This window comes from Opisthocomus hoazin, chromosome 18, assembly GCF_030867145.1.
Source record: "Opisthocomus hoazin isolate bOpiHoa1 chromosome 18, bOpiHoa1.hap1, whole genome shotgun sequence".
Lineage (NCBI taxonomy): Eukaryota > Metazoa > Chordata > Aves > Opisthocomiformes > Opisthocomidae > Opisthocomus > Opisthocomus hoazin.
The window spans coordinates 18,100,075-18,222,861 of record NC_134431.1 but is presented as its reverse complement, the minus strand read 5'-3'; the positions used below and the strand labels follow the sequence as shown (position 1 = coordinate 18,222,861).

The window sequence follows — 122,787 nt, the reverse complement described above, 5'->3', positions numbered from 1 at the left end:
GGGGTGACCAAAGCATCTCCCAAACCCACCCCAACAGCAGCAGGAAAAGCCCCGGGTGCAGGGCTGCCTGCTTGGCCGTAGTTCCCGTGCTGCCCGTGGGGCTCGGCAGGGCTGGACTGGCGTTTTAACAAGAGAACAACTGCCCAGTCCTCGGGGTGGTGGAAAATGTGCTCGCGGCCCTGGCTCGGGGCTCAAAAACCGGGTGGCGGATGAAGGCTCCATCCCAAAACATCGCTTGGGCTCTGGTGGTCCGGCTGGGAGGGTCGGGGCTGGTGTCAGAGCAAGGGGAGTGGGTAGGGCTGGGAGCACCCCTCCTCATCTCCACGGAGAGCTGGGTGCCGGGGTCCCGCTGGCCGCAGGCTCCCCGCTCCTCCCCACCGGCTGGAAGCCCACTCGGGGCTGGGGTCCTGGTCGTGCTGCGAGGGGCCGGTGCTGCACGGTGCTGTTCCTGCAAAGGAGGGGGTGAGCAGGAGCCCAGCACACGCTGCTGCACGGTGCTGCACTCTGTAGGGTGTTGCACCGTGCTGCATGATCTGCTGCACGGTGCTGCACGCCGTACGGTGCTGCACACTGCAAGGATCCGCGCCCCGTATGGCTCTGCACCCCGCATGGCTCCACACCCCATGGGCTCTGCTCCACACGCTGCACGGCTGCGCGAAGCAGACGGCTCTGCACCCAGGGCAGCTCCGCACCCACACAGCGCTGCGGCTCCAGACCCCACACAGTCCCATACCCCATGTGGCTTCACACCCCGTATGGCCCTGTACCCTGTATGGCCCTGTAGCCCGTCTGCCTGGCCCCCTGTATGGCCCTGAACACCCCCCAATGTGGCCCTGTACCTCATATAGCCCTGTACTCCCCCATATAGCCCGGTACCCGGTATGGCCCTGTACCCCGTACGGCCCTGTATCCCATATGCCTGGTCCCCTGTATGGCCCTGTACCCCCCCACGTGGCCCTTTACCCCATATGGCCCTGTACCCCCCGCCATGTGGCCCTCTACCCCATATGCCCTGTACCCTGTATGGCCCTGTATCCCCCTATATGGCCCTGTACCCCATATGTCCCAGTACCCTGTATAGCCCTGTTCCCCATATGGCCTGTACCTGTATGGCCCTGTATCCCCTGTATGGCCCTACACCCTATATGGCCCTGTACCCTATATGCCTGGTACCCCGGATAGCCCTGTACCGTGTATGGCCCCATAACCTGTACGGCCCTGTACCCTGTATGGCCCAGTACCCCCCCCCCCCCCCCCCGTATGACCCTGTGCACTATATAGCTCTGTACCCTGTACGGCCTGACACCCCGTAAGGTCCTGCATCCTGTATGCCCGGTACTCCATATGGCCCTGTACCCCATATGGCTGGTACCCTGTATGGCCCTGTACCCCCTATGCCCAGTACCCCACACGCCTGGTACCCCATGCAGCCCAGCACCCCATATGCCCAGTGTCCCGTATGCCCAGTGCCACATATGGCCTGGTACCCTGCATGGCCCGGTGCCCCGTATGCCTGGTATCCCACACGCCCGGTGCTCTATATGCCCAGTACCCCATATGGCCCGGTACCCTGTATGCCTGGTACCCCGTATTCCTGGTGCCTCACACACTTGGTGCCCCATATGGCCCGGTACCCCATACAGCCCGGTACCCCATACACCCTGGTGCCCCATATTCCTGGTACCCCACATGCCCGGTGCCCCATATGGCCCGGTACCCCCTATTCCCGGTACCCCATACACCCCGGTACCCTGCATGCCCGGTGCCCCATACACCCTGGTGCCCCATATTCCCGGTACCCCACATGCCTGGTACCCCACATGGCCCAGTGCCCCATATTCCCGGTATCCCGCATGCCTGGTACCCCATACACTCCGGCGTCCCGCAGCCCCCGGTGCCCCGCACGCCCGGTGCCCGCCCGCCCGGCGCAGCCCCGCACCCCGCCCGCCCGCAGCCCCGGTGTCCCGGCAGCGCGGGCCAGGACCCGGCTCCCTCGGCAGCACCGCCTGGGAGAGGGGCCCGGCCCCGGTGTCCCGGTCCCGCGGGGCATCCCCGGGGCTGCGGGGCCCCCCCCTGCCCGGGGTCGGGGGGGGCCGGGGGCGGGCGGGAGTTGCTCAACGCCGGGGCCGCCAGCTCCGCGCTCCGGCCCGCGTTAACGATTAAACCCGGGGCGGGGGGGTGGAATGAAGGCAGCTCCGGCCGCGCTCCTCCTCCTCCCGCTCCCCGCCGGCCCCCGGGATGCTCCCGATCCCTCGGGTTCGGGGGGACCGGGGCTGCGGGGGACAGGGGCTGCGGGCGTTACGGGGGCTGGGGGGGGGACCGGGTCTGCGGGGAGCAGAGCTCGGGTGAGCGCCAGCTCCGGCATCCCCCGAACCCCCCGCACCGCTGTACCCCCGCATGCTGGGCACCCCCCGAACCCCGGGTACCCCCCGCACCCCGGACACCCCCCCGCACCCCGCACCCATCCCCGCTCTCGGCACCGTCCCCCCCGTGACGGCCGGGACCGCCGCGACCCGCCGGGGTTGGGGTCCCCTCTTCCGCCGGGGACCGCTCTCCCACCCCAAAATCCCCCCCCCCTCAGGACGCTGCGGCTTTCGGGGAGCCCTGTAGCCAGCGGGTGACCCCCCACAACTCCCAGCGGGTCTAAAACTTCGGGGGGGACCCCCGTGACTTTTGGGGGGGGCGTAACTTCGTCGGGAGCCGCGCAGCTTCTGGGGAACCCCAACAATTTAGGGGGACCCCTCTAATTAGGGGGGGCACAACTTTTTTTTGGGGGGGGGACACCCCCACGGGGTGCGACGCTCCGAGCTCCGCCCCTGTGACTTCGCGGGGGGCCGCGGGAGGAAGGCCCCCCCCCCCTATTTCGGGCAGGACCCCGAATTGCCCCCCCCAAGTGACGAAATCAGAACTTTTTGGGGAGACCCCGCGACTTTCGGGGAGCCCCCCCCGGCCTCTGGCAGGAGGGCGCGGGGAGCCTGTGGCAGACCCGAGACTCCCAGGGGGGTGCGGGTGAGGGGGTGCGGGGGGGGAGGGGCGGTTGGTTTTTGGGGGGCCCCGGGCGGCGGGAGGGCGGGGCCGGCGAAGATGGCCGCTGCCGGCGGGGGCGTGCCTCGGAGGGGCGGGGCGCGGGAGGGGGCGTGTCCCGGGTGGGCGTGTCGCCTTCAAGTGGCAGCGCGTCGGAACCAATAGCAAGCGAGGAAAGAGGCGGGCGAGTTCCAACCCGAAAGAACCGACCAATAGAAATGGGTGAGGGGGGCGTGGCCTTGGCCGGCGCCGCGACACCGGGAGCGCGCTCCCCCGCCGGGCCCGGCCCGCGGCCGCCGCCGCCGCCGCCGGTTTCTTTCCCCTCATGGAACCCCCTCGCCCTCCCACCGTTCTCCTCCCCGCCGCCCGCCGCCGCCGCCGCGATCCTCCTCCTCCTCCTCCTCCTCCTCTTCCTCCTCCCCAACCCGGCGGCGGCGGCGGTGCCGCCCCGAAGGTACCGGGGGCGGCGGCGACCGGGGAAGGGGAGGCGGGGAGGGGGGAGAAGCCGGGGTGGGGGGGGGTGGGGGGGGCGGTGACAGCTGACAGCGGCCCGCCCGAAACTTTCCCCGCCGAGAAAATGGCGCCGAGCGGGGACAAACTTCGGGGGGGGGGGGGGTGGCGGCGGGGCGCGGGGGGGGGGGGGCCCCCCCCCCCCCGCGCCAGCCGCCACCCCCCCCCTTTGGTGGGATCGGTTCCCGTCCCCCCCCCCCCGAGGAGCGGGATCCAGGGTGGAGCGCAACCCCGGGGGGGTGGGATCCGGAGCGGGATCCATCCCGCCTGGATCCCCGGGGGGGGCCGGGGGGGGGTGATCCTGCGGGGATCCACTCACGGGGGGGGGGGGGGGGAGGGGTCTGTCCTCAAAAAAAGCGGGATCCGCTGCGTGCCGGTCGCTCGCTTGGGAGCAGCTCGGCTCCCCAGAGCGCTGGGAGTGGCTGGATCCCAGCTGGATCCCAGCTGGATCCCGGCAGGATCCCAACCCGGCTTCAGGGGGATCCACTCGGGATCTCCCCGGGGAGGGATCCGCTCCGTGCTGGTCGCTTGCTTGGGAGCAGCTCGGCTCCCTGAAGAGCTGGGAGTGAGGAGGATCCCAGCTGGATCCCGGGTGGATCCCAGCTGGATCCCAACCCCTGATCCAGCTTAGGTTTCGCTTGGGAGAGGGATCTGCTGGCTCCCGGCACCCCCCGTGGAGCTGCCGGCAGGGATCCCAGCAGGTTCCCAACCCGGCTTCGGGGGGATCCGCTCGGGATCTTCCCCAGGGAGGGATCCACTCCATGCTGGTCGCTCGCTTGGGAGCAGCTCGGCTCCCCGAAGCGCTGGGAGCGGGGAGGATCCCAGTCAGATACCAGGTGGATCCCAGTGGGATCCCAGGTGGATCCCGGCTGTGTCCCAAGCCCTGGTCCAGCTTAGGTTTGGCTTGGGAGAGGGATCTGCCAGCTCCGGGCACCCCCCTGCAGAGCTGCTGTCGGGGATCCCGGCAGGATCCCAACCCAGCTTCGCGTTATCTGCTCAGGATCTTCCCTGGGGAGGGATCCGCTCCGTGCTGGGAGGGCAGCGATCTCTCGCAGCAGCCCGTGGAGCTCCTGGGGGGGTCCCTGCCGCGGCCCAGCCCTTTGGGAGCTTCCAGGGATCTGCCTGGGGAGGGATCCGCTGGGTGGATGCTCGGTCCCTGCCTTGGCAAGGGAGATCCCCGCTGGATCTGAGCCCTGGGCCGTCTGCCGTGCGGGAGGGATCCACTCGATCACCAGACCTGGGTCAGATCCCCCAGGAAGGGCTGCTCCCTGCTTCTCGGGGGGTCCCCGCAGGGCCCCAGTCCTTGGGGGGAGATCACCTGGGACCTGTCTGGAGCGGGATCCGCTCAGCCTGCTCCTGCCAGATCCCGACTGATCTGCTCCAAGCGGGATCCGCTCTGGGTGCTGCCGCTTCGGAGCCACCCTGTGGAAAGGTGTCAGGTCTTCTGTGGAGGTCCTGGTTGGATCCCTGCTGGGATCCGCTTGGGATCCACCCCAGAGGGACCCAACAAGCTGGCCTGGAGGTGCCGATCCAGCTCCCCTGACCCACCGAGCTCGGCGAGGGGGGGATCCCCGCGGGGATCTACTGCTCAGGGGGTCCCTGCAGTGCCCCAGCCCGGGGTGGAGATCACCCGGAATCTGTCTGGAGTGGGATCCGCTCAGCCTGCTCCCTGCTCAGCAACGGATCCCTGCCAGATCCCAGCTGATCTGCTCCAAGCAGGATCCGCTCTGGGTGCTGCCTCCTCGGAGCCGCCCTGCGGAGAGGTGTCAGGTCTTCTGCAGAGATCCCAGTTGGATCCCAGCTGTGACCTACTGGGATCCACTCAGGATCCACCCCATAGGGACCCAGCCAGCCGGCCCGGAGGCGCCGATCCAGCTCCCCTGACCCACCGAGCTTGGCGACGGGGGGTTCCCCCGGGGATCCACTGCGCCGGGGATCCCCCCAGCGATCCGACGATCCCCGTCTCTCCCGCAGGCTCCCTTTCCCTGCCTCGGGGAGCCGGTGCCGCGCCGGGAAGCGACGCTGCGGGCGCTGGACGCCGGGCTGGAGCGGTGCCTGGCGCTGCATTCGGCGCACATCCCCGTGCCCCGGCACAGGTAGGACGGTGGCTGCCACGCTGCCGAAATCACCGCGTGGAAACCGGCATTTCTGGGTCTTTTTTTTTTAACACCGGCTGCAAGAGGACTTTGGCCGCGCGGCCGCGACGCCGGGGGCTCCGGCTGTGACCGGCTGGCCCGTGTCCAGCAGCACCCAGGGCTCTGCCCGGCCGTGGCCTCGCTGGGTGATGAAGCAAGGTGCAACCCGGCGGGGTTTGCAGGCTGGGTGCTGCAGGGGACGGGGCACCCATGGGTGATACCCCCGTGCCACCCCACCGCAAGCCACCCATGGGGTGGGTGCAGCCCTGACCGCTGTGGGGTCCCGGTGCCTTGGTGGGTGATGGAGCAGGGGTGAAGGGTCCTGCGGGGGGATGGACGGACACACGGACTCGTCACCGAACCCCCCCGCTGTGCTCTCGCTGGCAGGAAGCTCTCGGGCAAGGCGGGCATCGACGAGGTGATGGCGGCCACGGTGCTCACCAGCCTCTCCACCAGCCCGCTGGTGCTCGGTCACCCTCCGGCCACCCCCGGCCCAGGTAGGAGCGTGCTCCCGTGCCCCCCATCCCTGGGCACGTGTCCCACGGCAGGACCTGACCTTCCTCCTCCTCTTCCTCCTCGCCAGAGCCCGGCGGTGAGGTCTGGAAGGAGGCGCCTGCCATGTCCTCCAGCTGCAGCAGCAGCAGCAACACCAGCGGGGACTGGAGCTGGGACCCCCCCAGCGACCGCTCCACCCCCTCCACCCCGTCACCCCCGCTCTACAGCCACGTCCCCAGCACCTTCCTGCCCGCCCCGCTGCCGGACGAGGGCCCCGACGAGCCCGACGGCACCCACTTCGTCTTCGGAGAGCCCATCCCGCGGAAGAGGAAGGTGGGATGGGGTTTGGGAAGAGGATGGGGCTGAGGATGGGGTTGGGGTTGAGGATGGGGTTGGGGTTGGGGATGACGTTGGGGATGATGGTGGGGATGGGGATACCATTGGGGATGGCAGTGGGGTTGGAGATGAGGTTGGGGCTGAGGATGGGGTTGGGGTTGGGGATAGTGAGGACGGGGATGAAGAGGAGGGTGAGGTTAGGGGTGGGGATGAGTTAGGGATGACAGTGAGGATGACAGTGGGGATGGGGATACCCTTGGGGATGGCAGTGGGGTTGGAGATGAGCTTGGGGCTGAGGATGAGGTTGGGGATGGGGATAGTGAGGACGGGGATGAAGAAGAAGATGAGTTTAAGGATGGGGATGATGGTGGGGATGATGTTGGGGATGGGGATACCATTGGGATTGGCAGTGGGGTTGGAGATGTGGTTGGGGCTGAGGACGGGGATAGCGAGGATGGGGATGAAGAGGAGGGTGAGATTAGGGATGGGGGTGATGGTGGGGATGAGTTAGGGATGACAATGAGGATGACAGTGGGGATGGGGATACCCTTGGGGATGGCAGTGGGGCTGGAGATGAGGTTGGGGATGGGGGTGGATGGGGATGACGATGGGGATGGGGATGATGACGGGGACGATGCTGGGGCCGGGGCTGCCAGCCTGACGCCTCTCTCCAGCAGAACTCCACCAAGGTGATGTTCAAGTGCTTGTGGAAGAGCTGTGGCAAAGTCCTCAGCAGCTCCTCAGGGATGCAGAAGCACATCCGAACCATGCACCTTGGGTAAGCGCATGGGGTCCCCCGGGACCCCCCAGACCCCTCCGGTGCCCGCCGTGGGGTCCTGCCGTGGGTGGGCAGAGCCGCCGCAGCCGGCCCCTGCTCTCCCCGCAGCCGCAAAGCCGACCTCGAGCAGAGCGACGGCGAGGAGGACTTCTACTACACGGAGCTGGACGTTGGACGTGGACTCGCTGACGGACGGGCTCTCCAGCCTGACGCCCGTCTCGCCCACCTCCTCGGTGCCACCCGCCTCCCCGGCCCCCGAGGCGCAGGGTCCGGCGCCGCCGCCGCTGCCGAGCCCTGACCCGGCGCTGGCCTCCCCCCGCAGCCCCCCGGCCCCCTCCGGCCTCTGCCACGTCCACACCGACCACGCGTACCAGGTGAGCGGGGATGGGACGCGGAGGGGCTGCCGCCACGCTCACCGCGTCACCGCCACCCTCCCGCCCACCCAGCCGCTCGGTGCCGGCGTCGCAGCCGCGCCCTGACGCGGAGCCGCGGGTCCTCTCTCGGCAGGGCTGCCCGCTCCCGCCGTGGCCCCCGGTGCCCCCCGCCGCGCCCGTCCTGCCGCCCAAGCCGCCCGCCGTCCCCAGGTGAGCCCTCGCCGCCCGCGTCCGGCCCCTCCTGTCCGATGGGGTTCAACAAGGGCAAGGGCAGGGTCCTGCGCCTGGGGAGGAACAACCCCAGGCACAGTACAGGCTGGGGCGGACCTGCTGGAGAGCAGCTCTGCGGAGAGGGACTGGGAGTGCTGGGGGACGACAGGGTGACCATGAGCCAGCAGCGTGCCCTGGGTGCCCAGAAGGGCAGTGGGATCCTGGGGTGCATGAGGAGGAGTGTGGGCAGCAGGGCGAGGGAGGTTCTCCTCCCCCTCTGCTCTGCCCTGGGGAGGCCCCATCTGCAGTGCTGTGTCCAGTGCTGGGCTCCCCAGTTCAAGAAAGATGAGGAGCTACTGGAGAGAGTCCAGCGGAGGGCTACGAGGATGAGGAGGGGACTGGAGCATCTCTGCTACGAGGAGAGCTGAGGGAGCTGGGCTTGTTCAGCCTGGAGAAGAGAAGGCTGAGAGGGGACCTTAGAAATGCCTCTAAATATCTGCAGGGTGGGGGTCAGGAGGACGGGGCAGACTCTTTCCGTGGTGCCCAGTGACAGGACAAGGGGCAACGGGCACAAACTGAAGCAGAGGAAGCTCCAGCTGAACCCGAGGAAGAACTTCTTCCCTCTGAGGGTGCCGGAGCCCTGGCCCAGGCTGCCCAGGGAGGCTGTGGAGTCTCCTTCTCTGGAGATATTCCAGCCCCGCCTGGCCGCGGTGCTGTGCAGCCTGCTCTGGGTGACCCTGCTTGGGCAGGGGGTTGGCATGGGTGACCCACAGAGGGCCCTTCCATCTCCTCCCATGCTGGGATTCTGTGTGTGTCCCCCCCCGCCGTGACATGACGCGATGTGACGTGCCGTGTTGTGTCCCCTCTGCCGCAGGAGGCCGCGGGGGGAGGCCAAGAAGTGCCGCAAGGTCTACGGGATGGAGAACCGGGAGATGTGGTGCACGGCGTGCCGGTGGAAGAAGGCCTGCCAGCGCTTCCTCGACTGACGCCGGCGACGCCGCTCTCCCTCCTTCTTGCACATTTTGCACTCGAGGTGCCTTCGCGCCCCCCCACCCCTCCACCCCGGGGCCCCCCCGGACTCAGGGAACGGCCCCCCGAAAGCTTTATGCACACAGCCCCCACCCCCCGCCACGGAGCTCATGTCCCCCCCTTTTTTTCTTTTTCCTTTGAAAATAAGCTAAATCCGTGCCCCCCACCCCTTGCCTGCCCCCACGGCGGGGGTTGCTCCTGGGGACCCCCCCAGGGCCAGGGGCTGCTCCTGGAGACCCCCCCGGGGTTCCCACAAGCTGTGCCTGCGGCCGGCGGGGTTCGGCGGAGGGGGTGTCCGTTCCCTATCCCCCCCCCCCCAGCTCCCGGGGACCCCCCAGTGCCCAGGGCAGAGGTGGGCGCCTGCCCCCCCCACCCCCCCGGGGTTTTTTACTCTTTGTCTCGTCGTTTCTCGCCCGTTTCGGTGTCGGGGAGCAGCGGCTCCCGCCGGGCGATGCCCGGGAAGTGCCTGCAGGAACGCGCCCATTTGCACTAAGCCAAACTGCACAAAGAGGTCTCTTCTTTTTGGTTTTATTCCTTTTTACCCGCCCCCCCCCCCCCCCCCCCCCCCCTTCGTGTGTTTTTATTTTTTAAATAAATATATGAAAATTCGTATTTTTAAATACTCCCTTCCCGGGGCACAGGAGCGCACTGGCAGCGGGATGCCTCCAGCCCCGGGGGGGTTTTAAGGGCCTTTATTTCCTCCCCCTCAAACCCCGTGTCCCCCCCTTAAACCCATTCCCCCCCCACAGACCCTTTCTCCCCATTGCTCGGGCTGGGTCCGGCTGCCCCCTCCCCACACAGGGACCTGGGGGGGGTGTGTGTGACACCCCTGCCCGGCCTCACACCAGGGACCCCCCCATTGCAGGGACCCCCCTTCGCAGGGGGGCCGAGCGCCTTGGCCCTGTGGGCTCGGCCAGGCTGGGCCCCGCTTCTCCCCAAGGGGGATTTGATGTGTCGGATCCAGAAGAAAAAAAAGAAAAATAAATATTTGGATTCTTTTTTTTCTTCTTTTCTAATTGTTGCTGTTCTGTCCGTGCGCTGCGGGGTGCAGCCCCCGACCCCGCAGCCCCCCGGGAGCCGCACAGACGGGGGCGAATTCCATCGTGAGCAAGGCCGTAAAGGTGAAGAAGTCCTGGGTCTGGGGGGGGGGGGGGGAGCCCCAGGTGCCCACTGGGGAGGGGTGTGGGAATGGGGGGGGCAGCTTCACCCCCACCTGGGGCTCGAGGGGTGATTTTGGAGAGCCGGGACGTCGCAGGGCTGCAGTTGGGGGGTGCCCACAGCCCCTGAATGGCTCCCTCTGACCATGGGATCCCCGAGATGGAGGAGAAAAAAAATATATACAATAATAATTATAATTATAAATAAATTATTAATATATATTATATATATTTACAAATATATATTATATATATTTTAAAAAAAACAAAACCAAGACAAAAACCATAGCAGCAATTTCCCAATTTATTGAAACTGATTGATTTTTGCAAGTATGTCTACGCTAAATCCCATCACGACGTAACTCGGACCCCGAGGCAGGCCGGCGGCGCGCCCGGGCGGGCGAGAGACCGGGAGAGCGACTAGAAAATAAGGTCCTATTTACCTGCACGACATTTACAGGAAATCAGTACAACACAGCCATCTTTCTCCCACTGACTTATGGTTACTAAAATCTCCTCGACCTCCCCAAAATATTAAAACACATCTTCAATACAAACACAGGTTTATAACAATTAATATAAAGTCAGTATAATATAGAATATTCCCAGGAAAAAAAAAAATAGTCAACAATCTTCAAACGCTGTCCTTACTTTAGCTTTATTTTTGTAGACAGGTTTAAAGCACGTTGAAAAATAAATATAGATATGAAAGCATACACACAGCACTCTTACTATGTGGAACTAAAAAAAAAAGGCAGAAATTCCCAACACAATATAGAATCTGAAAAATAAACAGAACCATGAAGTATGGCTTTCTTCGGAGTTGCACATGTCACAGAATGAGCTAAAATCAGATTCATCTTCCATAATATTGCAAAAAATTCCAGTTTTTGCACTAGTTTTCATGGAGTTTCTTTCGCAAGGGGCGACGCGCAGAGCAGGGGGTCCCGTGGGGGCAGGAACCCCCCAGCCCCTCCAGGCCAGCCGTCCCCGAGGTCACCCAGCCCCACGGCAACGCCGCGTTCCCTTGGGAAGAGCGGAGCAGTTCAAGGCGTGAGGCGAGAGACGAACCGGCACGGGACCCAGACCCCGCTCCGCTTCACACGGAAAATACTCATTTTGGAGTCCAAACCGCTGATTTTTAATGAAAAAAAGGGAAGAGCAGTCACACTGCGAACCCGCGTGAGACCCAGCCCCTCTCGCCTCCCCCCCCAAGTCACTCTCCAGCCACGAGGCTTTAGGGTGACCTTAAAACACACAAAAAACTGGGGGATTTATGCTTTTTAAATGAAATTTTTGGAAACCGCCAGCGGACAGGCGGCCACGCAAGCGCCTCGCTGGCCGTCACCGTCCGGGCTATTCCCCAAGCGCAGCCCCAGCGCGGGGACCCGCCTCGCCCACAGCTCGGATCTGGAGGCAAGGGCAGGACGAGGCCATCGCGCGAGGCGGTCGCAAAGCACGGCCTGAAACGCTCTTTAAAACTCCTGGCACACTTTCGGATTTAAAAACAAAAAACTGAGGGCAATGAAGAAATTCAGGGAGTGACATTCACAAGTGCGTAGGGATGCTTAAAAAAAAATGATCGCAAGTTACTGGGACCAAGTGTATCAATTTTTTACCCATAAGGGAGTTTTGTTTTTTCAAATTAAATCTGTATATATATATATATATACACACACACATATATATATTTAGAAAAAATTAAAAAAAGGGAACCTCAGTGAAGTATAGAAAGCCCTGAAGGGAAATACAAAGACGAGATGCTAGAGGGGACTCGCGCTCGCATTGGCCAGCACAGGCAGAATTCTCGGGGTCTTGCTGAACCCCCGACGAGCAGACGTTTGCATAGGCAGTAGATCCGAGGGGGCCCGAGAGGCCCGGGCGCACGGAGCAGCCGATGAAGTTTTATAAAGTTTCAGCATTACAAAAAGCCCGAATTCCCTTTTTTGAACCCAAGCCTCACCCAGCGCCCGCTGGAGCATGGAAGTTCACAGCCCAGTTCCCGCGTTCCCGAATCCGCGCCCCTCCATCGGAACAAAGCACTTCCAATGTACGTCAGGCGTTAGAGGGATTTTATTGGGCAGATATACTGTAGGTTAGTAGTATAGAAGCACGTGCTAGATTATAACGGTAACGTTGTAAAAGTCAGCTTCTAGGTGGATTTTCCATTTTTCTCTCCTTTTTTTTTTTGATTTATTTTTTTGCATCTTCGGCTCAAAGAGCTTCAGAGTGTCACTGCTAGGAAACACTGCTGAAAGCCACCGGCCTTCTGCCCACCCTTAAAAAAAAGGAAAGAAAGGAAAAAGGAAAGAAAGGAAAAAGAAAAGGGAAGAAAGGGGGGAAGAAAGGGGGGGAAGAAAGGGGGGAAGAAAGGGGGGGAAGAAAGGGGGGAAGAAAGGGGGGAAGAAAGGGGGGGGAAGGGGGGAAAAGGGGGGAAAAGGGGGGAAAAGGGGGGGAAAAGGGGGGAAAAGGGGGGAAAAGGGGGGAAAGGGGGAAAAGGGGGGAAAAGGGGGGAAAAGGGGGGAAAAGGGGGGAAAAGGAAAAAGAGAAGGAAAAAGAGAAGGAAAAAGGAAGGAAAGAAGGAAAAAAGAAGGAAAGAAGGAAAAAAGAAGGAAAAGAAGGAAAAGAAGGAAAAGAAGGAAAAGAAGGAAAAGAAGGAAAAGAAGGAAAAGAAGGAAAAGAAGGAAAAGAAGGAAAAGAAAGAAGGAAAAAGGGGAAAAAGGGGAAAAAGGGGGAAAAAAGGGGAAAAAGGGGAAAAAGGGGAAAAAGGGGAAAAAAGGGGAAAAAGGGGAAAAAGGAAACAGTATTGCCAAAGGAACTGCCAAGTAAAGCTAAGCACCTCGTAACTTCGACTGCAAAAACCACATTGCCCACGGGGAGGGCAGGGAGGAGCGAGGCAGAGGAGGACTCGGACCAACACCGCCCGCTCCTCCTCGGAAGGTGCGGCAGCGGATGCGCCGCCCGACACCGGAGCAGACGGCTGAGACGGAATGTCACAGAAACCGAGGGGTTTTGAACAGTTCGGGGCTTTAAATTCTTTTTTTAAATAGATTTTACATATAAAAAGCAAAGCTACAGATATCTTTTAAGTACTGTATGTATTTGTCTACACGTAACGGGTGAGGCTGCGAGTTCAGGACCTCAGACCCCCCCCACCCCCTCCATATTTACAGGATAAATGACAATAAATACAGAGCCCGCGCCCCGAGAGGCGAAAGTCAGGGAGACGAACCAGCGACCGCGCTCTGGGCCCCCCCCAGCCGCTACGGCTGCCGGCGAAGCAGCGCACATGGGCCCCGTCGTAACACCCGGGGTCTGCTCACGTCTCTTTCAATACGGTCGGAGGGCTTTACCGGAAGCTAAAATGCAAAATTACATTTTTACAGTTTAATAAAAATCTTTCCGCGTGACCCTACTGCTCGGGAAGCATCTGGAGCAGAGGGTTCTCCGCTCTCGCCGGCTAAAAGCAACCAGCCCCACGGAACTCGGCAGTCCCACAGAAGGTTTTGGGGAAGACCCGTGTTGCCAAGCCGCTGCTGTGCGCTAGGACCGACAGCCCGGGAGCTGCCCGGGGCTCCCGGCGAAGCCGACCGTCGGCGCGAACCGGTGGGACGCACGCGGAGAAGGCGGCGAACGCTCGCAAGGGCCTGAAGAGCAGAGAAAGGAATCGAACGCTGGAAACCCAGCACATGACTGATACCGGGGGATGAACGGAGAACCAGCTACTGCGGGTGCCGGGACGAAGGCTCCCACCACGCTCCACCAAACCCTGGCACCCAGTGGCTTAAATCCTGCCAGATTATTTGCTTTACCGGGGTTTACTGTACAACACGCTTTTTACTTCGTGCGCTGGGTGGAACCACGCTTTCCGCTCAGGACCAGCGCAGCCGCACGAGCGCTCGCCGTCCCGCAGGGCTCGCCTGTCCCGCCACGGAGAATAGCACCTTGAGTCATTTGGCTTCCTGCTAACGGGGTGTCCTGTGGGGCAGGTCTCAAGGTACCAGCGCCACAGACAGCATGCAGAGTTGCTCCACAGCAAGGGAAGAGTGAGGTCTTCAGCTTTTTTTCTTTAAAGAAAGCACCAGAAGCAGGTGATGGGAAACAAGCTGCTTCTCATGAACAAGGCGCTGCCAACGCGCTTTGCTGTTGCTGTCACTTAGGCGTAGCTGGAAGAAGGCAACAGTGGCCGATATGAACACGGAGAATCCAACTGCCTGGAGCAGCCCCCCCAGAGTGTGCTGGGAGAGAAACCTGGCTCCTGTTTTAAAACTAAAAAAGGTTTATTCGAGAATTTACACGGAACCGGCGCAGCTGAAGCTGCAGGTTCTCCTCACGAATTCCGCAGGCGTTTTGCCGGCCGGTGAGGAACGACAACGTTCAGGTTGGCAAGGAAGAACCACGCACCCGGGGGAAATCCTGGCCCTGCCACAGTCTGCGGGGCGGGAGCAGCAAGATGTCCACCCAGCCGGGATCTCCTCACCGTGGCTTCTCGGGTTTCCCAGTTCATCGCGCACTTTGCCAAACGCCTCCTTTTTGCTACGATTTGCATATATTTATGAAAAAGGCAGCTGAGCAAAGGGAGGAAAGTGAAGATACCTGCGGAGAAGAACAACAGGTAGAGAGCGACCTGTGTCCTTCAGAGCACGGGGTGCTTCCGGAAGCACCAACGCGCGTTTCGGCGACCGCGGATAACCAAGGCTGGAAGACGGGACGTGGGTAAGACGCCGGTAGGTCCAAGAAACGTCACAACCTTTCCTTCTTTGACAGCGATTCTTTTGGAAGCTAAGAATCTAAGGAAAGAATTTGTAAGGCTGTCATCTGACTTGCCTTTTGATCTATTTGGCTCCGTAAAAAATAATAAAAACTCTCTTTAAATAACTTCGCACAAGGCCCGTATCACCCAGGGAAGCCCTCCAACACACGCATCGATTCGCTTTCACAACGTTAGCTTCTAATTCCACTGCTGCTGGGATTTTAGCACACAGACAACGTGTTAAAAAAGAAAAAAAATTGAAACAAACCACCAACCACCGAATAAAACCTGCTTCGGCCACAAACATCTCCCCGGCGTTCGGTTCGGGGCGGGTGCGAGGACTCATGCTTCCCCCAGCCTCCCCACGCGCCGGCGGGGACGCTCCCTCGCCTGCATGCAACCTGGCTGGCTCGGCCGGAGCGGCGGCCGCGTCGGGGCTGTTCCCCAAGGGCGCAGGGGGAAGGCGAAGGCGGTCGTGTCGCTGGAAGCGGCACTGCTAAGACAGCATCGGAGTGGAACAGAGAAGGACTTGTTTAGAAAACACAAGAGTTATTTTGCACACATGGACGACAACAAGGCTACTTAGTTTTTCCAACATACTCCTTCCTCCCCCACCCTCCCTACCCCTACAAACAACAGAGGAAACAAAAAAACAAACAAAAATATCCCTAAGAAATCCAGGTGAAATCCTTGTCGTTCTCCCCAGAGTTGTCCTGCTCCTGCGGAGAGTCGACATCTTTGTCGTCATCTAAAATCACATCATCCTGTGACATTCCCACGTCATCCTTCCACTTGATGTCGTCGTCGTCTCCCATCTCCTCGTCTCCTTCCACTTTGATGTCATCCGGGTCTTCCATGTACTGGCCCTCCCCGGGGTAGCACTCGTCCGGAGACCCCTCTCCCCCGTTGTGGTCCAGGTGACCGGCTATGCCGCGGCCGGAGCAATCGGCACAAACCCCGTGGCGGCGAGAGCCGTGCTTAATCCCCACGCTGGCCGCAGACATGAACACTCGGTTGCACACTTTGCAGACGTATTTTTTATCTTTGCTGTGGACCTGGAAAAGGAGAACGATCAGAAAAGTTAATGCCAACGGAGATGGACCAGAAGCGGCAGGGAAGGACACGCTGCCCCGTCCTTCTGCAGAGGCAAAGCCACCGCAGCCCACGACTGCAGCCTGAGATAGTCACGAGCTGTCATCGTCAACTCACACCCACCATGATTAATTCAACCCTGCCGTGGTCTCACACAATGGAAAAATCTTTTTCAAGACGGCCTTTTGATCACCACACTGGTAGTTTTGGGAGGAACTTTCAGCACTTCATTTTTTTTTCTCCCCTTTTCTTTTTGTTCTTCTAGGGTGCAATAGTTGCATTGCACCACCACCACGAGGAACATTGGAAAAAGGAAAAAAAAAACCCCACCAACCCCACGCACTGGTTCTCTGCAGCCCAGAGCAGAATGACCCATGACCAAACCAGCGTTAGCATCACCTCGGTTTAGCGATTTTTCTCCTGATCCCACCGCTGCCAAGAACCAAAGAGCAGGAGCACTGATAACACAGCCCGCTTCTCTGAAAAAATGCAGCCGAATGCGCTTCTAACCTTATTTCTGACTGCTTTGGTGGCTGAAAAATGGTTTGTCACCAACGTTTCTGCTCTGTAAGTCATGCTGCATTCTATGTCCGAGAACAACAGGCTTACAGAGCTATACAGAGTAAGTGGGAAGTGGGAAAATGCTCTGCAGGACACCAGAGATCACTTCCAGCTTCAAACTTTGCTACACAGTGAGCAAAACGCCATACTCTGAGCAGCACAGAAACACCTCATCAGAGCTGCAATCTGTCGCTGGCTCCTTCTGCCGCGCGCAGAAGGCAAGGAGCTTGCTCAGAACGCTCACCTGCTCCTCTCCCACGGGGAACGGCCACGCAGTGCTGCGAGAACTCCTGAATTCCACCACCAGGAGCCTCACTGGGTACTTTCATTTATATGTGTGTACATATATATATAAAAATATATGTAATACACATAGACATATTCATTTCATTTATATATAGAATAATTCAGTTGGAAGGGACCTACAACAATTGCCTAGTTCAACTGCCTGACTACTTCATGGCTGACCAATAAATATTATACATATATCTATTCACTTTTATATATATATTTTCTTTATTTTTTTTATATATTAATGCCACACCAAGCCAGCCCAGGAGCTCGCCTTGGCCGGTGCCCTATGGCCAGCACGGAGCAGCAGGACCCGCTCTGGGCAGCGGTGCGGAAGCAGAGCAGGACCCACCTTGCCCTTCCCCACTCAGTGGCCAGTGAGTCGGGGTCACCCTGAGCAAGCCCTTCCGTGCAGCCCGTCAGCTCTCAGAGCCTCTGGGCACGCATCGCCAGTGCCTAATCCTTTTCTTAAGCTCATTTATTCTTTCCATGCTCACAGCAGCCTGTAGGAGAGGTTGTGCTGGTTCAACATGCCTTGCGTGGCAGAGGTTTTTATTTTAAACCAGCTGTGCGGTGAGGCCAGTGCCCTGCTCCTGCCCGGGCACGGGATCTCCTGCTCTCGCAATCTGGTTCTCCGGAACCCCGTGCTCATCGCTCATCTGGAAAGCCCAGCCGAGCTAAAGGTATTTGGGAAGAGGACAAATTGACCCATCTTACCCCCTCGGCCCTCACTACCACAGGATGCTCGCTCAGGCTTTGTACCGCGCTGGTCCCAACCGCGTTCAAAGTCTGCAAGCGCTTCTGATGTGCTCCGGCTTCGGGTTCTCCTGGCTCTGAGCTAGTCCCCGCGACGCACTCTTCAACCGCATCACGCAGAGTCATTGTATTTTATTTTTTTTTAAGCTACAGGTAAGCTTTTTTAAAAAGCAGTGGGACAGGGCTGCTCAGAGCCATCTAAAAGGATCTGCAAGTATCGCTCATTTTTAACTGTTAGAAGGAGGATTTTCAGGCATCAAAAGCTGAATAGGATTACAGACGGTGCTCAAGGGTGCAGAATAAGGGCTCAGAGAGCCACACAAAAAAGAAATTATAAAACAGGTACTGAAACGATGCGCCATTGGAATATCTGTTACAAACTGATCACCTCCCTCCCTCTTTGCCAACAGTGACAGTTCAGGCAGCATATTCGGAATGAGCCGTACTACTGGATGCAGCTGAGCAGAAATTAACCCTATTTCCCTTATCGCCAAATTAGTCTGTATTAAACACACAGACGGCGTTTGGCTCTCAGTATCTGAAAACGCCATTAGAAAGACCATATTCTAACTGACTACACCCCAATATTCCAAGGGAGAGAGGGGAAAAGTGCTGCGCTGACAACACCCTAAATACCTGAACAAAATTTAAGAAAGGGAAAGTTCTCAGAAATCAAATGACGGAGGCAACCAGCTGGCACTTCAAGATGTTTCCCGCTGCAAAACCAGTAACAGAGCTTGAAATCTGCGCGCTTGCAGCAGGACGGAGCGCACTGCTCGGATCTGCCTCCCGGACACCAGAACCCCAGCACCCCAAGGAAATAGCGCGGGGACATCTCGGGGAGCAGGCGGTCCCCGAGCAGATGGCTGGGCACTCAGCCGAGTGGAAGGAAGCTGGAGTAGATGGGGGGGTTTTGAACACCATAGCAACTCCTCGTGTAAGGCCCTTGATCATCCTGGTGCAAGGGGCCGGGGCTCAGCGCCCACCCGGTGCCGGCAGCGTTGCCGTTTGGCAAGCCGTGCCGTGCCGCCGGCATCTGCTGCAGGCGGACAACGGGCTTCCAGCTGACCAGGCAGCAGCTCTTCCCAGGAAAAGGCAGATGCTTTCGCACTTAAAAATTTAAAAAACCAGAAAAGCTGCTGCAAGGAAAGTGAAGCTCAGTACACAAACAAAACCACTCTCTCCTATCTAAATTTATCCTGCCGGTTTTAAGCAGTTTGCAGCCACTGGCGATGCTGCGACAGAGCAGGTCAAGCTCAATGTATACAGAATCACATGCAGACAGATCACTTCAAACTAGAACCAAGAAACTTTTGATTAAGGTGGTGCTTTTTTTGAAAACCTTGTGGGTATGACAGGGGCAGCGCTTCCTTCTGGACACAGCCCGTTCACCGCAACGAGGCGAGAAACCTCGGTTTCTGCTCTGCCACCGCAGAGCAGCATCACCTGAGATGCAAAGATTTCAGAAAGAAAATCTTGGTTTTACTTTAATATCCCAATTCAAAGAAAACAAGCGTTTCTATTAAATTTAAATTTTATATAAAGACTACAAAGATATGCTTTTTAATCTGAGTTAAACAAACTAAACCAGTCCCTTTTCTCTTTGCTTATCAGTTGAGGAACTAAGAGAAATGAGGGTTTTGGTGTGTTAAACCTACTTCCTTTTCCTACACGTTATTTTTATAACACGTATTTTTACTTGACGCACACCAGCATTCATCTTTCCAGATTTACCTGAGAGTTGACAATTAAGCCTCAAAACTTCAGCCGCCCCGGAAACACCGAGACGAGCAAAGCGGGCGAATCCGGCAGTTCACCAGCCACGAGCACCTGGGGCAGCCCGCGCTGCCGCTTTTGTAAATGAAGATCACTGCCTCATTTGCATGTAAGAAAATACCCCTTTTTGTAGCTTCGTTTCGAAAGAAACTTCAGATAAATAGTGAAACCGGAATTTTTCTGGGGCCTTACAACAGTATCAAACCCCTCCCCAGGTCCCTGTCCTTTTTTCCTTAGCGCATCCAGTCCAAGACACCTCTGAGTCCTCTGCAGCTCTTTGCAAATGAAAACAACTTGGTATTCTCAGGGTTGCGCTTCTTTCAGGAATTGGCACCAAAAATTTGTAACCCAGCTGGTATTTTCTGAACGACCTTATTTCCTGACACAAGAGTCACGCAGAGATTCAGCCAGACATGCAGCCTCCCCCGAATGTGTTCACACAGAGCCGATTCCACCTCCCTGGGCGCGTAACTGAACTCGGGGCTCAGCAGCACCAGATCAGTCACCTCGAGTGATGCCAGCAGCAAAAACCCGAGAACTAAAATTAACTCAGATCACCCCAGTTTTACTCCTGGAGGGTATCGGGCGTTTTCCTGCCTTCCCCGCGGTCCGTAAACGCAGGCTGACTGCATTCGTCCAGCAGCCTGCAGAGCACGAAAAGGAACCGCACGCCCTGTTACACCTGAACCCAGCTGCACCACCGCTACGGAACGGCCTCTGCAGGAAGCTCTGCACGGGGACGCAGCGCTCGCAGGGCTGGGATGAGGGAATTCAACTTCTCTGTGGCTTTTTGAGAATTATGACCAGGAAAACATTAATTACGCTCAGCACTCCTCCTCCAGTATGATATTCTTTACATTCAAAATTTACCAGATAATATAGCTATGAGATATATAGGTAATATAAATATGGAAAAAGCTATTTAAATTATGTCAACATATAAATTTTTAAGTCACTGAACTGTCAACACTCAGTTTGTTTTTTTGTTTTTTTTGTTTTTTTTTTTTTTTAACATCTCACTGTATTAGAACCTCACAGCTACCATCCTCAGTATTTAAAAGAAAAATCCCATTTTCTCTACAAGCTTAATTAAAGAGGCAACAGAGCTTGCTGGCAAGCATTACTGAAATAATTCCATAGAAACTATTTCCTCTTCCACAAGATCACCTCTATACCAAGCTTTGAGAAACCACTTCAGGATGGCAAATTAATTCTCTCCTCAGGGGGGTGAAAATCAAAGTTTGGCTTCAAATTTTGTTTCTGGAGAAGTTGTGAAAAGCCGGACACCGGCACCAGCCAGCCTCCCAGTCGGTTTGGAGCAGCTCTCTTCAATAAGGCGTAACATTATTTCTGTTAACAAAGCACTGCCAGACCAGAGTAGCTTTGCCTCAAATTCTTCTTGCTGAGTGACTTATTTCACAGCCTTCTGCACCGAGTCATTCAACCTATTAACAAAAATAAAATTCCCTTTCCACCCTGAAGATGGCATTAGCTATTCTACCCCTCGTTGCTAACGCCCAGGCTCAGCCCGGCAGCTCCGAGGTGCAGCTCGGGAACCCTCTGCTCCGGCTGAGCTGGGAGCGCGGGTGGAGGAGAGCTCTGGAGGGACAGGCAGCTCAACACGGGCCCTTCCAAAGCTGGGGAAAAAAAGATAGCGGAGAAGTCTTCAGAGGAGCCCCAGAGAGGAAAACAAAACAAGATACCTAAACCCGATGAAGCTCCTGTTATTTTTAACCCAAACACCCTCATACCAAGGTGTGCCGCTTCATGTGCTCCCGGCGGGTGAACTTCTTCCCACAGATCTCACAGGGGTAGGGTCTCTCTCCCGTGTGCGATCGCATGTGTCTCTTCAGGATGCACTGGTGCATGGCTGAAAAACTGCAGTACGGGCACTTGAACTTCTTCCGGATGACCGTGAACTCGTTGACTGGAAGAGAGCAAGGAAAACACGCAGATTACTTTCAGAACGCCTCAAAACGGTCAGTCTTCTCGTTGACTATTTCACTGTTAATTAGTTCACTCTGAAATCACATTGCCACCTCTTAACCATCTACAATGTTTTTTTAATCCTTATACTGTATTATTGCACTTATATTATTAAAGCTCAGAACTTCAAGTACCCTCATCAGAGAAGCTTTTGAACAACCCAGTACACAAACATTTAGCAACGGTCGGTAACACGCACTGCCCAACGCTCGCTAAATGGCAAATAAAGAGGGCTGGCAGTCTGCTATAATTCTGATTTACACAACGAATTACCCTAAATATCCAGATCTAGCATTCTAACGCTATGGTTTGTGGAAGTAGCGGCTAGCTGTGAACAGACCACAAACGTAACACACCGACAGTGCCACGTGCTGGAGTTTTATTTACGGGGCGACGCAGGAACTTCATCCCCCACTCCGGGAGCGCTTCGGCGACGGCGCAGAGGCGAAGGATTACCCAGCAGAAACAGGGCAGTTACAACAAACACACTCTACATTGCCCAGCTCCCAACCAGGAACACCACCACGGAGTGGATACAGGAACGCGACAGGATGCGTAACGCTGAGTAACCGCAGGACCCTTGCAAGCCTCCTTACAAGACAACCCGATACAGCCCCTGACAGACTTTTTTTCTGTCCCCCCCTATCGTATTTTGCTGAACTAGAAAAGGGATGAATTCTTTGAAGCCATTCTGACACTGCTGATTCTCTCCTTCTTGTCATCTTGGGAGCGGACGGAAAGCAGAGCCAGGGGACGCGCACAGCACTGACCGCCCAAGGGTGCGATGTGCCGGCAGGACGCCCATGGCAGCCGCGCCGGTATTTCCTCCTCCAAAGTCAAAGTGCAGTATGCAAAATACAGCAGGTGAGAAGAGTGTCTGCTGTTCCCCGAGGACATCCACCCACTGTAAGTCTGGAAGCGACTGCCCACGTGGATATGACTGTAAATCTCCACCTTCTAATAATTCCATTGCTTTCCATTAGTATGCTAATTTTCACCCACTTTTCTCCTAATTATTGTTATTTCTCAAAGCAATAAATTGTTTACGTCAGAGCTCTAGTGAATCGCTATGGTGTATGTAAATGGCTCTTGGTGAATGCAAACGGTCCGTGCAGGAGAGCTAAGGGAACCAGGGCAACACCAGCCCTACCACACGGCTCCCAGCGTGTCGAGTGCTTTGCAGCATCCTTGGATGCTTACCGGACAGTCACCTCCTGCAAACGCCCCACCAGCCGCAGCCACCCCGCCTGCTCTCCGCAGCCCGCGGCGATGCCCTGGGAGCTGCACCGCACGCTGACAGCCAGCGGCTTCGGAGCGGCCGTTCTGGAGACAGGCAGCAGGCCCATGAGCTCGGCGTCCTTTAATGCCCAATCGCTGGGCTTTTTTTTCTTTTCCTTCTATTTTTGAAATTTACTTTGTCTTGTATTGGCAACACAGATAAAACAATGTGAAAAGGAACTACACTTGTCACTCATGTGGAAGCGCAAACTACAGACACTCTTAATCAACATCTTTAAATAAGGTAACACCACCCTTCATAACCAGAACAAGCAGTTCCATACAACCTCATCTTAGAAAAAGTATTCGAAGAAGCTTTTTATTGTTCTAATGCAGACTAAAAGCACAGCTGGAGGTCTTAAAAGCTGCCGTGATATGAATTTTGTCTTGGCATTTGACTGTTTGGAATCAAACCTATCCTCCACACAGGTAACTTTGTGGAAAAATGACTTCTTTTGCTTAGCAGTTTGAACTGGATCTCATATTCTCCTACCATTTTCTCGTACGCCCACCTTGCTGCTTTGGGCTGCTCAGCAACTGTGGTGGTCCATCCTACAGCTGCCTTTTGGTTTGGTGGTTTGGTGGGTTTTTTCCAGCATGTTTGTGAAGCTGTCAAGAGCATTTTCTAGCCAGGGCGGGCGACAGCCTCCTCACCACTCACCTGGGCCACAGCTGCAATATTGCTGACAGGGAAAGTGAACACTAAAGAATGTTTTATTCACCTGTCAGTGATGAATATTCGCTGCAATCAGGCAGAATTTGGAACGGCTGCTTTCAAGTGACTGCACACGGGCACTTGCACCCCTCTGGGAACCTCCCAGAGGAGACACTTCAACATAGAATCACAGAATGGTTTGGGTTGGAAGGGACCTTGAAGCTCATCTGGTTCCACCCCCCCTGCCATGAGCAGGGACATCTTCCACCAGCCCAGGCTGCTCAGAGCTCCATCCAACCTGGCCTTGAGCACTGCCAGGGAGGGGGCAGCCACAGCTTCTCTGGGCAGCCTGGGCCAGGGCCTCACCACCCTCATGGTGAAGAATTTCTTCCTAATATCTCATCTAAATCTGCCCTCTTTTACTTTAGAGCCGTTCCCCCTTGTCCTATCAACATGGCCTGATGCCCAAGAGTGCAAGCTCTTGTTGATCACCTCATGATCCAGCCCTCCTCCTACCCCATACCTGTCTTCTGATTTACAAGATTTTGGGGTTTTCTTTAACCAGCTAGAATATGAAACTCTTTCTCTTTTATATTACAGGAAAAGTATTTTTTGCTTTATCTTCTTCTTTGAATTTGACACTCCCTTGTCCATAAACCAGAGGCAAGGAGCCCACTTCCTTCTACCACAAGTATCAATTTTACAATACAAAGATATTTATGATAAATACGTTCCTGGGCTGATCTTGTAACTGCTCGATTATTAGTGATAGGCGACACAGACACCTGTATTTCCCAGGATCACTACAACCCTATTACTATGGAGTCTGGACACGGTAAGCAAGCTACAAGCTGATCCAGGGAAGTCAAGAGGGGACACGCAGCCCTCCTGCCTCCAGCCCAAGGCCACGTCCAGCACTGCTCAGCACCACAAACACGCGACACGCGTAGACCACAGCGAGGACGAGCTGCTCGGCAAGTCAGGTTTAACCACCTCGCTCTGGAAGAACCCAACACGGAGATCCTGACAGCAACCAGATCCCGAGATTACGAAGCTTTAGAGAAGAGAATACCACTAAATCCCTTCTCTCCTCCACCGCCAGACTGCACCTGATGCTGTCATTTCCTAAACGACCAGACGCCCGCTCTCTCGCACCGGCCGTACCCGTCTCTTGGCTTCACGGCTGAGCTACTGCAGAAGCTGGACAGGCAGCTCCAAACCTTGGGTGCGCAACCTGCACCTTCCCACACGAGCCGCCGTGGGTTTCCAACACACCCACCTATTTCCAACAACATATTCGTCACACTTTCTGATTTCAAGATTCCTCATGCTTGCTTTTGCCTGCATTCAGCTTAAACGGCTCGAGAATAACACTTTCAGCTTCTCGTATGCTCCTGTTTAAAAATAAGCACAGAACACTTTTGGCAGCTATAGTTTTATTGAAAACTATTTTTTTTTCCACCAGATCGCCATATACTTAGTTCTTGCATCTACAAAAGTAAACACCTGAAAAGTAACAACACTGGTAGAAAAATAACTGCATTGCAGGGTTAACATTCTCACAGTACTGTTAAATATGTGCACCCACAAGTACACATATTTGATGAACAACATACCAACTTTGGTATAATCTTTTGTCTAACTGACAATATTTTACAGAATTTATGGATAGCAGCATTAAGGTCCTTGGAAATACCTTTAGCGAGATCATCAAGACCACTAGCAGTAGTGCCACAGATAACTAGCTACTGGACACAACCTCAGGAAGAACAGCACCAAGAAATGGAGAACATCATACACACAGTGCCACAGCCAAAACCTGTGTACTCCACTTCGCTAAAATGTGCATTTTTTAAACCACCATGATAATACTTGGAAAAAAGCCTTTGGTATTGTCATCTCAAGTAACTTCACTTCTTTCGCTGGGGCCGTTCAATGAAATGGGCTCCTACATCCCTGACCGGAGAGAAGGAAAAGCACTAGTGATATACTTGAGAGTTACTCCATATTAACTCTGTAAACCAGTATGTAATTAATGATCACCGAAATACTACACTCATTTGGTTATTACAAAGAATTCACCAACTTTAAGAGAATCTTGTCCACTTAATCCTCATAATATTTAAGGTAATAAATAGCAAGGCGCAATTTAACTGCCAGACTTACACTTCCCATCATCTTCTCATGTAATTTTCTAACACAAAAATCCTGCTTTTACAAAGTTTCCTACACAAACTCTGTAAGCCTCTGCTATGCTATACCCTATGATTCTAACATTTTTAAAAACCTACTCCTGATCCTGAAGGGAAACGCTGGAAATTCTCAGTGCTGAAGCCAGGAAGCGCTCTGATGTACAGGCCAAGTAAAATACTATTTCACCTCGATTAGAGAGCAAGTTGACCTGACTATAGTAAAATAGTTCCATGTTGAATTAAATTCTCAAACATGAGAAAAATGAACAAACGTGAAACCTCCTTAACTATCATCATGTGAACAAAGCCTTTTAAAATTTGCTGAAATTACTTTTGCTGGCATCTTACTCCTCCGATTCAGCCAAATCCTACCACGCTGCTCCCAAATTCCCAGGTAAGACTCATTTTGGTCACAACTTTCTCTTCTGGCTCATCTTTCTCCTTCCTCACTCGCTGGTTATTTAAGAGTAAAACAAATTACGAGGCAATTAAACTGACATCTGTAACAAGGGAAGCGGACAGACTAGAAACCAGACACACAGACAGCAGCGATCCACAATGCCAAAGATGTCAACGGGAACAAGGGCCAGCAAAAATGAACGTGACTGGGGGTGGGGGGGTAGGAGGAGGGAGACTGATGTATGGTGTACTATAATGATTAAATAGGAACACATTCCCACCTCTGACTGCACCCTGCTCAAATGAAGCGTAAGAGCTAAGCCACGCCGGGAAACTCTGGCTTCCCGACTCTCAGAAACCCACGGAGCCATCTCCCTGCCGCTCCGACTGGCAGCAGGAATGGGCAGAGCAGCGCTGCACTGGAATATACCTGTTCCCTCTCCGAGAGCAAGGGCAGCAGGACCTGGATGATCTCCCTCTCTCAGCTTTCCACAGCAAACAGCTTTGCAGGCAGCTCTCCCCTGGAGACCCCCAGGCTGCTCAAGCCCACTCTGTGCACCACCAAATACTTCTCAGTTTTGTCTCCCTCAGATGCAACAACATTATGAGAAAGAACTGTTCTAAAGAACTCCAGAGCTCATTTGTAGAAGTTGCATTCGTCTCCTCAGCTGTCTCTCTCGCACGTGATGGAAAGCAACCCTGCAAGCTGCGCAACGCCCAAGCTGCTGACAAGCCGTGCTGTACACAGAGCAGCTGGGAGGCACTACATTTCATTACGCTGCTTTTGTTTGACAGTTACTATCATCTGGTTTTGCATGTAAATATATAGCAAGAGACATAAAAATATTTAATTAAAAAAAAAAAAATTTCGTAAAATAGGAATTAGTAAGACTTCTGCCCTCCAGTAACAACCATTACTGATTCTGTATGTGTAGTTTACAATTAGATCTTCTATGTCAAGCCTCCTCTCCTCAGTTTTAACAACGTACACTCAGTCTGGCTAACTTAATTACACTACATACAGCAAACGAGTCAGAAAAATTTACAGAATTCCTGAAAACCACAGCCTGATTCCAGTATATTTTTTAAAAACTCCTAGAAGTACTCCAGCATAGTATCAACAAAAATATACAAGCCTTGTGACAACCTGAAACCCCAAATAATATACCCTGTTGCACAGATGAACACGCAACACTTTTTGCTCCGTTACATGACATAGAAAACCAGACTTCACGAACAGCTTCCAGGGCTGCGCAACCCAGTGCTTTCACAGCTCCTAATCTCAAGCTGAAAACCCCTCAACTGTCTAATGGACAGAGCAGTAGACCAGAACTCAGAAGACTGAATTCTATTACTAATTCTATTGCTCACACGCTCAACAAGCTGAGGTATGTTATTTTCCCAGGGAATACGAGGAAAACATCACCGTTTCTTTTATAAAGCACTTTGAGATCTACTGGTAAAAACCGCTTAAGGTAGTATTAGCCCACAGTATGATCACACCAATAAGACAGCCAAAGTGCTCATTATATGGACGGACAAAAGTTATCTTTCCACAAAAAAAAGCACCATGGCTGCAGTTACACAGTGTCTGGAACCAGCACGTTACCAACCTGATCACCTTTGAGGAGTTACTCTATTACATTACACCCGTGATACATTTATTTGCAGCACGAGAACAAAGGAACAATTTGCTTCTCCTAGTTTAAAGGCAGCGTCTCACACACGCAACAGTAGCTACGCATCCTCGGGATCCTCCTTTTGTCCTACACTGTCCAAAAGCTCAAACCCGCCCAGCTGGGCAGAGCCCAGGCAACACGCTTTCACGTGGTTAGCGAGGTTCTTCTGTGTACCAAAGCCCTTGCCACAGAAGAGACAGACAAAAGTACGCTCGTTCGCGTGCACAGACAGAAGATGCCGGTTTAAGTCTGTCTTGTCTCGAAACAGCTTGGCACAGTTAGGACACTGCATCTTCTTACAGTTGAAGTGGATGGTCTTTTCGTGCCGATCCATGTTTGATTTCAGGGTGAAGCTGGCGGGGCATTTGGAGCACTGGAAGCGGGCGAGCTGGCCAGGAGGCACGCCGTCAGCAAGGCCAGGCCGGGAGCAGCCAACCAAGTCGAACGGGAGAAGCATGGAGAAAACGTGCTCGTGGATGTGCTCCTTCAGCTCTTCGGCACACTGGAAAACCCTCCTGCAGAAACCGCAGGTCAGCCTCTTGGCTAGGGCTGAATCCAGGAACAGGCTGTCAGTGGTTATGTCCACGTCTTCAGACCTCGAGAAACTCGTATCTGAAACCGAAATACACACACACGTACAAATCAGTGTCGGCTGGTATAAAACAATGATAGCTTAAAAAAAATCGTTTTCTTGCTATTTACCTGAATCAGAGTTATCATACTGCCAAAGTGCTACAGATCCATCGTAAGCGGCCTGCAAACGAAAAGCACGCTGAAGTTCAGGCAAGTATTTATAAGAACACATCTCTGCAGTTAGTGCTCAGACTCCCACGTGACCACTGCCTTCGCCCCTTCTTTAAGGGAGGCTCGTCACTTGACCTGGCAACGCTACTTGCCCTCACAAAGCTTCCACTGTCAAAGCAGAGAAGTTAACTGGGCCGTATTTTGCAAGATACGGTGTTTAAAGACACTAATCAACATGCCTGTTTTGGTCCCGGGTAACTACTCAGCTTTCAGCCTCGCTAAGCCTCTGTAGCTCCCACCCAGGCCAACAGAAACGAAACACCGGACAGAAAATGTCTAGCAGACAGAACTGGAAGTTATTCCCTTAGCCCCTCACAGCTACTTCTTCTTTGCACATAGGAAAGCCCATAGAAAACAAACACCTTCTGCGGAGTTCCCTTGATGCAACGCTCCCTGGCACTGCTCACCCAAATTATAAATAAAAGCTGATTTTTTTTTTTTCCCCCTAAAGCGTTTGCCAGGTGCCAGCGCGCGGCAGATGGCAGCCCTCCCTGCGGCAGAGGCACGCTGCAGCCGGGCAGGGCTGCCGGCGCGCGGCGGAGCGGCTACCAGCCGTTCTGACCAGCTCGGCTTTGCTCTACGGTGACTGCAAAGGAAAAACTCGTGTTTCTACCCACTTGTTTAACAGAACTAAAGTCTCATTCAGAAATATTATCAGTAAGAAGTGCTACAGAAAGCTATGGATTTTATGTCAAACTCCTGGTGCCTGAAACACACAAAGTCAGTCTGCTTCTACCTGAATTTAGACAGTTACAAGAAACCCAAATGCTGAACACCAGAAGCGGGCAACAGACAGCTGGGGTCTCAGCTTCCTTTACGCCATTATTATATTGTTGTATGCAATATTCTGCCAGCAAAGGGATTTACAATAAGAAGGACATGTGTACTTTAAAAAAAAAAAAATACAGTTTTTTGAACGCAAGTTCTGTGGAGGTAAGGCAGAAGGGATAAAATTAGGGCAGCACCAGCCTTGACCTCAGCAGACTTGTAGTTTTAAAATAACCTATATTTAAGGGGACAAAAAAAAAAGCTAACAGATCAAAGTATAAGGTATTACAGTCTTTCAAAGGACTCCTAACCGGGGAGAATTTGATTAAACAGATACCTTTGCATTTGATTTTCTTTCCATTTCCCCCCACGACCTTACCTGGGATGAGGAAGGCTCCTCTCCTTTTGTCACGGCTTCTGGTGACATTTCACCAGCAGCACAGATCTCGGGGGGGCTCTGGGTGGCAAGCTGTGATGAAGGCAGCGGGGGAGACGGTGCTTCCACTCTGCCATCACATTCGCCCCTTGAACGACTCAAGTTGGTGCCAGGCCCTGGGGAACACAGGAAACGAATCTCACCCACGTGCGCCAAGACCAGCCGGCGGCTTTCAGAAAGGCCTCGCAAAGGCAGCGCACCAGCACTCGCAGCTTCTCTTCTGTCACCGGGAGGGAACGCAGCAGGACAGTGATGCCAGGATCTCATTTCGGTTTTTTGGTTTTTTTTTAAAAACCAGCCTCCCCACCCAAAACGCCGCGTCTGTGCGTGATGTATGCGGCGGAGTTACATCGCGTGGCGCGGTCACTAAAGAGTCCGTCAGGAGAAAGCAGCACAGTGCAAATATCCAGAGCAACCACATTTCTGAAAGACACCTCTCGGAGCAGCACTGTTTCAAACACATACATTTCAATCTTGAAGTAACATACACACAAACTTTATTCTACTATTGCCTTTATCAAAATCTGTGTCAAAGCTTCAGATCTCAAGATCTGACCGTGGCGGTTTATTTAATGCAGTACTGTCAGTCCGTGATCTCAAAGTGCTTTACAAAAGATGGGGAAAAGCATTCCTTTCATTCTACAGCTAGCAAGCACGGAAGTTCAAATATTTGTACAAAACCGTCCAATTATACCTGACAGTCGTTACATTCTCAAAATCTACCATAGTTGAAAAGGACAACGTTATTTGTCCGGCCGAAGCAGCACCGTACCCTCTTGCCTACGCTGCAGTAACGGCCAAATGGTAAAAAATATCCCAGGAACAGCACCGATCATCAATGGCAAATCTGCATACAAATAAAGACTGTGTAATCAAGAGCAGTGTACATTACGAGTTGTTAAATGAACTTTAAGAAACACCTTGACTGAGTATTGGAATGACACACTGAGCAGGGCGTTATTTTTGAAAAGCAAGCAGGCAAAATCAGAAGCAAATACAGCATAAAAGTAAACAAATTCATATTTAAAGCACTCTGTGCCCTACAGGCTTTTTTATTTCTAACACAAAAGAGTCTGACTGAAACCATTACGCATGTAAAAACCACACTCTTCAACTCAGCTACAAATAACAAGTCAAAGTTTATACTATGTCCAAATAAAATACACTGTGATCTGGGTCACAACAAAGCAGCCGAGTGAAACCGCACAAAGGTTTCTAAATGTGAACAATCCCAAAGCTCACTTTTTATCAGCTATCAAAGGAAATTCTGCGCTTGTGCCACAAGCTGCATGTCTGATTTACTTTCCTCTGCTTTGATGGCAGATTGCAATCTTTCACAACTTAGTTAACTCTATTCCAGGGCGATAACAATATTTCAAGTTTTTATTCTGGTGGTGCTCATCTGTTGCTGTTGTCACTTAAAGGCAGGACAATGAAATGCTAAACCCCCATAAATTCAAGACAGGACAAAATGGGGGGGGAGGAAGTGAATTCTTGCCTCGCCATCCGCACGTTCCTTTTTTCCCCCAAACATCCCAAACGGATTCAAACCGCCCTGCTGACACCGCCGCGACACGCTGTGACCACGGACGAGGCATCGCTGGGTTGCACCTCCCTCACCAGACGGCATTTTAGCACACGTAAAGATAAGCCAGTGGGGACTGGCTTGATTAATTCTTTATTAGCACCTCTGCAGAGTTACACAGGTTCCTAAGAAACTACGCGCTTCTTCACGCAAAGGTTAAGGCTACTGAACGAGCAATGACATAGAGTAAGGAGAAACAACAAACTCCGTCATCCAACATGAGCCACAAAGATGTACAACATAACCAAGTACAAAGATCATTTTTAAAACAATAATTAATATTTATTTGGTTTCAACAACTGCAAGTAACAGAAGCAGCAAAACCCACATAAATGACCCATACTTTGTACATGAGAACGCAAACAGCACCTGAATTCATGTTATGTCCCATTCCGACTCGTACTGTGAGAAACCTTTTTCCCTCCTAACTTTGTACAAAATGAATTTTAATGAAAAGTATTTTAATTTCTAAATCAGAAATCAAAAGCGCTTTCCTTCAGTGAGCTTTGTGTACAGAAGATGATGCACTGGTTTATCAGCATTACTATGAACACAGTATTCTCTGACAGCTGGACAGTGAACTATTGTGGAAAAGAGAAAGGCAAAGGTTATTATATCTCGTTTAAAACTGCATCCGTTCTCCCCTAAATCTTCATTTACCATGTACAAAAATTCCAGGCCAAACCGAATACCTTTAACTCCCTCTTGGGAAAGTTGACCACTGTGTAAAATGTATCCCTTTAACATCCAGTGCAAGTACAAATTATTGGCTCCAATGAACCCCCAACTAAAAATAACCTATTAGTTGGTTTGCCCAAAAGAAAAGGGCTCTGTGTACCATGTAATCACTTGGACAGCAAGCTTCATAGGAATTGCTTCTATAAACAATTTCAGTTGCAAGAGGGTAAACAGGAAAAGCCAAATTTAGACATATAAAAAGCATGCAATGTACTATTCTGAAAATATGGAAGAGTCGCCCTTTTAGGCAGTCAGACACCCCAAAATCTGAATGTTAGAAAACTTTTTTTTTTTTTTTAGATAAGAAAACAAGGATGTAAACTAACCAACTCATTTCCTCATGAATATCAACATTCTCATTCTCTTGATTATACTTGGCAAAACCAGCTAAAAACATTCAACTAAAGCCTTTGAGACTTCTGTAGACGTGGTGTAACCGTGCTGAACAACGCTACCAAAGGTCAGCACCATCAGCGAAATGAAACACCCATTACCCAGCCACGGAGCTCCGCACAACGGCACTGCTGGAGCTGGAAATCAGCAAGGAAGAACCCGCTTTCACAGACGAACCACGAAAACGCGGGAGGACGAGGACAAGCGAACCTCTTCCAAGGTCTCATCTGGAAGACATCTCCAACAACGCACGACGCTGGTTCAGTAACTAACGGTACCCAAGACGACCCCAGCATTACCCACGAACAACCCACACACACTTTTTTCTTCAATACCTGCACGTCCTTTAGGTTTCTGACAAGCACACAAACAACGTCAATCTTGATCACACGCCATGAACGTCAAAAATTCTCAGAGCCCTTCAGCTGCAGGTTATCTGGCAACTGTGTTACTCCAGTGGCAAGATATTGACATTTTCCCTTCCGATTTTAAATTTGTTTGAACCGGTTAACTGTAGAAATGCTGTACTTCTGTCTGGCTACCTCACCGTGATACAACACCCCCGCCACATCCCAGCCTCCGTTTTCCATCAGCAGAATGTTGAGTAATTTCACACTTCATACCATCAGTACAATATACAATGAATTAGGAAAAAAGAACATGGGGTAAAGAGAAAACCTTTGGGTATCCTCTATGAACTTTTACAACAGCATGAACTATACGGAAGGAAAATGAAAACCTGTAATGCATGCAAGAACTTGGAGAGTAACATCCCCTCTAGAAGCAGCTCATCAGAGTTTTAAACGTGTATAATCTGCTCTTTGGATCTGTCCACCTCCATCAAGTCTTTTCCTCCAGAAAAGAAAAACAAACGTGAGCACTGCTCCCGGAGTCAGTAACTTACTGTGGTGCTTCACAAGAGATCGTGAAGACAATCCAGCGATAGCAATTAAGATTAAAGCACACGTCGCATTTTTTAAACTCAAGAGAGATCAAAATTGAAAACTTGAAATTCGTGTGTTTCCTTTTCAAATCAGGCAGATGAAAACTGTGTTGATTTTGGTTTGTAAAACAAAAACAAAGCAAAACACCAAAACTTGTTCACTCTGCTCCTGCCTTCTCCCCCCCCCCTTTTTTTTAATATAACCCAGGACTTAAAATGACTCAACATCCTCAAATTGTGTTTGAAGAAAATGTGAAAACCATCTACAAAGCTAGCACCAACCTAGACCGTGCTTTTAGATCTCCAGAATCTTCTTACCACTTGTTTTACTGTCATTTTACACACTGAAAATTCTCATTAAACTTGATGTCCTATTGTATTCAGTAACGACCACTTAAAAGCAAGCGAGCCTTCTATCAGAACATCTTTTTCAAGTGATTAAAATAAATCGATACCTGTGAAGCTGAGTAAGATGAAAGAAAAATATATGCCTTAACTCCCTGCTTCTGTAAAACCCCTCTTGGGAGGCCACGGCCACATGCACTGCGGGTGTGAGAGCTACAGCCCAAGCCAGCACTCTGCTCGTCGTCTTGCGCAACTCACTTTGCTTCCACACCGATGAGGTAACTGAAGCTGAATGAAATTCAAGTAATAGCGAGAGGACTGGAAAACAGGGACCTCAGACATCGGCTGGAAAGACCTCCTCAGCCATCGCACCCCTCAGTGAGCCATCAGGTCCCCCTCCTCTAAATCTATCAAGCTTTGTGTTAAACCCAGGGGGTGTTCTGCCTACACCATGTCTGTTCCCGAACTCCGCTTCTCAGCTGGTCAGGCAATCTCTAATTCCTCGCCCAAATTTATGACTGCCTTAATTTGTCTTCACACCAAGTGGTCCTTCAGCTTTTAAGCAAAATCTAAAATCCTCCAGCCAAGAGAAGGATGACGGATAGAGGGCAGCCCCGTCGTTCTTCCCGTTTATCATGACAGGAGATGAAACCGCTGATTTCACCTGTCACGAGCCGCAGCTCGGAACGCGCGGCGCGTCAATCACCCTCGCCGCCGCGCATCGATCCGCGCTCCCGCCCGTCCCGGTGCCAGCTGAGGGCACTCTTCTCGCTGCAGCCAGCCCAGCACCCAGCTGCAGCACAGCACCTCTGCGACTTCACTGCAGGGAAGGGATCTGCGACCCAGGAGCCCACTTTGAACCACCTAAATCTGATTTAACTGGAGATCATTCAGTGAGCAAACCACCACGGAAGTAACAAGAACACTGCATTACCAGTTCCCTCCAAGCATTAAAGCTGCAACATCAGGTACAAAAAATACATTTTTTCCTCTAAATTTAGAAAGCTTTTTTTAAAAAAATAATTTTACTGTTCAGACACGAGAAGAGATACTAAGACTGACATTATGTTGTGCAGTTATTTCCCTTTATCACACAACCCACATGACCATTAAAAGTTATCTATTTTTTGCCCTTGAGGAAAGCAAAAATAAAATGATAGATATCTTAAGTGAACTTTTCATTCTATTTGATCGATCAGTTTTCTCAGTATAGACTAAAATAAACCTTTTCTGCTGGAAACTAACACGCAGTATTCAGAAAGCCACTGCTTGCTCTATTTTCTGTGACAAACGATACCCCCCATCTTCTGAGAGTATTATTAAAATACAGCATTAATAATTTTTCTTTCTTTGTGCACTGGAGAATCAAACTATTTTACAATTGCAATGAAGAAAATAGAAAAGCATGCTGAAAACCAAGCTGTCCACAGCTATCGGTACGTATCAGCTGTCTCCAGCAGATCACCAGTAGAAAAGCATTCGTTTCCATGAGCGAGTGTAACAAAACAATCAATAGCTGCTCATTACTTCGAGAGAGGTCCAAAAGCAAACAGCAAGAAGCAAAGGTCACGCGATCTACAAAATCACCACTGTTTCTACAGACACAGGAGCAACAGTCAAGCCTCCTTTCAACATTCGGCAAGCTTGGGTTCAAAACCTTTGCAGCTACTTCTCTTCTCAGAAGGACTCAAATACTTTGTATTTCGTGTGTAAGCACCATTTTGCAAACAAGTAAAAGCAATTTGAGGACAAAGGCTACATACACATACATGAAGTATTTCCTTCCACGGCTTCAGCAGTCGACATTAAAGTTGGATCAACACCAGACACAGGTTTCCAAATTTTGAAGAAAGTGTGATTAAGCAAGACTTAAATCTGGATATAAACACGTTTGTAGTAATAAATGAATCAGTGACCTGTGTTTTCATCTCACTAAAGATTTCACTTAAAGTGCCAGTAAACAAAAAAATATAAAAATACAAACTTACGAGAGAGAGAATGCGTGCCTTTGGGCAAGTACTCAAACAGCAGAGAACTATCCTCTCCCAGCATGTCGGCTTTCAGAGACAGCAAACTGTTCTTACTCATGAGAGCCGCGCGCAGGTTGGCGACCGTGGCAGCCTGGAGCGCATCCTCCTTCTCCGGAGTCAGGGGCTGCGAGATGTAGCTGGCTTCCCCGCCGATGAGGGCTTCGTCGACGCTGGCGTAAGGGTCCGATCGCTCCACTCTGCCGTCAGAGCTGCTGGGCTCTGTCACAGTCACATCAGCACCTGCTGACGAAAGATGCTGTCAGAGAGGCAAAGAAATTCCCGAGACGAGGCACACCGACCACGCGCGCCTGTCTAACCGCGGGTCCAAGTCACTGAGAACCGGGAAGTTATCACCACCTATTTTGGCCTTCTTGTCACCTTTCACGTGTCTCGATCCCCTTTTCCAAAGTCTGGGGCTGAACTTGGCCGCTCAGAAGCTGCACAGAAAGCACACGGCCGGGGGTTTCTGTTCTTCCAGCCTGTGCCCATCGGCACCCTCCACTGGTGCCCCATCGACTGGTCTCACCTTCAGGACCACGCTCAAAGAAGGCAGGGCAGAGGGAGAGAGATGTGTTCAACCTGCCCCACAACCACTAACTGGATAAAACTCTAGTTATTTATTTTAAACGAAGAATTCAGGATAGTCTGCTAGTACTGAAATTACTTTCGAACATTTAAGTTCTGTTTCTTCCCATAATTTCACTCAGGTAGCCTGAATTTTCATTCTTTTCTTCCCAGTGATGAAGGTTTTGAAAAAAACAGTAATAAACAACCTACAATGGTGGACTGCTAATTAGTGTAAATTCCTTGGGGACACTTATTTGAAAAATACAGAGTAATCAGTGGTTCCCAGTGTATATCACAGGGTAGGTTTTATACAGAAGTGATACAGCTGAAAACAACAAAGGCACAGGTCAGCCACTTTAAAACAGGCGGCTACAAAGAAGCTGTATAAAACCATAATGGACTACTAACAAAAATACCAACTAGTGAACCCAAACAAAAATGAAAAAGCTATGATAAGGTTAATTCAAAAACACTGGTTAATGCCAAAACACCATTTAATTTTCTATTTTTGGAGGTCTAGTTAAAGAGTCTCTCTTGTTTGAACTCCGACTCTCTTACACTCTTGAGTAATTTGTGTCTTTTTATGTAAGTAAAGGGACTCTTATACTCCCCTTTACTCTTCACACAAAACACAAAAAATTATCTACAAAAAGGGCTGTTACCCCATTTATAAAGTGCTTAAAACAAATTGCAATTACCTACTCCAGAACCGGCAGCAGCAGAACACAGCCGACACGCTCAAAACCCAGCCGAGTACCTGGCTAACACAGCTAACGCTTCCCCACCAGCGGCTGCCTTTGTACGACTCAAGATGCAGAGGGAAAAAATCCAAATCCAAAGAGGAGGCTTGATAAGGAGCAATCAGATGGAGAAAGAAGCTGTTTTTCAGATCCTGAACGTTTTATTGCCTCCTGGTCCAAAACACATTTAAATCTATTTAATGCCAGAGGCGGCTGCTGCAGTCCAGCACGGTGGCCGGACACGCACAGAATTCACACTCGGCTGCTCCCACAGATTCACCTCGCACTCCTTCGGGCAAGGAGCTGGGTGTCGCCCGTACACACCACAGCCACAAACTCACTCCCGTACAGAAGGTTTCGCAGCAGCAGAGCTCACGAGGAGGGAAGAGGAGGAGTGCGGCACACTCGCGCTCGGCCATAGCGTTCACCAACCTCAAACCAGGGCAAGACATCAATCTGCACAGCCTTATTAAAAAATGCTAATGAGGACACTGGTGCAGTGCCTACCCTCTGTGACCCGGCAAACTGCTAGAGGAAGATCATTATTTTTATCTCCATTTTACAGGTGGTAACTGCTGGAGAAAGACATGGTGACTTGCTCAAGGAGTCCAGCCCACGGAGCCAGGATCAGACCATGAATTTCCCAGTCCCAGCCCAGGGCACGCCAGGCTCCTCGACAGGTTCAGATTCACTCCACTAAGCCGTGCTGTACCGCCAGTACCTCTTGCTGTTTACTTTTTCCACTTCCTTTAAAAACCAAAAAGCCCCAAAGCAAACAATAAGGAAAAAAGCCGTAATTAGCAGAGTGCTCCTACACCCCGGAGACGTCAGGAATACCCAAGGCTGGGGGCTACAAACACAGAAGCAGCAGCGACGTGAACCAGCAGAGATGCTCTCTCTTTAAATCAAACCATTTTCCCTCTTCCACCTGTGCTTTGCTCGTGCAATCTCACATTATCAGTTTTATTAAATCTTAGCTAAGCAGAAGAATTCAATTGCTTTGAATTTGTACGTGTTTTGTTACCCCTCTGTTACTGAGTGGTTAACAGGTACATGCATTTTTCTAGATGATAATGAAGTTTGTCTTAAAAACCAAACATTTCCGCATAAAGGGAAATTACAAGAGTTTAAAAGCGAGCAGCTGCTGTGAAAGGTGACAAAGAAAGTAAATTCTAGCCCATTAAACTGATAACGTAACAGACAGCTTTATCAAACCAAAGCCATGGTAATACTGCCAGTCCCCCGCTCCTCACCACCCACACGGCAAATCACAGCAAGGAACTGGGGCCAGAAAGGGTGTTTGTCAACTAAACGGTGTTGCCAAATAACCGGGCAGGCAGTAAATCACCTTGCCTTTTCTCCCGTCCTTTTTCCCAGCCAATTACAGCTGCTGATTGACAGTTGCCAGAGTCTGCTGCTGCCTGCTGCACATAAACACTAATTGCTAAAACACACAGAGATTAATTGTAACCACCACAAGACATCAAATGTTCCTCAAAAGCCAAGACTGGAGACAGACAGTGAAACAGAGGCTTTGGAGCTTCCAGTATTTATAGCTGATGTAACCTAATCAAATACACATTAAGGCAAAATAAATATCCACTTAAGTACTAAAATACTCTCAGTACACCAAAACCCAAAATTGCAAGAAGTTCCGCTTCCCGGCGCCTCCAAAACCACTTCTCTCTTTTCTCTAGAATACAGCTTCTTTGAACAAGATTTAGCCAAGGAACTACATGAATCAAAACTATCTGTCACTGCCCAGTAATCCAAACTGTTTACTACAGTGCTTCAACAGGACGTAAACCGAGCTTTAGTAAATGAGCTTCTATTTTGCAATTATTCAAGGCAGCGGGTCACGTGGCAGCCCCAGAGCTCCATCCAGCTCCTCCACATCTCGTTTTTCACACCGCGGGGACAGTCCCTGCGACTGCACGGATTCCAGGCACCGCTCGCAGGAAATCCCGATCAGGGCAGCAAGCTAAACGTGGGATTACTGCTGCTCTAAAAAACTGAGCTCATTAGTCTCTTTAGCAAATAATTATTTTGCAGTTATGCTATTACGCCAGCCTATTTTCCAAAACACAGAAGCTTTAAAAAAGCTTTATTGGTTTGTTAACTTGGATGAGTATTTTTTATCATTATTTTTTATTTTCAAACAAAATACAGGGCCTATTTTTTAGAATTTTGGCAACAGTATTTCCACGCATCTCTGAAGCTCCAAAAGCACCGTTTAACTGGTAAAGTTCTTATCCACACATGGACGCCTAATGGAAAAGGAACGCGGGGAGCCCGATGACGAGCACCTTCCCAGAGAGCTCACACATCGCAGCCGAGCACGGCACGGCAAAACACACCTCGTTCCCAACCAGGCAGGCGTGAACAGATCTACACCCAGGAGTAACGCTCTCGGCAGTACAACACGAGCAGTACAACAGCCCGAACGCACACAGGGTGCCTGTTGTGCAGACATTTCTACCTGGGCGAAACAAAACCGCACCGCACGCTCGCTCTGCGAGGGCCGTGCAGCCACAGGAAACTCGCTGGCTTTGCCACGCTGCGCACAGCCCACGTCCAGATCAGAAATCCCGTTTATCAGCTGGCATACCACTACTACCACAAAAAACCCCAAAAGAGGCAAAACGAGGAAAAAAGATATCACTCAAAAGTCTATAAACTGAGTTCTTCTCACAAACCGGGTACGAGCAAACCAAAGCAGAAGTCAGGGACCCGTCAACTACAGCGTACCAGCATCCAGGTCATCACAGCTGAGAAATTCAGCATTACATGTACTTTTAGCGTCGCCCTCCCTTTTTTTTTAAACTAAGTTGTACTAGCCAAAAAAGAAAAAAAAAAAACTGAAAAAAACAGCTAGAAGTACTACAGACATCCGCTAGCCCCTCCAGAAGGACTACGGCAGAAATCAAGTTGACGCCAACTTACTCAAAGTATCAGAATGAACTGTTAACGTGATAAATTCTTTTTCCAAGATCTAGGAGAAAACGGACAGTAAAAAGCATTAAACCTAGTGAAACAACTGAGAAAATACACATGCCATCTCAGAAAGACCAAGGGAAAGCTTCTCCATTCTAAAGAATCCATCTGAGTAACTTAATTACTTCAATACACAAATTTTTTCTTTTATTTCTTCTCCCTGCTTGAGTCATTTTTCCTCGTTACAGCTTAAACTCAGCTGTTACAGAATCACAGAATCACAGAATGGCTGGGGTTGGCAGGGACCTCTGTGGGTCATCTAGTCCAACCCCCCTGCCCAAGCAGGGTCACCCAGAGCAGGCTGCACAGGACCTTGTCCAGGCGGGTCTTGAACATCTCCAGAGAAGGAGACTCCACAGCCTCCCTGGGCAGCCTGGGCTAGGGCTCCGTCACCGTCAGAGGGAAGAAGTTCTTCCTCATGTTCAGACAGAGCTTCCTCTGCTCCAGTTTGTGCCCATTGCCCCTTGTCCTGTCACTGGGCACCACTGAAAAGAGCTTGGCCCCATCCTCCTGACCCCCACCCTGCAGATATTTATAAGCATTTATTAGGTCCCCTCTCAGCCTTCTCTTCTTCAGGCTGAACAAGCCCAGTTCCCTCAGCCTCTCCTCACAGGGGAGATGTTCCAGTCCCCTCATCATCCTTGTAGCCCTCCGCTGGACTCTCTCCAGTAGCTCCTCATCTTTCTTGAACTGGGGAGCCCAGAACTGGACACAGTACTCTAGATGAGGCCTCACCAGGGCAGTGTAGAGGGGAAGGAGAACCTCCCTCGACCTGCTGGCCACACTCTTCTTGATGCACCCCAGGATCCCATTGGCTTTCTTGGCAGCCAGGGCACACTGCTGGCTCATGGTCACCCTGTCGTCCACCAGGATGCCCAGGTCCCTCTCCGCAGAGCTGCTCTCCAGCAGGTCCACCCCAAGCCTGTACCTCCTCAGCGTGCGCTTCTCTCACACCACTTATTTCTTGCCTGTGTTGTGTTTTTACCTTCTCAGTATACCCCCAATGGTGTTTTCTGTTTTTTTCCCAGACTCCAAATCCTATTATTCTCTTTCATAATTTGTTTTTTTTAATAATCTTCTCCTCTTTCAACTTTTATTCCCGCTCTCTCATGTACATAGTTGAGCATCTTCTAGAAATCTGCAGCTGGAGGACTAGACGCATGAGAAGAGAGAGAGGTGTCAATAAAAGCCATACAAGATTACATCCGCTGCTGGAAAAGCCAAAGCAGAACCAAGCTCTTCCCAAGCACCGACGGCAGCACTGAGCCAGGTCGCCATTCCTCAGTATTGCTCTTTTCCTGACAGCCTCCAGGCAAGAGGAGATCCAAGAAGTCCGTCATCTCTTCAAAGCCCCCTCCTGCTTGGCAGAAACATGAAGCCGTGAGGTTTCTCCCTCGGTCTTCGGAGCTCCCAGGACGACGAGGCCGAGCGACTGCCCACCTAATCGAAGCGACCCGACCGCCAGCGAGGGGGAGGCCGGCCAGCACGCTCCGCAGCCCGTGAAAGGACAGCAGCAGTCCTATCACTTACAGCCAAAGCTTTAAGCCGGTTTCTGCAAGTTCTCTCTACCACCCTGGCAAACTTTGGGAAGCTTTCGGGCGCCCTTCCAACCTCTCCTCAGCCCTTCCCGAATTCAGTGCTCTTCCCCGCCGCGCCAGCCGCTCCTCCAAGCACTTCTTCTTGAACAGGAGGTCATCGCTGCTCAGCACCCAGAGGAAACTCATCGCATCCGTGCAAGTGCCCACAGCCGCCAAAGCCAACAGCAACTCAAGCCATCTCCTAACACAGAAGGTGTCCTCACCCCTCCCGCACGGCTCACCCGACCGCACAGCTGCGGTACTACCTGTTTTGGCAGAATTGAAGCCTTCAGGTGCTTCAGCAGAAGGAACGCCATTGCCCGCCCAGCATCCTCCCGACCCAACATCAGCAACACCGCCAACCAAACCCAGCCAAAGTCTCTGGCTGCCTGCGTTTTGTGGACATGTGCCAAAGCTAGGGGTGACAGCAAGATCCCAAAACTATCTGGAGCTAATTAAAGAAACACTGGATAATCTTATATCCTACTCTTATTTATAAAGCACTCTTTACAGTCATAAACAGTAGAACCCCCAGCTACATCCACCAAATACTTCCCCTTCCACAGGTAAATATGAAGCGGGGCTGGCAAGTCATACTGCTCAGTTTCTTCTGAACACACATAAAGACAAAGCACATAAAAACCCAAAGCAAAGTTTATAGGTGGAGAGAATGTTCTCCCTTTACCTAAAGACGAAGGGAAGGAAAGAGAAGCCCTCAGGCACACGAGCCCGGCTGTCAAACAGAAAGGCAAGCATCCAGGAGCGCACAGTTCGAAAGCAACAGCAACTGAAGTTCTGCCGTAAGTGGCATCACCAACAGACCGTGAGCGAGTAGCTATCCTGACTTGTGACAGCATTACTGTGGTGCTACCTGGGTCCATTTTTAGGAATCATAGCAAAAATTATGTTTAAAGTGACTTCAGGGCTACTTTTAGAGTTACATCGTCCTGTGCAGCCTGCTGTAGGTGACCCTGCTTCGGCAGGGGGTTGTACTGGGTGACCCACAGAGGTCCCTTCCAACCCCGACCATTCTGTGATTCTGTGATCCCATTGCTCGGGGGCTTTTACAGCCATGTTCTGAACATCTGGAGGGAGAGAGATACAAGTTCTCCAGGCCCTTCCTCAATCATTTGTCCACTCTGTGAAGAATTTCTTCCTTCTATGCCATGAGAACTTCCTTTCCTGTCGCTTGCGTCCATTATCTCTCATCCTACCTCCATACATATCTGAGACGGCTCTGGCTCTGCACAATCCCTCTACCCCCCTTCTCTTCTTCAAGGTTCAACCAAGCTGTCTCAGCCTCTCCTTGTACCCAACATCTTCATGGCCTCAGCTGGGCTTGCTCAAGCTTGTCAATGCCTTTCTTGTCCTGGAGATCCCCAAACCAGATCTTGTGCTCCAAATGTGGTCTCATGTCCCTTAATATGCTGAGTAGGCTCTTCCTAAGGCAACCCAGCACGCAGCCAGCCTTCACTGCTGCGAGGGCATGCAGACCCCTCCTTCAGCTCACATCTCCTGCAAAGCTGCCTTCTCACTCCTTGCCTCCCAACCCGTACTGGTGCACGGTGTTATTCCGTCCCACACACAGGACTTCACACTTTGTGCAATTCATGCTGTTCTTGGCACCGCTGCCTTCCAGCAAATCATTCCTCCCAGTCTGCCATCATCCACCAACTTGCTGAGGGTTCAGCCCATCCCACCACCCAAGTCGTTAGCGAACAAAGTAAACAGCATCGGCCCTGGAAGCTACCTGTGATGGATGCAGGCATCATGCATTCTGGGGTAGCTGTCTGGGGTCTTCCTGCACACAGCTGGATAATTTTTAGTGCGGTGGCAAATGTCGGGTTTTCTTGTTCACAACATGACAAGCAGAAAGGGCAGAGGGGGGCAAGAGAAGGGGTCCCAACATCAGCAACTTCTCCAAACCCTCATTCTTGCATCCTCCCCTGCTACTCCCTCAGTTGTACCACAACTACACATACAGTCGTGAGGTAAACTTGAGACAGGAACCAATACGTTAAAAATAAACTGGTTTATTAAAAAAAGTTATTTTTAAACCCCGATCAGTTCCCCAATCCGGTTCACTACACGGTTGCACAGACATTTTCACCGGAACAACTGCAGCAGAGCGTGGGGGTGCAACTAAGTACCAAGGGAAAGTGGGAGCCACTGAAACTCAGCTTTTCTTTCAAGAACACTGCCAAATTATGACCTGAGCCAAACTCTTCCGGAAAAAACTTAGGTGAAATCAAAGACTTTATTTTCTGAGGTTCTTTTCTACCTATCTGTGTCTACACAGATCTGCCTGGCAGCAGATTTCATCTAAAATTTCAGGGGTGATGTTTCTCGTATAAGTTTAGGAAGATTTGGCTTGATCTCCTTCTGCGCAAAAGACGTAATTAATTTTTAAACTCACAGGAGAAAAAAAAGCTTTCATTTCCTTGTGTTTTTTTTCTTGGGAATAAAAAAAAAAAAAAAAGGAGCATTTGGGCTGGCAGAAAAATGACAATCTTTTACCAGCTGCCAAAAAATATCCTCAAAGCTTTTATTTCAGATACCCTCTCCTTCCTAACAGAAATCCTCAGAAGTGTTTTACAGCTTACTATTTGTTCAGCAAAACCCACACACTGTAATATTTATGTACAGAAGTGATGCCATGAGCTATATTGGTTTTGATTAGCACTATTTTACAAACATAACAGTATACACGTGGATATAATAAATGTGCACAGCATTCAAAATAAGCTCCAGTTTCATAACTCAGGAAACTATCAGGCAAACATAGATATCTAACCGCGACACATCCGATTGTTAAAATCTGCCTTTATGTTAAAGACTAAGATATCGCAAGCGAATCAAAAACGTGGTCTCCCTCAGGCTGTGCGTTCCCACCCCTCTGCTTCCAGGTTTGAGCCCCACCACAGCTTCTCAGCCGTAACTCAAAGCGGGGGGATCTGGGGTGCAGTCCTGCGCTGTCGGGATTCGAATGGCTGAGAAACACCATCCTGCATAAAACTGCAAACTGCCAATGCTGTTGCTGTTGCTGGAGGGCTCGGGGGGGAGGTGTCCATGCCAACTGAAAGGCAGCATTCATTATATAGGCTTGAACATAAATTTTCAAGCCTACAGCCACAGGATGTTCACCATATATGTTTCATCAACAGAAACACTCTCCGCAATAGCTCCAGAACAGCATTTCCAAAATAAAACAGGTTTGTTCTACATAAATCCGACTTGGATTTGTATTACCATTTCTGCAGTGGTATTCTAATAGCACAAGTGTATCTCCACCTCTGTTTTCCTCAAAACAGCAATCAGTGTACAAGTATCAACTGGAAAATTCCCTCCACTGCTCCAGGCGTCTGAAAAAAAGGAAATAAATTTTTATCTCTTTCCTGTATTTTTCTAATATGGAATTCAGTTCTGCAGATATTTTTCTGCGACCTGTGCCAGCTAAAGGAGCTCCTGGCCCCAGACCCAGCTGCTTGTTGCCACTCTCCCACTGCCCCTTAGTGACCTCAACTCAACTGCTTGTAGGGCTACAGAGCAAACGCGGTCAACCAACTGGTCTTCCCCCAAACAAGATACAACAGAACACCCAAAACCAAAGAAGAGGGAAATGTTTAGATCGGATGAATTAATTGTTTTTTGAAACTGTTCTAAAACGGAATAACAAAGTGGTCCTTGCAGCAGCAGGAATGAGTGGCCAGTGTGGAAACACCTTAAGCCACACTCTTGTTTCCCCAAAACATGCAGCAAATTGTACAGTAACTTCCATCAGACTACCGCTTCAAAAATACAAAGTTGACTGTAAGCTTAACCTCTTTTTCTAAGTCTCCTGACTGCTGCAGTACAAGGACGGATATTCTCTGCTGCTCCTCAGTCCAGAGACAGTCTCTTGCTGCACATCTGCACGTGAACGGACACAAACATGAAGGGACAGAAATGTAACGTCCAAGTACCACACTGAATACGAACACTAGTACTCAAGATACGACAGGATGCCGAGTTCTAACCTTTGAAAATCCTCGAGAACAAATATTTACCTTTTGAAACCACTGCCTGTAAGAAATGTTAAAAAAAAAAAAAAAAAAAATCCAAGACCATTACAGCAAAGTTAGGTTTTGGGTTTGATTCCTAGACCCTGCCTTAAAGCATGAATTCCTACTACGTTTTAATGCAAAAGCAACACTTCAAACAGGAAAGTGAAAGTCTTGGACAGTGATGATTGCAAAGTAGGATTAGAATTCTTTTATGTTAAAACTCTAAAACCTTCTTGATTTCTTACTTGCACTTTCAGTAAAGAAACAAAAATGGTAAAAAAAAAAAAAATTGGAAGGTTGCGATCTCTGTAAAGATGAGCCTAGTGCAACCTTGGCACAAGGAACAAATAAAAGAGTGAGCAGGGCACTCGAGAGGGTGGAAGTGCCTCTGATCTCCAGAGTTACAGCAGGTTAACAGAATCAGGGCTGTTACCACAGGGAGGAGGAAGAGGAGGAGGGCGGCTTTGGAGCCTGGGAAAATGGAATGCAGGGTGGGGAAAGGAAATGCACTGAGCTTTGAGCTAAAGCTGGTTTAGGGTGGAACCATTTGAAAACCAGGGTGTAGCCAGGGAATAAGTGTCTGGGTTTAAACCAATGATTTTCGTTTCCAGACTTGAAAATAACCTGACCTAACCCTTTAATAACAGAAACTCCGAAGAGTTATTCCCACAAAGACTGCATCCTAATACTTTTGTTAGCCTGTAACTGTGGGGATACGGAGAACCTGAATTCTTGCCTGAGCACTCCCTGCAACGTCTCTGCAAAACGCAGCACACGGACAGACAGGTCGGGGTGTTGGATTTTGGGTTTTTTGCTTGCTTGTTTTTGTGTTTTGCTGCAACTAGCAGCTATCTCCACGCAGTGAACCTCATGCACCTGAAGAGAGTACCAAAGATGGTCTAGAAACCTGGGCAGCTCCATAAGCCAGAGGAATGCAGAACACAGGCTAAGCCGATTTCAGCACTAAGAAAGAATTCTGGGGGTGGTATTAGAGCACAAGTCTGTAACCCCTCCAGGTCTGGCTGCGAAAGAAAGCCTGGCATCACCGACTACCATTGCTTGAGGCGTCAAAATATCTCCCCAATAAAAAACATCATTAAATCCCCCTCAACTGTAGCAAAGAAAATGTTAATACTCCGTATCATAACTACAGTTTCATGAAAAGCAGGTGGAAAAATGCAGTAATTAACTTGATTTTCCAAGTGGCAGGCAATTTGTAATTTACTACTACCTACCCTCAAAAATACTCCAACATCTTTCCAAGAAGCTGAATGTTTTGATGCAAAACATCTATCCTCCTTAAAAAACGCTCTTTCCAAAACTGAGCATGAAAGAATGATCCAGCACTAGTATTTATCACGCAGCTGCATCTGAAGCTGGAGCAAGAGGGTTTAATATTGGGCTGCTAACGTTAAATAGGAGAGTGAAGAATGGCTGGACAGGACAGAGTTGGTCTCAGTAAGGTTTATCCATCTCTAATGGGAATAGCTGGGTAGAAAAGCCCCAAAATCACTTAATTCATTGTGCATTAATGCTCCACAGGTATTCTCGGTACAGACACGTTCTGGTTTAACCTCGCTCCCTCATCTCTTCAGTCTGTCTTGGATACCACCTTTACTACACCACATTCAGGCTCTTTGTTCTCAGAAGTCGTTCTCAGTTCTCTTTTTCTATTACCCTTCTTCCCGTTCCTCATAGTCTTCTCTCCGATACCACGCTACCCCTCCTTCACTTCCCCATCTCTACTCCATGTCACACCAAATAGCCTCCGTCGCAGACTGCAAAGCCCCATTCTTTCTCAACTTGTTCACACTCCATTTTCTTTATTTCTTCATTAATATTAACCTTCAGCGCTAGCCTGCAGATCCTCTCTTTTAAGCACCAGCTCTTCAGGACAGGTAAATTGATTATTTATAAAGCGCCATGTAAAGCCAGAAGTATTCTACAGGTTTTGCAGAACAAAAATCTTAAAGAGTTCTTCAAACATCTGCATACAAACACCGTGCTCAATTTTTTCCTCTTCTCATTATGCAAGACCTCTACTCCACCACTCTACTATGCTTGCCAATTATCACAACTGAAACAATGGAATTTTCAGTGTTTTTTTAAAAAATAATTTAAAAAAGAATCAAGGAAAGATTTGGCGATTTGTGTTGGAAAGGTCAAAGAGTTACAGGAAGCCTAGCAGCTTGCTGAGAAAAAGACATTTTTTGCAGGCATAAAATCATCCTATAAGACAACAACCTACACATTCACCCACCAGTACTCAAGACAGGTTCAGAGACCTCACCTGCACAAAACTAGCTGAGAGTTCATCTGGACAGAGCTCCTTCTTTCCTCCCTCTGAAGCTTCTGAAATGTAAGCTCACTGTATGATGCAACTGTTCAGCATCTGTGCTCGCCAACAACTCCCTTAATCATAATTTGCTCTCCAGAAAGCAGGACAGCAAGAGGGATGGGAAAAGGCTGATGACACCAGCTGTCTCCAGCCTCCACAGAGAGCCAGCAGCACGACTCCCTGCAGCGGGCACCGCAACCCAGTTGTGTCACTGGGAAATGATGAACTTCAACATCTCCCCACCAGGAGGGAGGAAACTTGTGCAAAATTAAAGATTTTTATGAGAAAATACTATAGGAACTCAGAGCTCTGCAAAGTCAGAAGGATATAGTGAAGCCCTGTCCATCCTTCCCACGAAGGTCACTACTCTGAGCTTACTACTCTGAGCCTTGAAGCTCTTCTTACAGAATACAACAATTTCACTACATGGAACCAAAGTAAAGCAAGAAGTTCCCAAACTGTGGTGTCTAAAAATGACTGTTCTGTTTTGAAAATGTCTAGCTTCATTTCACAGTGAATTGGCACGCAAAAATTCACTTGCAGCTTCGGGGTGCAAACACCCAGAAGATGTGTGGGAGTATTTCCTTAGAAATAAATTCCTGAATCATAACTACTGGGCTTGAACTAGCACATTAATAAAACCATCAATAAATTCTTCAAAAGACACCGTCCAAATGACAGAGTTCTCCATTATACGAAGAGGCAAAGCCAGCAACATTTTGTTAGCTTAACAGCTCCTCTAGTGAAGATAACTGTCCTCTTTGGCAAGAACATTTTAAATACCACCCAACCCTGTAGTACAGGCACTCAGGACGTGTAATCCTGTAACAAGTTTATCCAGCAACGTTAAAGGAACAGCAACCTCAGGGAAACGAAGACACTCAAGGCACAAGGCTACTTCCGAATTTCATAAGCATCTTTGATATTAAGAGTAACAAATAGCAATATGTTTCTTTAGAAAACCTAAGAAGTTCAAGAAAAAAAGGTTAAAATAAAGGACAGACCTCTTATTTTGGCAAGTCTGTGGAGAAAATTCTTCTTGGCTCAGTTATGAAGAAAGTTACTATTTACAAAAGTCCATCCTTCAGTTTACTTAGGAGAACTGCTGTTCCAAGCTAATGCGGCTTGGTGAGGAAAACATATATATGAATGCTTCATACAAGGAGCAACAGACTGACATCCTGAACAACCCAAACAGGATGCGAAAGAAAAAACCCAGTGTGTTTTATGCTAAACAGAGAATCCAAATTAACAAATTGAAACCGGCACGAAAAGATGGTCCTCATCAAGCTTTGTGCTTGACTGCTACCACCCTGTAGGAACTGAGAGCTTAATCACATTCTCAGTCTAGCATCTCAACGCTAGGATGTTAGGAATCATTTGCAAATCTTCTTTGATCGTTGTTTCTTGCAGGAAGAAGATACACTCTGCACGGCAGACATTAAGAATCTCAGCTATTTTCATGACGTTAGATTGCCATTAATAAGATTATTCCAGACACTCCTTTTTATTTTAATCCATAGTGTGATCGAATTCCCCACCAACATCTGGAAATGAATCAACTGATTCGTAAAGAATTTTCTTATTCTTTCAATTACAAAAGTCTGTGTCTTCTGAAGGGCTCACTGTATCATATTTAAGCACAGTCTACTGTGTTTGGGACGCTTCAGTATAATCGCCCTGTATTGATAAGGACGTGTTTCTCACTGAAAGAAGCACCACTACAAAGTGTGAGCTGTTAGTTGTTTCAAAAGCAAAGTTTCAGTGACTGCAATGAGTTTCTTTGCAATGGAACATAAATAAAGTAATCCTGTGTAACACAGGAGTAGGGGAGTATTTTTGATCTGTGAAGTATACTGCCTCAAATAATCCCTGAATTAAAGGGGTGGTGGAATGGTTACTTGCAAGATCACCCTTCCAAGATGCTGCTTGCATGTTGCTGAAAAGCTGCGCTGCTTGCAGGCAAAAGCAAATGAGTATCTTACACAATTTCAGGAGGAAGACACTGACACTGAACTTTCAAGACTGATTCTCCTAAATCAGCTTTTACATAGCCAGAAGGTCTGCTCTAGTCCTCCAGGAAAGAGGTATTTGCAAATGGTACCCAAATTATCCCACAGCAAGGGCTTTCTGACTTAACAAGCAGCGTATCTTAAAATAACTGAATAGATGAGAAAAGCGAATGAGCCTCAGAAAACAACAGTTTTAGGTAACTTTTTTCCCCTCTTAGCTACTTAGGAAAAAACATTCAACACCCATTTCCTCAGCAAAGGAGTACCTTTTCATCTTAGCTATGAACAACACAGATAGGGACACTTCTAAATAAATGAGGTAAAGAAAAAGCCCTGGACTATGAAGTCTGTTTTAAAGAATGAAGCCTGACACTACTAAACCAAACACAACTTCAAGCTGAAATTTAAACACATCCCAAATTCTCATGACACCATGCAGACACCTACTACTATCCATTTGCACACAAGGGAATCAGTTTTTCTTCATGCATAGGCACTAAGTTTGCAATACCTCTAGACTACTTCTGAATTTGAGCAGGAAAGCAGAGAACCTGGGGTACCAATAACCAACCTAAGCAGAACCCTGCAGCTTGGCAACTTGGGACACGGAGCAGTTTGCAGGAGGGTTGCTTCCACCTGCTGGAGATGGGAAATATTCATGCAAGACCAAAAGACCCTACTGCTTGTAGGGACCAAGGCACTGATGGTGGGGCAGCAGTGGTGCTTTCACTTCACACCGAAAAGAGAAGCAACCTCACCTGAGCAACCAACTCCGATTTCACCCAAACCACACATCCACACAGGCAAGCACACGAGAGGCTTGCTGCTGACATGATGTCCAAGTGTTAAATAAAACTGAACATGCAGAGATCTCAAATCCTCTGAATTCACACCCAAAAAGTCTCCCAAATGACAAGAATATTTGACCTAAAATGCACGCGGGGCTCCTCCCGTGTGCTTCCCCCAAGCACGCAGAGACACACCCAACCCACGAGCTCAAGCCCCACAGCGCAGAGAAACGTCCCTTTTCAGCTGGGCAGCAAGGAGAATTTCACCTCCGCTCACCTCTCCAGATGGCCAACGCGGGGAAACCACGAGCAGCTCAGTCTCCAAATATCCGCCTCGCTCAGCAGGGATACGTCACTTCGCACACACTGCTCAGCGCGGCCGCCAGACCGGCTGGCCACTGCCAACGTGCGCAGCGCCTGGGCCCGTTCGGTCCCGCCATTCCGCTCGCTCCGGACAGCGAGAAGAGCTGCTATTCAGTCTTCCTTTCTGCTTTACCAGCGCTAGTTGAATACTGAAACTACTCCCCCGACCACCGCCATTCGGCTTCCCCTTTCCCATCATTAGAAACACCTCTTTTACTGGAAACCGCATTTAAGGCAGGATTTGGAACAAATAATCTGATTGTGCCTGCTGATGCGCTCTGAGCGCTGCGCTGAGTCAACATCCAAAGCCATCTTCCTCTCATCTGCCAGCAGCTGTAAAGAAAAAGCCCACTTCTACTAAATTCCTTAACAATCAGGAATTCAATAATCTAAACTTCATTCGACTTCCAGTAATACAATCTCTTATAATTTGCACTGGTTTTGGCAAAGGCATTGAATCCAGAACCAGTCTGCTCAGACGATCAGAGCTGCAGTCGTGTTCCTGCAGTCACCCCAACACGTGTGGTTTACTTCACATACCTGCCCAAACCCACACACCTCACAGACAGCACAAGCGACCGAGTTGTTTTTATGGGATGCCGCGAAAGCGAAAAATATTTGCGCGTGAATAGCATGCCAGGCAATCCGTGCTGAATCTCCATTCAAAACAACCCTAAAATACATGCTGTATAAAAACAGGATTTGTCATAAATCACTGTTATCTTAACTTATCTCGCATTTTTCTTCTAACTGACGTTGTTTAGATTTTATCATCAGCCAATTAGAATAATTACATGCAGGCTTCCTGCAGCAGATAACTGTAAAACATAACAAATCTAAAGACATTTGTAGTGAGTTACCCATTCAATGAAAACCACATTTAAAATTCAGTATGTAAGCAACTTAAACATCCTTTTCCAGTCCATAAAGACTCTTCAGAGTTTCAGTACTATTTATACTGCTTTTTTCATCTGAATTTGGCAACATAAGGGCATATAATCTCACACACCCTTCTCCTGGCCGACTTGGATTCTGGTATGCAATGAAACACAGGCTAGCTCACAGCACAGCCTATGTTCTTCAAGTCAGCCCGAGGGAGTTTAACACCACACTCCCTTAAGGTCCTTCAGAAAAAAAACACCCAAACCCTACATCAGCAGCATTCCTGGACCTATTAATTGCCAGTGATTAACGAATCCAATAGGACCGTTATCTTGAGACAGAAAAGTGAAGATTCAAAAGAAGTTAAGAAAACATTTTTCTCTCTGACCATACACTTTAAACACAGCCACCACTCAGACTACAAGTAGTCACACATCAAAATACATTTTAAGCCTTAGCAGTACCTCAAAAACCCGCATTATTCTTCAGAGTTACCAAACACTCATCTTGCCATTACCAGCAACAAGCTATGGTGCTTTTCTTATACACGAGAAAGTGACATCTGAACATCAGGAAGTACTGAAGATAGCATCATCAAGACTAAATTACACCTGCTTGTGGTGTCAGCATGTCACCAATCTACTGTGCAAGGAAAATTGTCAACCTTGACATCAGTTTGCACACCTGCCCAAATAAATTCCAACCTTTTCTCTCATTCATTCCAACAATTACAATGGTGTTTTGGGGGTGATTTAGGCTCGTCTATTTTCAAGGCCAAAACAAAACTACCAACTTCTTCCACAGGAGAACCAGCCTGCACTGCTGTGACACTGAGGACAGGACCAGTGCTTGGTTCTTCTGAATTGCTGGCAATGTAACTTTCTACATTCTTCAGTTTCCGGCAAGCAATTACGTGTCGGAGACTGGGAAGATCATACCGTGGACAGATCTAATTAACCTTTTTCATTTCAACCACAAAAACTGGAAGGAATGACTTACCTGGGTCTCGACTGCTGTACGGCCATCCTGAGGCAGGTAAAAAAGATGGCATTGGAGAGCTTGCCCTGCTGTCATCCTCCACCTGCTGCGTAATGTGCCGCACAGTTTCTTTATTTTTTCGGTTCTTCCTGCGCCCAGTGGGTTGCCAGCCATCCCCTACTCCTTGTTCTGAGAACGCGGTCTGTATTGCACTATCCTTGGCAGAATGCAGTTCACTCCCTCCATAATGTGACGGCGAAACCTGTTCCTCTTTGATACGTAAAGACCCATAGCCCATGTCACTAGACCAAAGGGACTGGGATGAAATGTCTTCGTGGCTGTCTGTTTTTGGTTCTTGATCCTCTTTTCCATAACTGCTCCCTCCTTCGTGGCAGCTGGCAATAGCTGAATCTCCAGAAGAGTTTGCTGGACTCATTCGCCGAGCTAACCAGGGAGATATACTCCTGCCCGCCACGACGGCTGAAATCAGAGCATCCGTGCTACTGCTGGAAGGGGCTCCAAGTTCATAATCAGCGAGGTCATCCGAGGCATCAGACTTTATGCTTATGTCAAGAGCTGCTTTTATGAAATTGTGACAGGCTTGTACGATGTCTGTCATTTGCAGATAGCTGGCCGCGGACATCACCTCGATGACGTTTCTGCTGGTCAGTGCTAGGTGTGCGGAATACATGAAGTCGATGATGGCTTTGAAGCCTTGGGCGGTTACAATGTCCAGGTGGGTGACTGTGGCCTGGTCGGAGGTTTTCTGCACCTGGCAGTACAGCGTTTTGAAGTAGCGACTGCTCCCAAGCAGAACGTTTTTGTGAGCCTTAAATATCTTCCCCTCCACTATAATGCAAACATCACAGAGGATGCCGTGCTGTCTCTGCTCGTTAAGCTCACGCAGCAGATGACGGTAGTGGGAAGCAATCTCCATATCTTCCTTTCGGTTATTCATTTGGAAATCTTTGTGTTTCCTCTTCCACAAGTCCTGCGTGGGGAAGGGAATGACAGTATTACAAAAACCCAACAGAAGCTCACAGACTGTTTTTCAAAGACCGAGACAAACCCCAGTCGTACCAAATTCCGTAACAGATTCATCTTGAAAGAATGCCACGAAATACAACCACTGCCTAGCGAGACTGCACATTCATTACACAATGCAGCTTATTTTTACCAGACTTCAAATAATTTACGTTAAAAGGGACTAGATTTGAAGCTCAATCCTCCAGTGGCTCATAATATTCCGCAGAAACATTTATTTAAATTACTACAGACTTGTAAGAAAACCTGTCTTAAGTTACCTGGGTAAAACAGCAGTCAGGTTTTACTGTCTGGGTTCAGTAAAGTTTGGTTTTGAAAGAGGTACTACACTTGAAACCATGCCGATGGAGACAAACTATGGACAAGCACTCTGTAACTCAATTTCCTCAAGGGAACAAGCACGACGTGTAGCACACCGAACAGCTGAAATCCTCAGACAGCAAAAGCCAATCGAAACCAGCTATTGCCCTTGCGGTATCGCTGTTGAGGGGCTATAAATACTGTTTTCAAGTCAGAAGAGCAACAGCCGAATCCAAGACCGCAGATCACAAAATTTTAAGTCCCCACCCACACTAAACTGGCAATAGATCAGAATTATGACATTAATGTTATTTAAACTTCACTACTTGCAAGCACAAGATGTCTAACTTTGCAATAAGGCATGTTACTCGCTTGGCTTTACATCTCCAAGTTTACCCCACAACCACCCTAAGATACTGGGTAGAGAAATTCTAATAATCACCTACACATTCATATTTAGAAAGGATGCTTATGACCAAAATAACAAAGCATCCCTCAAGCAGAGAAGAATTCACAGGGCTTTTGATCACCTTTCATAAAATTTGATGGTATGATCCAAAAACAGGCTAGTTAGGAGTCTCTGCCATGCTGCTGGGACTATCTTGTAAGTTATGCTCCAAATTATCCTCCTCTTACACCCCAAAACAGAAAAAAATATCTTAAATGTTGGCAGTAATCAGTGGGGCTAATACTTTCAAACTGAATTTTATCCCACCTGCAAAATACAAACACGAGAAGCAGTACAGCAGCACGGACAAGCGCACACACGCATTTCTTGCGGAATTCCGTAAGTCACTCCTACCACGCAGCTTAATCCATGCGGCACCATCAGAAACTCCCTGCCCTTCGTCTCCCAAGGGAAGACTTCACTGGTGTCAGGCGTATCAACACATGCCGTCTCTCCAGCGAGATGACTTCCAGTTCACAGCACCGAAGGTGTTAAGGATGGACGCTGGCAGCACCAGAACAGACCGATGAAGTGCTCTCCGTGACACAGCTACTGCCTTTGCAACTCCATACTCACCTCTGCTGCCCCAGCTTTACCAATTCCTTGGCATTAATTTCTGCCATTTTGTTTACCTTATATGGCTTATTTGGAAGTTACTATCGAGATTTATGTACCGTGTAACAGTGGTTTAATGGTCCAACTAATTAAGAGCGCCAAGCTGCCACACAACGTGAAAGGTATCTACTCATTTCTCTTGAAAACTTAAATTTGTTCCAATATAATAAGTTCCAACTGTAAAACTGATACGTGAGTCCGCATGTCAACATACAACTGGAAGACTGGTATCTGCTGACGTGACCAAATTCTGAATGTAGTTATGGGCAGGTGCACACAGCAGAAGCCTGGATTCAAGCTACTGGTGGTTCCTCACAAAACCCAAATCACTGTACTTCTGAGGTCTCAGGGTCTTGAAGCACACACGGTTAAATATAAGCACTGTCAGGAAGGAGGCTGGTGCGAGCTTGAAGCAACCTTCTAACACGCATCGAGTTCAAACACGAATGCAGCCCCATCTGTTCCAATCAGCTCACCGCAGCGGGCACTCCTAGGACAGCCATGACTAAGAAAGTTTCCTGACACATGCAAGTGGGTTTCCTGTGCTACGGAACGCAGATCCGAAAAACCTCTGCCCCCTTTCCCCAGTCTGTGCTATTATTACCATCTATAGCAGCAAAACAGCGACAGCGTAGCCAACACTATTCGTTAGAAAACAACCTTTCAGCCCACAGAACATACGTGATGCAGGACCTCTCTTCTCGAGAGCCACCTGATGATTCAAAAGTTCAAGTTACGCAGCACTGCCTGCACAAGCTTCTCCAGTTCCACAAGAATGGAGCCGGCTCCTCGGCAGTGTCAGAAATGCTAATTTTCACGACCAGCTGGTCCCTGATCATTGAGAAACATTCGCTTCCCTCAAGAGAGGAAGGACCATCTTCCTGCAACGCAAACAGGCTGAACTGCTGTTCATGTACTTCAAATTCACACTGCTTTTCTACAGAATTATGCACAGAATGCACAAAGCAGCTAATATTTTTTTTCATTTGAACTGGAAGAGGTCAGTAACAGTGTAGCTCTACACTATCTGAACAACATTACCTATTTACCACTGAAATCTGCCAGACACCTCAAATCAACTTCTCACGCAGAAGCCATCTCCATCTCAAATAAATAAATGAAATAAAGAAATAAAAATAAAACAAGAATCAGACTCAGGGAGTAAGGAAAAAAAAACCAATCCACCCCACAACTGATTTTTCAGGTGTTTGGCCTGAAAAGGTTGTGCTAGAACCAGCCCACACAGCAGCTCTCTAGCCCAGGCTCTGAAGGTGGCTGCCGCCGCTTCCCAGCGTCTTCACAGTTGAGAGAACCACCTCTTAAGGCAAAATGACAGCCCAGTTTTGTCTTTATTCCAGAAACCACTATCGCATCTACTTTTAGGAGTTGAAGAGTCAGCTTAGTCCCCTCAGGAAATATGAATTGCCACATAGGATAAAGCCAGTTGTCCATCACCAATCGTGTTTTCAACAGCTGCCATGTCCACGCGATTCGGAAGAAGACGCAAGAAAACCTCACAGCACACGATCAGGAAGCGATCAGAAGGTTTCGGATATGGAATTTCTTTTTGTTGTTCCTTCAGGTATCAAAATCCATATTCCAAAACATCAAATCCCTGTACTGGGGGGGGCGGGGCAGAATCTCCTGCAAGGATAATTTGCTTTTCCTCGACTTCATACAGACGAGCATCAGGAGTATCGGTCAACGTCTTCACCTCCTTTTGTGAATCTATGCAACAGCAGCTTTTCTGCTTGAATGTTTTACACCTGGAAATTACACCAATTCCCTGAGATTTTATTTCTTTACTATTTCATAAATTTATTCAGCTTAGTCCAGTGGGTTGGGTTCCCCCCACTGTTGAGAACAGTCTATTTTAGATACACCTTGTCCTTTGTTTAAGCTGCCTATGCCAGAAACCCAGATTAAAATATTTGTCTCTTGCAACCTCTGCTTTAGACTGGACCAGTCTGAGGTTCAGGCATTGACTAATCTGGTGCTTCTTACGGATGAAGCACTTGCTAGCCTCTTTAGGAAATAGCTTTTCTCTGACTTTGTTTCCTATCAAGGGATTTTTACTAAACACACACAAAAATCTATGCGTGATTCCCCACCAGCCTCCCTCCCACCCACCAAGCTCTTGACAGAAGACACCCTCCAGGCAAGCCATGGATGAACGAAAGCGTGTCATTACAGGCAGATCATACAGCCCTTGTATCCTGCTTGCCCACATTTCCAAGGACACTGGGGACAAGCGCAGAGCATGGGTAGATACCTTTTGGACAGGAAAGCAAACACACCTGACATTCTAAAATATAGCAAATATAAGAAAACAAGTAAAAATAATGACAATACACGTTCCTCTGTGCAAAGGGAAGACAACTTGTCCTTGTTCCAAAGTACTTTAAGTATAAAAAGACGATGGACGCGGAAGACGCCCATCAAAGAGCAGCAGCATCCTTTCCACTGACAGGTGGGCACATTACAGCCCTTTCAAGTACACAGGCAATGATGCGGATACTCCTGTGTTCAGTCTCAGCAATAAAATTTAACATCTTCCAAACCAGCAATTACTGTAGATGTCTTGATCTTCCTGTGTCTAAAGATCTGCTACCTCGTATACATCGTTCCACATTCACCACAACAGCATTGTACCTTTGAAATGAGAGGTCTTTGGGGGAGAAAATTAAATACGCCTCAAATTGAGAGGAATTAATTAGTTTTCTGTCTACCCATGTCAAACCAGAACATCCATTTAATGTCAAGGATCACTAGGGATTAATCCAAGTTAAATTTAAGGCAATTTGCTAGTAGTTAAAAATTCAGCAAGCTTCAAAACTCTGTGCTCTCGTTCTCCTATTTTACATGCTGTTTTGTGGCTTGTTGTTGGGGTTTTTTTCCCCTTTTCCCAGTAACGATATGTATCTCCACTTAGAAGATACTGTGGAAAGATTTATTTAGAAAAGCAGTACCCTTCAAACTTCTAGTGGAAGCACAGCAAAGATGGGATGAATCGTCTTAGAAACAGACCTCAAAGATCAATGATATATTTTTGTCTTATCTCAGGTCTTTTCAGTGTACTGAAGGATTTCAAAGTTGAGCACCCACTAAAATCCTTCAGGCCCGGGCCTGTGATGACAGCACACGGCCACAACACAGCTTTCCATGACGCCAACAAACCATGAAAGTTCATCTGTAGATTTTCCATAAAATAAATTGTAGCAGATCAGGCTTTCTTCATAAGTCAACTTGCAGACAGTACGGTAATTCAAGTCTATTTCTTTTCCAAAAATAATGAAAAAAAAAAAAAGTCCCTAAACAAACAACACTTGCATGTAACAGCAAAAAGAACAACACATCAGCAGATTTAATAATCGCTTTCATGCAAACTTCTGTCAAGCTACAGGCCAGCTTTTTATTTTTCATGTTGTCAAAAACCTGGTCTTGAAGTAAGCATTAATAATTTATACTATCTTTAACCCTAGCAAGTATGAACCTAGTTCTACAAATATAGCATCTATGAAAGCTGTTTATTTTGCACTATTGGTACAATTATTTGAACATTAAAATATCACCTGATGGCATAAGAAGAGTCTAGATAAACACAATCTTCACCTACTGTTGGAAACATTTAAAAAACAGTAACCAGTACTACTCACAAAGCCAACCTCTCACCATACGTACCCGTAAGTCGTCTCCTGACCAAAATCTTAACACCAGTAAAATTAAAGGGCACAAATTTGCTGCATCTAAAACTCAGTGCATTATTTGAATTTTGACAAAAAGCCACAGACAAGAAATGGAGTGTAAACATGAAAGCCTCTACAGTGCAGTCCCTGGGGAAATAGTGGGGACAAAAATAAACTCCCTTCGCGAGGAAGGAAAACAGGAAAAAAAAAAAAAAAAGAAAAAAGAAACAGAGTAGAGGGGCTTTTCGGGTTTTTGTTGTTGGTAGGGTTTTTTGTTTGTCTGTTTACTTTTTCCTCTCTCAGAATAGAAGCGAACCAAAACTTTAAACTACATGACATTTAGTCTGTGAATTTTCTAAACATGTTTCTACACTTAATACTACGGACACAAGTTATAGAGTACCAAAATACTCACTAGTACACTCCTCCACTCGCCGCTCTGTGCTCCCCAGGGAAAACATGCCAACTGGAATTTAACCAAAAATGTGTTGTTTCCTCCCCCCTCTCCCGAACAGTAAAAACAGATTAAGGAAGAACTCAAATTCACTCCAATAGTTTATTATACAAAAAACCAACAAACACACCCTACTTCTCTGCCTCCCCTGTGTCCATCCATGTCTCCACTCCCAAGACATTCCAACATTTTTTAAATTCCTCTGCAAAGCAGCTCTGTAAGGTGAGATTGGGCTTGAAACGCCTCCTTGCATGACAAGACACAGTGTGGATACCAGTTTCACTTTTATCCAATTAAAGACAAGAGAAATGAGGAGGATTCCTCCCATCCATGTGCCCTCTGCTGAAAAGAACAGAGAACAAAAAACCCCAACGTAACCTTAGCAACTGCAAAGGACGGTACCTGTACTTATTCTCCTAAATGAGAGAAAAAGCATTAGACTTGGAATATTAATGGAGGACAACTCCCTGCAAAGACACTGCTCACGAGCTTTACAAGCAGAAATCTCCAGAAGTACAGTGTTTTCTCCGTAGTGTGTTCGAGGAAGAAAAGCACAGAATTCCAGCAGAGTTTTAATTTCTTGATACTAGATACCGCAAAATTATATTTGTACATTCAGCTGTGCTCAAAGTAGATGCAAGTACGAAAAAGAACAGCTGCCCAAAAAGAAACTCCTCTGCCCCACTGCGACTCGTGAAACCGATCATTCGTTGTTCAACTCGGTCATCACAACCACAACTCTGAAGTCAAAGAGAAACAGGCAGATGTTTGTAAACAGACCAAACCAGGCCCTTGGGCCAAAGAGGTTACTCAACTCACGGTTTCATAAAAAACAACCGTGTACTGCTTTTCCCTTATGACTGGGGATGAGAATGTTTAATTACAGCCCAACAGTGCACATTCATCCTTACGGGTTAGGAGTCACAGGAAGAAAAGTTTCATCATTCAGTTTCAGAAATACTACAGAATTACAGAAAAGGCAGGAATCTGGGAGGCAAAAGATTTTCAGTGAACTTCAAGGAAAATACGAGTTATAATTCAATTCTCTGTGACTGCTGGGCAGAGAAACCCCAAGTCTCTACAAGTATTCAATTAACATCTGCCTGATGAGGATTCACTAAAATTCCTCCTATATTTCAAGCCAATGCTAGCCCATCATCGACAGCACTAAAACAGCAGCTCTATTCAGCATCTCTGTAGCAGTTACAATCCAGAAAGTCCACGAGCAAAATTCAAACAGCAGCAGGGCAAGCGTTACACGTGCAGCAGCTGTAACACACCGGCAAAGACGTCACTCGCTCTGCCTGCCCGGAGAACCAGCCGGTCAAGGGATTCCACTCCCTGTCGGCCCAGGTTAGATTTAGTCAGGAAATACAACACGTGTAAGACCATATCATCCAGTTTACAATTGCTTCTACCGTGAAAATGCACAGATCCAAATGCAATTAGGAATTAAAAGAAGGCCAATTTCAGCAAAAAGAATAAGGACATGAAAAACACTACAGGCTTCTGGTCATTCGTATCATCCAAGCTTTGTTTCCGCAATCCAAACATGAACCACCAGCAAAATCTAACTCCAGTAAGCAGAGCATAAAATAACAGGGAGCTATCATTAAACATTTCACACTACTCCAAACCTTTAAACCAGACTTGGCTTTGGCCTTCGACCTGCCAAACCATCTACCCAAAGTTACAGGGCCAGCTACAGTGAGCGGAAGCTGGACACTACAAAAGTGCAAGCGGAAGACAGGCTTTCTGAAAGCATCTTAGAAAAATCCATTTATTAACCTTCGTTAGCTCTGACAGAACATGAAGAATATCAAGAGAAAATCAGCTCTGAAAACGAAAGCTAAGGGCAAACCGTTAGCCTCCACATTTTAGGACGAGGGCAATTAGAAATTAGAATTAGAAATTTAGAAACTGTAAAGTTAAACATAGGAGGAAAAAAACCCCAGAGAGATAAGAGAGGCACATGTTGTTATAGTGTTCTCAAAGTAATAAGCAGTGAAGAGATTTTTCACAATTTTGTTAGAGAAAGCATGCAAACTTTTCACTTAAAAAAAAATATAATTAAAAATCCAAGACAATTACTTCTTACCAGTAACAAACTGGGTTCCAGGTCTAGTGTTTCTCCTACACCAGCTGAGGACATCAACAGCCCTAGGGCAGCACGGGCAGTGCACTGTTCTGCGACCTTCCGACAGCACTGGTGTGAACTCTCGTAGGAGAAAGACAGAACTACGATAAAAAAACAAAACCAGAGCAAGTTATTAGCATTAAACTACAGGATTACTGAACAACAGTGATACATCTTGAAGTCCTTTCCCTCCAAACTCACAATTATAACACCCCTATTTATGACCTAACGAACCCCCAAAAATGTTAACTCAAAGCGTATCAATACATCGCAGGTAATTAAAGCCTGACTACCCTTTTGCAACAATATAAGCAAGAGTTACTTCTTAAAGTATGGGAAAAAGGGAGTCTAATTTTAGATACTGAAACTTCAAACAGATCCTTGAAACAACAGGGTTTCCTGTTCGGTAGCTTTTCAAAACATTCTCACTTTAATGACTTTTTAAAGAGACATTTGAGGCCTGAAGGGCACTAATTCACCTTATGTGACCTATAAAACACCGAGGTTAAAAAGCTACCAATACAACTCCTGAAGAAAAAAAAAAATCAAGTTTGCAATGGAATATGCAAGATAATTTCCTCTTGAAATGTTTAATAGCCAGTTTCTACTGGCTGGTGTCATTCTAGGTTAAGAGAATAAACAATCCCAAGATTTTGAAAATTCTGTGTAAAATATAGATACTTGGGTATAGAGGAAGGCACCTTCACAGACAGACTTCTCAGATAAAATATTAACATTTATGGTTACAGGAATAGTTCAGCTACACAAAGGTTCTTTGTCTCTGAGGACGATCGACTATAACTATCATCTTGTAACACCCGTTTTTCTTCTACAAACCAGATTTTATTTTCTTCAGAATAGCATATTCACTACACTTGCAGCATTTAACTTCAACTAAAGCTTCTGACTGCTCTTTATTCAAAACTTTATACTGTTAGTCGCCACAGGAAAGTATTTGCCATATATTTCTGATCTCTGTATTTCAGACTTCTTCAATATACCGATCAGTTCTCTTAGTGAAAATCAGCTATAAATCAATACTGTTGATTTCAAAACTGACCTTCTGCAGTAACAGATTGTGAAAGAAAACATCAGAAGATAAAGAAAGCTTTTCCAATACAAACTAATGTCATTATAAACGGTGAAACAACATATCTAACAAACAAATGAAGTATTAAGGAAAATCCAAGCATTCTTATGGCAACAAGCAGAACTGTGAAAATCTTGAAAACAAATATGACCCAACTGAAGCAAATACCATTGACTTTGTTCTCAATTTCTATTTCAGAGTGCCAAGTCCTGCCTTTCTCCAATTCTGATTGCTTCTCCATAGCAATTGTTTTGGCTAGCTCTTTTTAGTCCTGTCATTTAGACAGTTAAAAAAAACATAAAGTGGGGGAGCGAGAGAGCCAGACCAACACAGACACATGGGAAATTACTTTGTTAGCAAAGTGTAGAAGCAGTACGTATTTTCACTTAGACTCAGGACCGTTACTGTTAAGATTCTCATTTACACCTTTGTCCCAGTGTCACGAAATGAGCCAGAACAGTCTGGCAAGAACAATAAAGCTGAGACCTCCACTATTTTGTACTGCTCTGCATTTTTTCTTTTTGCTTTGAGCTCTGCACCTGCTTTCCTCTTCTAATCGAAGAGATGAGAACCAAGTGACCATGATGAATGGAGGCAGCCCTACCACAAGGGTAGGAGCAGCAGAATAGCCAGAGGTATTTCTTCAACTTTTGCAGTCGGCTAAAATTTCTAAAGGAGCCTTTGTTATCAATGTTAAGTCAAATTTTTTAAAGAGCTGTAAACCTCCATGACAACGTTACCTCCAGCTACTCTTTCTCTTCCCCTTACCACATTACAAAAATATCTTTAAATGCTGAGAACTTACCAATATTTAAAAATGTTTTCTGTTAGCAAAAATAAACGTCGCGATGCTTCACAGCTGCACAGTGCATGATTTAAAGAACACAGGAGAATGGTCTCTGGTAACCAGCTCCAAAAAGTTCATCAGATGTCCTGTGTTTGGGAATGGAAAGAATAGAAGGCAAACATTAAAATCTAAACTTTAACGTAATACAAAAACCTTCAGTGTCATGTAATTACAAGCAGCAGTTAAATTAACTGCACATCTACAACACTTTGCCATTTCTAACAAAAAAAAGAGATATACAGGAAATATACTCTGAAACACAGCAAAAATGATTTAGCTCTTGTGTTAAGAGAGTTTAACGCATAAATTTTAAGACTATTAACAACTTCTGACTATGCTCTTATAAGAAGTGGTTTGAAGAAATCACTCTAAAAACTAGTACTTTAGATGAGGACTTCAAACAATTTTAACAATATTGTTTGTTCAAGTTAACATTATAAAGTTTCAGTTAATGTTTCCGTGACACCCGCCATCCACATACTTTAAATGGGGTTAGTACGCATCTAACCTCACAGTTATGGTGATTCCCCTCCAAACCAAAGTATTTGCCTAAGGTTACAGAAAAATTATGTGCCCACAATATACAAAAGTAAAATATTTGACTTCTATTCCCACCCAAATCAGCTGAATCACAGCCTTCAAAACCCAGTGTCACCCCGAAGTTAAAGAACAGCGTGCACCACAGCACGAAGGTAAAGCAATTTGTTCCTCTTACGAAAAGTTAAAAATTTCAAAAAAATCAAACCCACAGAAGATACAGAAAGATATGCAAATACCCAACAGAGGGTAAAAGTTCCATTTTCCATGCCTGTATGCAGCCTGAAATGCAATATTCCAGCTGGTAACGAGTTGCTAATACAACAGGATGCGCCTTTCCAACAGGGCACTAGGTGCATGCCTCTAGTTCAAAACGCTTACTTGCAGTAACATTGCTTTGTATTTCCTCTGCATTTCACTTACGCATTCCCCCGTAACTTCCAACTCTGTCCACGCGCCTGCCTCTCCACGGTGGAGAGCTCCAGCACGACACAGAAACAGCTGCTCCTAACATTCCCCTGCTTTTGGTCTCCGTTTTCACTCTCTCGTCTGGTCGCACCAAGACCAGAACAGATCCAACCTTACCCATGCCACGGACCTTGCAGAACACAGCAAGAACACGGAGGAGCTAGCCAGCACTTAAAAAGCAAGTACCTTCCAGGGCACCAGGCTCGAGAAACCTGGCGATATCCAAAAAATACAAGAACTTAGCTATAGATGTATCTGCTACTCTAGCAGTGAATATTAAAAAACAACCTGAAAAAATCCAAATGCCTGTGGCTAGTATGCCACTTACCTTTCCAAGTGCCATTAGCTCCTACAAGATCTTAAGCTTCCACTTAAAAGGAAAAAAAACAGTCATGAAAGAAACCTAAGCAAAAGACTTTGCCTTTGTGCATCCATTAGCCAAAAAACAACATAAAAAGCACCCAGGAAAAAAAAAAAGATTAAAAAACAGTACGCATATCACACTGGGAATTGCCCTGAAGAATGGTTTCCCCAAAACTTTCTCACTGGTTTTTGACTTTTCAACTAGGGGATCTTTGCTAAAGTTCCCAAACTCAGTATGTAAAAAGGGAGGGAGCCAAAGAAGGAGGAAGAACCATGAGGTAATTTTTAAAAGGAAGTACAGCAGTGGGAAGAACCAAGGGAAAGAGCACCTAAAAGACAGAAAAGACACATAAGCCATCAGGAATAATCCAAAAGCAAAAAATCAACCAGTGCAAAACTCAAGGTAACATACCAGGTGCCTCGCGAACAATCTAATTCTGTGCAATTCGTGGCACAGGCACTTTGCGCCTTGGCTAAGTATCCCTTTTTACTTCTTAGTATAAATCTCATAATCCAGATTTGATCAACTATTACAAAAAAAAGAAGTGGAGTGAAGCCAAGCAGGATAGAGTGGTAATAAGAAGGAAGTCAAAAAAACTAGTTTTATACTTAGCCACCACCTCACTCTCCAGTATTATAGTGGCAGGACTTGAATTAGTTGGTGTCGGGTTCGGGTATTTTAAGCACCTAATGGCTAATACAGACCATTGATTCTTCGGTTTCAGAGCACGATTTGAGCACTCCTCAGAAAGGTATTTCCTCCAATGGTATATTAGTGCAAATGGTGTAAATTTTGTTTAACCCTTTCCTCAAAGAGAGTTAGCTAACCGTCTGAAACATTGACTCTCTGCAGAGCTCTTCATCACAAGGTGACGAATGCCAGGAAGCGAACTCACTTGGATAGAATAAGCAGTTTGTTCAACATACGAGGAGGAAATAATTAGGAAAAATAACTAGGTATTTAAGTATACACAGGTATAAACATACTTAAAACCCAACTCACTTTTCCAAGTAGGGTTCTCAAGCAGCTAAGTTCCTGGCACACACCGTGACGTTCTTGTTACCAAGTTCATTTTAATCCATACACAAGCCAGTCGCTGTGTTTGTAGAATACTTCCACTGCCTCCTTGCCTCCCTCCATTCTAGAAGACCCCAACTCCGTCGCACTATAAAGCGAACGCAGGCAACTTCCAGCACTTGCAGAACGTTTTTCTTCCCGAGCACATACACAAGCCAAGTGAGCACCAGGACAGAAGGGATCACCGCTGCCTGGGTGGAATGAAAGCGAGCCACGTCCCCAAAAATCATGGCAAAAAGGTGCATTTCAGCTGTAACTCGGCATCTACCTGTTACGTTTCAGCAAAGCTACTGCTCCTCTCCGCCGCTGCGCTGGCTCCAGCGCACACGTGCACCCTTACCTACGCGCAACAGAACACTGCAAAGTGGAACACATTTCCATCTCGTTAGAATTACCGTCAAGGATCTCATCCTGCCTGCAAAGCACTCGGAAGCTATTCAAAACCAACATTTCAATAGCAGTCTGATGTTTTTTAAATATATGGGTATGAAAGAAAGTTAAAGCAACTGTTCAGAAAATAACTGCACCACAGCTAACTTGGTAAGGGACAGAAAACCCCACCCACGGGCCTCTGAACTCCACCAGCCCTCGTCGGAAACCCAGTGAGGACTTTGCACTGGTTTGCATTTGTGAAGAATGAGTGGGTTTAGCACAGCTATGATTTTTCATCAGTGTATTAGAAAATGTGTTGGAAGCGCTGAGTAAACCCTGCCACCCCTGCTTCACAGCAGGGCAAAAGCAGTTACGACACCGGCACGTTTGGTCAACAGCTACAGGGTGGGAACTGAATCCCAAGCAGCCGTCCCTGCAAACTGGACATCGCTGCGCCTCCAAACGCACCAAGGCAGCACGAAACAGAAAAGGATCGAACTGTTTTGGGAAGTCGAGCTTCTTTCCCCTTGCATCTCAAGCCAAAGAAATCCCACAACAAGCAGTACACGCTTTCATTTCTCGTCCTGCCTGAAGGACTAAAGACCTAGAGGGAATTGAGAAAACCAACTACTGAAGGTTGTATTTAAGAGGGCTGTAACACAAACGTATCGCCTAGTCAAACAAAAAGTCCTCAGGAAGGAATCAAGCGAAGTTTTGAAGCAACAAATTTTAACGCTGGAGTCCTGCCTGCCATGGTACTTGACCAAAACGTCATCAACACGCTGGCAGAGATCCTCAGGTGAGGAGCAGGACCGCAGCACTTCACGCAGACGGAACACCTCCCTGCGTCCCGCAGCCGTGGTAGGTCCTCCTGCTCTGGCCTAACGTGACCCCTGCTATCTGAAGCCAATCCCACGGCATGCTGGCTTTCACTATTAACACATGTTAAGTTTCAAATATCACACTCATAAAACACAGGTAAGCTATGCACTTAATAATATTCAAGGCAGTCGCAAGCCAGAAGTGAAATATAAACACGGTATTCATCCTTTTGTGCAGAGTGTCAGAATTTTCTAGGGTAACGCTCGCAGCCAGGAATGGCCACGGAACGCTGGCTCCTGGGAATTACAACGCGCATATGGGATAACCATTACAGCTGCAGGTAGCTCTTCAAAGACTTCCACTAAGCCCTCCCCGTGCCCCTTTGTTTGCCCATTAAACTGAGCACATGGGAGCAAGGAAAACCCCCGTAAATGCTTTTTACCAATTTAGGGCGAGCCTACAGGGCGTTACAGAGCGCTCTGGAGCAGCCAGTAAAAGCGGCAAGAACATGAAGGGAAAAATGTCCTGGGAAAGGTTGAGCTGTTCATGAAATAATTCTGCTCTGAAAGCAAGCAACAGCAGTTTGGATTGGGTGTTAGCCTGCTGCTGCGCTGCTGGGAGGACAGGAAACTTCGCTTAGAAACTTCAAAAACACGTCTCTAAAAAAAAAAAAAACATCCACACAAGTGGATAGCAAAGACAAAAAGAATATGCTCAACCTCACAGCCACACAACATGTTACCGGAGGAAAAGCAGGCGCATTAACAGCAAATAACAGACCCTTCAAACACGAGGCGTTCTTCCTTTCGACGGAGGACTGCTGGGGAGGGGGGGCTGCTAAACTGGTTTTCCTCTAAGCACTTCCCAGTTATTAAAAAAAAAAAAAAAAAACACCTCTTGCGAAGAACGTATCCACTGTTGTACGACTGTCCCAGAAAACAAAGACCACGGGGAGAAAGTGGCCCATTTTCTTCAGTCTCCCAGAACCCCGGGTACAGGTCATGTTTTCAAAGGCTCAGTCCTACCCACTCTCGCATGAAGCGGCATTTAAAGTATACCAATAAACACCTAATGTCAGAATTATCGGAACACCCTGTTTTTCGGTACCACACTAAAATCGAGTCAATCCCACCAAAGCTAACATCCAGCCTACAAAAACAACCGCCAGAGAAGTTCAGCTGTGAGCGAGTTTCCCCCTCCTGGACAGGCTGCATTAAAAACAAGACTACTTTTCTGTTTCAGTTACAGTTAGCCCACCAGCGTACCAAACCACGTCATATTTTTCAGGAACGTGCATTTGGGAGCTCCCCCTAAACACTGTTTGGTAGCTCTCCCCCCAGCCCGCGGGGCAGGCTCCTCTACCCATTTCTTGGCAGTTCCCAAAAAAACACCTTAAAGTGGTAATTCCTCACCACACGTTGGAAATATTGTGACTAATAATACACTCCACCCATTTTTTTCCATCACTAAGGGTTTCAAAATATAAAACTTGATGAACAGTGAGAGAAGCTAGATGGAATTTAGAAGGTGAAAGTCAAATTTTATTTCCAATTAGAAGATGCTATATAAACATAAAATGTTCAAGCAAGGCACTGACATAAGTGGAAGAGCTATCCAGTCGCAGCAAGCTTCTTCCTCAAAATTACGTTTTTCACACTCTTCTTGTCAAACGTAGCTTTTCCTTTTAATCCTCACAGAAACAAAAAAAAAGAGAAGAGAAAAAACAGAAAAACTACTGCCTCTCCTTTTTGAGAAAATACATTTAATGCATTAGAAACAGGGCTGCTCTACGCACACAGAGAATCCACGCTTGTCATAAATACTTGATCGAGTTCAAGAACTGAGACCTAGATCTGTATTACAGTGACTAAATGCTAAAAATGATACCGGTGATGCAATTAAAATGCACGCAAGAACTTTGGTACAGGTGTCTACGATACCACTGTTTGCAAAACACATCTCCTAATTAGCATGGCTTTAAACAATGCTGATCATAATCCGGTCCCGTAAAGCTTGCCAAACGAATCATTGAGATTGCAAAATAAAAAGCATGAGGAATTCATTAAAGAGCTGTTAAACTCTCCTTTGTTTATCTTTCCCCTGTCAGGTGTAAAAATAAATCCGTATCGCTTTCTATCGCCGGATTTCACCCGAACGCTCAGCTTCACAATAACGCGCCGGCGAAGAACCTCCGCACGAGGTACCAACATTTTTTTTTTTCGCCTCCGTTTCAAAAGAGAAATCCTCCCACTACCACAGTCCTGAAAATCTGCTCCATTCTCTATTTGTCATCTGGGATTGAGTTATCAGACACTACTTGTATTACTTTGGGAACTGACATGTCTATTTACAGAGACACAAAGGCAATCCCGCAGCGCAACCCCTGCTTCCACCAGCACCTTTCGCAGCACCTCTCCTTCCCCCTTCACCCGCGTTTTACAGCCACTTTCCTCTGGGGAGGGGGGAGGACACCGCGCTAGTTTTCCCAGCATGACAGAAAACATTTCCAGCCACTTTCGCACTTGTTACAGCCTTATGAAAAATCACCTATATCCCCCCGAAAGGAACCGTGTAATTTTTTCAAGGTGGGTTTTTTTTTTTTCCCTATTTGTTGATGTGTTGGTTTGGGGGCTTTTTTTTTTAAAAAAAAAAGAGGGTCACTTCCCCCATTTCAGCCTGCAATTAAAATGGAGGCAAGGCCAGGCGATCTATGTCTGGCTTTAGGGGGAGACAATAACCCAAAACAGGCCTGGCTTTAAAAAAAAAAAAAAAAAAAAAAAAAAAGAAAAAAAGAAAGGAGAAAAAAAAAAAAGGAGAGGGAGAAAGAGAGACAGGCAGAAGGAGAGAAATACAACATGCTTCACCAGTATTATTACCTCATCCCTTTTTCCAAGCAGTTTGGAAGCACACTCCTGACAAACTCCTGGTCCAAGTTGCGCGGCTGCCGGTTTTTCGGGGGCGGCGGGGGCTGGAAGGCAGGAGCCGGGCTGGAGGCTGCCCCTCCGCCAGCGGAGCCGCTGTGAAAATGCCCCCTTGTCTCTGCTCCTCTCCCTCGAGCTGGGTGTTGACGCAGCAGAAATTACCAGCTGGAAAATTCCCCTTTTGGAGGTTACGGGGGGGGGGGGGGGGGGTGAGGGGGGCGGGCGGAGGAGCGCAGGGAGGGGAGGGCCGGGGGAGGGGGGTTAAACCCTGCCACTTACCAAGTTAAGCCATCCACCCCACACCAAAATAAGGCATCGCGTCCCAGAGAAGGCACCGTGCCCCCTCCGCGGGCAAGGGAGCGATCGGCCCGCGCTGCCCCCCCCCCCCTCCCCGCGGCGGGGGACGGGGTGGGGACGGGGCGATAATAACGGTGATAATAAATGAGGTGGGGAGGAGGGGTGGGTCCCCGGCGCCCCCGGAGCGCTGCCCGCCTCGCCTCTCCTCAGGGGAGGCCGGCTGGGCTGCGGGCGGCCCGGCGCTGCCGCCTCAGGGGGGCGGGCGGCCATGGCGACCCCCCGCTCGCCTCAGGATGGGGGGGGGGCGGGCGCGCTTACCTGGGCCCCATGGAGGAGAGCGGGGTCTCGGAGCGGCCGGAGCGCTGGCTCCGTCGGTCACTCCGCGCCTCTCCTCCGGGTGGGGAGGGGACGGGAGGGGGGGCGGAGGGGGGGTGGGGGGGAGAAGCCGGCGGAGGGAGGGGGGGGGGGGTTGTGTGAGGGGGGGTGCCCGGGCGCGCTCCCGCCGCTCCCTCGGGCGCGCGGGGCGCGAGCCCGCGGCGGGCGGGGGGGGCGGTGCCGCCCGGCGCGTGCCGGCGCTTTCCCCGCCCCCCTCTCCCCCGCCGGCGGTCGGCGATTGGTCGCTAAGCTCCGTTGGCCTCCGTAAGCGCCGCCCCTTTCCCCGCCCCCTTGCGCCGGGGATGAGGCGCGGGGCGGGGGGGAAGAGGGGGAGCGGGGGCGCCGCCGGCGGCTTTGCCACTGCCGGACACCGGAAGTGAGGGAGGGCGGGGGCGCGCGCCCAGGCTCGCCCGCGCGGGGCACGACGGGACGGCGCGGGGACAGGGCCGGGGCGGGCGGCACCGGGCCCGGGTTCGGGCCCGTTCCGCTCCCCTCCGGCCGCCGCCCCGGACCCCCCCTCCGGGCCCTGCGGCAGGTGCGCCCGGCCTGAGAGCGCCCGCCTGCCTCCCCCCGTCGGTTCTCCCCGCCTCGGGCCCACCGCGGCCTCCCCGGGGGCCGGGTGAGGAGCAGCCGCGGCTGGGCCGCTCCCCGGGACGCTGCAGCCTCCTCCGCACCTTGCATGGGGGGCGGGAAATCACTTTTCTGCCCTTTTAGGGAAAAAAAAGCTGTATTTCATAGACCCTCTTGAAAAAAGTTGATTAGACCTGCAGGCCTGCAGGCCTCAGAGGGCCCTGCCGTGGCCAGGCGGCTCCAGAGGGCCCTGCCGCCGCCGGGCAGTGGGGCGTGGGCCCGGTGTAACGGCTGGAGAGCGTGGCCGGAGGTCTGGAGAGCGAGCTGCGCAATGGAGATGGCGGCCAACGCGTCGGCCGTTGGATCCGGGGGTGGAAAACCCTCCTCGCCGCGACGAAGGGGCAGGGGTTCGGCCTGCTGGCTGCCGCTCTGGAGGAGCTGGCAGCAGCCACCCGATATTTCAGAGGATGGAGCTTAACGGGGCGGGAAGGGTCCGGAGCGCGGGGGAAGTCGACGCCGGCCGTGCGATAGCGCTGCAGCGAGCGAGGGAATCGCGGGTGAAATCTCTGCGGTTGCGGGGTTGTGAGAGCAGGAGCCGGTCCGGTAGATAAAAGTGTTTGCAAAGTGGTTGTGGAACATCTGCGTGCCGTGATTGTGCCCCAGATTGGGGAAATACACGCAGGAGGAACTGGGGCTGGCTGTTTGTGTGCATCCTTAACTGGTTTAGGTGGGTAATCACGGTAATTGCCCGGATAATTGCGTGCCTAAGGTTTAAAAATTCCCTCCGTGGTTTCCTTTCCCTCGTCCCGTGTATTTATCTCTGGCTTGCGAGTAGGCAGGCATGCTGTCAAAGCCTCGGAGTTGCCTTTTATGCCTACTCTTCATTCAAAGGCGTTTCTGTAGAAGGTGCTTGTGATCTTTAGGATGCCCCCTCACAAAAGCGTATTTTCCACTTTTTAATCTGTGATTTAAATAAACAGATGTTCCAGCGTGTGTTTTCCTCCCCCCCGTTTCCTCCTACATACCCTGAATACCTTGAATTTTGAAAAGACTGTGAATAAACCCCATTAATGAAAGCGAAGTGTCTTTTCAGCTCCAGCATGTTTTTAATTACCGCTTTATTTTATATTGCGACAAAGTCCAGGCAGCACCTTCCTAGAAAGAGCTCCATTAAAATGCAAATGAAGACTTTGCAGAAGTTGCCTGCTAATGCAACGAAGGACGCAATTTCTTCGACTTCAGCAACCCAAACTCCTCGCCGGGCGGGGTTTCCCGCTGCCGTCTGCCCTTTCCGCGTGCGCCGTCCCGCGCGTTCGCCCCATCGTCCCCGCATTTCCCAGCCACTGTCACCCATGGGTGAAGAGCACCAGAACTAAACAGCCCAAATCCCTGTTCCATTCTCAGTGCTCCAGCCGGTTTTTGTGTGAAGCCATTCCCCCGGCGCCTGCAGGTGTTAAATCCTTCTGTGCTGGAAGCCTTTCTTTTTTTTCAGGCTCCAGGCTGAAACGGGAAGGTTAGAGGGGCTGATTGAAAACGGAGCGGTACTTTATGCAGATATTTTGCATTAAATCGATATTATATGTGGTTGCAGCTATAAGCACCCCTGCCTTTCCTGGCTCCTCCAGGTTTGAGACAGAGCCCCCCCGTTATCCCACCGCTCCTCGGGTTCCGCACGTACGTTCCCTTCCTCTCCTCCCACCCAGGTTTTCTTCCCCAGGTCTTTGTTGGCCAAAAGTATTTATTTCTGTAGTGTTTATTTGCGTGTCAGGCTGGGCTGACTCCCCCAGCGCGGCAGCAGCTGCAGCCTGGGCACTGCCCTGGGGAACGCTCTCCAAGAGGGGGAGGATGGCGGCCGGCCGAGTTTCCCAGAGCTGTTCCGCACAAAGGATTTCAGGAGACTTGAAAAGGTTTAATATTCTTTTGTCGATCAGTCACACCCCCCCTCCTATAATTAGAAGTTTGTACTGTGTTTTAGGTAAATACTGCAATTGCTCAGCCTGTCCATAGAAGAGAGGTGGTTTCTCCTCAGAAAGAAGGAAAGAACGTGCGTGGAAAACAGAAGAGAACAGGAAAAAAGACGAGCTGGAGGAAAAATCAGGGTAGCTTGTGTGATTTTTGGTGTGCAACGGGCCATAAAGGAGAATTGCAAAGGAGAGGTCAAGAGCGTAACGACGCACCTCTTCGGAGAAATGTCGGGGATTCCAGACCGCGTGTTTCCAGCCCGAATCGACGTCCTTTGCACGCCGCCACGCCGCAGGTCTCGCCAAGGCAGAGGCCACCACAGGCGAGGGCTTTAATCACCCCGCTGATAGTTTGTAGCCGCTGGGGAAACAGCTAGAAGTCCAATTCCTGCAGCATGAGAGCGCTTGGAATCGCCCCGACACGTTCCCTTTGCTTTCTCTACGACGAGCGTGCGAGCGCTCGAACGTACCCCCGCCACCGGCACATGCCAGCGCTCGGTGGCTGATCGTCGTCGCCGCCCGCAGAAACGAAGCACGCGTGGATTTGTGCGCGTGTCGTTGACTGCTGCCGCCTGCTCAGCGTCCCTGCACGCCTCTGACCGCTCGCAGAGACCTTGCTGGGGCTCACAAGCACCGTCCGCCCGCTGTCCCCTGCGCTGGGTAAGGTGGGACTGGAGTGGGGGCAAGGGTCGCTGCGTTCGTACCGCGTCCTGTTTGCAAAATCACCCGTAATTACAAAGCGTTCCCATTGCCGCTCCTCTCTTCAGCTCTGCTCTGCCTGATGCTTATCTCAGTTGTGGGAGGTTTTGCATTTGATAGATTAATATGATTTTGTGCGTGGTCAGTTTGGAAGCCCGTTGAGAAAACCCAGGTGGCCTAATTACTCTCTTTTTTCCCCCCTACAAAACTTTTGTGCTCTGAAATAGAGGTGCAAAATAATCCTGAGCCATCTCCGATCCGCAAGCTCTGCGATCACCGTTTTGTTTCCACCTTCTGTGCGCGGTGGACGTGGGTCTCCATCACCGCAGCCTGCTCCTGCCCAACTCCAGCCAGAAGGAAGGCGTTCCGCACGGCTCCTACCCCTCACGGCAGCTCCGGACCCCCCGAAACCCCTGGGCCCGTCGCCTTCGCCCACCACACCGCCAGCAGCTCGCCCATGTCGGAGGAAAGGGTTAAGGGACCCACATTCTTGGCCCGATTGCTCCGGCCAAAGGTCAGGCAGTGCTCGAGGTGAAGGAAGGGAGGGAGGTGGTGCAGCCCTGACCTGGTCAGCTGAGGAGTAAACCACATCTGAGGCGAGCTAATGAAGCGGTGTTTGTCTCTCTCTCCAGCACATACTCCCGGTCTGCGCCGGGCGAGTTAGAATTCCTTCTCTAGTGGGAGTGAAGATGTCGATTGTACTTTTTCCATGATGTGTATTGAGGCATTTGCTGGGTTGTGGGAGTAAACACTTGGGGGAATTCTCCATCAGCTAGCAAGGGCAAGTCACAAGCCTACTAAATATGGTGAACGAAGATTGCAAAAAAAACCCTGGAGAATAAAACTCCCTCTTTCCACCCCATCTCCCCCACCACCACCGCCGCCCCCGCGTATTTTCTCTCGTCATTCCGCGCCGCCGTTTCGCCGCTCGCCGGGTAAAGCCGTCGCCGTTTGTGTCACTGCACGCACCGCGCCGCTTTGGTTGTTATTTTTCTGGGCTGAAGGGCAGCGCTGGGGTGGTCCTTCGTGTGCTCCCCGCACCGTGACGCACTGCCCCGTCCTGCTGGAGAAAGCAGAGACACCAAATACTCGACGGGGGGGGGAACAGCAGGAAATGCTCTCGGGTCTGTAAATACTTGAGGGGGTGAGAGATGATGTTCATGGACAAAACATTTGCCCAGCCGCATCCCACTGACCTCCTTTGGTGCCGCTCTTGAAAGGGATTGGCCAGACTCAGAAACAGTTGATCTTTAACGCTCCAAAAATACATTCCCTTTCAAAGCCTCTCAAGTGGAGGAGCGTCCAGGGTGCCAAACACCGTCCCCGCTCCCAGCTCCTCGTGGCCTGGCTGGGCTCGGCCCCAGGGTGTTCGCTGAGGTTCGCCCGAGGCTGGGGGTGACGGTGAGGATGAAAGGTGGTGGTGTCACGGCATGGCGGGGTGCAGGGGTGCATGCGAGCTCTGTCCCCAGCCCCTCTCCTGGCTGCTCCGGCCCCAGCTCAGAATCACAGAATCACAGAATGGTCTGGGTTGGAAGGGACCTCTGGGGTCACCCAGCCCAACCCCCTGCCCGAGCAGGGTCACCCAGAGCAGGCTGTAGAGGACCGCGTCCAGGCGGGTCTTGAACATCTCCAGAGAAGGAGACTCCACAGCCTCCCTGGGCAGCCTGGGCCAGGGCTCCGGCACCCTCAGAGGGAAGAAGTTCTTCCTCGGGTTCAGCTGGAGCTTCCTCTGCTTCAGTTTGTGCCCTTTGCCCCTTGTCCTGTCACTGGGCACCACTGGAAAGAGTCTGGCCCCGTCCTCCTGACCCCCACCCTGCAGATATTTATAAGCATTTATTAGGTCCCCTCTCAGCCTTCTCTTCTCCAGGCTGAACAAGCCCAGCTCCCTCAGCCTCTCCTCGGAGGAGAGATGCTCCAGTTCCCTCCTCATCCTCGTAGCCCTCCACTGGGCTCTCTCCAGTAGCTCCTCATCTTTCTTGAACTGGGGAGCCCAGCACTGGACAGAGCTCGCTGCCCTGGCTCATCTTGCCTCTCGCCTGCTCTCCTCCCAGGGCTGGCCCGGCCAAACCCCGGTCCTGCAGACCCCGTTGGGTGCCTGGAGCCAGCCTGGGGCCCCTGCGATTCCCACCCAGAAGCTGCTGACCACTTCGGTGCCAGCCCAGGCTCAGTGTACCACGCCGACATTGCCCTCCTCCCAGAAGAAAGGACTTCTGCTTGCCTTTTGGTGAGCTTGAGCTCTGCTCAGGCTTGCTTTCTGCTGTGTTTTGTATCGTTGTGCTCTGGTACTCATCCCTCTACCAGCTTTCCTCCTTTCCCAGGCGTGGATCTGGAGCAGCTCACTGCTCTGCCTTTTGGATGGGGCTTTTTAACCAGATCTTCTCCTCTTGTAGCTCTTTGCCAACGTTCACCTCTGTGTACCTGGGAAGAGCCGGCGCCTGGGCCATGCTTCCTCCGGAGACCAACAGCACAGCGTTGACACGTTTAGAATAAATGTTGATCCTTCCTCCTCTGGTCTCGCTGTCCTTCACGCCTGCCGCCTCTCCCGGCCACTGCCCAGGGGCTCACCCCAGCCCTGCAGAAACGGGCAGACCCGTTTATCTTTCCGATCGTCACGAGACACAAACAGGAACGTTCCCGTAGCGCCGGCATCCCCCAAACTCCCATTTGGCTCCCAGTTAAGCCCGAGCCGTTTCGCTACAGCACCGCAAGCTACGCCGCGTTTAAGAGAGCTTTAGCTGAAATAAATCCCTCTGTCTGCAACGATTTTGTTTTCTTCAGAACCCAAAGAAATTGCAGGGCTGCAGGCGAGCCCTTTGTTTCCCGCAGTCGGTATAAACAGCGCGCGTCGTGGAGCGCCGCTGGAAACGGGCAGAAGCCACAGTTAAAATGCACATAACTGCTGAAGCCTGGGCAGGGTGGTTTGGGGGTTAGTCGGGCGGCTGGTAGTGCGTGTAACGATTCGGGCCGCACTCGAGCTTTGGCTAGGTGAAACGCCAGAAGGCAAGTTTTCCTCTCGTCTGTGCGGTCGCTCCCGCGGGCGCAGCCCGGCCCTTGCTGGGAGCGCTCAGCCCACCTCCCTCAGCGCTCGCCTGCGCTTTGCTCCTGCTCCGGGGCTTCCTGCTGGTTTGACCCCCAGCATCCTGGATTCGCCCCGAAAGCCCAAATTTGGGGGTCCCAGGCGGGGCGGTGCCTGGAGCTCAGCGGCGGTGGGGGTAGCAGCAGATCTCCGTGATTGCTTCCCGTTCTAAAATAATAATGAGAAAAATCAGGAGGACCCTGGGAAAACGTTGACAAAACACTCTGAAGTAAAGAAGCAGCGTTTTGCCAGATATTTGAATTTATATTAAATTGCTTGTCACGAGGAGCGATGAGGCCGCCAATGAATTAGTTTATATTAGAAGCTATTCCAGGGCAGTTAATGGCGTCCGCATCACCGAGCCGAGCCGCGAGCGGCCGTGCTGGCCACGCCGGGTTCCTGCGGAGCTGGGAGCCATTGGGGTCACGCCGGTGGCCGTGCCTGGCGGCGGGCAGCACCTTCCCGCTGCCATGCCCACGGCCATCCCCTCCTCCCACCCTTGCCACGCGGAGAGCAGCTCGTTGAAGGGCAAAAACCCTCTTGTTGGTGTCGATGGCACACGGGTGCCCACCGCGGGCACGTCGTGGTGGTCTCCGCTCTCTCCTCCTGGGTTTCTCCCTGCCCCCCCCAGCCTTTCCCCTCTGCCCGTCGCAGCCTGGCTGGCTGACGCGACCGGCAGCCGAAATCCCGGTGCCCAGGAGAGCTCGGCCGCTGTTCCCAGCCCTCGGCTCCCGCAGGATTTCCTATCCGGGCAGAGCCGGGGTCGGCAGGGAGGGGTCCCGCCGGGCGCCCCGCAGCCCCCAGCCCTCGCCCTGCCGCAGGAAGCGCTGCCGGGAGCGGGAGAGGAGGAAAATGGGGAGTCAAGGGGGGAGCCGCCAGATAAGGCTGGGCTGGAAACGCCGGGCGGATGCAGCTCCGGGCCGGGGCTCGGACCTGCGCCCCGGTCACTTCCCTCGTGCTGCCCGGCCGGAGCCATCATGGGAGCCCGGGGATGAAATTACAGCCAGGAGAGCCAGCACCTGAGCGGGGCCGGGCTGGCTCCGGCAGAACACGGCAAACAGCCGGTGGAAAATCCCTCCCGGAGCCAGCCGCCCGCGGGAAGGTGTTTCCTCTTCTCCTGGCTCTCCTGGTCAGCCGGGCAGGGCACGGGCAGAGCCCAGCATCACCATGGGGCCGCGGGTTTCGGTCCGGAGGGGTGCAGGGGGCCGGGGGAGGCAGGGCTCCGTGGGTACCAAGCCCCCAGCAGCGATGAATTCAGCCTCCCCTCTGCTCACCTGCGTCCCGCGCGTGCGCTCAGCCCCACGCGGGAGCCCTCTCGCCTGGCCATCGCGTCTGACCCCATTTCGACCGTCGGATGGAGAACAGGCAGCATGTGGATGAGCCCAGAAGCCCGTCCTGGCCAGAGCTGTGCTGGTGGGGCCAGCACAGGCACCCAGGTTTGGGGATGCTCCTGCCAGAGGCAGAGATGCCACTTCCCCCGAAGCCCCTAACCTCTGGGGAGTGGGGCAGGGATGCAGGCAAAGAAGAGGGATGCCCTCTGCATTTTCTTTCCCGCTGGGTTTAGTAGTTCGAAACCCCTCAAAAAATGTCCGTGCTCTCTTCTGGGGTGCATGAGGAGGAGTGTGGGCAGCAGGGCGAGGGAGGTTCTCCTCCCCCTCTGCTCTGCCCTGGGGAGGCCCCATCTGCAGTGCTGGGTCCAGTGCTGGGCTCCCCACTTCAAGAGAGATGAGGAGCTACTGGAGGGAGCCCAGCGGAGGGCTGCGAGGATGAGGAGGGGACAGGAGCATCTCTCCTACGAGGAGAGGCTGAGGGAGCTGGGCTTGTTCAGCCTGGAGAAGAGAAGGCTGAGAGGGGACCTTAGAAATGTCCATAAATATCTGCAGGGTGGGGGTCAGGAGGACGGGGCCAGACTCTTTCCAGTGGTGCCCAGCGACAGGACAAGGGGCAACGGGCACAAACTGGAGCAGAGGAAGCTCCAGCTGAACCCGAGGAAGAACTTCTTCCCTCTGAGGGTGCCGGAGCCCTAGCCCAGGCTGCCCAGGGAGGCTGTGGAGTCTCCTTCTCTGGAGATATTCCAGCCCCGCCTGGACGCGGTGCTGTGCAGCCTGCTCTGGGTGACCCTGCTTGGGCAGGGGGTTGGGCTGGGTGACCCCAGAGGGCCCCACCAACCCTTGGGATTCTGTGATTCTGTGATTCTCAGCTTTCCTAAACCCAACCCACGTGCTTTCATTACCCCTCCATGAGTCTGTTCCACGTAACGCGTTATCTGCTCCCGGCATTGCCGCACCAACCCTGAGCTTCAATGCCTGCCCTCGGCTGCTGGACCCGGCACCGGCTCCCGCAGCCCGGCAGTGCCTCTCCCCTGCACGCCGCGCTCAGACCCCGCTCCTTCCTCGCTTTTCCCGGAGAAGGCAGTGCTGGAGCTGCCGAGCTGCCGGCGTAACCTTCCCCAGCGCCCGCAGCCACATCCTTGCATCGCGCTCCTTCATCTCCAGCCTCCGAGGGTTTTTTGGGGCGAGGGGAGCGGAGCTGCCCCGGCAGACGTGGGCTCCTGGTCCGTGCCAGCCCCTCAAGTAGGGTTGGATCTCCCCATCCCAGAGCCCCCCGGCATCCTGCGGGCTGGGAGCTGTGGGGAGCTGGGCAGGTCCTGCCTCAGCCAGACTGGGACCCTCGGGAGGGGGCAAGCAAACCCCAAACCCCCCCTGTTTTCCCTGCCCAGACCTGGGCTAGCGAGCAGCAGACGCTGCATGGTTTCGGTTTAATCTGCAGGGAAATCTTCACACCTTCCTTTGCTCTTTTCCTTGCCAGCCCCTCCGCCTGCCAGCACGGCACCTCGGCGGGGGCAGCTGCCCATCTGCTGGCAGTTGCGGGGTTTTTTTTTAAACATTTTCCTCCCTCCCTTTTCCTCCTCCACCCGTTCAGCCCCCTCTGCTCCTCCTCTGCTCACCCTCACGGGCACCTTTGCTTTCCCCACGCGTTTATTGCCGCTGCAGCACGGACACAGCCCAGCGAGACGAGGGAGGATGGAGGGGGGATGGAGCCGGTGCCGGCTGGGATTTGTCTCTCCCGACCTCCAGCAAGGGCAGTTACGTGGGGGGAGCAGCTCGTGGCCTCGCAGACACGCGAGCAAACCCCGCTTCTCCTCGCGGGGCTGGGGCTGTCTCTCCTCAGGAGAGGGTTAAGGCAGCAGACGCGTGGCCTCCTCTTGCTGCGAGGGGTGAGGAGGGGTATCGCCTGCATCCGTGCAGATGCGAGCTTGTTTATTCTCACCAGATAGTCTGATGGCTTTATCTGATCACAGGTTTTCCTGAGGAAGGAAGGGTGAGTCTGAGTCACTTGAAAATGGGGGCCCCTTCGTCTCTGGGTATGACTGGTGGGGCCGTGGATATCGGCAGAGCCCCGGGGCGAGACGCGCTGTGGCTCCGCAGCTTTCGCTCCGCCGTGCCGGGTGGGCACTGCCACGGTCGTTAATAGATGCGAATCAGCGTGGGGACCGCTGTGGGGGGGGATGCTGTGGGGTGGGTGTTGGGAGAAGCGCCCAGAACCCGATGCCGTGGGGGGAAGAGTGAGATCATTTACTGTGCGAGGAGGGGAGCTGCTGACACGATGCCCCCGGCGCAGAAAACACCGTCACGAGCCAACCGAAAGCAAGAGATGAAATCTGGGAGCAACCGATCAATTCAACGGAGAGACAGGTTCATGCCCTCCTAGCAGAAAACCCAGATAATTAAAATCCCTTGTTCTGCTAATGCCTTGGGTGCGGGGCTGGAGGAACCAGCCCGACGTGAGCTCGGCTGCTCCCGGAGCGCAGAGGGGTGCTGGGGGGACACTGGCACCCGGATCCTGGAGATGGGGAAGGGGAAACAGCTCCAGCTCCTTGGGGGCCACCGGCACCCAGATCCCTGGAGATGGGGAAGGGAAGCAGCTCCAGCTCCTTGGGGGCCACCGGCACCCGGATCCTGGAGATGGGGAAGGGAAGCAGCTCCAGCTCCTTGGGGGCCACTGACACCCGGATCCCTGGAGATGGGGAAGGGAAGCAGCTCCAGCTCCTTGGAAGCCGGGAGCCGCGGGGAGCCAGGGCTGTCGGCCGCTCCCCAGCCCCACCCGCACACCAGCATCCCTCCCAGCTGCCTCTGCGTCTCAGAAAACAAATAAAATTTCCCATGAAGCGGCCTCAAAACACCCGTGCTCGGCATTTTGTGGAAACCTGGGGGGCTTTGGAAGCTTGCTGAGCCCGGCCAGGCTCCAGCGAGGGGAGCGGAGCAGGCGACGCCGAGCTGCTGGCTGCACGCGGAGCGGGGCCCCTGGGGTCCAGAATTAATAGGACAGAGCAGGGGCTGTTCCCTGCATGTTTTATTTATGGGAATCAGGCCAGCGAAGTTCCCTCAGCTCTCAGAAATAGTCACATCGCCGCTGCCTTGTGCTGCCCACGGCCGTGACCTTGATAAGCGGGTCAGCACCCGGCCCCCCCCGCACCCCGCGCGCGCCGGGGAGGAGGAGGATGCTCGCTGCCTCCCTGCCACCCCCAGAACTTGGCCTCGACGTGCCCGAGCCCGCTCGTGCCCCCGCTGCCCGCAGCCGAGCGACCCGTGGGAAAGGACCCACGGGAACTCCGCCGAAAATCCCCCAAACTCCGAGCGAGCGCCGGGCACCCCCCGCTCCCCCCTTCCGAGAACGGCGCAGGCCCCGGCACCGAGGGGACGTTTGCCTCTCGCCCCAAACCAAACCCCTGGGGCACCGGCTGCTGTTTTGGGGGACCCCAAAACAGGAACCAAAAGTGGGGCTCTGCTGGGTTTCTTTATTTTTTTTTATTTTTTGGTTTAACCTGCATTTTTTAGCCATTTCCTGACGCCGGATCGCAGGCACGGCCTCGCCACCGCCATGGCATCTCTGCTGGTGCCACTCGGCAGCCCCGGGGCCAGCGAAGCGTCCCCGTGGTGGTACCCGGAGCGGAGGGACGCTGAGCCAAGGAGCCCTGCTACAGGCAGCTCAGCACCCTCCCCAGCTCATCCTGACCCCCTGCCTCCGCCGGTCCCCTCCCAGTCCCAGACCCACAGAATCACAGAATCCCAGCATGGCAGGGGTTGGAAGGGACCTCTGGGGTCACCCAGCCCAGCCCCCTGCCCAAGCAGGGTCACCCAGAGCAGGCTGCACAGCACCGCGGCCAGGCGGGGCTGGAATATCTCCAGAGAAGGAGACTCCACAGCCTCCCTGGGCAGCCTGGGCCAGGGCTCCGGCACCCTCAGAGGGAAGAAGTTCTTCCTCGGGTTCAGCTGGAGCTTCCTCTGCTCCAGTTTGTGCCCCTTGCCCCTTGTCCTGTCTCTGGGCACCACTGGAAAGAGTCTGGCCCCGTCCTCCTGACCCCCACCCTGCAGATATTTAGAGGCATTTCTAAGGTCCCCTCTCAGCCTTCTCTTTTCCAGGCTGAACAAGCCCAGCTCCCTCAGCCTCTCCTCGTAGGAGAGATGCTCCCGTGCCCTCCTCATCCTCGCAGCCCTGCGCTGGACTCTCTCCAGCAGCTCCTCATCTTTCTTGAACTGGGGAGCCCAGCACTGGACCCAGCACTGCAGATGGGGCCTCCCCAGGGCAGAGCAGATGGGGAGGAGAACCTCCCTCGCCCTGCTGCCCACACTCCTCCTCATGCACCCCAGGATCCCACTGCCCTTCTGGGCACCCAGGGCACGCTGCTGGCTCATGGTCACACTGTCGTCCACCAGGACACCCAGGTCAGGACCCACTGGGGATGACATGGAGTAAAGCCACGGAGCCCTGTAGAAACGCATTAGCCTTGCGCCAGCGCCACTCGGGTCAGGATACGGCCCCGTTAGCGGGGGCTGGGGGGCCGTGGCTGCCCCCCGGGGTGGCAGCAGCAGCCGCCTCCTTCCCTCCACCCACGAGCATGGAGAAGGCAGAAAATGGTATAAAACAGGCGATGCCTTTTGGGCGGGCGAGGGCGGGCGTCGTGCCACGCGCGCAGCACCACCGCCCTGGGTTTAACCGGGGGAGATCCGCGCGCGGCGATCGCTCCGGTCAATCCGTGCGGTCGCCGAAAGCGCGTTATCCGTGTCCGATCTGTCGTAATTACGGAGCGGGTTGGCTTTCCCAGGGCTGCCAGTGAGTCAGGGGGGGAGCTGGGAGCAGCACGGTTCCTCTCCCCACCCTCGGGCCCCGGAACAGCATCTCCCTCCCCGCTTCCTTCCCCCGCTGATAATCAGCTGGGGTTTATCCTCCCGCAGCCTTCGGCTTTGTGGTTCCCGGCGATTTCTCCCGGCGTGGCATTTCCCCGGTTGGGTGCTGGGAGGGAGGTGGGAGACCCGCGCCCACGCCGGCTCCCGCCACGGGAAATGACCTCGGGTGGCCCCGGGAACGGGGAACCGGGGAGGCGTTTCCCGAAAATCCCACGGCCGGGAGCGGAGCGGGCCAAGGGGCAGCGGTGCCCTTTGCCGGCGCAGGAAATCCTCCCCGGGGCTGCCGAAGCGCGGGGGGTCCGTGGAGCATCGCAGCGGCCCCGGGCTCTGCCCTCCCCGGGGTCATCGGCCCAGGGCAGCGGTGGTGGGTGCTGGCTGGGGGTCCCATGCCCCCATCCCACCCAGCCTCTGCTTGCTCTGAAGCAAGGGCAGCTGCCAGCTCAGCCGGTCCCCAGGGTGGGTGCGTGGGGACGGGGCTGTGCGGAGCCCGTCAAGGACCTTCGCGGGGCTGCTGCCAGCCGAGGCCGACAAAAGGCTCCGGCCGCCCTTCCTGCGGCTCCCGGCGGAGCGGCCGCTGCCAAACTCACAGCCCCAGCCTGATCCCAAGCTCCGCCGCTCCAGGTCCTTCACGGCTCAGGGTCTGCGACCCCCAGGACTCGGCTTGCCAGGGTGGCTGAGGCTGGGGCAGGGTGGTGGGATGCCATTCAGCGAGCCCTGGACCGGCTGGAGAGGTGGGCACAGAGGAACCTGATGGAGTTCCACAAGGGCAAGGGCAGGGTCCTGCCCCTGGGGAGGAACAACCCCAGGCACCAGTGCAGGCTGGGGCGGACCTGCTGGAGAGCAGCTCTGCGGAGAGGGACTGGGAGTGCTGGGGGACGACAGGGTGACCATGAGCCAGCAGCGTGCCCTGGGTGCCCAGAAGGGCAATGGGATCCTGGGGTGCATGAGGAGGAGTGTGGGCAGCAGGGCGAGGGAGGTTCTCCTCCCCCTCTGCTCTGCCCCATCTGCAGTGCTGTGTCCAGTGCTGGGCTCCCCAGTTCAAGAAAGATGAGGAGCTACTGGAGAGAGTCCAGCGGAGGGCTACGAGGATGAGGAGGGGACGGGAGCATCTCTCCTACGAGGAAAGGCTGAGGGAGCTGGGCTTGTTCAGCCTGGAGAAGAGAAGGCTGAGAGGGGACCTTAGAAATGCCCACAAATATCTGCAGGGTGGGGGTCAGGAGGATGGGGCCAGACTCTTTCCAGTGGTGCCCAGCGACAGGACAAGGGGCAACGGGCACAAACTGAAGCACAGGAAGTTCCGTCTGAAGATGAGGAAGAACTTCTTCCCTCTGAGGGTGCCGGAGCCCTGGCCCAGGCTGCCCAGGGAGGCTGTGGAGTCTCCTTCTCTGGAGATATTCCAGCCCCGCCTGGCCGCGGTGCTGTGCAGCCTGCTCTGGGTGACCCTGCTTGGGCAGGGGGTTGGGCTGGGGGATCCCCAGAGGGCCCTGCCAACCCCTGCCACGCTGGGATTCTGGGATTCTGTGGGTCGCTTTGGGCTGGGGCCTGCTCTGCGCCACGCTCTCCCACAGCCTGGATCCGCGCCCGGACTCATCCTGCTGTGTGCACGGTGCTCCGGGACGAGAAGAGCCCCTCGACATCTATGTGGACACATGGACGTGACATTGGAGATCCACCTCCACCTCCTGCCACCTCCCTGGAGATCCCTCCCCACAGCCCTGTGCCCTGGGCAGGACGAGGGTGCCGAAGCCCCTCTCAGTCCCCTCTGGAGCTCAGCCACCTCCGTCCCCAAAACCCCTCCAACGTCGCGCATCCAGGGCCGGGCACCGCTGCTGCCTGCGGCTCTGCGGGGCCCGGGCACACGTGGAGGGTTTCTCTCCAGCCCCATCAACCCCCCCGCTTCACTGCTGCCAAATTTCCTCGAAAAACAATCAGCAAAGTGCCCTGTGAAATAAAGGGCTGTCGGGGCCAGAAAGGTCTCGGCCGCTGGCGGGGAGCGGGGCGAACCACACCACAGAGCATCTCTGCTCCCGGCCCCCGCGCCCGCCGCTTCGGGCAGGGCGGGATGACCAGGGCAGAGCTCGGCACCAGCCGGGGACAGGGGACGTTTCCACCTCGTCCCTCCGCTGCCTCGCTCCCCTGGCTCCGTTCGGGTCCGGCTCCGTCTCGGCGTCACCGCGCAGGCGGAACATCCCCCTTTGGCATCATCTCCTGTGGACGCGCAGCGTGCGGTACGGGGCACGAGGCTGCTTACCCTTTCCTAAAGAAAAGAAGCATCTGAAGTCTTAAAGAAAAAGGCGAAGAATAAATTAACTCGATTAATAAAAGGAGCCCTGGTAGAGTATGGAAATTATTTACTGAAAGGGGGAATTTGCCAAGTATAATAAAGCTGGAGCAATTTTCTCTCGCCTTCCCTTCGTGGCGAGCGGCGCAATTAGCCGTTTGTTACTTCCAGCGATGACATTTCTGTTTGTCGGCAGCCGAGCAGGACGCGGATCTCTTCCCCTGGCCCCCGGTGCGGGGTTTTGCCGCGTAACAGCTCCTTCAGCACAGGGAGAGCTTTGCTGTCCCGCGAGCTGCGGGCGGGGGGTGGCTCTGGGAAGGGTTCAGAGCCGGATGCGTCGCGGCGAAGCGTGGCTACACCCGAGGGATTTCTCCTTCTCTGCTCCGAGCCGGGGTTACGTCCTTCCCCGCTGCCTCCCCAAGGACTCGAGAGGCTTCACCCGCAGGCGAGCGTCCTCCCGCACTGCCTTAGGGGCTGGACAGTGAGAGCAGCGATAAAAATGATGCTCGGCTCCTCCGTGGAGCTTTACATCTTCCCAGCCCTTTGCTGGCATAAACTCATTAACGGCGAGGAATCGAATTCCTCGTCACACAGGTCCTGAGGATGCAGATCTGGGGGGCGATGGACCGGAACGGGTTGTAATAAGAAATCGCTGCTGTCGGTGGCCCCGCGGGCGGGAGGGCCCCGAGGAGGCGGCGAGAGCAGATGGTGAAGGGAGGGCTGCGATGGAAACGGTGCCCAGGGCGGGCGGGCAGCACCCTGGCAGCAGAGCTGCTTCCCCTCCAGGCAGCAGCCGGTGGGCTGGGGTCGTGGAGCCGGGCTCCTGAGCTCCCCACGGCCCCCCCGGGTCTCCCAACGCAGCGGGGAAGAGTCCGGCGTCCCCTCCCCGGCTCTGCTTCCCCTTGGGAGCATCCCAGCCCCGCCAAGCTCTGCATCCCCGCCGGAGCATCCCCGCCTGCTCCGGCCCCGGCTGCCCACCCTGGAAGATTTGTTAAACTTGAGCCAGAGCCTCCCATGGTTCTCCCACCCTGTCCCCCACCCTCCCAGGACCCCCCGCACCCCCAGCACTGCCCACTCGGCCCATCCCGCCTGGACAAGGGATGCTTGGGGTTGGATTTCGGCCAGGGCGTCCCCCTGGGACTCGGGGCGCGCTCCCACCCCTGGCCCTGGCCTCGTGCCCACGGTTGGGTGGGAAACCACAGCTCCTATTCCTGGTTTTCTCCCTGGGAGGTGCTCCTGGACGGAGGACGGGAACACCCTGACCTGGTCCCCGAGGTCCCCGAGGTCCCGTCTCCGGGATGGGTCAAACACACCCGTGCCCAGGGGACGGCTGTGCTGGGAACGGGGAGGGATGTCCTGCACCTCTCCCCTTCCCCATCCCTCCTCGCTGCGGTCGGTACCCTCCCTGTCCCTGTCCCCGTCCCCATCCCCGTCCCGGTTCCCCTGCTGCTGGGAGGCCCCTAGGCGTGCGGGGGCACAGAGGGATGCGGGGGCACAGAGGGATGCGGGGGCACGGAGGGATGCGGGGGCACGGAGGGATGCAGAGGCCATGCTCAGCCGGGGTTACCTTGGAAACGGCGCCTGAGCCACACATCCCTGTCACCACCGAGGGACCGAGCCATGGGGGTGGCGAGGCCAAGCCCCGCTCGCCGGGCTGGGGGGACAGCAGGGGTGTCAGAAGCATGTCCCCCCTGTCCCGTTCCATGGCCGGTGCCGGGCAGGGCGAGAAGTGGCTGCAAAGGGGGCTGCGTCCTTGCCCCGGGCAGGGGGGCATTGCCCAGCCCCGGGGGGGGAGAAAAGCCCCTGCGAGGGCGGCCGGCGGCTCTCCCCGCAGCTGGATCCCTCCCCCCAGCCGGATCCCTCCCCCCAGCCGGATCCCTCCCCGCAGGACAGGCGCATCCCGCAAAGATGCTGCGTTAAATAAATAACGAGCTGCCGGCATCTCCCGGCTCTGCTGGCAGTGCCATGCTGGGAGCCCTCCCCCGCGGCCCCTGCGCTCCAGAACGAACTGGGAATGGGGACAGTGGCTGCTGGGAGCTCGGCCTGGGGCGGGGGGGAGCCAGGGCAAAGGGGTGGGGGGGTCCTGGGGGGTTGGTGGGTCCCTGGCGCGGTCAGCGCTGCCTGATGGCGTCTGCTGACCTCTCCTCAAAGCCGCCGGTGACGGAGCACCACAACCTCGCCTTGAAAAATGTGATTTAAATGCTGAAAGTCAGCCAGGGGAGAAGCTCTCCGTGCCTGCCCGGGGATGCGGGCAGGGTGGGGGATGCAGGCAGGGTGCAGGCAGGGTGTAGGGATGCAGGCAGGGCGTGGGGATGCGGACAGGGTGGGGGGATGCGGGAAGGGTGAGGGGATGGGGGAAGGGTGCAGGGATGCAGGCAGGGTGAGGGGATGCAGGGAGGGTGTAGGGATGCAGGCAGGGTGCAGGCAAGGTGTGGGGATACAGGCAGGGTGTAGGGATATGGGCAGAGTGTGGGGATGCAGACGGTGCGGTGATGCAGGCAGGGTGCAGGCAGGGTGAAGGGATGCAGGCAGGGTATGGGGATGCAGGCAGGGTGTAGGGATGTGGGCAGGATGCAGGCAGGGTGTGGGGATGCAGGCAGGGTGAGGGGATGCAGGCAGGATGCAGGCAGGGTGCGGGGATGCAGGCAGGGTGCGGGGATGCAGGCAGGGTGAGGGGATGCAGGCAGGGTGCAGGCAGGGTGAGGGGATGCAGGCAGGGTGCGGGGATGCAGGCAGGGTGCGAGGATGCAGGCAGGGTGTAGGGATGCAGGCAGGGTGAAGGGATGCAGGCAGGGTGCGGGGATGCAGGCAGGGTGAAGGGATGCAGGCAGGGTGTAGGGATGCAGGCAGGGTGAAGGGATGCAGGCAGGGTGCGGGGATGCAGGCAGGGTGCAGGCAGGGCACAGCACCACGACGCAGCCGTTTTTCCAGCCGGCAGACGCTGCCTCGCAGGGCGCTTTGCGGGGAGGAACTCTCCAGAAGCCGGGCTGGGCTGGGGGAGCAGGCAGGGCCCGCAGGCAGGGTGCAGGCAGCGGCCAGGCAGCGCGGGCAGCGGCCAGAGGAGCCGGCCAGCGAGCCAAGGAGCCCCAAAGGGCAGCCGCAGCCCCCGATTCACCAGGGAGCAAGGGCAGGATCCTGCCTCAGACAGAACCCCCGTGCCCGGCCGCGGTGGGCAGGTGAGCGGGGCGGTGGGCAGCGTGTCCTGGCACCCCACACCCAGCACCCAGCACCCAGCACCCCGCATCGCTCGCCCGGCCGGGCTCGGGGTGTCGAGGGGCTGCTGGGGGTGGAGGGGCTGGGGGATGTGGGCGGGCAGGGGGTGAGCATGGCCGGGCTGGGGGCTGCGGGGCGGGGGGAGCGGGGCCGGACTCTGCTCCGAGAGCAGCGGGGAGGAAGGGAGAAGCAGCTAAAATAAGGGGGGGGGGGGGGCGGACAGGGGGGAAATAATAACAGCGAGGCTGAGAACGAGTGAGCTGGGGAGGGGGGAGGCGAACCCAGATGTCCCAGGGAAATGGGAACCGGCCCCCGGGGAGCGGAGGGAGGTGACAGGGACGGGGGGGCCCGAGGGATGGGGACCGGGGGTGCTGCACTCCCGGGGGTCCTGAACTCCCGGGGCGGTGGGAGTCCAGGCAGGGCAAGGGGAGGATGCTCAGCCCCCCCCCCCCCCCCCCCCGCCTTAGGGGTGCCAGGGAGGGTGGGGGGTCAGGGCAAACCTGGCTGCTTGTGCGGAGGGGCTGAGGGGGGGCTGGGGGGGGGTTGGGGGGGGTTGGGAGCCCTGCGGGGGTGTAGGGGGGGGGTGGGCGGCTGCTGCCCGGGGAGTTTCCCCACGAACCGCCCGCACCGGAGCGATCCCCCCCACCCCACCCCCTCCCGGGGCCGCCGCTGCCGGGGGCTGTTTCCTGCCCCCCCCCCCCGGCCCCCCCCCGCCCCGGCTGCTTCCTCTCGGCCGCCCCGGGGGCTTTCCATGCTGCCAGAAAATAAATCTCCGGCTATTTTTAACGGAGGGGAAAACGCCAAGGTCTGCTCCGGGCTGCGCGGGGCCGGGCACCCCCGGGGAGATGGGGGGGTTCGGGGGGGGGGGGGGCAGGCAGGGCAGCCCCGCTGTCATCTCCCGGCCTTCGGGTGGGATTCGGGGGGAGGCAGAGAGGAGGGGGCTAGGGGACCCCCTCCTCCACGGCCCTTTGCAGCGGGCACCGATCCCCCCCCCCCATCACCGGGTGCCCCCACCGCAGCCCCCCGTTATCCGCGTCACCCACCCAGGCGGGCAGGCTGGGGGGGGCAGGGGGGAGGCGGTGCGGGTGGGTCACCCCACACCGGCACCCACCACCCCACTCGGGTGGGGAGAGAACGCCCGTGGCCTTGTGGAATGGGGGGGACTCACGGAGGGGGGTGGCGGCGGTGCCCACCCCGCACCAGGAGCTGGGGGTCTCGGAGGGTCCCTGGGGTCAGGGCTGGGGCTGTTGCTGTTTTTAACCCCCGTAAGTGCCTTAGGGAGAAGGCGAGCGGGATCAGCGGGATAATGCCCGGCGGGGGCAGGGGGGGCCGGGGAGCGGATGGAGCTGGTGATAACCGGGGGGCACGGAGGGGCCCCCCCACCTCGCTGACCCCACTGGAGACTGGGACGTCCCCTGCCAGCCGTCCCCACTCCTCCCCCCCGAGTGTCTTTCTGGCTGTAGCAACGCGAGCCAGGCGGCCGGCCCTTTCCCGTGACTCCAGGAGCTGGGGATTTACTCTGTGCAAGGCTCCTGCTAAAATCTTATCGCCCGCGGGACCCCCGCCTGCCCCCGTGCCCCCCAGCCCTCCCGTCTGAGAGGAGTCCAGCGCAGGGCTGCGAGGATGAGGAGGGGACGGGAGCATCTCTGCTACGAGGAGAGGCTGAGGGAGCTGGGCTTGTTCAGCCTGGAGAAGAGAAGGCTGAGAGGGGACCTTCGAAATGCCCATAAATATCTGCAGGGGGGGGGTCAGGAGGACGGGGCCAGACTCTTTCCAGTGGTGCCCAGCGACAGGACAAGGGGCAACGGGCACAAACTGCAGCAGAGGAAGCTCCAGCTGAACCCGAGGAAGAACTTCTTCCCTCTGAGGGTGCCGGAGCCCTGGCCCAGGCTGCCCAGGGAGGCTGTGGAGTCTCCTTCTCTGGAGATATTCCAGCCCTGCCTGGACGTGGTGCTGTGCAGCCTGCTCTGGGTGACCCTGCTTGGGCAGGGGGCTGGGCTGGGTGACCACAGAGGTCCCTGCCAACCCCGACCATTCTGTGATTCCATGAGGAGGTCCCCGCTCACCCTCCCCGTTGCACAAAGCCCTCGGCCAGCGGAAACGCGGGAAGAAAAGCAGGGAGAGCAAGCGGAGCTGTTTCCAAGCGCCGGGTGGGAGGAGAGCAGAAAACAGGAGGTGGGGGTGAAAATGTCACAGCCGGGTCCCGCTCCCCTCCGGGGCTGGCTGTGCCCGGGACGCGGCGCTTGCTGGGAAGGGCCGTTCGACGCCTGTCAGTGCTCTGCACCGGGACGAAGAGGGACGTGTCCTGCCAGCGTCCCCCGGTCCCTTGGGCGTCCCTGGGGGCGGCTGGCAGATGCCCGGGGGTCGAAGCCCCATGTGGGTCCTGGCTGGGGGCTGCCCGGGGGTCTCCTGCCCGCGCAGGGGAAGGGGGAATTGTTTTTCTCCAGCTCAGCCCAAGCTCTTAGGGTTGAGCAGCCCTGCCCGGAGCTCCCGGGAGAGCGATGGGCGTTCGCAGGGTGCGAGGCAGCGCAGAAACCCCCGGGGCTGTCCGAGATGGAGGGGGGGGGCCCGGCCGTGTCCCAGCATTGCCCCAGGCTGGGGGTTTCCAGCGCTGGGAGCGGGGCAGCCCCCGCGCCGTGGGACACCCGCAAAGCTCCGGGCTGGGCTTCTCTTGTGCCTGCCCCCGGCTGGGCCTGATCCTGCCCGCGGGGAAAACCCTGCTCTGTGCCCCGAGACAGCCCGGAGCGTCCCTGGGGACTTGTCCTGGGAAGGGGACAGCCGGGGCTTGGGGACCATCCCCACCGTGGGGCTCCCTGGGATCACAGAATCGTGAAGGTTGGAACAGACCTCTGAGATCACCAAGTCCAGCCGTCACCCCCCCCCCCCCCCCCCACGCCTGCTCAACCACGTCCCGCAGGGCCACATCCCCACGGTGTTTGAACCCCCCCAGGGATGGGGACTCCCCCCCTGCCCTGGGCAGCCTGGCCCAACGCCTGACCGCTCTTCCAGGACAGAAATTGTTCCCGATCTCCAACCTGAACCTCCCCTGACGCACCCTGAGGCCGCTGCCTTTTCTGTGGGATCACCCGGAATGGGTCTGATCCTGCAGCAGGGACCCGATCCTGCGGCAGGGCCGGTGCCGAGGGGCTCTGCCCGCGGCCAGATGGCTCCGAGGAACCCTAAGCTCCCCATAATGCCCCTAATTGTCCCACCGTGCCAGAGCGGGCAGCCCAGCCCAGCTGCTGCCTGTGTCCCCCCGCAGCAATGGCTTGGGGACCTCTGGCTATTTTTAATCCCAGGAAGCTATTTTTGAGGAGAGAGGCTATTTTCCCTGCCCGCGGCTAATCCTGTCTTGCTTTTCAACCTTACCCAGCTATTTGCCGGGGCCGGGCGATGGGCAGCTCCCTGCCCTGGGCAGTCTGCGTCCTCGGAGCGGGAGGAATTGGGTGGGAATTGGCCAGGATGGGGGGGTTCTGCACCCTCTGCCACCGCTCTGCCGGGTCCCGGTGCTGGGCGCCTAGGCTGGCACCGGGCAATGGCACCCTGGTGCCATGGAGGGAAACGTGCCCCTTTTGGGGACACAAGCGGACTGTGTCCCCCTCCAGCCCACCCTGCGGGAGCCGGGAAGGCCATCGAAGGATGGGGACACAGGAGGTGACGAGGCCGCTTGTCCCCTGGGCGTTGCGGGGACGACGGGGTCCTGGGAACGCCGGTGAACTGGGACTGAACTGGAAGCAGGTGTGGGGTCCGTCCCGGAGGAGGGGGCTGCAGGGGGAGCGGGGTGCACATCTGGCAGCGGAGGGGTGGCAGGAAGCATTGCGCTGGCTCAGCCCCCCCCCCCCCCCCCGCGCTCGGGGTCCCGGGGGGCCACGCCGCTGCCAGATGTTGTCCAGCTGCCTCCGGCGCTTCCTCTCCCCCCGCATCCTCCGGGAAGCTCTCCCCTGCGCTTCCTCGGCGGGGTGAAGCGGGGGAGACCCCCCCACTGGCCCCCCGCTCCGCCAACCCCGGCTTCCTCAGCCGCCGGGTCCGTCTGCTCCCACGTTCGGCTCTGTCGCTGCCGGCTCATCCCCTCCATCTCTCCCACCTCTCCGCGGCCCCTCGCTCCCCTTCCTCTCCTGCCAGCTGCCCCCCAAGCTCCCAGCTCCGGGGGGGGGGGTCTCACCCCTCTGCCACCTCCCGATCCCGGGCCGCATCCTGCTCTCCAGCCCTCTGCCACGGCGCAGAGCTCCGGAGGAGCACGGAGGTGGTCGAGTCGGGCATCATTTATTGTTTTTCCTTCCCTCTTCTCTCCAAGCATTTTGCGTTTTCCCGCAGCGCAGGGGCTGGACTGGCCAGATCCTGCCCAGCACCCACCCAGCCCCGGCGCCACGGGCAGAGAAAAGCTGGGAGAGCCGCAGCCAGCGTGGCCGTGGGGTGCCGGGGAGCGGGGGCTGCGGGAGCCGGGGGAGATGCTCGTCGCCGGCGGCTCGCACCGACTGCGGGGCGCAGATAGGATTCGGGGATTAGAGCAGCTTAGGGAGCAGGGTTTTTCCGAGCAGCAGATGGTGCTGGATGGATCCCAGGGCGAGGTTAGCAGGGTAGGAAGCAGGTCCCCGAGCAGCCCCTGGGCAGGGCAGGGGAAAATCAGGCAGAAGTAGGGAGGAGGAGGATTTTTCACCCAGCCCGTTTCCGGGCAGGAGAACAAGGGAGGGCTGGAGGGCCGGATCCTTCCCCTGGCTCCCAGGCGTGCTGGGTGCCAGCGAGGAAATCCCACGCTGACGCCCAGGGCCGGTCACAGCCGCAGCAGCAGCGGGATGGCTCCTGCACCCCGTGCCCCCCGGGAAGCATCCCTTGACCCCCAGCTGGGCTGCGGAGCTCAGGGTCCCGTGGCTCTGTCACCCGTTCGGTCCTTCGGCTGCACGTGTCCCCCGTCCCCAGGAGCACACGTGTCCCCATGAGCGTGCACGCTCCCAGGTGTGCGCGTCATTCTGTGAGCGCACGGGACACCCCGGGATCGGAGGCTTCCCCCCACGTCCCCCCCTGCATCTCCCTGGGGGGGCTTGGTGACGGGAATGGGGTTCGTGGGCAGCAGGGTGCTGCCGTGGGGCTGGAGCGGGGCCATCCCTCCTGCCCCACGGCGCGGGCAGCTCCCCGGCGATGAGCAACTTCACCCCAAACGCTGCCGGGGGGATTCCCGGTGACGAGGGTGGAAACGAGAGGCGTAGCCGGTTCAGGAGGTGACGAGGTGGGGACCGGAGAGCAAACCCCGGGCGGGGAGGCCACGCGGGTGGCCGGCACCGTGTGCTCGGGCAGCCCTGGAGCAGCCAAACGAGCCAGGATAACGAGGCAGAAATGAAGGGACCCGTTTCCAGGCGGAGGGGTGCGATGATGGGCTCCGAAACTGCTCCCAAAGAAGCGGGGGGAGGGCGGTTGGCCATGGAGAGGGGTCTGACTTGCCCTGGCCGGGGTCAGTCCCACGGCTCCCAAGGGCGTCTGGGGTGGGAGCAGGGGGTCTCCGGCTGCAGGCGGGGAAGCCCAGCCACCGGCCGGGGAGTCACGGGCACTTTCTGGGAAGAGTGGGAGCCGGGCAAAAAGCCCTCGGGCAGTCCAGGGGACTTTCTGCTCAGGGCACGGGGACCCCCAGGGCACGCCGGGACCCCAGCCCACCCCCGGCTGCTCCGTGGGACGGAGCCATAGGTCCGTCTGCCCGCACCAAGCCGTCCACACCGGCAGGGAGACGGCAACATGGGGGACGCTGGGTTCCTCCGTCGCAGAGGACGCTCCGGATCAGCCCACAGGCCCACGCCTGACGTCCATCCTGCGGCCGCAGCAGCTGCGCCCACGTCCCCTCGGTTCAACCCCGCTCGAGAGTCCCCGTCCCTTCCCCGGCGGCGGCTCGGAAAGAGGAAGCGTCGCCCCCGGCGTCCCCCCCGCCGCGGCCCGGGGGCTATTTTGGGTCTGGAGAAAAGCGGAAGGCAGCACCGGGCGGACGGCGGCTGCGGCGCTGGGTGGGTGATGCCCCGCAGCACGCAGGGGACTGCGGCGGAGGGGGAAAGAGGAACGCCGACACCGCCCCGCACCCCGCGCTCCCGCCCGGGGGACAGGGAAAGAGGATCCGTCCCACCTGAAGCATAAAAGGGACTTTTTGGAGCGCACGGGGGGGGATCGGGCAGCCCCGGGTGATGGCTGGGGAGCGACGCTTGTGGGGGACCCCCCAGTTCTCCCAGCTGCTGGCTTCGTGTCCTGGCCGCAGGAGCAAAGGAGCAGGGGAGCCTGGTGCACAGGCCATCTTCCAGTCCTGCTTTTTGCTCCTAAGAGCGTGTTTTGCCACCAGCACCCAGGTAAACGTCATCGGGTGCAGCCGCCCAGTGCCAGCAACAGCTCCCCGAGCTGAGGAAACGGCCTCAGGGTGCGTCAGGGGAGGCTCAGGTTGGAGATCGGGAACAATTTCTGTCCTGGGAGAGCGGTCAGGCGTTGGGCCAGGCTGCCCAGGGCAGGGGGGGAGTCCCCATCCCTGGGGGGGTTCAAACACCGTGGGGATGTGGCCCTGCGGGACGTGGTTTAGCGGGCGTGGGGGGGTTGGGGTGACGGCTGGACTTGGTGATCTCAGAGGCCTTTTCCAGCCTCAATGATTCTGTGATTCTAAGGGTTGGGTCCGTAACCATGAGTGGGGCTGGATCAGCCGGAGAGCCATGGATGGGCAGACAGACACAGGGATGGGCAGATGGACACAAGGATGGGCAGACGGACACAGGGATGGGCAGACGGACACAGGGATGGGCAGATGGACACACAGGGATGGGCAGACGGACACACAGGGATGGGCAGATGGACACAAGGATGGGCAGATGGACACAGGGATGGGCAGACGGACACACAGGGATGGGCAGACGGACACAGGGATGGGCAGACGGACACAGGGATGGGCAGACAGACACACGGACGGGCAGATGGACACAAGGATGGGCAGACGGACACAGGGATGGGCAGACGGACACAGGGATGGGCAGATAGACGGCTGGACAGCCACACGGATGCACAGACGGACGGCTGGACAGGCAGATGGACGGACGCCGTGATGGACGCGCAGACAGGCAGCAGCGTCACGCTGCGCCGCGGGAAGCCATCCAGCCATGCTCCCTCCCCGCTGCCCCCCGGGCGATGCCGTGCCCCCCGTGTCGGTGCCGGGGGCTCGGCGGGGAGGGGGGCACCACCGGGGGGGAGCAGGCAGGGAGGGCTGGCCGTGGGTGCAGAGAGAGCCCCACCGGCCGCTGCTCCTGCGTGGGGGATGCTCCGTGAGCGCCTCGCACCTGAGAATCGTGCTCGGCCGGGCAAAACACGACAGGGCTCTATCAGCCAGCGCAGGCTCGCTCCCGACGGGGCTAACGGCCACCGGCTAACGAGCTCAGATGCGGGGAGGAGCGACGGGGAGAGCAGAACCCGGCCGGCTTGGCAGCGTGCGGGGAAATCTAGGTCAGGGCTCGCTTTAAAAGGGGGCACAGAGCCCAGACCGCGTCGGCTTCCAAGCGAAGCCACGGAGCAGCGGCGCCTGCCCGAGCCTGGATGCAGGGAATCGGCGGCTGGGAAATGTCGGTGCTCACCGGGAGCATCCCCGTCCCGGGAGCGGCCGAGGACGCCCATGGGTGCCGCTTCTTCCCGTCTGCGTGGCCGTTCACGCCATTCCTTGCTTTGCTGGGAAACAGCCATGATTTGTAACTCGGGCTCTTGCCAGCGCTGGAAAACAACGCGCTGCCCGAGGACGCGTGCCTTCCGGAGACCGGGAGCGATGCCCGGGCACGGGGAGATGCCGCTCGACGTCCCCCCGCCCGCCAAAGCTGGCCCCTTCCCTCCCCTCCGCCTCCGCACGGCTGGAGGGGGATCAGCGAAGGGAACCGGCCCCAGGCCTGACATTTCAGCGTTCGCCAGCAAATGGCAACGATAAAAAAAAAGCCCCAAGCGAGCAAAAAGCCCGGCGGCAGCGAAAGGGGAACTCGGCGGAAGGTGGAGGGCGTGAAGCTGCGGCTGCCGGGGCGAGCGAACGCCTCTGCAGACGGCGCAGACGTTTTGCCCCCAAATTAGTGCCCAGTCCCAGCCCAGCCACAGCGGTTTCGAACAAAAGCAATGATCCTGGCACAAAAAGGTGGGTTTTCATTTCCTCCCCATGTGCAGGATTGCTCTCCGCTTCCCAACACCCTTCAAGGGCCTGGGATGGGGAATAATTAAGTTGGCAGCGTGATGCATTTAATTAAAAGCCAGTGCTTGAAGGCAAAGCGAAATCAGCCGCCGGAGCGGTGGATTTTGGAGGGCGATTCCCCCATCCCCCCGAGGCAGAGCCGGATCCGCGGCTGCCCGGCGAGGCTGGGCACGGCAGCAGGGCTTCATGCCTGGCAGAGCCGGCAGAGCCAGCGCAGCTCCCTGTGAGCTGCAGCCACCTCTCGGGGACAGATTTTGAAGAATCCGGTCTCTGGTGAGCCTGGAAAAATCACGGTTTTTCACACCAGCTCAGCCTTCAGCCACTCCCTGGGTTTCCACCGAGCCCAGCTTTGAAATGAGACCCGCGCCGAGGCTTCAAACTTCACAGCAACCCCACAAAACACCCTGGAATAAAAAGCTGAGCCGTTGAAATGCTCCCGGTCCTTTCCATGACAAGCTGTCAAGCAGGGCGGCCGAGGGGCCAGGCTCCAGAATGGGCATTTCCCGGGGTGCTGGCTGCCAACCCCCTGGCTCGTGTGGTTGAGGCGCGTTGTCGGCAAGGGGCTCGCAAAAAATCCATCCCTGTTAGCAGAATCCCAGCATGACAGGGGTTGGCAGGGCCCTCTGGGGATCCCCCAGCCCAACCCCCTGCCCAAGCAGGGTCACCCAGAGCAGGCTGCACAGCACCACGTCCAGGCGGGGCTCGAATATCTCCAGAGAAGGAGACTCCACAGCCTCCCTGGGCAGCCTGGGCCAGGGCTCCATCACCCTCAGAGGGAAGAAGTTCTTCCTCGGGTTCAGCTGGAGCTTCCTCTGCTTCAGTTTGTGCCCGTTGCCCCTTGTCCTGTCGCTGAGCACCACTGGAAAGAGTCTGGCCCCATCCTCCTGACACCCACCCTGCAGATATTTATGGGCATTTCTAAGGTCCCCTCTCAGCCTTCTCTTCTCCAGGCTGAACAAGCCCAGCTCCCTCAGCCTCTCCCCGTAGGAGAGATGCTCCCGTCCCCTCCTCATCCTCGTAGCCCTGTGCTGGACTCTCTCCAGTAGCTCCTCATCTTTCTTGAACTGGGGAGCCCAGCACTGGACCCAGCACTGCAGGTGGGGCCTCCCCAGGGCAGAGCAGAGGGGGAGAAGAACCTCCCTCGCCCTGCTGCCCACGCTCCTCCTCATGCACCCCAGGATCCCATTGGCCTTCTGGGCACCCAGGGCACGCTGCTGGCTCATGGTCAACTTGTCCTAGAATCACAGCATGGTTTGCGTTGGAAGGGACCTTGAAGATCATCTGGTTCCAACCCCCCTGCCATGAGCAGGGACATCTTCCGCCAGCCCAGGGTGCTCAGAGCTCCATCCAACCTGGTCTTGAGCACTGCCAGGGAGGGGGCAGCCACAGCTTCTCTGGGCAGCCTGGCCCAGGGCCTGACCACCCTCATGGGGAAGAATTTCTTCCTAATATCTCATCTAAATCTGCCCTCTGTTAGTTCAGAGCCATCTCCCCTTGTCCTGTCACTCCATACCCTTGTGAAAAGCCCCTCTCCATCCTTCCTGTCAGCCCCTCCAGGCACTGGCAGCTGCTCTAAGGTCACCCCGGAGGCTTCTCTTCTCCAGGCTGAACAGCCCCAGCTCCCTCAGCCTCTCCTCGTAGCAGAGGTGCTCCAGGTCACCCCCCGGGACACCCCAGTCCCCCATTTCCATTCGCTTCCCTTTCCAGGCTCACCCTGGGCCACCCCAAGAGACCGAGCGGGAAACGGGGCTGGAAACGCGACCGGGCCCAGCACCGAGGGGGGGTCTCCCGCACCCCGCACAGCCCAGGCGCCCGGCGCGGCCCCGGCTCCAGCTCCAGCCGCTCCAGGGCCGGTCGTGGCCGGGGCCCGGAGCCGGGAGGCCCAGCCGGGGCGGGCCGGGCGGGGGAAAGCCGCCAGCGCCGGCCCGGGCCCGGTAACAGGGCCGGGCCCGGTGACAAGGCCGGGCCGCGGAGGCCCCGCGCCGCTGCTGCCCCCTTCCCTCCGCCCGGGCGCACGGCACCGCCGGCTGACCACCGCCCCGTGACGTCACCCCTCCCGTGACGTCACCCAGCCGCCGTTTCCGGTGGCGGCGGCGGCGGGGGGGGGGGAGAGGGGCGGGAACGTGGCGCCGTCGCCGTGGCGACGCGGCCAGTGACGCGGCGGGTGACGCGCTCTCCCCGCGACCCTCCCCGGAAGCGGGCGGCGCGGCGCTGATTGCGTCACGGGGGGAGGCGGTGGCGGCGGCGGCTTCTGGGTCTTCTTCGGTGGCGGCGGGGCCGGGGTCGCCGCCATGGAGAGCGCCAGCCAGGGTAGGGGCCGCGCTCCGGTCCCGTCCCCGGGGACGGGCCTTCGCTTCCGGCCGCTGTGTGCGGGGCGGCTCCGGGGACGGCCGGGCCTGGCCTGGCCCTGAGGGCCGGGGGGGGGGGAGACGGCCCGGCCCTGAGGAGAGATGGGGGGGGGGGAGATGGCCGGGTTCTGAGGGGAGGTGGGGGGGAGGGGGGGTCCTGAGGTGAGATGGGGCGGGGGCGGATGGCAGGGTCCTGAGGGTGAGATGGGAGGGGAGTGGGGGGGGGAAGATGGCCCGGGCGTGAGGGTAGATTGGGGGGCGGGGGGGGATGGTCGGGTTCTGAGGGGAGATGGGGAAGGGAAGAAGGCTCGGCCCTGAGGGGAGATGGAAGTGTGAGGGAGAAGGCCGGGCCTTGAGGGGGGTGAGGGGAGATGGCCTGGCCTGGCCCTGAGGGGGGAGGTCGCCTAACCGGGCCTTGGGGGGGGCTGCTGCTGTGAGGGGGCACCCGCGGTCCCAGGCCCCTGCAGAGGGTTCTGGCAGCTCCTCCTGTTCCCCCCCTGCCCCGAGGCTCATCCCCCCAACCCCCCCCCCCCCCCCCCCCCCCCAGTCTTGCGTGGGCCCCGTGGGTGTTCAGCAGCTGGTGTGGGGCGGGGGGGCCGCTTTCAACGATCAGTGCTTTCGTCGCTTGTGAGAGGTGCTCACGGAGGAAACCCCGCTGGAGGTTTCTCTTCCCCTTTCTGCGAAGCCCCTGCCTTCACCTCCCCGTCAGGTCTGCGTGACGTGCTGCGCTTGCCGGCTGCTTACGCTGTCTGCTTACGCTGTCTGCCCTCTGCTCCTTGTCCGCGACAGATATCAACCTTAACTCTCCCAACAAAGGTCTGCTGTCGGATGCCATGATGGACGTTCCCGTGGATAACGCGGCCTCGGCCAGGACCTCTGTGCCCGAGGGACTGACTCTTGCTGAAGAGGAGGAGTTGAGGGCTGAGCTTGCCAAGGTAACGGGGCGCTGGTCCCTGTCAGCAGGGGCTGTGTGTGGCCGCAGTTGTGTTCTGGGGAGGAAGAAACAGGAGCCACAGGAGCAGGGCTTGTTTTTTGTCTCTCTTTTTTTTTTTTTAATTTTGCAGTGGTGTTACCTTTGGGTCTCTCAGCTAATTGTTAAAATGCACAAAGCTGGCAGAGACTTCAAACGCTGCGGTACGTTGCGTGCTCTTTCCCAGAACAACTTAATTTAGAGCTCTGAGGAAATACGTGGCTTTTGATGCTGTGAGCTTCATGTAGGCATTTAGCTCCATTTGAAGCGACAAAACACTTCAGGCAAGTAAAAGAACTCGTTTTTCCTCGGGAAGCTGAAACAATGGAGCACTTATGCTTTCTTTTTCTACCTTTTTCTCTTAAATATTTATTACCCTTTATAGACACCTTTTTTTGGTGCGTATATGCTTTTGAAGACTGAGAGTTTGTAGTGTAATATCCTAAATTTTGGGCACCTTTCGGGGTTTAAGGGTCAGTTTATAATTTCTACCTGAAACGTAGCTGAAGATAACTGCAGCTGTCCTTCTGTAGTCCTTTTGCTTGTTTGAGAATCTCATGGCCTTGCAGGTTTTAGCAAGGGAGGACTTGGCAGCTCTGGGTGGTCAGGCAGACGCTGGTGAGCTGCAGTTAAAGTAGAAATGAACCCTCTCTGCCCAGAAGCAACTCCGGAGTTCTTTGAAAATGTTTTAGGAAGGATCTCTGAGAAAAAACTCTTTGCTTTAGTGACATCGGAGGAGAAGAATCATAAGATAGAAACCTTAGTTAATAAAGCTTAGCAACTGATTTTTATCTACTGTTGAAATGACAACACTGGAAACAAGTCCTGTTAATCTTGGTGCCGTGCAGTCGCCAGTGCAGTGACTTGTAGGGGTGTTTTCCGGATTGAAGTCTGAGCTGTCGGCCTCCCATTCCAGCAACATTCGTGTTTAGTTGAATTGCTCTGCACGCACCTGACGTTCCTACCCATTCTTTATATTCATGTTAATGAAGTCCTGCCAGTTTTGACAAGAGGTAGAAGTTGGCTGAATTTTCAGAATTGTACTGCACTGTGGTTTAAGACAAACCTCTACCTCTCTCTAAGGTTGAAGAAGAAATTGGTACTCTCAGGCAAGTTCTGGCTGCGAAAGAGAGGCACTGCGGGGAGCTGAAGAGGAAGCTGGGTTTGACTCCTTTGGATGGGTTAAAGCAAAACCTGTCTAAAAGCTGGCATGACGTCCAAGTCTCCAACGCGTAAGTGTTGCTCATGATGCACGTTCAGTTAAATATGACTCTGTAGTAGTTAGTTCCCAGCAGCGTATTCCAGGGTTCTTCCAGCTGGCTGGAGGCTTCTGCTCTGATGGGGACATAGAATAAAAGGCACTTAAAAAGAAAAATCGTTGCCCTAATATGTCTGCGTCTTTATGTCAGCATAAACAGAACTGTCTGTGATCTGGATAAATTGTTGCTGGGTGCTCTTTCCCATGGTGTTAGGAATCTAGCTTGACACTTAACAGTTCAGTTTGCCCATTTCTGCCTGCTCTTTGAGACGTAGGCAGCTGCTACCTTGCCCTGAACTCGGGCTCAAAGAGAAGTACAAGAAGTAACAAAGCTTTACTGCATAGTGCTGATTCAGAAGCCGTTTTCTGAGTCATACAGCTTGAATTCAAATGGCTGCACTTCCTAGGAAAAAAATCTGTAACATTAGTGTGCCTCATGCATAGTCATCTCTGCCTAAGGCAGCTCTGAAATTTGGGTGACTGTTCCAGAGCAGGTGTTAAGGGTACGGTCACTGCAGTGCTGGATTCTGCCAAAAGGAGAGTCAGAGGTAGGTCTGACCCCACAGTTGTGCCTGGATGTGAGGGACTCTCGATACCCAGAGAGATACCATTCAGACTAAAAAGTTGTGTGCAACTTAACTGGAATTTAGCACTGTCAGTGTTACTGCAGAGCAGATTGTTAAGCTGTTCATATCGCCGTTTATTCTTTCCCTTTTCCTCATTTTCTCTCCTACATCCCTGCCTGATTTCTGTTATTCCTTTGTAACTGAGATCTTTGTCATTGTCTTCTAAAAATGAATATTAAAGTTATATTCATTAACACTTTCTGTTTCTAGTTATGTGAAAACATCTGAGAAACTTGGAGAGTGGAATGACAAAGTGACACAGTCTGACTTGTGAGTGCCTCGGGCTCCTCAGCAACACGTCCTTGCCCCTTGCTGCGTTCCCCGATTTGTGCTGCTGCTTGTTCTCCCGGGCATCGGGGCTGGTTGGGAGCTGGAGGCATGGGGAGGCAGGACTGTTGTCAGCAGCATGCCTGGCTTCCAGCTGTAAGCATCCCTCAGTCGCAGAGGAGATGAGTAAACATCACGGCTATCATCTCTCTCATGGTCTTGCTATTGCAGAAGAAAAATTCCAATCAGTTACCAGACCACATTTTACTAAAAAAAAAAAAAAAAGGAAATTCAAACAGTCATCCACAGTTTCCCTTTAGCTGGTCACTGGTAGGTTAGTCTTTTGTCATCGGATGTCTTATTAGTGAACCTCTGTCTTTGCTGTGAAACTGTTTCTCTTCTCATTGCTGGGTGTGGTAGGGATGAGTCTGATTATTGCCTTTCCGTGTGGCCACCCGGGAGAGAAGGTGCCTGACGGCATTTCCTGTAGCTGGAAACGGGCTGTGCAGACGCAGGTGTGTGATTGCCTTCTGAAAGCTGCCACGCAGTGGCTCTGCTGCGTTGGTGTATGTGGACCTTTTTGAAGATGTCAACACTAGAAAGCCGTGGATTTTAGTCTTTGCAGTATATACAAGCAGGTGACAAATGTGGACGGAGAACACCTGGCTACTTCTGTCTCTAGAATATATTTTTTAGTTCTGTCAGACCTCCATTTATATTAGACAGGAATCGTTTTGATTCCTGCTGCGTGGCTGAACACAAGGTCTCAAGGGAGACCTTGAATGTTTTCTGCCCTGAAGATTCTCTTCCTGCCATGTCTTGTTCTGAAGGAGACGATTACTTGGCTAAGAGGAAAGCGTGGCTTGGGAGCCTCCTGTCACTGGGCAAGATGGCACTGCTCTGTCTGGGGAGAGCTGCGCTGCTGGCTGAGGTGAACTGCCTGCGATACGTCACCTCCGAGCGCTCCTGCGTGTTGTCTGAGCTGGCAGCGCACACTTTCTGTAGTGCTTGTATTTGTTCTGTGCCTCCAGTGTTCATTCTCATAACCCCTAAAGTACTGTTTTCTATGTGGAGAAACATGATTTCTAAAGATCAGAAAAGGAAACTAAGTTTAACAATTTGTCCAGGTCTATCAATGCTGTGAAATACAGCTTTGAGTGTGGCAATTAGACTGACTTTGTTGGCCTTGAGCTCAGTTCGTCACTCTGTGCTTTTAACACATAGCCACCACGCAGCGTATAGGAAGGGAGCCGAATAGATCCGAAGTCTTTCAATTCCTGACACCTAAACTGCAGGCTTTGTTTCTTCGTGCTCAGTGTTTGAACATGCTTAAATAAGAAAGAGACTGGGGCTTAGGTGTCTCCCTGCCTCTCAAACAACCCTTCTTTTCCTTCTGGCTGTAACAGGGAAGGGGGGAAGCTATTGTCAGAGAAATAAAGCCCATGATCCTGTAAGTGTAAAGAGACACTAATGATGTGGGAAGTGTCGAAAGAAGCATCTGTCTGAATCTTGGCAGTGTATCTAACCTCCATTGTGTTTGTAGATATCTTTCAGCCAGCAGCACACTGGAGGACTGGAATGAAAAAATAACTCAATCAGAAGCGTGAGTGTCTTAACCTTCAGCGTTAACAAATACTTTCATGATAGTCTGCTGCCACTAATGCTCTGTGCCCGTGCTCACAGTCCTCTGCTTTGACTAGATCTATTTAAACATTTATCTCTTCTAGCTTTCACTTTTTTAACCCAATAAGTGCCTCTTCTGGGAGAGGGAGCTTTTGCTCAGATCAATATTTGAATGATTTCATTGTGGCCCAAGTGATATTCTTCAAACGCCTGCCTGCTCACAGAGGAGAACTGGCTAAAGCCACCAGGTAGCTGAGACCTGCGTGCCACAGGTTATCACTTCAGCTGAGAAGCTGTGCTGTAGCCAGACTGACCTCTTCTCGTTACCCTCAACATGCTCTGCAGGGAGCAGGAGCTTTTCTTTCTGCTACGGTACCTGATGAGAACAAATAGAGCTGCCGTGTCCAAGGCTCTTCTGTCGTGTTGGGGCCCCAAATGGGCTTGAACAGCTTAAACCTCACAGCTGTTATACTCCAGGTGTTGGCTGCGAAGGTCTCTTAGCCATGTTTTTATTAAATGCCTGCAATTAAGTTCTCATCTGGACTAAATTATGGCAGCATATTATGGAAGTTGGCCTTTGTCCTTCTCACTGCATCTTTCCCACAGTGTGCAGGGGAGTCTTTACAGTGGTACAGTGGGAGCAGGCAGGTAGCGTCATTGTCTCCTGAACTGATTTAAACCATGGTGAGGCAGGTCTTAGGTAAGCCAGCTTTTCCAGCTCTCTGGAGGGGATATGAAATTCAGTCCTTCCAGCTGGCTTGTTATTGGCAGCGTGTGTGAGTAGATTTTCTTCATAAGACGAGTGAAAGATGAGCAGAGATAAAAAGTTGGAGTATCAGAAAGAACTTCCAAGTATGCAGGTCTACTTTCAATATTCCATGTATGTTTTCTATAGTGAGATGATGTAAATTGTCACAATTTCACTTGCTAAATAGAATGACCTTGGTTTTTATGCTGGCTGACAGTGTGACTGACTCCAGCAGCGTTTAATCAGGGTTCCTCCCTGGGTGTGCCTGCTGGAATAGAAAACTTCTCGTTATATCTGTTTCCTTGTACTTAAGTGCCAGAAATGTGTCGGAAGCGTGCTTTTGTAGAGCCCTTAAGGGCTGAATAGCTGTGGCACGCTAGTTTTCCTGCTTGCTTTGGCACGAGGCAGAGTGACAATTCATGCTAGCAAGGTAGATGCTGATTAAAATGGAGAGGCGAGCGGGGCTGAAAGGAAAGATTCCAGCAACGTTTCAGAAAACCAACAGAATTTCTACTTCCTCTGTCTAAGGCTCAGTACATGTGAGGAGTCAAGTTCAAGAAATCCAAGGATGGGGTTTTACTTGTACGTTTTGGGTTTGGTTTTTTTTAATGCAAATGCATTCTCTTTCCTGTTGTTTGAGCTTCTCTGCATTATAACTAACAAACATCCTGACTGGGCTGGGAACGGGCCTAACTCGTGACCTTATGGTGCTTTTGTGCACCGCTGAATTTCCTGGCAGCCGCCATTCCCGGCCGCTCTGCAGGCAGTGCAGAGAGAGGACAGAAATCAGTCCAGTCTGGCCCGAGCTCCAGTTTCACTGTAACCAGGACGCAAGATGACTTAGATGGTTTGTGAACTTAGCCAGACAGCACAAACGGGGATTGCTGGATAAGAGCGCGTGAGAGGAAGCTGGTGTTGATGATAAAGGAGGGCTTGAGGGTGCAGGTCTGGCTCCGTGTCAGGGTTTATAGGAGAGGGGTGCAATGAAATGTTTGAACACCGCAGGGCAGGGATCATTTCTGCAGCTTCTGCTGCAGCCAGTTGCCTGCTAGTAGAGCAAGGTATTTAATCAGAGCTCATATTCACTGCTCCTAGGTTTGGATTATTCTGTTGTGCTCTGTACTGGTGCGAAGGGAAGCAAGTGAGCGTGAATTTAAAGCCGTGGTAGACTGGCCATGTCTCTTGCAGGAGAGTAGTTGCGACTTCTGGGTCAGGGCTGGGCGTTGTTAAGTTGTATTAAAGTCTTGTATAACCTGATCCCTGGTTGTCACAGATGCAGTTCCACATGTGTGTCTGATGGCAGCTCTGGGATAAAGAGCTGCTCATCTCAGCTCCTCTTTCCTGGCTCTGCCTCCTGCGTTGCGGTGGTGGAGATGTGTACGTGTGTGTGAGAGCTGTGGAGGCAGGACTAGACAGGCGATCCGGTCTGGCTGCTGCTCTCTTTTTTTTGTTCTTCCAAGTTTATATTTCAGCTGGATCATTTCCTTGGTGTAGAGCACTGTGTCAGCACGAGCAGTTGTGCTGGCATCATGAAGGAGCACACTCAGGCAGAAGGAGCAGCACTTGTGCTAGATCTTCAATTATCTTGAGAATACTGCTGTCAAGTGTGGAAAATACGGTTGGAAAATCTCTGGCCTTGATCTACTGAAGCTAGACAGAATACCTGGGGGTTGGCAGTGTGTGCATGGTGTGATGGTGTCCTTGGAGCCTGCAAACTGTTCCTCGCATCGCTGCTCAGGTGCTCAGCGCCAGTCTCCGAGAGCCAAGTGCCAAGCAGACGCAGAGTCAGCGCAACATACTTCAGTCAGCACATCTGATCTGCTGGGCAGCTGTGGATTAAATCCTGCGATAGGATTCTGTCAGCCAGGGAGGGGCCTGGCTGCTGAAGGCAGGGATTGAGATCCTCCTCTTCCCAAGCAGCTTTGGCCCTAGGGTTCAGATACAGTTATTGCAATAGGAAGGCACGTGTAGGAGCAAGCAGCGTTGATGCTGACGAGTTCACTCCTAACTTGTCCTGAGAAGACAATTTTTTGCAGAAGATTGTGCTGTGGAGGAACAGTGTTGATGCCTGGCTGTTGGGCCAAGCTCATGTTCCTCTGGAGTCACTGAATTTAGAAGGAATTGGTTTGAAAAATGTGTGGGTTATAGAAATTTTCTTTCAGGACCAGGAAGAGGGAAGGTAAGGCTGATGCATTTTTGCCCTGTTCTGCATAAGTCTCATTTCTTGATTCAGAAATACATGGCTGTGGTCTTAAAAACAAACAAAAACTGACCCACCAATGTGTTGTAATTGGTGTTGCTTGAATCCAGTTCGGGTGCTGGGGTGCTGTCTCCCACACTCCTGTCTGGAGAGAGCTGTCGTCATGGTGCGTCTAGCCTTGGGAGCTCGGGCGTGAGCTGAAATATTTAGAATAAGAAATCTTGGCTTAAATTGTTGAACTTGTTTTCCAGCCTGAATCTTTTTTTTTTTTTAATAATTTGAAGAATGCCATAAATCTAGATGTTAATCACCAACTGTGGAATAGCTTAGAGGACGAGTTAATGAAAGTGGCTCAAAGGATCTTTGTTCCTTGGACTAGTCTCGTCTGAGGGAAACAAAGATTCTCAAGTGTCTGTCTGCTCCCGCTCTGGTATAAACTCAAATGCAAGCTGTCGGAATTCTTGCGTATTGTGGTTAATGGTAACTGATAGGAAACTTCGCTACCAACTTATTTCTAGACTGCAAGTTGTAGAGATAGTGCTGATTCCTGCATTTCTTTTCTGTACAGTGGTCTTAATCTTGCCTCTTTCCTCCGTAACCTAACGCTACAACAAGCGCTGTAACTTCTCCAAGGGTGCAAGCATATTATGGAATAGGTTCCTAGACTTATTTTTTCACAGAGACCAAAAGATGATTGTAGAGTACACAGGATATGATGCTGTGGTGTTAGAATTTCCACGTGGGAAATTGTTTTGTTTTGTTTTGTTTAAATGTTCATCAGATTTAAGAACATATGGTCAAAATAGTGAAGTGAGTGTCTACGCTACTACACTCCATCCTACACTTGCTGCATTTTAAAGTCTTTGAACATGTGCAAAACTGGAAGGGCTCTGTCAGTGAAGCCAGTGCAGCTCACTACCCTAGCTTCTTTCCTTTAATATGGGTTCCTGCTTCAAAAGGGGGGGGGGGTGCCTGTGCTTCTTGCTTTCGGATTCTACCTGTTAGTTCAATTTATGGTGTTTTTTTCTATTTAGTTATAAGAAGACCCAAGAAACCCTTTCCCAGGCAGGACAGAAGACTTCAGCAGCCCTTTCCAATGTAGGCTCCGTTATCAGCAGGAAACTCGGTGACATGAGGTAAGATTTCTGTTCTGCGCTCTGATGCTTTGATCTTGGTTGCAAACAGTAATGAGACTTTAGACAATAACTAGGCTTTTTTCCATTTTTCTGCTTAGTTGGCAGCACATTGCTGTTGATGGACTACCTTCTTCTGTGTGGCCCTGTACATCGTAGTTTAGGACAGATTAAATGCTTGTTAAAGACTTGTTGGTGGGATAAAACCCATTCCATGGCATTTAAGCTTGATTTGGCTTAGGAGAACTGACAGAACATTTTTAGCAGCCGTCCCCCTTTTGTTGTCATGGTTTCACTGCAGCTTTTCGGTCATATGTAAGAAACTAGTTATTAAAGATTACCTTTTCCATTCATTACTGCATTATGGAGGTGTATTCTCAGCGTTACTGCTTAGGGTTGGAAAGTGGTCATCACTCCAGTGCTGTATTATGCTTTCAAAAGTCTGGATGCTGCATTTCATGCAGTCTGAAGCCCTGTGTGTTGGCTTCCTGTGCAGAAGGGCAGCGTGCTTTCCAGGCGCACTTATGTTGATTGGAAGATATGAATGGATTCAGAAGATCATGACAGCACTTAAACCTTGTGGTTGGTGGTTATCTAAATTGCTGAAGCAGTTGACCACTGAAGTAACTGCAGATTTCAACCTCTCTGAATTGGAGAGTGGCAGGCTGGTTCCCTTGGTTGCTGGCTGAGGGTCTTGCTCTGAGTTTCTCAGCTGTACAAAGTTCAGGGTTAGAAATGGTGATGTACCTGATCTTCAGAAATTTAAGCTAAAGATTGCTTCCCCATTAATGGCAGCGTCAAAGTTTTTTGTGCAGAATACCTTGACCACGTTTTTCTTGGAATTGAGAACTAATTCTGAATATACAGCCTGTCTTGGTTACTAAAGAAGTATTCTTAGAGCTTGTATTTAACATGATGTATCAGACCTTGGATTGAATGGGTAGCTGTCATTCTTTGTAGGGAATTTCCTATTCCACTGTGGCTGGGAATATCCAAGTGGTAAGAACTCATTGGCCTCTGATCACATCGTGCTGATTTATTCTAGTTCTGTCCTCAGTCAGTTATTTACTGTGTTCCTGGAGGGTAATTTTTGGAGTTTTCAGTAGCTCATTTCCCTGAACTCGGCAGAGGACTAGCTGGCTTCCTGCCCTTTCCAGTATTCAAGTGTTAACTTTTTCTTTCCTGAAAACTACCTAGTCTGTTGGAAGAAGAGATTTTACATGTAATTGCAGTAGATTAGATACTGGTGCAAGATGTGGTGGTAATGGGTTTTGCTAAACTGATCAGTGGCGTGAATTTGGTGCCTGACTTGTGCAGCCTGGCTAGGCTGTTGTGGCAAGGGGATGGGAACTGTGCTGCTTGGACCAAACAGGGAGCTCCTGAACTAGTGTTACCACCAGAAGCAGCCGTTTGGCCAGGCCTGGTCCTGCCTGGTGCCTTTTGGTTGGGAGAATCCGATTCACCATGCAGCTGCAGAACTCTGTGCTGTCCTGGGAGCTGGTGACAGAGGGAGGGGACGCACGGCTGAGCGAGGAGTGTGCCTGTGGCTCCTGGTGACAGAGCTGCCCTGGCACAGCCGTAGTGAAAACTGGCTGTGGGTGCTGGCCTGGCTGACTACAAACAAGTCAGAGCTCTGCAGCGATGGTATTGCTCGGCATTAATCACCAATTTAAACATCTGCAGTCCTTTTTATAGCTAATACCTTGGCTGGTGTATTATGAAACAGAGGCAGCTTCTGCCTTGTAACTTGGGAATCCCTGCCAAAATTATTTCAGCAGGATTCGCTTTGTATATGTGGCCCTGTGGGGGAACACAGTAATGATTTTCTTAAGACTCTCAGTTTTTCTGTGTGTGTATAAACAGACTTCTGTCTCCTGTGCTGCATCCAAGTCTTGGTATTTCTGATTCTGAAGAAGGTTTCACTCTGAGCACAAGTTTTTGCAGGACTTGTCCTGCTTTCTGCCCTTGCCAGGTGAAACTCTGAATGGTGTCCTGATACGTGCTCAGAGCTGACAAGGAGTGAAGTCTGTTGTGGTGTTGTGATCACTTCTCTGAAGGAGTGGGGGTGATCTCTGCTCCCCGAGAATCTCTGTTACAGGCCTCGTAGCCCACACTGCAACCTCTGTTACTGCACTTTTTTTTTTTTTTCTTGCACTACAAATTCACTTGTAAAGCAGGTTTATTTTCCATCACTGGAAGTGTTGAGATAACAGAAGGGATTTCCTTGTTTAGTCAGCCTTCACCGGTTGATAAATGCAAGGAAGGCATGATGAATGGGACAAATGCCCCAGATACACAGAGGGCGTAGTCGTGATTCCATTCAAAATGCTTGGACCGAAATGCTGTGAAATACAAGCAGTGTGTTCCTGGGCTAAATCTTTAGGGCTGCTGTATTCTGGTCAAAATAATTTTGCATGTTATAGGTGTGGATTCTGAGTAGACAATGTGAAGTTAACGTGGCAGCCGCGTGCTAACTGTATTAATGGCGTTGCTCTGTTAGATTGCCCAGAGGAGAAAAATATACCTGAACTAGTGGGGGAGATTTTTTCAAATCTTGTCCAATTTAGCTTTTTCTGTTATCTCCACTTACAACCTAGAAGTAAATTGGCTTTTAGACATCCTGTTCCTGCACTTTACTGATCCCCGTAAACTGCAAAATTGGAAACGTTTTCTTTTCGTTGATAACAGCTTGCTTTGTGGTTGTGTGTACACCAAAACACTTAATGTTGTCTGAAGTTTGCTGCTGTACATAATACTACAAGCAGATTCATTATGAAATGTTAGCCCGAGCCCCAAAGGTGCCTGCAAATTCCTGAATTTATGTAAACTTTAAATCCTTATGAACGGAGCAAAAGGGTTACTGCTAGGTCCAGGCCCAGATACTGAACGGATGAACCGCTGCTTGTGGCATTGCATACAGAGCAGCATGGTGTGTGGACGTGTGTTATCTGTGTTTTGTCTCCTTAAAGCAAAAGTTAATCTATTTCACATGCAAAGACAGCATTTCAAGGCATCTCCACTGCCAAAGAGCTGACTTGGATGCGTGGGGGAATGAAACCACAAAGCCCAACGTCTTCACTCTGGCTGTAAGGAAAAGCCCTTGTACTCCTTGCCAAGTACTTCAGATCCAACTTCCTGTGACTGTTTCCCGCTGCAGAGACAAAAATTATATTTCAGTGGAATAAAACACTGCTTCTGGTAGGAGAAGCTCCTTGAGAGCATCCTGGTAGCCTTACTAGCAGAAGTAGGAAACCTCAATCTGTTGTTTCAGACTCCTGAGATGCTACAGCATTGCAAAGTCACATGTGGGAGTCTGGTAGCCTGGCGGGGGATAGTTCGCCTTGAAACCTAAAAATGGGCAACCAGGTTGTGGCGGAAGCATGATACCTTCTATCCAGATGCTCTTATCTTCATTATGCTGAGATGTGTTTGTTCTCTGAGCTGCAACTTTGAGATCTGCAAGCTTGGCGTGTTAATGTGCAGGTTCCTGTTACCGAAGTTCTCAACCAGAAGTCCTCGCAGTGCTGTCTTTGTGTGAGATCTCGTGGGGGGCAGTGGGGGACGAAGATATCTTTACCCAATTAGCTAGGTAAAACCCTCAGTTTAGGAAAACATGCTGTTAAAAAAAAAAAAAAATCCACATGAAAGCAATGGATAGGGGTGGGTAAAATGTTTTGGTTTGCTGCTGTTGTTGCATACCTGCTCCTTTCCCTGCCCAGCACCCTGGCTCTGAGTTGCTGTAGGTGCTGTTACTGTCCTCTGAAAAAACCTCTTAGCTTGGCTTATTTGACTTAATGAGAAGCAATTCTGTTTTGCCTGCTTCTGTAATTTATTTTGAGAGGCTTCCTCCTGGGTAGTTGACTTTGCTGTCCCATTATGTTGTGACCATGTCCCTGCTCAGCTGCCCTGCGCTTAGTGTTTAGGTCTGCACAGGTGTCTGACTGTTGCTTCCTTTTTCTCTCTGCTGCCCGTGGCTGCTCCCAGGGCTCACCCCTTCTCGCATTCCTTGAGGTAAGGCACTCTTCAAGGCTGCGAAAAGAGCGTTGGCGTCTATGCCAGGCCCTTGCAGATGTTAAAGGGGAAGCTGATTATTGCCTACACTTTTGACACAGATTGAGAAACCGACCACAAACCAATGCCCTGTAATTGACTTTTGCATCACAGCTGCAGTTAATAGCAGTTAAATATTCGTGCTTACAATCCAATGTCTGGAAAATTAAGTTTAGGGCTGCAGCTGCTGAAGAAGGGAGGAGAGGGCTGGCTCTTAATGCTTCAGTTGTCCACGGAGCCTGTGTGTGGACAGTGAGTGCTTAAGAACTAGGAGTGTACTGCTTTTGCACCGTGTCTGTATGAAATTGTCATTTAACTTTTTCCTCCTTATTCTGAATGCTTCCGAGTAGCAGTTACTCCATTCGCCACTCGATAAGTATGCCAGCGATGAGGTAATGTAGCAAATACCCGTGTCTCCGGGGTGGGGTTGGTGGGAGAGCACAGCTGACCCCGTTGTTACGGGGTTTTTGGTTCTGATTTGTACAACTGGTTCCCTTCTGAAGCAGACCCCGCTCAGACTGTGGGGTCACCGCGTCCTGCAGTTGGAGTGATTCAGGGTGGTTTTTACCTGATCTGTCTTTATGGTTCTTAGCACCTGTGTTGTTCTTGGGCTATGCACAGTGTTGCAACTGTGTCAAAGTCTAACTGAGACTCGCAGCTTCCCGAGGTCCCTGAAGGGCGCGGATTACAGTCCTCCTCTCGCAACGTACGGCATGGCCATCGCTAATACCGAGATGAATCCTAACTGGAACCCTCTGTCTCCAGCCTGGAAGCCTGGTGCCCTTCTCAGCGTGCCCTTGTGGTGTGTCTGGTGGTGATCTCCTTGCAATAGAAACGACTGCCAGGGCTGGACAAGGCCCACAGGAGCCCTCTCTCTGTTCCAGATCAACAGAGTTTATGTGATGGGCGCAGATGTAAAGCGATTCTTTGGAACAAAACTAACCGAGACGAGGCTGGTCATCTGCCTGCTCCCAGTGCTCCCGCAGCCTGGCCCCGGGGAGAGCAGCTCTGGATGAGTAATTGCCTGGTTCGAAGGCTCGGTGCAGAGCACTCTCCTGGAATCACTTGCAAGCAAAGCAGCTTGTTAGGCTGTCAGACAATTGACCTGGTTTTCTGTGCTAGAAATATGAAATCTTCTGATTAATTTATTACACTGGGTTTTATGAGCGTTTCCTGATGCAAAGGATCCACCCCTGTAGCAATGAAACTGCCCGCAGGTGCAGGCACATGGCCCTTCCCCTTTCTGCCCATGGAACATACTACAGGAAACTGAAGCCTTGGTTTCAAACCCTTTTCAGCTTTTCCTTTCCATTATTTAAGACAGCATGCTTTTAGTTGGAAGCCTTGTGCAACTAAGAGCTAGTTTCTTCTCTATTTACTGTGCATGGATTCCCTCGTCAACTAGGACTTGTCTCCCTCAACATTTTTAGCTGGAGCAAGGTTGTGGATTGCACGTGGTATAAATGCTTTCCTTCGAGGTTTGTATGCGATGTTTTCATCTGGTGTGCCTGAGAGATCTGTGCCTTAGGGCTGGGAGGAGCTGGAAGTGTTCTGGGTGCTGCTGTCACTGCGTGGGGATGGCCAGAGAGCCCTGTCACGCTGCACGATTTGCTTTAGCTAAGAACTAGCTTGTCTTGATTTGTTCTTTGTTCTTTTTTTGTCTCTCCTTTCTTCAAGGAATTCTGCAACTTTCAAGTCATTTGAAGATAGAGTTGGGACCATAAAGGTAACAGTCTGCTTTGTCTTGTAAACTTAGTGTGAAGCCTGATGCAGAAGCTTCAATTTCTGCAGTGTTTTTCTTGTGGACTAGTATTTGGGCAAATGGCCTCACAGATAGGGGAAGCCTTTGCTACAGTAGGTGACCTTGATGAGGGGGAACTGCCTTGGTGTTCCGCGAGCTGCCTTCTTGTTATCTTAACTCTCTGCTCTCCTTTCAGTCCAGAGTGGTGGGCAGCAGGGAAAACAGCACCGACGGCCTCCACTCCCCCTCGGGAGCTGGAGACAAGCCTCCACAAGACAACGCTCCTTTCTAGACCTGCGGCGTGGCTTTGCACGGCTGTGCACGACTGTAAGAGCAAGCCCCCTCCCTCCCAAACCTGCACAACAGCAACAACATGTGAACCCAAGCAGGGGCTGAGAGCCAGTCTGGAGAGATCCATCCTTCATTCATAGACACTGCTGCTGGATCCAAGTCAAATAAAGAGAATGCAAAGTTTTGTACACAAATAATATTTTACACTAAAGTTTGTAGATTAAATGTATCACTGCTGTCCTTTTGGGAGAGCGTGTAAGATGGAGTTTCCTTAAAGTAGCTCAGAAATGCCACTGGTATAGAAAAAAGCCGTTTTTCCGTGTCTGACGTAACTTGGAACAGATCCATCGCCCCGAGCAGCGAGGAGGGCAGTTATTGGAGAGGCCGAGTGCCTGGGCATCTTAGCTGCAGCTTCTGGCTACATTCTCTGTCCAGGGCATGCCATGCAGCTCCTCCGTGAGCTCCCGGGCTTCTCCTGTTACTGTTTTCTCTGGCTCTTGATGGAGTAGGCTGGTAAAGGGGGTAAACAGTTGGGTTTTTTTCTGGGCTCCCAAAAGGGAAACTTCACTTAGCGGCTGCCTCGTTGTTACACTAACGCTCTAGCTTTAACAAAACTAAAAATCTTTATTTTTAAATGCAATGAACTTTAAAGAAATAAAGCTAAAAAAAAAAAAAAGAAGCTTCACCATCATCTTAGAGCAATGCTCGCTTGGACTCTGAAGCTGAATTGCAAGCCTTACATCACCTTACGCTTTACTTGTTTATGGTGTTTTTCTATAGAGAGGACTGCAAGGGCCGTAAAGCTGGATGTGAGCGCTGGAGTGTTGCATCATACAGCAGTAGCCGCATGCTTATAAGCCAGTTCTTGTGTTCAGTGGTGCGCTCCGTTTCCCGAGTGTACGAAACTTGCTTCTCCCTTCTCAGTTTATGCCTTCGTTCTCGGAGGAAGCGTTGCTGAAGGCTGCTCGCGACAGGGCCGGAGCGAGAAGGCCAAAGCTGTCTCCAGCGCTGCGGACGCTGTGCTGGAGGGACCCTGCTCGCTGTGGGCTCCTCCACCTCGTGCATCTGGCTGTGACTGGATGGGTTTTCCAGTTGAAAGCCCCAGCTCAAATCTTGGTTTACAAAACTGGCGGAGAGTCACAGAGCTCAACCAGTTCCCCCAGGGGCTGGGTGTTCTGCTCTGCTGATGTCCAGCTCCACTGCTCAGGAGCTGAAAAATTCTGAGCTTTCTTCTAGAGGCCTGATTTTATTCTAGGCGAGGTGCCTCCCCACAGAAACACCCAGAGTGAGCAATTCTGTGCCTTAGAGGCGAAGTGGGACTTACTCAGGTCTTCAGGCTTGCTTATGTACATATCTGGGTAGTGTTAGTGGTTTATCACCCTGGAGGGACTGACCCTGCTTTAGAGAAGCAAGTTTTGACACTTCCCTGCTGATGAATCTCCGTTCCCCCACCCCTGCTCCCCTCCCTCTGCAGACCTGGGGACGCAGGATGAAATTAATATTCAAGGGCAGATGTGCTAGGCAGTAGGTGGAGCGTAGAGTGGCATTTACTGGTGCTCCTTGTTTGACGGAAACTGGCCTCCCTGCGAGGAACAGAGCCAGTGGAACGGGGACTGCTGGAGCTTGGGCGTTGAACTGTTTCTCTTTACAGATGAATAGCGAGGAAACTTGTCAATAAAGCATTCCTTTGGGAGAAAATGGGGTGAATGTTCTTGTCTTGGTCTGTCTAACAGCACTGAAGTCTGCTTATACGTGCGTGTGAGACGCTTGTCAGGCAAACAGCGACTGCCTGCAGCGGCGTGAGGCGAGAAGCGACGGAGCTGTTCTGTTCTGCTCCGTCCCTCTGGCCGGTTTGTCCATCCGCTCGCCAGATGCTTGCTCATGAAGGGACACACTAAATAATATTTGATGTTTCCTTTTGAAGATGCCGAACGCCAGCTGGTTCCTGAGACGTACCTGTGCTCAGCCAAGGGCTGGGGGGCTGCAAGCCCACGTCCATCCTCCAAGGACCAGCGCGTTGCTCCCTCCACCGCCGGTGCCGTGGGCCAAGCAGAGGTGCCCTGAGCTTCCTCGCGCCGTTTTCCTGAGCTCGGAGCGTGGGACCACAGTCCCAGCGGTGACTTTGGCAGCGGGGAAGGCGGCTGGAGAAACTTCTAACGTGGAAAAACAGCAGCTGTGGTGCTGGCACGGTTTTACGGCGCGATACCTCAGGGAGTCGGCTGCTTGGAAGCTCTGGCAGTCGCTGCTGATTTAAACAACACAGCGCAGGGGGAGCGGTGAACGTATGACTGGAGCTGGGAGCTGCTCTCTTAAATTTCAAAGGGAGGGGGAGAGCAGGCGGACAGGTTGTGAGAGGCCGGCAGAGCTCTGGAGCTGCTCGGCGTGCTGTGCTTTCAGAGGGAGGACGCCTGCCTAGGTCTGAAGCAGCTGCTCGGCGGTGAGGGTTTGGTTTTGGTTTTGTGGGGTTTGGGGTTTCGTTTGTTTGTTTTGAGGGTTTTCCTTTTGCTGCTTCCGTAGTTAAAGCTGCACCTCTGCAGCTAGGTCTGAGAGCAAAGGGGTTGGTACGGTACGTGAGCCGGGAGCAGACGCTGCGGGGAGCGCCCAGGCTGCGGAGCTGGGGCCGTGAGCTCCCCTGCGAGAGCCCCAGGCGTGGGGGATGCTGTTCCACCTCCCCCGTCCCTTCCAGCGAGGGGTCTTGGTGTTTGGAAGGAAGGTTAATTAAACCTTTCCCTTCCTGGTTACAGGCTGGACAGTGTTTTTGTCACTTCCCGGTTTCTAAGCGTGCTCCTGGCAGCTCTCGTGGGTGCAAACCCCTGGTTTCCTTCAGGGCTGGGCCGTGGGCTGCAGCATCCCATGCAAAGGATGGGGGGATGTGGCTTCTTTCCCTGCCAAAACCGGGGACCCAGGGGCATGCGAAGCCCCGGCAGCCTCGCGAGCACCCACCTGCTGTGTTGTAACAGGGGGAGAAGGCTCTGACAGCGATGTTCCCCTGCGGTTCATCCCCTGCTGACAGCCTCGGTGGGCCAGAGCTGCACAGAGGGGCTCGGGGGCTCGGCGAGGCGTTGTGTCCGGAGCCAGCCTGGGGCTCCCAGCCCGGGCCAGGGCGGGTGCTAGCAGCCAGGGCTGGCCCTGCATGGACCCAGGGGTGGGTTCCCCATCCCTGCTTGATGGCTATGAAAGCTCCAAGGTGCAGGGTCAGTGCTGGTGAGGGGGACAGGTACCAGGCGTCCTCTGGAGCACCGGTGCCGGAGCTGGGCTGGGGACGCAGCAGCCAGCGAAGGAAGCCGGGGCTGGAGCGAGGAGAGGGCGCGGGGTGTGATTGACGGCGATGGCTCTGTTGGCACGTGGGATTTGTCACTGCTCGTTTCGCCAAAGCATGACGCAGAGGCAGCAGGCGTCAAGGCCGTCAGAGCCATGCGGGGAGGTCACGCACACCAGCGGGGCCGTGTCCGGGCGAGCTGTGGTGGTCGCGGCAGCGTGGTCGCTCCAGCGTTGGGGTCACCTGCTCCGGGACGTGCGGGATGGGGGGACATCGGGCTGTCACCCACCGGCGGGGAATAGCAGCGCTCCCCAGGGAGCGGCCCAGAGCTCCAGCAAACTGGGAAAAACGCTCAGACCCTGAAAAAAACGGGGTTTGCTCTGATTGCGAACGCTCGGCTGTTCTGCGGGAAGGGGCTGGTGGCAACGCGGGAACTGCGGCGCGGGAAAAGCGTTGTCACCGCTCCCTGGTGGTCTAGTGGTTAGGATTCGGCGCTCTCACCGCCGCGGCCCGGGTTCGATTCCCGGTCAGGGAAATCGTGTTTTTCTTATCGCGCTCTGCCCGCTTTTCTGCCCGCCCCCGGACGTTGCGCGCCCGCCGCCGCCCGCTGGGGGCGCTGCGTGCGGGATCTGCGCAGGCGCGGAGCGCTCGCCCCGCCCCCGCCCGCCGTTGGCGTCGCCGGGTCCCGCTCGGTGTCTGGCGGCGGCGGCTGAGGAGGAGGAGGAACCGGGGGGGGGAGGAGGTGCCGCCGCCGCGACCGGGCCCTGCTTGACGCCGGGGGAACCGCCCGCAGCGTGGGGCCGCCCCCGCCCGGGGCTGCCCGGCCCCCGCCCGCCAGCGGGCCGCAGGTGAGCGCGGCGGCGGGGCCGGGCCCGGTCGGCGGGTGGAGGCCAAGATGGAGCTGGTGCTGCTGGGGAGGGGGGGCTTGAGGGGGGGGGGGGTGGTTCTGCGCGTGGCGGGGCTGCGGGCGGCTCTGGAGAGCATCCCCGGCCCGGCGGGAGGGTGCGGGGGTCCCTGCTCCCCCGTCCGTCCGCTTTCGGGCCTGCGTCCTCCGCCTCCGAGCCGTGAAAGCTGAGGGGAAAAAAAAAATAACCCCCAAAAATCCTCGAACAAAAGGCCTGGGAAGGTGAATTCTCAAGGAAAGTCGTTTGTGTGGCGGCTGAGCTGTGATTCACCATGGCGGGGTTCTCATCGGAGGGAGCCAGGGTGGTTTCTGCTTCCCCTTTCCTCACGTTGTTCTGCTTAATTTGTCAGAAAATAATTTGTATCTGCTCAGATTGTTATGCGCTTAATGAATGACGTATTCACGACAGGAAGTAAATCCAGCCTTTGCGATGAGAAACTTGCAAAGGCAGCATAATTCTGTTTATTTGTGCAGCGTCTTCTGATTCCCAAATTAAGAATTCCGGTCAGGTAATGGTGGTGGTACGGGACGCAGCGGGACGCGGCGGGTTCCCCGATAACGCCTCGCTCGTCCCTTGATGCCGTATCGGCATCTTGCTGTCGTACACGCAGTGACACAAAGCTGTCGACTTCATTGCCGGAGCGCGTCACGCTGATGGAGCCGTTTCTCCCTCGGAGAGCGAGGTGAAAGCCGTCCGTACGACACAGGGAGGAAAACCAAGTGGTTTTATCTTTTTTAGGTTTGTTTTTATTGGGGTATTCTTTTTCGTGAGATGTTGCTGTAGAGCCGTGTGTGCTTAATATTCTCTCTCCTGCGGTAAAGCTTAAAAAAAAAAGGCATAGGTTGGGTACCTCGTCTTACAGCAGTATGAAGTGATCCAGCTCTCCGAGCTGACGTCTGCCTGGTGTTCTCACGCTAGCTTGTCTGAAGGAAACAGAAATGTTACGTGTGCTTCGATACCGCAGTAGTTTGCTGCTCGTGAAGCGAAAGCTTGCAGGCCGCGGTCACGCAGCGGCTGGCCGGTGGTGCTTCCCCCGTGTCACCCGGCAAAGCAAGCTATCGCAGGCATGCAGATCGGAAGGGATTTCCTTCTGAGACGCGTCAGGGCCGTACCTATTTAAATTCTTGAGTAGTAGCAGCCAGCTTTAAGTGGAATTTATTCTTTTGACCACAGTTTCAGTAGAGGCGTTTTCAAGTTCTGAGGCGTCTGTTGGTTTCAGGCTGCTTAGGATCAGGGTTTGCATTTTTGTTTGCTTTCGGTAGAAAATGGCAGAGCCCTAATCTGACTAAGAGGTCCCGAGAAATTAATTTGCATTAATGAATTAGCTCTAATAATTCAAGTACGCTGTGCTCAGGGAGGGAGAAAAGACAGGAGGCAAAGGCTGGAGTCGAAGAGAAACTGACTTTAATGTATAGAGCGTAGGATGAAAAGAAGTTTATTTTTATCAAGCAGCTTCCTGTGGTTTCCTTGTGGTGCTCTAAGGACTTTGGAGAAACTTGTCATGATGCTGGCTGTGCACACATCTCCCGAGTCTGGAGATGAGATTTTCAGTCAAACAGCTTTTTGTAAGCATAAATAAATGCATCTTTCCCTCCCTCCTTGATTTCATCTTGGTGCTTCTCCACGGCATTTAAATGAAAGGGGAGAGGCTGCAATGTGGTCATTTTCCTCCTGAATTTTTGATGGCTCGTATTGACGGATCGCAGGCTGTAGGTTCAGAGTGCTGGGCGAACCAGAGTGGAGGTTTCCCCACTTCGCAGGGTAGCTGTGTGCTATATTTAACCATCTTTTATCAGTGAGTGTCGGAAAAAAGCAATGCCTTTGTAGTGTGTTTAGTCTCGTAGCGTAGACCTTGCATCCGTGTTGATTATTCCCAAGAAATATAAACCCTCTTTCAGCCTTTCCCGCCCACCGAGCAGCCTGCGTCCCGCGCAGCTGTGTCCGTGAGCCTGGATTTACAGCCGCGTTGCCCTGCGCTGCTGAGGTTTGTGACAGAGGTGGCATGGACACCAACCCAACGGCAGTTGTGAACCCGGGGTGGTTGGAGCCCGTCGGAGACTTGGTTTGCAGCGGGGCATTGGAGCGGGGCTCGAAATACAGCTGTGGTGCGGCCGAGCGTTTCTTACCGCGCCGCAGGAAGGCGTCCGTCGAGTCGGTGGTGGCGTTTGGATCCCCACAGTTCGGAAAAATGGAGCGGTACCAGCAGATGACTTAGGAACCTAACAGCGTGCACGCTGAGTTGGAGCCTTCTGGCCTAATTTGCGAAGTTGCGCTGTTAGGGAGGTGGTAGGTGTCAGCCATGACGTTATTAATGATAATATTTCTTCCCTTTGTGACCTTCGAGAAGGGGTTTTGTCTGCGTTTAAGCATGTTGATAGTGAACGCTAATGGAAGCCTAACTGGATTAGTGAAGAAATGATGTTTTAGGTTAAACGTAAGAGTTACTGATACGGCTCTGTCTTTGATTTTGTGATTTCAGTTGCCAAAATACCCTCTCTGGGGAAGCGGGCGCAGTTTAAGGCTGGGAGGTGGTTCTGCAAATCCCGCCTGTCCATTGAGTGACTTGACTGAAGACAACAGTGCTTAACTGGCCTAAGATAATTGCCGTATTTCCCTCTTTCGCCAGTGTTTTCTCTTTTTCAAGCATCGTTAATGTTAGTAACCAGATCAAAATATTTTTTTCGGTGTGTTTGGGACTGGAAGGGGCTGTTAGAAGTATTCTGCAAAGCTTATACACAGAACCGAGCCCTCTGGTATCCTCCCCAGAGCCTGGCAAATGGCATCTGCCAGCATTTTCACTGCTCTCCCATCAAACACGCGAGCATGGGGAGTAATTTAGGTAATTTTAATAACCGATTTCCTTCGCAGCGTCATCTCGAGCCGTGCAAGTTGCCTCTGTTCGGTGTTGCCGCTTGCGGTTCTGGCTCAGGCTCTGCTGCAGCTCGGCTTGTGGCCTCCTCTCCTCCGGGTTTCCCTGCCTGGGCAGGACACGAAGCAGCGCTCGACAGGGGTTGCCTCTGCCGAGGAAGACGTGGGTCGCCTGTCGCTCCCCGCTAGCCTGAGGAAGAGCCCTGTTTGGGGACCGGTGTGTGCAGCGTGGCCAGGTGCTTGGTTTCCCTGGGGTGACCCCAGGCTCTGAGCCGATGGCCGGGAGGGCTGTGGAGGGCCAGGCAGTGGGAATGGTTCTGTGGCCACTGGTGCCGTCAGGCAGATGTGTCGGGGCAAAACGCGGGCGATGAGGAACATGGCTAGCGCTGAGGATCAACGAGAAGCGTTGCGCTTTTCTTTTTAGCGTGAGAAAGTTGTTTTCTGTGTGCTCCAGTAATTGAGGTAGTTTGAATTTAGCAATATTGGTTTAGAAGTGTCCATGGAAATCCTTCTTGCGTATTTAACTCTCTGGCTGCCTGTCATAGAATCATAGAATCATAGAATCATAGAGTAGTTTGGGTTGGAAGGGACCTTTAAAAGCCATCTAGACCAACCCCACTGCCATGAGCAGGGACATCTTCAACTGGATCAGGTTGCTCAGAGCCCCGTCCAACCTGGCCTTGGATGTTTCCAGGGATGGGACATCAAACACCTCTGGGCAACCTGTGCCAGGGCCTCACCACCCTCAGCATAAAAAATTTCTCCCTTATAGCGAGTCTAAATCTCCCCTCTTTCAGTTTAAAACCATTACCCCTTGGCCTATCGCAACAGGCCGTGCTAAAAAGCCTTTACATCTTTACAGTTTATTCATATTTACTCTGTCAGAGCCTGAGAAAGCTGATTCTGGATCCAGGACCTTACCATAGTTGGCACCGTACAAGACCAGGTCCTGGCCCACAGGTGCTCAGGCAGTCTTAGTTCCAGCCACATTTCACAGATCCCGGCCATCAGCGCTCTTCCACACGTTCCTGATGTGGTGACTGGCTGGACCTTTGCGAAAGGAAAGACCTGGAGGATAAAAAAAGAGGCTGAGGAGTGACCTTGGCGCACCTGGTCAGCGTGTGCTGTCAGCAGGCTGCCAACGCGTGCCATCCCTCGAGAGCTGTTGCTGCATCCTCACCGTTGTTTTAACGCATTTTTTATCCTTATGGTTGCGTTACTATGCCAACTGCTCTGTGTTGATCCTGCCTGGTTAACCAGGGACCGCTTTTAATCTCCAAAGACAGCGGTTTGAATGGTGCTGTGTCTTAAGATTTATTTAGAAGTTCAGTTAAAAGTATTTTCTGAATCGATGAAAGCATATGAAGCATGGTTGGTAGAAAGTACGTGTTTTAGCTTCAGAGGCGCTTGGTTTCCGATTCTGGGCAGTGCAAACCGATAGGAAAGAACCGCGTTCCAGAACAAAAGTTCCTCAGAACACGGTTTAAATATTTTTAATGAAGTCATAGTAGCTACCAGAAAACGTAACATTTTTGTGTGTGTGTGTGCCTAGAATAGCTAAATAAAAATAATGATTGCTGCTACATTGCAGGGTTTTAGTGCGTTGTTGATGTGTAGGTTTTTCCTGGGAGAACGTGGGTAAGATTGCTTTAGCATATCTGCATTGCACTGAAATGTGCCTTTTTAAAGTCCTTT

The 122,787-nt window shown here is 52.7% G+C and overlaps 3 protein-coding genes and 2 non-coding genes across 14 annotated transcripts in view; 4 read left to right on the top strand and 1 right to left on the bottom strand.

Annotated features, from left to right (window-relative positions):
- The first annotated feature begins 3,308 nt into the window (after positions 1 to 3,308).
- Positions 3,309 to 9,449, top strand: SLC2A4RG (SLC2A4 regulator). The gene is given in 9 exon segments (XM_075438646.1): positions 3,309 to 3,478; positions 5,509 to 5,630; positions 6,057 to 6,166; positions 6,253 to 6,497; positions 7,178 to 7,278; positions 7,387 to 7,450; positions 7,452 to 7,652; positions 7,786 to 7,862; positions 8,737 to 9,449. Coding segments are annotated over 9 exon segments (1,161 nt in total). The 5' UTR covers positions 3,309 to 3,349; the 3' UTR covers positions 8,849 to 9,449.
- Positions 9,450 to 15,422: 5,973 nt separating this feature from the next.
- ZBTB46 (zinc finger and BTB domain containing 46) lies at positions 15,423 to 70,703 on the bottom strand. Of its 6 annotated transcripts, none has more exons than XM_075438743.1 (11): positions 70,588 to 70,703; positions 69,928 to 70,150; positions 63,370 to 63,497; positions 61,436 to 61,575; positions 52,812 to 53,781; positions 35,467 to 35,748; positions 29,418 to 29,590; positions 28,169 to 28,220; positions 27,767 to 28,078; positions 21,029 to 21,204; positions 15,423 to 15,856 (listed from the first exon to the last, which is right to left on the bottom strand). In XM_075438743.1, exons 4-11 carry the CDS (start codon positions 61,487 to 61,489, stop codon positions 15,470 to 15,472), a joined length of 2,406 nt encoding a protein of 801 aa, XP_075294858.1. In that variant the 5' UTR covers positions 61,490 to 61,575; positions 63,370 to 63,497; positions 69,928 to 70,150; positions 70,588 to 70,703; the 3' UTR covers positions 15,423 to 15,469. The 6 variants fall into 6 exon arrangements, with proteins under 6 accessions (XP_075294858.1, XP_075294860.1, XP_075294857.1 ...); XM_075438745.1 differs by having other exon boundaries at positions 69,928 to 70,137; XM_075438742.1 differs by having other exon boundaries at positions 69,928 to 70,108.
- A 28,295-nt stretch (positions 70,704 to 98,998) lies between these two features.
- On the top strand, positions 98,999 to 115,758 carry TPD52L2 (TPD52 like 2). 5 transcript variants are annotated; one of them, XM_075438550.1, is made up of 10 exons: positions 98,999 to 99,115; positions 99,970 to 100,088; positions 101,207 to 101,355; positions 102,218 to 102,277; positions 103,818 to 103,877; positions 107,880 to 107,981; positions 111,963 to 111,989; positions 112,379 to 112,420; positions 113,706 to 113,754; positions 113,966 to 115,758. In XM_075438550.1, exons 1-10 carry the CDS (start codon positions 99,097 to 99,099, stop codon positions 114,059 to 114,061), a joined length of 723 nt encoding a protein of 240 aa, XP_075294665.1. In that variant the 5' UTR covers positions 98,999 to 99,096; the 3' UTR covers positions 114,062 to 115,758. The 5 variants fall into 5 exon arrangements, with proteins under 5 accessions (XP_075294665.1, XP_075294664.1, XP_075294667.1 ...); XM_075438549.1 differs by having other exon boundaries at positions 99,943 to 100,088; XM_075438551.1 differs by lacking the exon at positions 103,818 to 103,877 and having other exon boundaries at positions 99,001 to 99,115; positions 99,943 to 100,088.
- A 2,024-nt stretch (positions 115,759 to 117,782) lies between these two features.
- Positions 117,783 to 117,854, top strand: TRNAE-CUC (transfer RNA glutamic acid (anticodon CUC)). The gene has a single exon. It is a non-coding gene; the product is annotated as a tRNA-Glu (tRNA).
- Positions 117,855 to 118,049: 195 nt separating this feature from the next.
- The window catches only part of LOC104338481 (uncharacterized), a 23,658-nt gene continuing 18,920 nt past the window's right edge, over positions 118,050 to 122,787 (top strand). Inside the window, exon 1 of the transcript XR_012765813.1 lies at positions 118,050 to 118,167. This is a non-coding gene — a transcript (uncharacterized LOC104338481). The remainder of the gene's footprint in view (positions 118,168 to 122,787) is intronic.

What these genes read in the sequence shown, in the direction of transcription:
- TPD52L2 (XM_075438549.1), top strand. An exon ending in CCCTTCTCGCATTCCTTGAG is followed by an intron (nt 111,990 to 112,378) that starts GTAAGGCACTCT and finishes GCTTCCGAGTAG; the next exon opens with CAGTTACTCCATTCGCCACT. An exon ending in ATAGAGTTGGGACCATAAAG is followed by an intron (nt 113,755 to 113,965) that starts GTAACAGTCTGC and finishes CTCTCCTTTCAG; the next exon opens with TCCAGAGTGGTGGGCAGCAG.
- ZBTB46 (XM_075438743.1), bottom strand. Translation starts at nt 61,489, where the DNA reads ATGTCCTCAGCTGGTGTAGGAGAAACACTAGACCTGGAACCCAGTTTG. An exon ending in AGGAGCCTTCCTCATCCCAG is followed by an intron (nt 28,221 to 29,417) that starts GTAAGGTCGTGG and finishes TTTCGTTTGCAG; the next exon opens with GCCGCTTACGATGGATCTGT. An exon ending in GTATGATAACTCTGATTCAG is followed by an intron (nt 28,079 to 28,168) that starts GTAAATAGCAAG and finishes TTTCGGTTTCAG; the next exon opens with ATACGAGTTTCTCGAGGTCT.